The 144179-nt window shown below is 32.7% G+C and overlaps 10 protein-coding genes, 5 long non-coding RNA genes and 1 pseudogene across 17 annotated transcripts in view; 9 read left to right on the top strand and 7 right to left on the bottom strand.

Annotated features, from left to right (window-relative positions):
* Positions 1-2044, bottom strand: part of LOC146956499 (sulfate transporter 3.1-like) — a 7294-nt gene extending 5250 nt beyond the window's left edge. The window contains exons 1-2 of the mRNA XM_085729172.1: positions 1456-2044; positions 371-578 (exon numbers count right to left, since the gene is read on the bottom strand). Of these exons, the coding sequence (XP_085585298.1) occupies positions 371-578; positions 1456-1804 (557 nt within the window). The 5' untranslated portion in view covers positions 1805-2044. The remainder of the gene's footprint in view (positions 1-370; positions 579-1455) is intronic.
* Positions 2045-12073: 10029 nt separating this feature from the next.
* LOC146956498 (uncharacterized) lies at positions 12074-13100 on the bottom strand (annotated as a pseudogene).
* Positions 13101-14929: 1829 nt separating this feature from the next.
* Positions 14930-16588, top strand: LOC146956497 (uncharacterized). Its single transcript, XR_015020188.1, has 2 exons — positions 14930-15461; positions 15597-16588. It is a non-coding gene; the product is annotated as an uncharacterized LOC146956497 (long non-coding RNA).
* Positions 16589-34447: 17859 nt separating this feature from the next.
* Positions 34448-34789, bottom strand: LOC146956496 (uncharacterized). The gene has a single exon (XM_085749394.1). The coding sequence runs from the start codon at positions 34787-34789 to the stop codon at positions 34448-34450; it is 342 nt and encodes a 113-aa protein (XP_085605520.1).
* Positions 34790-36040: 1251 nt separating this feature from the next.
* On the top strand, positions 36041-40877 carry NEK4 (NIMA-related kinase 4). The gene is made up of 14 exons (XM_085729150.1): positions 36041-36600; positions 36764-36830; positions 37053-37118; positions 37396-37442; positions 37546-37591; positions 37708-37788; positions 37891-37933; positions 38051-38100; positions 38180-38261; positions 38392-38441; positions 38675-38748; positions 39071-39122; positions 39319-39777; positions 40032-40877. The coding sequence occupies exons 1-14, from the start codon at positions 36515-36517 to the stop codon at positions 40632-40634; spliced, it is 1806 nt and encodes a 601-aa protein (XP_085585276.1). The 5' UTR covers positions 36041-36514; the 3' UTR covers positions 40635-40877.
* A 2537-nt stretch (positions 40878-43414) lies between these two features.
* LOC146956494 (2-oxoglutarate (2OG) and Fe(II)-dependent oxygenase superfamily protein) lies at positions 43415-45251 on the top strand. The gene is made up of 2 exons (XM_085729141.1): positions 43415-43722; positions 44006-45251. The coding sequence occupies exons 1-2, from the start codon at positions 43495-43497 to the stop codon at positions 45026-45028; spliced, it is 1251 nt and encodes a 416-aa protein (XP_085585267.1). The 5' UTR covers positions 43415-43494; the 3' UTR covers positions 45029-45251.
* A 5162-nt stretch (positions 45252-50413) lies between these two features.
* LOC146956493 (VAN3-binding protein-like) lies at positions 50414-54223 on the top strand. The gene is made up of 7 exons (XM_085729133.1): positions 50414-50960; positions 51160-51282; positions 52253-52688; positions 53243-53485; positions 53581-53630; positions 53714-53771; positions 53859-54223. Exons 1-7 carry the CDS (start codon positions 50607-50609, stop codon positions 54071-54073), a joined length of 1479 nt encoding a protein of 492 aa, XP_085585259.1. The 5' UTR covers positions 50414-50606; the 3' UTR covers positions 54074-54223.
* Positions 54224-57243: 3020 nt separating this feature from the next.
* LOC146956492 (protein LIFEGUARD 4-like) lies at positions 57244-59478 on the bottom strand. Its single transcript, XM_085729154.1, has 4 exons — positions 59101-59478; positions 58890-59003; positions 57880-58037; positions 57244-57797 (listed from the first exon to the last, which is right to left on the bottom strand). The coding sequence occupies exons 1-4, from the start codon at positions 59354-59356 to the stop codon at positions 57591-57593; spliced, it is 735 nt and encodes a 244-aa protein (XP_085585280.1). The 5' UTR covers positions 59357-59478; the 3' UTR covers positions 57244-57590.
* Positions 59479-70356: 10878 nt separating this feature from the next.
* EOL1 (ETO1-like 1) lies at positions 70357-75771 on the top strand. 2 transcript variants are annotated; one of them, XR_015020186.1, is made up of 5 exons: positions 70357-71148; positions 71247-72956; positions 73946-74232; positions 74882-75191; positions 75290-75771. XR_015020186.1 is itself a non-coding variant. In XM_085729127.1 (5 exons), the coding sequence occupies exons 1-5, from the start codon at positions 71021-71023 to the stop codon at positions 75508-75510; spliced, it is 2661 nt and encodes an 886-aa protein (XP_085585253.1). In that variant the 5' UTR covers positions 70357-71020; the 3' UTR covers positions 75511-75771. The 2 variants fall into 2 exon arrangements, 1 of the variants encoding a protein (XP_085585253.1); XM_085729127.1 differs by having other exon boundaries at positions 73946-74237.
* Positions 75772-77975: 2204 nt separating this feature from the next.
* LOC146956490 (uncharacterized) lies at positions 77976-92043 on the bottom strand. 2 transcript variants are annotated; one of them, XM_085729119.1, is made up of 20 exons: positions 91616-92043; positions 91056-91320; positions 90457-90562; positions 90221-90362; positions 89756-90017; positions 89098-89465; positions 87937-88010; positions 87202-87355; positions 86880-87072; positions 86437-86629; positions 84092-84538; positions 83084-83141; positions 82467-82554; positions 81123-81197; positions 80943-81026; positions 80668-80811; positions 80255-80336; positions 79202-79284; positions 79044-79098; positions 77976-78662 (listed from the first exon to the last, which is right to left on the bottom strand). In XM_085729119.1, exons 1-20 carry the CDS (start codon positions 91890-91892, stop codon positions 78597-78599), a joined length of 3216 nt encoding a protein of 1071 aa, XP_085585245.1. In that variant the 5' UTR covers positions 91893-92043; the 3' UTR covers positions 77976-78596. The 2 variants fall into 2 exon arrangements, with proteins under 2 accessions (XP_085585245.1, XP_085585248.1); XM_085729122.1 differs by having other exon boundaries at positions 86880-87069.
* A 1536-nt stretch (positions 92044-93579) lies between these two features.
* LOC146956489 (uncharacterized) lies at positions 93580-95411 on the bottom strand. The gene is made up of 2 exons (XR_015016368.1): positions 95112-95411; positions 93580-93865 (listed from the first exon to the last, which is right to left on the bottom strand). It is a non-coding gene; the product is annotated as an uncharacterized LOC146956489 (long non-coding RNA).
* Positions 95412-99156: 3745 nt separating this feature from the next.
* On the top strand, positions 99157-100925 carry LOC146956488 (uncharacterized). The gene is made up of 2 exons (XR_015016336.1): positions 99157-99351; positions 100641-100925. It is a non-coding gene; the product is annotated as an uncharacterized LOC146956488 (long non-coding RNA).
* Positions 100926-103770: 2845 nt separating this feature from the next.
* LOC146956487 (uncharacterized) lies at positions 103771-105539 on the top strand. Its single transcript, XR_015016288.1, has 2 exons — positions 103771-103965; positions 105255-105539. It is a non-coding gene; the product is annotated as an uncharacterized LOC146956487 (long non-coding RNA).
* Positions 105540-113590: 8051 nt separating this feature from the next.
* LOC146956486 (heat stress transcription factor A-7a-like) lies at positions 113591-115195 on the top strand. The gene is made up of 3 exons (XM_085729113.1): positions 113591-113902; positions 114062-115018; positions 115100-115195. The coding sequence occupies exons 1-2, from the start codon at positions 113627-113629 to the stop codon at positions 114833-114835; spliced, it is 1050 nt and encodes a 349-aa protein (XP_085585239.1). The 5' UTR covers positions 113591-113626; the 3' UTR covers positions 114836-115018; positions 115100-115195.
* Positions 115196-115402: 207 nt separating this feature from the next.
* Positions 115403-117161, bottom strand: LOC146956485 (uncharacterized). The gene is made up of 2 exons (XR_015020185.1): positions 116848-117161; positions 115403-116048 (listed from the first exon to the last, which is right to left on the bottom strand). It is a non-coding gene; the product is annotated as an uncharacterized LOC146956485 (long non-coding RNA).
* Positions 117162-138712: 21551 nt separating this feature from the next.
* On the top strand, positions 138713-142922 carry IDD12 (indeterminate(ID)-domain 12). The gene is made up of 3 exons (XM_085729092.1): positions 138713-139046; positions 139366-139765; positions 141906-142922. Exons 1-3 carry the CDS (start codon positions 138899-138901, stop codon positions 142699-142701), a joined length of 1344 nt encoding a protein of 447 aa, XP_085585218.1. The 5' UTR covers positions 138713-138898; the 3' UTR covers positions 142702-142922.
* The last annotated feature ends 1257 nt before the right edge of the window (positions 142923-144179 follow it).

The following is a 144179-nucleotide window of genomic DNA, read 5'->3' as shown; positions in this document are numbered from 1 at the left end:
TAGTAAATTATTAAACCAAGTATTTATTTTTTTGTTAATTAAACCAAGTATATGCCTTAATTCAGAATAATTTAATTCTTCATTGTAATAATGTAATAGTAATATGGGATGCGAAATGGACGAATCTCATTGCATGGTGCAAAGTTGCAAGATCTTTTCACAAGACAACACAAAAAGAAGGGCAAGATATCTATCCTGGTTAGGATATATATATTCTTACCTTTTTCCCATATTGCTATTATTTTATTTATTTTTCCATATCCAGTAACATACTAACATATCATTTTAATAGTAGTTTACTTTATGACAACATACTACTTTTTAACGATATTTAGAGTAGTTATTAATTATTGATTAGAATTTTTATTACCTAAAGAGACCCAATGAAGCTTGCAAAAGTCCAGCAAAGAATGTAGCTGTGAAAGCAAGGTGGAGAAAAAGCTTAGGATTTTGGGTAGGATTAACCTCATTGGCCAACATGGAACCCATCAGAAGAGATCCAACTGCCACAGTTCCAACTGCCAAATCCCTTGAACTACCCATCATTGCATAAATTAACGGTGGTATAAAGCTTGAATCTGCAAAATATGTACATCAATAAAACATGTCATAACATAAATATTTAATTATGACAAGAAAAGTGTTGAGTTAATAAAAAAGTTAATTAGCAAGAAAAGTATATGGAAGAAAATGGTGCTTAAAAAAATGTTCAAAGTTTACGATTACCATTTTTAGTAATTTTTAATAAACTATTGAATCTGATTATCTTATTATAAAATATATTATTTTGCTAATTGGTAATTGGTATAGACTCTTTTTTGAGGTCCATATCAATGTCCCAAAAAAATATATAAACTAGTCTTTGATTCTCTCAATAAACATTTTAGCAACAAAATATTTTTTATGGGTTTTATTTTTTAATGTTTGAGAAATCGAATCAAATAGTCTTAGTCAGTCCTAAAATTTTTGGTGCCCGGGATGAATCAATAAAGTTGTGTCGTTTTAATTATTTGAATGTCTTATTTCTTTGCAAATGATTTATTCAATCATCAAGTTTCTCACAAAATATATTTTCAATATAATTAATCCAAACGAGTTAAAAAGAAATATATTTGTAAAATACTCACTAAGTAAAAATAATAGTTTTTGGTGCCCCTACAAACGCGGTGCCCTGGGCTGCCGCCCCTCCGGCCACCCCTGAGGCTTACTATAGTTGAATTGTGACTAGATGAATGGTGAACTGGTACTCTTTACAATTAGTTGTTTGAGAAGATTGATCATAGTTCGAGCAAGTAAACAATGATTCAGATAATACACCGATTTAATGTCCAGTTTGAATTTGAAAACACATTGTTACTAATTTTAGTAATTAATCCTATTTCATTTAGTAAAACCAAAAAAATGGTATATATTTATATGATAATTAAGTAACAAATTAATACTAGTAGAACTCACATAGTCCAAGAATTGGAGGAAGGTTGGCAAGTTTGGCATAGCTAATGCCTTGAGGAATAGCCAAGCTAGCAATAGTGATGCCAGCTATGAGATCAGATTTCAAGAACTGAAAAGTGTAGCTTGGTGCCCATTCAAATATGGGGAAAAAATACTGAAGACCAAGCACCAACTTTTTAGAAGCTGGTTGATTCTTAAACCTCCTCAATGGATCATCTGGAAAGAAAGTCTCTTTCATTGAATACTTCATAGACTTCAAAAATGGTTGAGGAGGTGGAATTGCCACACCATGCACACTCTCATCAACGTTCATACCCGAACAAGGGTAATCATCATAGTCTACGTTTCCCATAATCTTCTCAACTATATATTTGCACTATTTTATAAAAAAATTGATATACTTATATATGCACTATTTTATATATGTGCTACAAGTTCCACATGCATAAGCAAGGTGTTTTTTTTTTTAACAATGTTGACTAATTAACAATAAAAAAAAACGGTTGAAGTGATTGAGAATGAGGAGATAGGGATGAAAGAACAAGAGAAGCTAGTGAAAATGATGAGGATGGTGTTGAGAGTTGAGACACTTAGGTTGTTCTTGATAACATGTCTTTATATAATGGTTTTTATGAGCATTTGGGTATTATTATTAATATTATTTTGTGTTTGAGTTGAAATTTTGGGTGCGTGTAAGGGTCCACTAGAGGTCATGTAAGGGGTAGTGGGGAGGATACCCCAAACATCCCACATTTGTATTCTTTGAATAGTGTTGGGAATTTTGGACCTGCCACCTCGTGCTATTTTAATTTTCTTCTTTGTACAACAATATTATGAATCACATAAAATTTTTAATTTATGTGCCGAACAAGGTGGAAGCAAAATCTTACTTCAAAAATAAAAAAATGGAAGCAAAATCAATGAAGCTCACGCATCTTGTTTTGAATTAGAATTTATTTTTTGTTTGGTTAATAAATTTGGAATATTATGGTTTTACTCTTGAGTCCTTGCAATCATTGAACCATTTACCCCCAATTAAGTGACGTGGAATGGGAGATTTAATACTATATGTGTTTGACGACAGGGTTAGGTGGATTTGTCAATTTTATGTCCAAGATTCTTCTTCGAAAAATAAATAAATTAGGGTAGTTTATGTGAATTCAAAGAATTCATGTATTATTTGCATATTTTTTCCCCAGAAAAAAAAGTATTATTTGTATATGTCACATCCATACACTCCTCATTATAAATCGTTTGTAGTTTTAACATTTTATTTTTCTTTTCAAACAATGAGTGTTTTACTAATTTAAGATAAGAAATTGACATTTGCTTTTCAATCATATCCCTGAAGTTTTTATGTTCTTTGTTTTTGAAAAATATCAAGAATTTATTACAACTAATGATAAAGTTGAGAATATTTTGATACAAATTCGTCGTTATTATTTTGAATGTGATCCTCGTTATTCTTAGTATTTTGTAATAATAGTAATTGTCTTTACAACAAATTCATGTCACTACACATTGATTTAATCCTTGAAATATATAATGATACATAATGTTGATTTTGAATATAATATCTACATATATTTGTTTATTGTTAAAAAAAATCTACATATATTTGTTTTGTTGGACAAACTAAAAACTAAAACTTTTAACTACCAAAGATATTTTGTTTTGGTTACTACCAAAGATATTATATGAAATAGAGGCTGAGGGAGTATTATATTTGTCCTTTATTCAAGAAAAGGTAGAATGTGAAAAAGCTTGTGTTAAACTATATGTCTACGTATGTATTGTTCGAAAAGGCAATAGAAAATTAATGAAATAAAAAGTGTTTGCAATTTGTTGATATTGAATTAAAATTATCCCTTCTCAATCCCACCTAACTATCCTCAAAGATTTTACTTGACAGAGATTCGATGTTGAAGCTACATGAACACCAAGATTGATGTTTTGCTTATCTTAATTATTTTACTTAATGTTGGAAAAAGTACTCACTCACGATGATCTCACTCTATTAGAGTTGGCCGAGTAATATTTTATGACATTCCATATGGTATGCCAACAAGTTAGTTTCTCATGTGATTTTTTCAATGGCTTAACTTCAAGGTTCATTCCTTCACTTGATCCCTTGATTAGAAATAGGACTTAGAGAATTAAAAGTTAACGTTTAGCTTCTTGAAGTAGTTAAACTAGCCTATCAAAAGTGACATCGAGGAGAATTAAATCTAAAACTTTAAGATGAACACTTGTTCCAAACTAACAACATCATACCAACCCAAGTGGATTTCAAAATCCAAATATTAATACATTGGGTTTAAATTTTATTTGCTTAACTCAAGTTAGACTTCATTTACTCAATTCAAATTCAACTAAAACACTTAAAAACCCAAACTAATTTAATTAACACACTCAAATTTCCAATTCATCAAATTGAATTAAACCAATATAAGATAGAGCTTCAAGCTCAATATAGATTATTATCTTTTCGTCCTAATCGGAAAGGTCAAATTTGACCTCCTCTTACAAATCATTTACGGAAAGTCACTAGACTGCAAGGAAGTTTTTGTTTTGACCAACCTGCACCAGATGGATCGAATGCATGAGTATGCATCATCAGAGATTTGTGCGTTTAGATTGACATGACTTGAGTGATAATGCTTGGATTTTTTTTGGATTTGATAAGTGATAATGCTTAAATGATGGAGTATTTATTTTTTTAATCTCCACTTCTCGAGAAATGAACACCAATAATCTCAAGTTCGATTGAAAGATGACTAAAGTATGATAATAAATTGTTCTGTCTAAAAATTAAACTCAAGTTTTTCCATACGGTTTATCACTTGATCGAGTTCATCGACTATTCAAGTTCAATCACTTGATTTTGCTTGAATGATGTACAATAAACCATTTTTTTATTGTAAAACTTGCACCAATTTATATATTATTATTATTATTATTGTTGGTAAATAATAAATATTATTCTACTTTTTTATTAGGGAAATGCTAGCTTATGTGTTTGGTACACAATTTTTTTTTTTGACAAATCTTTTGGGACGCAATTATGAAACCAAATATAAAATTATAATTTTAAAAATTATGCATTCAATATTTTAAAAGCTCAGAAACTTATTTTCTTTTTCAACACAACATATATTTAATTTTTTTAAATCTTAATTCTAAAAAAAAATCTTGTGCTCTTGATGCACAAGGTACGACCTTTTTTACTGGCAAAGAATCGGAGATCCACGCTATTGGACGGTGAAAAAGAGAAGATAAACCTAGTAATGATTAGCATAGAAAAAGGGATAAGTTGCAGTAACAGGAATATACATCCTCCGGTCACTATTATAAGCAAAAATATATTTTTTAGGTTCATTCAATAAATGATGTATGTAGTCCATTAAATAGACCATATACATCATTTAATGAATGAACCTAAAAAGTGAAATTTTGCTTATAATAGTGACCGGAGGGTGTACACGTGCTTTCACTTCACACAACAAATTCTCAATGGACACATGTTAAAGGGAGCCAAGTTTTTGACCAGGATTACGGGTGGCACTTTGGTGACATTAATGTCACCGTGCCATTGCATCTGGGCCACACAACACATCTAATGTCATCCAATGTGTGGTCCAGATTTAATGTCACCGTGACATTAATGTCACACAAGTATTTCCCCCAGGATTACATGTTGATTTAACTCTAGATAAGGGGACATATCTGCAAATACATTGGTCCTTAATCAATTCTTGTGCTTCTGCTATTGGATTTGTAAGGCGGAGATTTTCGTTGGTTGCGGAAGATCCAGGTGATAACAGCAAAATCACATTCCTTATTAAAAAAAAAAAAAATTACATCACCATCTTGTTCTTTGATGTAAGGATGCTCCAGTGGTTGCGGGTTTGGCCGAAATTGGTCGTGGAAGATGAGGGAAAGAAGAAAGCGATGAAACAATAACCAATAAGAATGGATGGCGAGGGAAGAAGAAATGTTGAAGCTGAAAAAGACCGAAAGAAGTCAGAGAATTGACACATGATAGACACATGATTCATTAGAGTTATGTTTTAATCTCAACACTTCTTTTTAATTTGATGGCTACCATTTATTCCTTCCATTCACATACAAATGTCATTTATATATATGGCCGAAGCAAATATTAGTTTGCTCAACTCTATGATACTCTTATATGTCTTTCTACAGAGAAAAATCCTTTTGAAATTGCAAGAGATACCACATTTATAATATAACGAACACATGTATTTTTATAACAAAAAGTGCAAAAATTTGTAGCATTGTACACATAATAGAACTGAAAGAACATCTATGAAAAGAAGAAAAAAAACTTCAAAAATTAAGATGGTACAATTAAATAACTTTGTCAGGTTTCAAGTGGTCAATGTTGGAAAATTAGGTCTTAATAAAAAACAGATTTCACAAAACATGTTCAACGATTATGAATCAATAGCGGAAGCAAATAAAACATTGAACATGATTATGATCGGATCTACGACATGTTTGATTTATCAAGGATATCAAGAATTAGGGTACTAGAAATACCTGGATAAAGCTTTCATGGCAGCTCTTTCAACAGCAACCAACAACAACGGTAAACAAAGAGAGAGATGATCTAAAACAAACAAGAACGTTAGCGGCAGCTGATTTGGTTCTTCCTCTACCGGTACCTTTATGCCTCAAGTTCTCTTCAGATGGGGAGAAGAGAGAGTTTTGCCGTGTACGGTATATTGGGACCATAGCCTCTTTTATATTGGATGACCATTAGGGTTTCCCATTATTCCGTTAAAGGGTCATCCAGACATCCACTCATATTGAGTCCATATCCATTAATTAATTAATTAATATTCTAAATAGAAATCTAATAGCCTTATTACTAAATTTGATCACTAATCAACTAAGGCTCACAATTGATAAATAGTTAATACAATTATTATTACGATATTTGCCCACATAATGATATTGGAATATAATAAAATAATAAAATATTCCAACAGTCAATGCTCATGGACCATGGGAGAGGGAGACGTCACATCTCCATCTAAAACTTTAATATATCAGGTATATGGGTTCCCACCTCTTGTAACAAGATCTAGCTTCCGCTCCCATACCAAGCCAAATTAAGGCTATGATACCACTTGTTGGGAAGTCTTGGCGTCACGGGAGAAACAACGGGTCAATGCTTCAGGATTACAAGAGAGGGAGACATAATATCTTCATCCAAAACCTTAAAGTATTAGGTGTATGAGTCGAATCTCATTTATATATCAAACATTTACTCATTCATAGGCAATGTGGGACTTAACCATTCACGCTTAAAATCCGACGATTTTTCCCCTCAAGTGTGAGTTCTCACCTCCTATAACATGATCCAACTTTCACTCTCCCACCAAGCTGAACCAAGGCTATTATAACACTTGCTTCCTATGGGGAGTTTGGGGAAGTCGGGAGCAACAATGAGTCCATAGATCATGTATATGGGTCACCCATCTTATATATTCAATGTTTCATGAGACTTTATTGTTAGTTGTTTCGATTTTAACCTTGTTTCTAGAGAGTTAAGAGCCTCACATTATATGAGTTATGACACGAAAATGTGTTTATAAGTTTGAACAATTTTTAACGAAAATTGTAATGGTTTGGTAATTCAATCCTATAATATATTAGGCCACATACTATCAAGTCTCGCTACTATGATCACTCAAGTCACGCTTTAGATATTCAGTATTAGACATGAGGGCATGTGTTAAAAAAATTCGCATTTGATCTAATATCGTATGAAAAATATTTTATAGGTGGTAAAAAGTTCTCATCTTACAAATCAATTTTGTATGGATTGAGTAAGGTCAATTCAAGTTCTAAGATGCTATCTAAATGCATCCAAGATTCATTGAGTCACATGTCATCGTGTCACCGATATTGAACCACTCGAACCGAATATCTTACCATGAATATGAAGATGTTTATTAATAATCACACACATAAAAGAAATATGATTTAAAAACATATTTATAAGTGGGATAACCCCCACCTTACAATCCAAAGTTATAAAATTTTAATTAGATCAAACTTAAATTCTAAGACAGAGTGCATTGATAGTGATCAAGTGCCTGTACTGAAGTTCAACCAATAGAAATCTTGTTTTTTCTTTATAACAAAACTTCTCGAAATGGAAAGTTTTGTTGGTTCTTTGTTTGCTTTTTTTTTTCTTTTGTTGAATGGAAATCTTTGTTGATGTGTAATTTTTGAAAAAGAAGTAGTAGAAGAAACAACCTTATGGAAAAAGTGTGAACACAACGAGCACCACGAAATGTGGGTAATGGGGTCACTCTAGCCGAATGGGAGTGATTACTCGTGCACCGACCAGCCCGTATTATTACCATGTTCATTAATCATGCCATATGGTGCATACAAAACAGGACCATCTACACACCATCAAGAACGTACTTACCTACTGAACCAATATACCCTAGGTTTTTGTTGGTCCAAAACCAATTTGGAAGCAACAAAAATTATTTGAACAACTAAAACCAAACACAACATATTGTTTGAATATATATTATAATTGATTTTGTGTACGTAAAATTTCGAATATGCAACTAATTGCCTTAGCTAAGAATTCATTTAGAACAAATTTCTGCTGATAGGAATCCTGCGTGTTGAAATTGTCTTCAAATTTGTGATATGAGAAAAATCACAATCGTGACACCTTTTTTGGGTGGCGTGACACAATTTCGTTGGCAGAGAGCATGGTTTTTCTGCTATAAAATCATGACACGATTTTGAGCTATCGTGACACGATTTGTGGATAAGGTTTTCGTACCTTGGGTCGTATGTTACGAAGCATGACACGATTTTGCCAATCGTGGCACGATTTTGACAGGTACTATTTAAGTGTTTCAGTTCATATTTTGAAAGAGAGCTTGAAGAGAGAGAAACTTAGAATTACAGAGGAGGTAACTTTAGGATTGGGTGTCTTTGTAGTGAGGTTCGCTTGGGTTGGGAAACATTGTAAACACCTTGGGTAGTGAGATTTCACCATTGGAAGGATCAAAAAGCTTCCTTTTGTGTTTTCTCTTAGGATTCATCTTGAGTGTGGGTGACCTAAAAAATGGGTAGAAATTAGGTCTTGTTCTTTGTGAGCTTTTAAGCTAATTTTTTTTAACCCATCTGGATCACTTTCATCATTTCATCATTGGAGAGCTGCTCTCTCCCCCAGAGTAGATCATATTGGACCGAACTGGGTTACCATCTTGATGTGTTTGTTTTCTTTCTTGTTTTCTTATATTTATTGATTTGATTATGCTTGTGGTGCAGTTATACACTTAGATATAGGTCTATTTGTTGTTATTGTTGTTTGAGGCTACTTTATCTATTGATTACTACATCCTTTGCTCCACGCATTTTGTTTCATTGGTGTGATTTTGTCCGAATTCACAACACTACGGATGGTATTAAGATATTGTTCACAAATTAAATGCCCACCTTAACTCCAAATTAGAGAAAATGGTCAAAACAATCACCAATGGGTTACTCTCTCACTTAAAATTATGCTTTGAAGAAATTGATCAAGATCAAACAACTATTGAACTTTGATCTTGGAAGTGACTTTGTAAACATATTCATCGGTTTGTGTTTTAAAATATTTTTCATTTTTTAATTTTAGATTTTTCCACATCTTTAATGAAGTGTTTGATCCTCACATGGTAAACTTGATGATTGTCCAGATGCATATGCACTTTGACTAACACAAGCACAAAGACTATAACACAATTTTGCGTATTGTTTATTTCATATCAATAATATAATTTATGGTTAATAGGGTTTTACCCCTTATAATATAGGCCATTTTCGGGTTTACATCCTGTAAAAAAAATGATTTATCCCCTGTAAAAAAAGAATTATTTACCCTCCTACTAGGCCAACCAAAAACGAAAATTTTTGAAAAAAAAAAATTGGTTTTTGAATGACCTATTAAGGAGGTAAATAAAAAAAAATTTACAGGGGGTAAATAAAAAAAAATTATAGGGGGATAAAGTCCTATTAACCCATATAATTTAACCAAGTGACCTTTTGAGTTGAATAGTTCAATTATAATAGTATCGACAATCTCCTCTCAGCATACTCCACATCAACAATCTCAATTGTTTATTACTGTAGTTTTTATTTTATATATAGCAAGAGGGTCTAAACCCAAAGAACGAAACACAGTTACAACATAATCAATTTAGAAGTGGACATACTACAATATCAACTAACAACAAATGTTTAATATGAGTCGGACAATGCTCATAAATAATCAAGAAACATCCTCCATCGCATCCCATAATATTTTTCAAGGTATCAGCACACTTGTTTGCCTCGCGCTATGAGTTGACCGCGTCCAAATCCATCACAAGCAATCTAGCAATATGTTGTACAAGTCTCCATCCTCCATAACTCCCCTTCATGTTGGTTTTCAAAAGAGTTGACCGCCACATATGTCGATTCACGTGAAGCTCAATTCATCTAAAACCATGATTGAGTCAATTTTAAACCTTCCAAAACTCGTCAAAACTCGCTATGTACGCACTACAAGCTTCAATAAGTTTTGAGAAACCACAAATTCATTCTCCATCGACACCTCGAATAAGTCCACCGCATATATGTTTACAAAATCGATGAGATTAATTAGGTTTTTATACACCAAAATCTTAGTAACGAATATATCCATTTCTTTTAAAAGGCAAAGAGGATTTCAACTCATCCTAGCTACTCACATATATTTCTATCATCCATATTTTCTCTTTCTCAAATGAGTTATTTGTCCATAGTAACTGGAAACAAAATTAATGAGGCGCATAAAAAGTATACACAAGTGCAACTTTAGTAGTCTTCATTTGCATTATTGATTGACTTCCTGTGTAACATGATTCAAGGAATCAAACATAAACAGCGATTTTCCAATATACTGCACTATTCTTAGAGTACTAGAATAATTTAAGAGCACCCACACCTTTGGGTGCTATTCTTAAAGAGTACTAGAATAATTTAGGAACACAAATATGGGCAGATACAACAAGAACATAGTAATCTATATAGTTGCACGATGACATTGAGATGTTATGAATGAATGATATATATGGTACCCACGTTCTTTTGCAGTTGGGATATGTGCATTGTGCAATGCTAAAACCCACTATATGCATATGTTTGATTTTCACCCACATATCTACTTATAAAGACGATAAATTGAGTGTTTCATTAGTGCCAATATTCTTGATACAGAACCACATAAAAAGGATAGGAAATTTTAAAGGTGGGTTTTCTTATTATATGGAAAATTTTATCTCAGTTAATTTTAATTTAATTTTTGAAGAATAGCATCGTAGAGTTATGATAATGATGAAATTAATTTTTTTCAGACAATCATATATATATATATATAACATTAACACTTTTTTAGAAAAATTAAAGATGTATACTAGAGCATTTAGATGAGATGACGCAAGTTTCTTCTAATTTAATCAAGGTCTTGATTTGAATCCAGCATAGGGCATGGACCAATGTCAAAACTCTTAGGGAGAATTTCTCGTTCATTTAGGTCTCACAAAGTTTGAGGAATTAGTCTCCACAACTGCGCGCGGAGATACCTCATTTACGCCAAAAAAAAAACAAGATTTATGCCAACTGCTAAAAAAATTTATATTTTTTTCTTTCTAGAAGAGCAAAGGAAGAAATAATGTGAGGTAATAGATGGAAAGATTGCGTGGTAATATATTTATGTGAACTAAACTATTCAGACTTATTATTATCGTCATCTTCAACCGAAGTAGATTCCATAATGGAAGCTGCTAATTCTATTAATTTTTCTTCTGCAACTGACTACAAAAGGTTCTTTTCTTAAGATCATATATATGTAATGTGATTATGTTAATTGATCGATGACTATATTATATTCAACACAAATATCTTCAATACTACTAGTTTATAAAGAAGCAAATCGGATCTACCAAAGATAACTAAATTTATTTGCAATAAGTTGATAGATATGAAAAGGGAATATATTAATATACACTATAACAATAGGTGAAATAACAAAGGAAATTTGTAGACAAAAAATATAAAAATGTGTCTCTAATTTGGCCACTAAGTATGAAAGACCAAAAATTTGACTTATTTTTTCGTCTCTAATTTCTTGTCATAATGTCAATTATTCTATTAGTGATAGTGTTGTTGCTTTCATGCTCGATGATTTGATTTGTTGATTCTTTCTATCCATATCTCCTCATTCTCTTTGTTGCATTTCTTTTTGTGATTGGAACATGGAATGTATTTTGTCCAATAGCTTTATACAAGTCCCTACACAATTTTTTCAATTTCTTTACTAATTCTTCCAGCCTTTCATTATAAAGTATAAACCCTCATTCACTTATATATTCTTAGTGGAAAGGTGACATTGTGATTTGGAATAGGAGCATATAAGAGCTGGATTTAAATTATTAAGCCGAAGCAATCCAAGCATGAAGCAGGCTAAACTCTTGTTTTAGACCTCTCAGAACAAATTAGTTTTTACAAGCAAAAAGGCCTCCAAAATAAAAAAAAAAAAAAAAAAAATTGGCATAGTAGTATTTTTTTTGTTTTTGTTTACAAAGCTAAATAACAACAACAGAAGAAAAAGAAAATAAACAAAGCAAACTACAATCTAGGAAAGATAGTTTCAGCTGCATCAATCCTTAGAAGGCTCTGGAGACCCTCCCGGGGGTTATGCAATGGCATAAGTCAATATCTAAGGATGCTTCAAGCTTGGCCATAAAACCTGCACATTGATTCCCTTCTCTTAAAGTATGACAAATAGTGACATTCAAATGATCAAAGAGCTCCTTTATGTCTTGTATAAGCACTACATAATTGTGAAACTTCATTGCTATCCCTTTAATTAAATTAATACAATGCATTGAGTCTGAATAAGATCAGCAACGTTCTTTTCATTGGCTAACAAGAGGCCCTGATAAATTTCGCGTAAAGAATGTCGGTAGAATTATGGATATAACCAGAAAATCCCGAGAGGTAGTAATAGCCTGCATAATTTCGAACCACCATAGCCAGCTCTAGGAGGAGCCAAGACAACTACCATCAACATTAAGAATCACACAAGAGTGATTGTTGTCGTTCCACTTGGTGAATCTCTCTTCAATAGCACCATTTTGGTTGACAGAGAAGCAATTTTTGAAAGTTTCTATCATACATTGGATGTTGAAGACGAGGCGGTTTAGAGACCAATTTTCATGGCTAAGACACATGATGTTTCGGTGACGCCAAGCCCATCAAACTATGGTAGCAAAGGTAAAGGAATGAGCTCCCAGCAGCCCATCTTTGAGTCAATCATGAGGAACCAAACAATCAAAGAAAGTTAAGTGATTAATGTTGAAATGGTACCAAATATTCCTTGAAAATTTGCAATCACAAACAGAATGAAGAAAAGTCTCCTCATGAAGTCCGCACCTATTACAAGTAGCAATGTGGAGATGTTCCTAGGGTTGAGTAAGGACAAGGTAGGGACCGAAGAATGGCAAGCCAACGAAATGAGGAATGACCAAAAGTGATTATGAGTGGAGGAGTTATGAGTAGTATTGGTTTAAACGTTAGAATGAAGCAAGTTTTATTGGTCACAAGGTTATACACGGTCACAAAAAAGCAAAAAGTAGAATTAAATAATATGAAAACACATAATTGTCGTATTCGTTAGCAACATGTCATTGAATGTTTGTGTAAAATAATTTTACATTGGCAAAACATATTAATTAAACATTTTATCATAGATACATTTCTAAAGTCACACATGATTAATTGTGATTTATTGATGTCTTGTAATCACATTTTAGTTGATAGCTGCAAGGACAATGATATGCACAGACCGAAGTTCGAACCCTAAACTCATCACTTTTCCACACTTAAAATGTGAGTATCAACCATTAGACTCCTTGACCCAAAAAAAATAAAAATATTGTGATTTATTCGTAGTGTAAAAAGATTTACACCAACTAAATTAAACTCAATATTATATACTATATATTTGTAGTTTATTGTCATTTGTCACATTATAAACTCTGAGTTTCCTTAAAGAAAAAACTGAGTTGAATGGTGGTCCGTCCAACCATAGCATAAGAAACGTCCCATTCAGATTTTCTGAACATCAACTGCTATATTCGGCAATCTCTTTAATCATATGCTGTATATTTTCCCATTTTCTATAAGGTTTGTATCAAATGATATCTTGTGTTTGAGTGTGGAAGTATCACATGATATCTAGTTCAAGGTGTGACAACACCATGGTCCAACTAGCCATTTAATTATTTTGATGCTGGAAGATTAGCGAATGTACTATAAGTATTCCTTGGCAGCAGAAATCGAAACCAATCGCTTTCTCCTCCTTAATTCATGTGATGTTTATATGTGATGTGAATCACCATATATAGTGGTCCACAAAACACCAATAAAAATATGCAATTTTGAACCAATGGATTATTTATTTTTTTAACCAATAGATTAATGTCTGGTGTCTTTTTCAAAACAAATTAATAATAATAATAATAGCAATATTTTTTTTAAATTTTTAGTTAATAATATTAATATGGTGCACCATTTGCACAAAATATTTTTCATTCAAACCCTAATTGTAGTCTTTCCTCACCCGCTCCATCTTTTGTCATCTTCCTACCTTCTCTTATATGTTTGCAGTGTGGCATAAGAATGGTCAGTTTCTCACTATTATATAAGTGTATGATTTTAAACTTTTTTTAATCAATTAAATGTGAGTTGTCATGGTGTTAAATTTGTAATAATGGTATGATTTTATTTATATTAGTGTATGATTTTGTGCAATTCTTGACTATTTAATTTGTTGTTTCAATTCTATGCAAGGAGGAAGGACGTAAAAAAAAAATGAACTGAAGCTTTTGAAGAAAAAAAAAAAGTCATGTGAATACAACTCATCTGACAAAAAATTTGTAGTAGAATTTGATAAGTTGTGGCACATGTTGGAACTCATAATTTTAAACTTGTTAGTGTTTAATATGTGTGAGTTTCACCACTATACTTTCAAAAGAAAGAAAAAAAAAAACTTAAATCACCTGTGCCTTAACCAATTTAATTAAAAATACTTTTTAGAAATTATCACTAAAAATATCCTTTTTAAATTAATTGAAAACAAACCCAGTTTAAAAAGGAAGTGGTTTCGTTCATAAACTGAACACTTTGATTTTGGTTATTTATAGATTATTTACAATTATTTGTTTACGTTGGTTGTTAAATCGGTTTAATATGTCCCTAGTTTTTGTAACAATTGTTTCTACCAATTTAGCCTAACAATACAATTCTTTTGACAAAAATAAACAACAAAATAAAAAGGATGAATAATCGAATAAACTCACGGCATCCACGTCAATATCACAAAACATCAATATCACTTATTCTTAAAGCTTATTAGGTCTTGCCATCACTTAACCTAATTTTTTCCCTCTAATTCTATTGCATTAATTGCTCATCACTTTAACCCTAAAATTTTTTCCCTCTTTCTATTTGTTAAATTTGAATTTCAAACTTTGCCTTGCCATTTGTTATTTTCCCTCTACTTTGTGTGCATTAACTAAGGCTTGATTTTAGCACTATCAGTTGGCCCTTGCACTGTAAACCAAAGCAAAAATTCAGCACACGCTTCCAAAGCAGATACTCAGCACGCTTATTTCCAAAGCAAAAATTCAGTCTTCATCTTTCTCTTTCTCTTTCTCTTTCTTTTCTCATGTCCTCTCCACTACTTAATACTAACTATCAGCTGTTTCCAATGCAAAACTATCAGCATACCTTACTTAATTATATAACCAAGTTCCAAAAAAGAATTGAAACTGTACTCTTCCATTTCTCCTCTTATCAGTTTGTATTCTTTTATTTCTTCAACTTGCAAATGTCTGGATGCAACATTCAAACCTTGCTGGCCTACCACTCCCTAACTGGTGTGTATCTCCCACGTTTTTTTTGTTGCAAACTTATGGTTTTGCTTCAATCATAACTAATTCCTATTTATAGTGCTCTCTTTGGCGGCTGCTGGTGTTGTTTCAGGGTTTTTTTTTTTCTGTTTCTGCATGGAGGTCGGTTGTGACTGGCTGCTGGTGTGTTTGGCAGTTGGTTTTTGCCTTCTGTCAATAGGATATGAAAGTTGCAGCTGTGTTTTTTGGTTGCTATTGTCGTGCATGGGGGCTGGATTTTGACCGTGCTACTTTAGTGAATCTTGAGGCAGGGGTATGCTTTTGTTTGGTGTAAAGGGACCAGCTGTTGTAATTGTTATTCTCTTATAGGTTGTCCCTTTTCTTATTGTATACCTCGGCCTCATCTTTTGTGTGGGGTGGCTGCTGTCAGTTTTTGGGCAGCTCCTTGAGGGTAACAGTTTCCAACGCATATCTCTCCACCCTCATATATTTCATCTATAAATACATGCCAAATAAACAGGAATTGTACTCATCCTTTTTGTTTCCTTTGTTATTCCATTCTAGAAATGTTCTCACGTAACATTGAAACATTGTTATCGCATAACTGCTTGACTGGTATACATCTCATATTTTCTTTGTTCGAAATACATCTCTGTAATAGCAAGACCTTAGTAACTTTTCTGCCTTTGTTGTTTTAATAGGTCCTTTGATGAATAATTCAGTTTCAGAGATGGACAGGACTATCAACAAGCTGCAGATGAAGTACAGGTTATACGTAACAAAGGAGGTGTTAAGAGGTCTTCTGATGTTGATGATGGTAATGATGGCGTCGAGCTAGAGAGTGGATCTGCTTCTACCACCAAGCCAACAAAATTGGTTCGCGTGAAGGTCGAGCAAATCGACAAGTGATTGTCACAAAGGAGTTTATATAGATTTCATAGTTAGTTTTGTGTTTTTGGTCCTTCATTTTCTGTTTGCTGTGTACTTTGGCTTAGGAGTATCCACACTAAGTAGTCATTCTGGTTTGTTATTGTTCTAAAGACATGTTATTGCTTTTAAGTTTCCATTTCAAACTATCAAGTGATGTTGTCAGGTTTAATTTATGCAAAAAAGGCTCTCTGTATTATATATATTGATCCCCAATTTTGTTCAAATTGTATTATATGTATGCTGAAAATCATGATTACATGAAGTAAAGTCTGCTACTAAGTAAAGTCTGTTATTACTTTCATCAGTTATTATCTTCACACATAGGAAGTGGTTTTGAAATTGCGGTAACCACATAATCGGTCAATATATTTAGATACTAATCATTTTCGAAACGACTTTCGAATATTTGTTCATTCATGGTAGTTATAATCATCCAGTTTTGTAAGTTACAAGTATAGTGAAATTGTATATTCACAAATCATAGCTAATTAGGAATATAAATTTTATTAGTAACAACTTATAATTATACAAGTGCAGTACAATTTTGAGAATGAATAATTATTGCTATACATACAATATTGTTCTAACTGTATTGGAATCAAATTAAATTCCTCATATTTTAAAGCCGATGACGCCGATGCATACCGAGGTTGTGTACACGTTTAGTAAAAGTATTGAACTAACGTTGCCCTAAACCAGTTTTAATTTTGTTTCCATTTTAAATTTTATCCAAAAATGGTGTAAGCTATATAACTATTTATGCAAATTTTATGTATTGAAAAAAAAATTAAATACAAGTTACAAATGTGGTTGCACTTTTGTCAAAAAAAAACGTGGTTGTACTTCCCTCAAAAAACTAATTATTTTACGAAACATTTAACCACCAAGCCACTTGCTGGTTTTGTGATATCATTTGACTTCCACTACATGATATCCAATATTAAACTCCCTTTTCAAAAAACCAATTAATTCCTTTTCTTTTTTTTCCAAACAATTTCGAACCCTTTTTTCTCCTTTCTCCTTCGCAATCTAAACCCAAAAGTCTGCGGTTTTCAACCATTTCTTCCTCATTTTTCCTACGACATATGTCTTGAAAAATGAAAATGTAGGTGACCTTATAGGTTTATATGGTTGAATCACTTGATATGTTTCTCATACTAACTTTATACAATAACTTTTTTCCTTTGATGTGTATTTTGAACTATTTAATTAGCTCATTGTTTAAATTTTGCTCATTGTTTAGATTTTGTATGACGAGTTCCAACTTCGGTGCATTTTATTCATTGTAGTCTTTATTGAAATGTTATACATAATATATTTAAATATGTCGACAACTAATAATATAGTAACCTGATGCTTATATATGAAAATCGAAACAAACCCGTGCATCGCACGGGTTAGGGTCTAGTATATATACATACACACACACACACAGTGGCGGAGCCAAGAAATTTATAGAGCCTGGGCAAAAAATTTATCACAAATTCACATGTGGGCTTTGGACAAATAAATTAAATTGAATTAAATTAAATTTATTTTTTTGACAAAAAAAAACTAAATTCTTATTTACAAATAAATCTAAATACAACGGGCTTTGGAGCCCATATATGTTTTTTTCTAAGAAAATTGCTTTTTTGACATAAAAAATTTCACAATGACACAAGTAAAATACTTAAATGCCCCCAGCGGTAGTTAACTACCGTTGAGGACCCGGCAGTAGTTAACTACCGCTGGCCCGAGCGGTAGTTATCTACCTTTGCATATTCTTTACAGTGCCTTGTTCTCTCCCAATTCTCTTCACTCTTCATCTTCTTCTTAACCCTTTTCCACATTCTCATTTTTACCAATTCTTCCTTTTCATGCATTCTCTTTCTAATATGCTACAATTTTTTTGAATTGGGTTTTTTGTTCAATTTTTCTCACGTTGAATTGGGTAAAGCAATGGCCTTGAGATGGTGTCTGCAATGGGTCACTGGTACTGAGTTGGAAACACCAATTATTATAGAGAGTGACTCTGAATCTGTTGTTAATTGCATCAAAGGAAACCTCTTTTTAGTAGAGATAGATCATATCATCTCAGATTGTAATTTTATGCTTTCTAGTAGAATTAATGTTAGTGTTGCTTTTATTAAGAGATGTAAAAACTCTGTTGCACATGCTTTAGTTGGGGTTGCTAGAGACCTTGGCTCTAAGTCATGGGTGGGATCTGTCCCCCTGGCTATTGCTGCTATCATTTGTAAGGATTCACCTCTTCTTATTTAATGAATATCTTCCACTTCAAAAAAAAGAATTGGGTATTATTCTCACATGTTCAATTTTTTGTATCCATGGATGCATAAGCTGGTTTATCATTGGGGTTAAATGCTGCTATGCCATCTTCAACAAATTTATCAAATGGGTCACTCACTCATAACCTTTTTCTTTTTCATTTTGAATTTGATTGGATGGTAATTGTTCACTATGACAAATTGCAAAGACAAATAATAAATAGAAATAAGAGAAAGTGAAAATTGAAATTGGAAATGAAAAGATAGAGACTTACAGAGTGGTTTCGGCCATTGTTAGTGTCTTCTGCCATTGTTGAGTTCTTCTGCCATGTGTTGAGTTCCTCTGCCATGTGTTTTTCATCCTCCACGGTAGTTAACTACTGTTGGAGTTTTTTTTAATGTCTTTTTTTTTAAGCTGTGTTGGTGTACAGCGGTAGTTAACTACCGTCGGATCAATCCAACGGTAGTTAACTACCGTTGAGAGCAAAAATGTCATTTCCATGTGTCATTATGAAGTTTTATATGTCAGAAAAGCAATCTTCTTTTTCTAACTAGCAGTGAGAAGCCCATCTCTCTCATGTCTTCCCTAACCTTGAGAAAATATCACTGTAGCCCGTAGAAAATTTAACTGCCGAAGCAAGAATTTAGCTGCATGTATTCTCTACAATCCAAATCCATGCTATATATGATAGCACCATTAAAATAGAAATTGGGAGTTAAAACATAGTTATTAGAATATAAAGGTTGGTGAAGCCAAGTGAGAAGGAAAGACAACAATGTTAAGGGGCAAAACAGGGAAAAGGAAGTGATGAGCCCCGGCTAGTGCCCAGGCTAGCTGGGGGGTGTCTCCGCCCCTATATATATATATATATATATATATATATATATATATATATATATATATATATATATATATATATATAAGACTATATTCATGTCTTTGGAATACTCATGCTTTTGGATGTTGGTGGCGTCATTGATTCTGTATTTAATCAACTTTCAACCTGAATCAAATAAACACTGCACTAAAATGAAAAATAAAAAACACGCTGCACAAAAACAGGAAATCAAAACAAACAACATTGTGTTAAGACGACGAAGTCACAAAAACATACAATAGAAAACTTGAAATATTTGAAAATTGCTTATTTAATTAAAAGAGAAAGAAAAACAAGTTGGAGGAAATAAATTAGCATATCTTATGTCTCTGTGAATTAAATATCTTAGTTCTTAAACACTTCAACAATTTTGGACTTTCATTTTCCTCTAAATAATTCATACATGAACAGTAATACTATCATCAACACACATTTGCGGGTGCACATCTCTCTCCTCACATTTGTGTTAAGTCTATTATCTGGCACTATTGTTTGGACAAAAATATATATTTTCTAACTAGACAGAAAAACCCATTTGTCAAAACTCAGTCAAATACGAGGATGTTAACCTCCTCACGTTTGAGCTCAAGCAAGAAGAAAAAAAATTAAGCAAGAATTTTAGTATCCTCCACACAATCATTCTTCCATCCACTAAATAGAATTTTGATTTATCATAACTTTACCCAATGGAAGTTTTTGAGGCATCCATGATTTATCTCTTTACTTAGTTAATTTGTTTCCTTTTAACTCAATCTTGTGCACAAAAAATGTTGGATTTTTATGATGAAATCTCAAATAAAGGAAGTTTTCACATTTGTGATAACATGAAAGGAAAAACAGTGGAAATGGGACATGCATCATACCATTCAAGGATTTTGAGGTAAAAAGTCTCTGGAAAAATATAAGTGAAGAAAGATAAGTTGTGGAAAAATTAAACAGTTACGAAGTATGTTATGAATTGTTTATAGAAAGCATTATGAAAGAATTATGATTTGGCCTTCTTAAATGATTTGGCCTTCATTTTACCCCAAAAGAAATTCATATTTCTTGCCTTATTTGTTCTCTATATTTGTCATGCATATCCATTAATATCTCTGCATTTTAGGAAAATATTCAATATGGAGATATTATCACAAATTAAAAACAAGTTTTTCAAGTTTCTACCAAAACGGCATGTAGCTTTCGTTTCTAATTAACAAAACCCAACACCAAGTCCTAACACAACTGTTATAATTCAGTTCCTAATAACATGATTTACATATCATGTTACAAAATACAAAACATTCAAACCCAATTGTGGTAGATAACTAATCAAAACAATGAGACAACCAGTGATAAAATGAGACGTCATTCAAAGTCAGATAGAACCAAAAACCAAATTGAGTTATCAAAAAGTATTTATGACTATACACAACATTTACAAATCATCCAAATTAATGGGTTTGACACCATGAATGTTGTGGGTGAAAGCATCTGTGTTGGATTCAACTTTTGTCCTTCGCTCGTTATGATGTCCAAGCATTAATCTTGCAGAAATTTTTATCCTCGATTCATTCTCTTTAAGCTACACATTCAAAAAAAGATCAATTAGAAATGGTATATAATACTAACAAACAAATATGCCACGACATTATGTATAACTTTTGTTCCATATAGTGTGTTTGTATTAATATGATGCTCTATTTGAATCCAGTCTAACATCTAAACCCCAAAGTTGTCATTGTGGTTTCACAAATTTTAAATTCATAAATTTCAACTAATAACAAAATAAAAAAGATAACATTAGAATATTTATGTTTGAAGCATTGTACCTTGCGTATTGGGGATCCCTCTAGCCTCAACTATATTCATATTCATGAAGTTAAAACGTTTGTTACGAAGCGAACTTGATTAAGTGGGATCCTTTCAACAACTGGTAGAGCATCTCAACATATCCATTTACAAAGCACGAACAATTCTTTTTATAAAATGTAGTAGATTATACATGCTTGGTATTCTAATAGACTGACATGCTAGTATGAACATAAGTTAAAATATTATAAAGGAACGATTTTTATTATTCTCGTAACGCGCATTATGTAATCAATAGCATCGACGGGGCAAAATGGTAAATAACTGCGTGTTTAGAGTGAATCGCCATCATATATTAATGTCCATGATAAACAATCTTAATGGGTATGCAAATCCAAGAGACATTGAATCACATGTGCAAGAAAAATAATGTTAACTTTTCATCCCCCTTAAAAAAAACTTAGTTACGTCCTTACAAATTTTAGAGTTAGAAATGTTGGCATCCAATATGAGCAATATTTGTAGGCCGTCTCTTACTTTTTCACTCCCCATAGCAAACAACGTTCATATACATAATAAAAGAAAAAAAATTAAATCTAGAAATTCCTCAAGAAAAAAATATAAATTTATATATAATTAATTATTTATTGATCGAGGGTTTTGGATGGCTAAATTTATATTGAGTAAATAAGCAATTACCTCCCTGAAATTATAAGTTTCGTCAATTACCCCCTTGACATTATCAAAACTTCAATTACCTCCCTGAAATTGCACAACGTTAATCAATTTACCCCCTCCGTCAAATTCTTCTGTTAGTCAACATGACGTTTTGCAAATACTCCCCCTGGAGTTTTGCACTTATGTGCAAAATACCCCCCGAACTTGAAAATTTATATTTTTTTTTCTTATCCTTGACTCAAAAGATATTAAAGACAAACAATTGAATCAAAGATATGAAATTGAAGATATGCAAAGACATGTCTCGGTATGATGTGGTATTAACAACATAAGACCGACGTTAACAATCACAATTTACAATAGGTTATTTTCTTTCACGTTACTTCTGTCATTAACAATTGCAAATCATACATGGGTGCAAAAATGACATGAATGTAATATATGTATGTTTATTACTCAAGCCTCACAGCTTCTACATTGTTGTTTGATGCTTTAGTTCTCATATTTTGCATTGTGCATCTATGTATGAAAGTTCAGTTCCTTGCAACAAAAAGTAGTATTTATCATGAAATTGAAAAGTAACATGTCAATCAAATACAAAAAAAGATAGTCTTTTAAACATAACAGCGAAACTGTATTGAATTGCTATACAAGGAAACGCTAACATGAAGTAGAATTGTAAGAAAAAATATATTAATAAAACTAAATCAATTTTTTAGCCACAACTTTTTACTTCAAAAAATAAAGTAATGAACAACCTTTGTACACAACGTTTGTGTTATCGGTGGTGAAAACAAAGGTTGAAAGTTTTAGAAGAATGAGAAATGAGAGAGTTTGTTTTGTTCTGAGGATACCCATTTGTGAGATTGGAAAGAAGGTGATGTTTTTTTTTGTTGGGTTTTCACTCACTTTGAATCTGATGAATATATTTTGTTAATGTGATTTTTTTTCATTATTATAGTCTAGGATTTATAAATATGAGTATGAAGTATGATTTTTATGAATAAATCAGGTGTATAAGGGGTTGACGTGGGTCTTACTTATTCTGGATTAAGATAGTTCGTAGTCTTTTTATTATTGGAATTGACATTGTTTGATTATAAGTGCCTCATTGAAAACCACTTATCATGTTGCAAAACAAAAAATTCAACCTAATGGAACTGATGCAGAGACGTCTAAAACTGAAATTAATTCTTGTCAAAGTCTGGTAAAGTAAAGCAGTAAGTTTTCTTAGTTGTATATTTGTGTTCAAAACTAATTTATTGAACATCTATTTGGTATGTATTGCTCAAAATAAGCTCGATTTAGTGATATGATTCTGCTTCTGGGACTGGTTTTCAGGAACGAGGGTTGTAAATTGTGTCTGGATGGGACTGGATTCTATGAACTGATGTGTAACTTGTTTTACAATTATATTTGATTTTTTTTCTCTTATGTTCTCCTTGTAAATCTTGATTGAGATTTTCAATTTGGTGTCACTTTGGTTCATCAAATGTTTTAACTAACTGGTTGACGTTGTAAGTGATCTCTATTTGGTAAGTGATCGTATTTGGTCAGTCATGTTGCTTTTATGCACAATGGCAATGTAATATAGTTATGGTACATGATTAATCCTTAATTGTCAAATAGATTCTTAAAATGGTTAATGATGTGATGTAACTAAGTTGTTTAATATTAGATGTTGGTTACTCAGAAAATTAAAGTGTATTTATTCATGAAAATGAAATATTTTGGCTACTCTACTTGAGTGTCTCAATCTCTTCAACCTGTAAAAGAGTCATACTAATTAGGCTACTCCATAACTTAAGGGGCTCATGAGTCTGATACCAAGTACACGACTACATGTACTGGTAGTTGCTACATTTTGTGAATAGGATGTGGGAGTTAGAGAAAAAAGTGTTGGCCTTCTTTCACATTCCACCACCTCATACTGGGGTTAATTTGACTGAGAAGTTACTAAGTCTGTTAAGAGAATGGGGTGTCGAGAAAAATATATTTAAGATTACTGTCATCTTAGATCTTAGATTTAAGTTACAATTTGTTGAGTATTGTTATGGGAAGTTGTTTGGCTGCGATGGAGATAAACTTGCAAATGATATCATTGATAAGCTGAAAGCTTTTTTTCCAGAATATCACATGTCCTCTAAGGAGATAAGCGGCTCATCTTCATAAAGCTCGGTTAGAGGTAGCCCACAAATTCCTTCAAGCGACTTTGCAGATTTTGGTAAATTGCAAAGTAAATTGTGTGGACCGTCAAGAAAAGAGTATGGTTTATAAAGTTATTTGGATGAAAAAAAACTTGACTATAAGAAATATGAAGACTTGGATATTCTTGAATATTGAAAAGCAAATGAGGGGAAATATCTTGAAGTAGCTATGATGACACGTGATGTTTTGAGCATTCCGATTGCACTGTTGCATTAGAGTTATCGTTCAGTATAGGTGGACGTATACTCGACAAGTATAGAAGTACTCTTTTGCCTGATAATGTTGAAGCATTATTGTGTACTCATGATTGGTTTGGGGAACTCCGAGTTAGTTTCTCTGATTGGCTATTTGTAATCTTCGTTGCTTTAACACTTTAATCTAACTTAATTCATATTTTGGTTTAATTCTCAATCTAACTTAATTCATAACACTTTAATCAATCTTAATTCATCTTCATAATAAATTGGTTTTAAAACAATAACAGTAATGAATTAACCATTATGGAGAACTAAAAGCTTCATTGCATTCCATCCCTTTAATGTTTAGTAATGAAACTTGGATTTGGACAGTCAGTTCTGCTATATACTCTTATTTCTACTGCACTTAAGATCATAATATGTTTCATTCTTGATTATAACTTTAATTGTGTTTTGTTCGAGTTCTGAATCATATTAGGATTTTGGGTATTTGATTGATGTGATTGAATCTCTTGTGGATGGGAATGAGTGATCTAGTAATATAAAATTCACACAACTAGCCTTTTGTAGGAACTAAGTGATTTTGCGGTAACTTATAGAGTAAGGTCTGTTAGGAACTTAATCAAGCATTTGTATCGCAAGTCCTCAAAATATAAGTGTTTATGTGTTTATATAGGTTGTAAACTGATTTTATAAGTTATAGCTTTATATAAATAAGTCAATCCAATGTGTAACACCCCAAATTTTCCATAATATATATCTATATATCTAAATATATGTGCATGATAGAAATCTCAAACTATTATCTTAAGTGATTTTATTTGTACATGTATTTTGCTTATTATTGTGACATCGTGTGAATTAATAAGAAATGTGGGCATATTTTATTTTCATTATCTCTAACTATCATCTTATTTAATTATGTATTTTATAAATAATTATCTAGGTGTCTTAGTAATATTTTGATGATTTTTCCTTATATGTGTAGTTGTTGTGGTGTGATAATTTTATACGTATTTATTTGATCTAGAAGTAATATAAAATGTGATATTTTATTTATTGATTTATTATTCTAATCATTATAGAAAAATGATAGTAGTTTATTGCGAGTATTTTTGGAATGATATTAGTTAGGAGTGAGTAAAATAAAATTAGTTTATATTATTAGTGAGGAAGAGAACAAATGAGTGGGTGTATATAGTTAAGTGGGCCTAATTAATAGAGGGAAAGATATTAATCAACGATGGGTAGAATGAATTGATCCGTATGCAATGTATTTAGAAGAATAAGTGAGACTTTAAACCCTAACCTAATTAGCTAGCGTATACGTAAACCTTGCGCAAAGATGAGAAAACGAGAGCCGCCGAATGTGTGAGTTTAGGATCCAATTTGCTTAAGGTTAGTAGAATTCCTTTCTTCTATCGTTTTCTTTTTACAAAGCTTTTATGTCACACTTTCAAATTTTGGGTTTTGATTATATAAATTGGTAATAGTAAAGTCATGACGGTAGAATACGTAGAATTGAGGGATTTATATGGTGTTTGTTAAACTGGAATTTTGGGCATTTTTAATCTTCACTAATACATAAATAATTTTTTTTAATTGTAGTGATGGGTGAATTCAAAAATTTGCAATCTAGTTATTTGTTTTTGACCGTGTGTGGCTAATAGACTCAACCAATCTTTCCTATTGACTCCTTTCTTTTTAACGGTTATTCTTTAATTTGATTTTTAGATAATCTTAATATTTCAAATTAATTCATATTCACTATGCAAAGAATTTCCAAATGATCATGATTTGAATTACTACTACTCTGGAAATTGAAATTATTGAACCACATATTAGACGTATGATCAGAGAAGAGAAGAGAATTATTTCATATTTGGAAACATATGATATTACGTTTTTAGGAAATATAGTTTTTCTAGCTTGACATTCATTATATTTAAATTGGGTTGGAATTAATATTGGAGTATAGGTTTGTCATTCATTTATCTATAAACAAAACTATTCTTATAGAATATAGTTGCGACTAACTAAATTATTATATTTATTATTTTTAGACTATTATATATTTTAAATAATAGTGACTCAATTTATATAGACACGATAATTGATGAAGATGAGATGTGTATTCAATCAGCTATGCGGGTTCATTGTCGCCGTTCAATTCTCTCTGTCCTTCTATATAGTGTGAAAGCTTCAATCCAGGTATGGGGTGAGAGAGAAGAGTTCGAGATCATGGGTGTAAATTAATTGGGATGAACAGGAAAGCCGTATTTCCCAAAGTTCATTCGGGGCTCACCGCGGCGGTTGTAGCCCTTGGAGAGAATAATTAAATTAATGTGCAAATTTAGAAGTGTGAGGTTAAAAGATGATTTAGAAACATTATTAAGTTGTTGCTTGATTTAAATTATGTGAATATGTGGTATTTGATGTCAATGATAAATTTTATGAATGTGCTTATGCTTGATTTGCTGCAACTATTTAGATTGATGACTTATTTAATGATTGATATAGATGTGATGTTATGTATTTGAATGTAATTATTGGTATACCACATGTATATGATAACTATTGGAATATGATTATGTGTGATTTAAAGATGTGATATTCAATGATGTGCTTCTAAATGGTCATGTGTGAATGATATGTATTTTGCTAAATGTCTTTTTGATATTCTTAAATGTTGATTGATTATCATTTGATATTGTTATATTATGATGTTGCTATGCTATGAATTAATATGTGCTGTTTAATGTTGTTGATCATTTAAAAGTTTGAAGTTGCATGAGTCGGTCTAAGTTGCAAGAATTAAGAAGTTGTCCATGATTATGGAATTGTATAAGATGTTCACGTTGTTGTCTAAGTTGTAGGAAGATTGAGTCCATTGCATACTCATTAAAGATGGGGGCTTTAGGCCCGGCAGCTTTATGCTCAAACTATGTTGGGGGCTTTAGGCCCGGCAGCTTTATGCTCAAATACGTTGGGGGCTTTAAGCCCGGCAGCTTTATGCTCACTTTTTGAAGAGCCTAATTATGCTCATATATGTTGTTTAATGGTACCACATGCATTTGCATATCAAGAAGTTTCACGATGATTTAAGTTGTTAAGTTGTTAAGAGTGCATTGTCAAGTTGAGTCGTGTTGTCGAGTCAAGTTGTTAAGTTGTGATGTTTTAACGAATTACTTTGTGATGTCTATTATGTAATTGTGTGAGACGATGAAGGTGATTATTTGTTGATGTTCTTATGAAGATGGTTATTGGTGACTACATGTGTTGTGACTAGTTGGAATTGAATTGTGACATTGTGTTTGTGAAGTTTTTTTTGGTTCTTAAGTTGTAATGATATTTTCTACTAATATAGATTGAGATGATATAGTATATTCTTCAAGGTTCTGAATATTATGTTTGTGATGTGAAACGACTTTGACTTAATTGCTTACGTGTTCTTCTCATTTTTTTATACTATTACATGTTCTCGGAACTCACCCCTTCGTTGTTTGTGTTTGCTGGTTTGGCCCTGCGGTTGCGAAACCGTAGTTATATAGGTTATGAGTCTTGGAGTCAAGTGCATGCCTTTCATGAGGACTTGTCTTGTGTCGTAGGTTATTTTTGGGGAAAAGCACCGCTCTGATAGTGACACGGGAAAAGGGATATGCTTACTTATTTAATTTTGTGCAAGAAAACCATTGTCTATGATGTAAAATGAAATATTTTCAAAAGAAAAAGATTCGATGTTATTATTACTATAATTTTTAATGAAGTGAAATATGAGTTATGTTTGTTATGAGTCAATGTGATATCCTAAATTTTGTGGAAGAATTCCTATATCATTAGAGAAGTTTTTATTTGACACTTTCCGCTGCGAATCAAACTCTAATTTTAATTAAATAATAGCAATAATTATTAATTGGGATTTAGGGTGTCACACAATGTGGTTTTGTGTGTGGTACTGAGCATTTTAGGATTCAACTATTTTCCTTCTTGACTGTTACTTTATAAGCTAACTGAATCAAATTTATAGTGAACATATTTATATTTGTACTAATTGAGTTGCAGCTGGAAATTTGCTTAATTAACTTCCTATCATGTATTTTTCTCAAATTTGTTTCATTGATTTAGTTTGTTGTATGAATCAATACGAGTTAGTTTCATAAATCATATATGGGTAAATGATGATTTCCCTCTAACAGACACTCTCATAGTCCCTATTATCAGTCATAGAATTAAGAAGTGATGGTTACACAACTAATTTGGAGGACTCTTATGGAATGAATTGTGATGGTTACATTAGGAGTGATATGCTTTGTGATTAAATATTATTATGAAAGATTTTAAATCAGTTTTGTAGAAATCCTTGTTATCACAACTAATGATCGTAATTAAGCAGTCTTGTCTTTTATTTGGCAGTGGTAAATAAGTGTGTCGTCAAATGGATGTAGTTGGTTTAACAACATAATTATTTGTTTTGATAAAACATGCTGGAAATTTGATGCTTATCCCTTTAAGTGCATGTTTAATTGTTTTCTACTTCTGGTTCTCTTTTGCAGCTGGAATAAATCTTGATGGTCGTGAATTTGTTGAGGACCTTTTAGCCTTCTCTTCTATAGATTGAAGATGTTCAGTTTGAAGACAATTTGAAGATGTCATTACCATAACTTTAAAGATGTTCAGTTTGAAGATGTTATTACCATAACTTTGAAGATGTTGAGATTTAAGAGGTCATTACCATAACTTTGAAGATTCTAGATTGAAGATGTCATCCATTTTGATGCTTGAAATGTTTGAATTTTATTAGTATTTAGTATTTGAAGATTAAATATTAACTTATGTTGAGGCTTACATTGTTTTGGTCTTGTATTGTTGTTTTGATTTGCATGTCATGTGATTAATATTTTATGTATAATTAAGTATATTTTGATAAGAAATCTATGTCAATTGAGAGTCTAAAATCCATACTCTTCTTGCAATACACACTGTGATCAGTAATTATGTGAATCAGATCAAGAGTATGGTTTCATAGCGACTATAGTCGGACTTATTATATTTCACGAATTGTAAATTTCTGAAAAATTAAAAGAAGTATGTTTCTATGAAGTCTACTTTGAATTACAATCAGTTGAAGGAGTCTTGCAAAGTCACTGCTACTAATGGAGACGTGTACTACAATGATCTTAAAATATCAAAGAATTTATACCCGTTCCCAAAACACTATGCTAACAATTATTTTAACAAAAATGATCACCTTATATGGTAAATTCTTCCTTAACAAAAAAAAACATCATTTCAACCTAGATATCCTTAGTTACAAAGCAACCACTAATGACTCTACCTGCTTTCTTAGTCATTTTTTTTGCAAACAATATTTGAATGAGTTACAAAATATTCATGTACTAGTTAAATATAAATTACAACAAATATATAACCAATAACATTAACAAAATGAATATTACACTATCATAGTTGTATCGTTGACTTTCTTTATAAAAAAATCTTCATTTATTTGCTTCGTTGGAATCTGGATGTGAAGAATTAGTGTAAAATCTAAAAAATAGCAACAGTTATTAGGTTGCACTCATACTGTCTTGATGTTCTTTTCAAAAAAATAAACTGATAGGTTATATTTACACTTTTTGCATGATTTGATCACATAGAGAAAATGTGTATTATTTTACATAGTATATCATATTTGATGATCGACATACATATGATATTTTTTGTTCAAAAGTTCATGTTTATAAATGTTCTGACCAACAAAAAAGTAATAGTTGTATAAAACAAAATGATGTTCAACATCTTCTAGATAACATGAATTCTTCACAAGTTCACACGATAATTTTAAAATAAATTTAACATTACCAAATAATCCAAATGGTAAGGAGTTAATGCTCATTAAACAGATGCTCAGAGGTTTGATTATTAACTCATACGTTTAAACTCTTTATACACTTGTTATGGTTTGTTAGTGAATGTATAAATCAAATTTAATATTTAAGTATTAATAATTTAATTCTTAGGTAGTGTTTGACCTGACTTTATTTTAACTTCTCTTCTTCTTTAAAGAAGTTGGGCCAAACACATTTCATTTTAAGCTCCTAATAAAAAGAAGTGACTTAATATTAAAGAAGAAAAACATAAAAAGTAGAAGTTAGCAAATTGAACTTTGGACAAACTTATGTGTCATGCCATTTCCGGCTTCTGTTTCGATTCCCGCTGGCAACATATTTTTCTTCTTCTTTTGTTATTTGTTTGACATTCAAAGCTTCTTTATATTTTTTTAGACTCGTAAAAGTTGTTACAACTATTTTTTTTTCTTGACAGTTTCAATTCGTCAACTTTATTTTTATAAGACAGGTAATATAATTATCAATTTGTTTTTTCTAATTGAATAGTTGTAGTGATTATGACATATCAAATAATAAATATTTTAATTTAAATATGTAATTTTGGCATACTATTTGTTTATAAATGATAAAAGAATTTATAATCTGAAATAAAAATTTAATGCATGGATATAAATTATCATAAAAATGTTTCTATCACAAATCAATTTCTTGAAATTTCTTTAATATATCATTTTGTTAAAAAAAAAAAGGAGTACATAAATTTAGTTTAAAAAACCAAAGTTTCCAAACAACTTTTACTTCATTTTTAAAGTTCTTATCATTACCTTTGATTTTAAAGTTGCTTCTAACCATAAAAAAAAAAGTTGGGCCAAACACACACCTAGTATCATAGACTATTTTGACTACTCACTCCACAACCATACTCATTGCACATTCAAGTTCAAATACCAAAGTGACTATAACCCTAAAAAAAATTGAATCCCCCTACATGTCCTCCACCATTCTCTCTTCCCTCCTTTTTCTCTAATTCTCAATGGCGTATCATGCGGAGTTTTTTGGATTATCATATCTAAACTGTCAAGCCCACTCATAAATAGAAGCTCTACCACAAGCCGCTAAGAAGTCCAAGGCATTTCTAGAGACAGAATATCATTTTCCTGCTGAAAACTGCAATGTCACTACCGACGTTGCAAGAGAAACGCCCTCTGCTGCTGAAATCTGCGCTCGCATGATTAATATGATAAAACGTTCGAAAGCGAGAGACCATATGGTCGTGTATTTTTGCGGCCATGGAGATTGAGCGGAAACGAGTGATAATAATAGTACTGGGTTTGTGGAGTACCTATGCTGCGGCGGTGTGGCGGAAGAATGCGAGACACGTTTGGAAGGTAATCAATTTCTAAACGATTTTGACCGTTATGAGTTACATGTTGTTTGTATGTTGTTTGTTTTTGGTAATTTGTTTGTATTAACAGTGTTATATATTATTAATAGACTATACACTACGTCAAATAGTCAATTCCGTGACAGAAGATCGACACATTACTCTCATTATCGATTCCTGTCACTCCGGAGGGATCCTAGAAGGATCTAGCGAAATTATCGGTAGCAGCAACAAACAAAATGAAACCTTAAACCAGGGGAATGAAGGACCTAAAAGTCCTTTTATGGGTATTGGTTAAAGTCATGGACACGCTTTTGGGGTTTGTATGACTGCTTGTCAGAGCCACGAGGAAGCGTTTGGCCGGAATGATCCAAACACATCGGAACCCCAGGCATGTTTTACCGAAGCAATAATAGAAATAACAAAAGGAGATGGAAAAAATCGCTCATATGAGATGATAATCTTAGAAGCAAGAAGAATTCTTAAACAACGGAACTTTCCTTAGGTGTCGGGTTTATACTGTAAAGAATGGCAGAAAAGATTTAAATTCCTCAGTAATGAACCAACAGATTATCAAGCCTTTCCGGCCTTTGTTCCGATGGAGATTGATCACTCAAGCACTATTGAGTCTATGGGAAGTCAGAGCTTCGGGGACAAGGTACAATTTCCCGTAAAATATGTCCATTGTGTGGGGTGAGTTTCAGATGGAACTTCTTGATATTGCAAAAAATATAAAATAACGGTAAAATTTCCCATAAAATATGTTCATTGTGTGGAGTGAGTTTCAAATGGCACTTCTTGATATTGCAAAAAAATATAAAATAACGGTAAATTGTTTTTGCATATGCTATAAGTTGTTTTTATAAGCTATATTGGATAACTCATTCCTTGAGAGATGTAAATTGTCAAAAGTTGTTTTCATAAATTCTTCCAAACAGTTTCAAAAAATTTATGTCGGTAGATAAACTCAAATAAGTCCATTAAAATAGGTCTTGTGTTGTACAGAGAAGAGACACCACATTGACACGTCAGTCAACACCGGTAATAATTTAAAATTTGAAAAAAAAATGGAATTGAATGTATCACATGTGTTGGTGTCGGATGCTAGCACGGGTCAGACACGACTTTAACACAGTGTTGAAAAAAATGGAACTAATAATTTAGTAGTTGATAATATAAGTTCAAACTCCTTACACACTTGTTAGTGTTTGTTAATCTAGGTCAAAACTTCTTACTCACTTGTTAGTGTTTGATAACTTAAGTCTAAACGCCTTATACACTTGTTAGAGTTCGTAAATATAAATTTTAATTGAATTAAATATTTAATTATTCATAAGTTAATTCTTATCAATGTCAATCTAAGTTCAAACTTCCAACTTGCTTGTTAAAGTTTGTTAGTGTATATATAAATTAAATTTATAATTTAATTCTCGATGATTATAATCAAAGTCAAAACTCCTTAATGACTCAACATTTTTTAATCTAATTCCAAACCCCAGCCCTAACCATGACCTTTTTAAAAAAAAACATGAAATACATTTTCAATTACGTAACATTTAGTTAACTTGTGTAATTTTTTTTTTATAATCATGGAAACATATTGCGTCATAATTTCATTTTGTTAATGTCGTCAAATTGTTTCATAATTATCAACACACACTTGTTTTTCATTCACTTCATATTGATGTTATTTCTCACACTACAATGTTGTATTTCAATTTTAAATTCTTTTTAGTTTTTTTTAATTAATTCATTGAATATATTCAATTTTATTTAAATATGCACGTGTTTGTTTCAAAAAAATAAAATAAATATATGCACATGAGTTATGTCTTCTTGTTACTTTTTTTAAACCAATTCATTAAATATATTCAATTTTATTTAAATATGCATATGGGTTTGTACCAAAATAAATGTATAAGTTATGTTTTCTTGTTTGTTCATTTTCTATGTTCAATAGCTATGAAAATCATTTTTCATCTAGATTTGATTATTAAAATACATTCAATTTTTTTTATTACAAAACATCATAAATAAATTTGTGCAGCTAGTATATACTTTTCAGATATTGTTTGCCTCGATACTCAACAAGAAGTACGAGGACGACAAACCAGTAACTTTTTAGAAGTGTAAAATGTAAAATAAAATTACATTGACACGTTTCAAACAACAATTGGTTTGTTAGTTTCAATATCTTTAAAAAATAACTTATATAGAAAAAGAACAAAAAATACCATTTCGAATGACAAAGGTAATAAATATAAGAACGCGCAAGAGATAAAGCAAATTCATGCATTGCCATCAATAAATCTTACCAGCAATATTTTTATCATTTTTAAATAAAACAATCACGCGATCTCTATGTGTTATGTATTTCTATTTTCTACTACTCATATGTCTCAAAAGAATGGATATAACACATGTTGCATTCTACCTAATTAGTTGTACATACTCTCCCATCGAATTCCTTCATATAAGATGAGTAGGGACATAAAGGAATGCATTCCAATATATTCTTTTGAACTTAACCCCATTGCTCTGCCAACTGACAAGTTTCAATTGACAGAGGAGCATGACAAGCACAAACCAACATCTTAGAGGTGCATTCCCTTATGTCCCACTCATCTTATACGAAGGAATCTGATGCAAGAATTTCTAAAACTATTAGGTAGAATACAACATAAGTTTTATCCATTCTTTTGACTTTTCAAAGAGACTTGCAAACCTTTACATTCAGTATAAGACACTTCAATACAAACATCTTTCGCAAACTAACAAGAATTAAACTTAAATTCCAACAAAATAAAGACACTACATAATAAGGATGCTACCTAAACATAATCTTGTGGCAGAATCAAACTGTTGAGAATATCTTCAGGAGATCTCAGCAACGTAACTTCCATCTCAATCCTCGGGAACATGCGGTGCTGACGATATATGGAGAAGATGCTCCTCACGCAGTCATCGACTGTCAACATTATCTTTTTGGTTTGCAAATAATGGTGACATGCATATTGAAGGTCTTCCACCCTCCTTGTGTCTCCAGGGTTGAGTCCATGATTGATTTCATTCAGTTGATCCTTCAGATCCTTTAGCGTGACATCGACCCGGACCTTGAACAAATGACGGTTTCCACCGTTGAAACGTACTTGAGCACTGAACAAATTGTCCATTGTGTCAGATATACACCGTAAGAAATTAAACAATCAATGAAAAATTCGTTCAAACATTTCATCAAACACTTGGAGTGCAAATTATACATAAACCCTAAAACTCAAAACTACAACATAAACATGCAAACATCTAATCACTTAATCAACTTAAATCTACTCTAAAAAAGAATCATAATATCTTACTTGTAAACATCTAAGTCATTTTTTTACAAAAAAAAATAATAATTAAATCAAACAAAAACTAAAATTACATAAAATAAAAAACCAATTATAACAACTAAAATATATGTAAATAGCACTATGATTACTTTGTGATTTTTGTTGAATAATTTTGGATGAATTTCAAAAATATGAGATTGGGTGATTTTGAGAGAGATTGATAGTTGAGAGTGATAATGGATGAAAGAGTAATGTTGGTTATGCCTGGAATTTGTACCAGTAATCGCATCTGCAACTAACTACCGATTGAATCCACGGCAGTTAACAACTGCCGATTAGTTCCTTCGACAGTTAACTCATGACGAACATTTTAATCTTTTAGTGGTATTTTCTAGCCATGTTTCAAGTGTGAACAACAATTTTCATCAAACAATATTGCTTTGTGGTGGCCTAAGCCCGCTTTCATAATTTTTTTTTTCTCTTACATTTTTCATCAATTTTTGTTCTTTAATTTTTTTTTTGTCAACAGTCATGATTCATGTTTTAAAGTCAAGTCATGTGCATACTTTCACAATTTTGAATAAACTTTTATATAGATATTTATAATATTATAACAATCGCTCTAAAAAATAGAAATTTTTAAGTGTTGAAAAACTTAAAAATTCATATTTAATTATCCCTTGTTAAAAGAAATTAAACATTTTTTTTTTTTGGTTACAAGAAATTAAACATTTAAAAGAAAAATTTCTATAATGTACTAAACATGATTGTAAAAAAAAAAAAAAATCAAAATTTCAAATGATACAAATGAATTTACTTAAATGATGGGACCAAAAGTCATGACTGAAATTTTTTGAAAAATAAAAATTGATGAAAAAAATGTTAGAGGGATTAAAACTTGAAATTTAAAAATATTATAGGAACCATAAATTTATTTAACCCAATTTTTTTTTATATTGTTAGATCAATAAATCACATAATATCTTACGTCATGGATCTTATTAATCTAATGGTGGAAAAGTAATTGTCCATGGTAGACCATTTACCGCATTAGTGGATCTTAGAACTAGCTAAATAAGAGTGTAAAAATCTATGGCGATGTGGGAATCCTTGGATTTTGTTTTGGTTTGTGTTTGGAGCCATTTTGATGTACTTATATTTCAAAGAAGAATCAAGAGTGACGCATATCATAGAAATAGGAGACAGAAATAGGAATAGACGGAAGGGTCAAAGTCCAAAAGTGTAACTCCTGGAAAAGGACTTCTGAAGAAAGAGAAATAAAAGAGAGCACGGAAATGGTGGGGTGTGCCCAACGCTGCACCCCCTCATTTACTTCCACTCGTACTTCTTATGATATCATCAATATTTTTCACTTTTTTTACTCTACTTTTTCACTTGCTTCTTCTTGTCTCCTCTTGTAAGTCTTGTTCAGCTCAAACATAACATTGTTGTAACTCATGTAACAAACTACACTACACTCATGTTTTTTTGGAACAATGACACGTTGAACTGAACTGAACTGAAGTGAAGTAGGTTTTGTTTTGTTTTATTAGTTAGAGTTAGAAAATGGAGCAGTATGAAGTACTTGAACAAATTGGTAAGGGTTCTTTTGCTTCTGCTTTGCTTGTAAGACACAAGCATGAAAACAAAAGGTGATGTTCTAACTCTTTGTTGTTACTTCATCTATAATGTGTTCTTTTAAGTTTATTTAAGAGTTTAAGTAATGTGTGTAATGTGTTTGTTTTTCATTATGATTAATTAGTATAAGTTAGTTAATTAACATATAGTTTTTTTAATTTAATTTAATGTGTTTAGGTATGTGCTGAAGAAGATCCGTCTTGCCCGGCAGACAGACAGAATCCGTAGATCTGCTCACCAGGAGGTTACACTCCTTCTTTGTAGCTTCATAAGTTAATTTAATGATGTTAAGCTTAGGTTATTTTTAGTCAAAATGTGACATTGGAACTTTATGTTAATTTTTTATAATTTCTATTTATTGCTAAATAAGGTAAAATGTGGAATGCTTTTACAAAATTAAAATGTGGAACTTGGAAACTTATTTTGTCTTACTAAGATGCTGTGTTGTACACTCCTTGTTTTGCAGATGGAACTTATATCTAAAGTTCGTAATCCATTCATTGTAGAGTATAAAGATTCCTGGGTTGAAAAGGTTAGCCTTTTACAAAACAAAATCATTTTATTTGCTTTAACTCTTTGTTGTTCTGTTGTGTTCTTGTCTGCTTGACTTAAATGACTTGTTTTGCACTTGTAAAATTAAATCATTTGTTATTCACTATCTTCTTTAGTACTGTTTTGTTTATAATTATTATTTATGATACAAATGAAGATATTGGCCGAACTGCTTTTGTAAAACATCAAATGGGTTTTTTATACTTCTTGATTTATTTGTAATTCTTGAATTTGAGAGATGGTACTTTCATTTCCAGGGTTGTTTTGTATGTATCGTCATTGGCTATTGTGAAGGAGGAGATATGTAAGTCCTGATTCTCATTGAATTCGAATATTTGACGAACTGACAACATTTTTATCTTTAAAAATGCTGATTATGTTGTCTTTCTATTTTGTTTGTTGTAAAGGGCCGAAGCTATTAAAAAGGCTAATTGTGTTCATTTTTCTGAAGAGGTTGGTCACTCTAGCATGAACTCCTTTTACTTCTAAGAGTGAATAATTTTCATTCCTATTTGAGTTGATAGCTTTTTGATAGTTGGTTAGCTGATCAATATCAACATCTTATGCAGAGGCTTTGCAAGTGGCTTGTTCAACTCTTGATGGCACTTGATTACTTGCATGCAAATCATATTCTTCATCGCGATGTCAAGGTGAATGGTTTCTGTAAATTCAATCAATGAGGATGTTATGTAGCTTCACATAAGATATATTGTACCTCACTTTTATTAATGCTTTATCTTCATTGGTTTCAGTGTTCAAATATATTCTTGACAAAAGATCAAGATATACGTCTAGGTAATGGCTTTCAACATTCTATCCTCAGTGTCACACTGCATTTTTACTCTTGAGTTCAATAATGTGTTTGTAGTATAAGCATCTCTTAAGTTATGCCTTGTTTGTTTATGGATGCAGGTGACTTCGGTCTTGCTAAAATGTTGACAAGTGATGATCTTGCTTCTTCGGTGAGTTTTATGGCTAACGTATTATTTGGATCACTTTTTACTTAATATCTTATTGTGTTCTTTCTTGCCCTGCTCATAGATTGTAGGCACTCCAAGTTATATGTGCCCAGAGCTTCTTGCTGATATACCCTATGGCTCTAAGTCAGATATCTGGTCTTTGGGTAAGCCACATAGGTTAATTTTGCACTCACAAGATCTGCTAGGTTTCATAATCATAACCTTTTCCTTTCCCTTGTTTTACAGTATGGTGTAAATTGCAACTGATTTTTGGTTTAACATAATTTTTGTCAGGATGCTGTGTGTATGAAATGGCTGCTCACAAACCAGCTTTTAAAGCTCTCGTAAGTTACTCCATCGGGTTTTCAATATAAGCAAAAATGTACATGTATTCGGTCCAAATTTGGTTGCGTATATTAAAAATCGGAGTTCACTTTTTTAATGAAACATTATTTTCCTTGTAAAACTTGTTTTCTTAAGAAAGGGATTTCGATGGGGGTACAATTACTCAGTTGATACATAGAAAGTTTTTGCAAAATGAAATCAGTGACCCTTTTGCTATTTTCTATTTGTGCAGGATATGCAAGCACTAATTAACAAAATAAACAAATCTTTAGTGGCCCCACTACCAACAATGTATTCCGGTACTTTGTGAGTCCTCTATTTCCTAAGAATTTCATGTTACTCTTTTATCTGTCTGTTCATGGTTTTATGTAACTGTTATGTTAGTACCTACATCTTCAACACTTGACTGATATCTACGTGCATTTTATTAGGGCATGCCGATACTGATCAAATTTTTGACGACTCCTCAATGCATTCATATTTTGTCAAGCCTACCATTAGATTTTGCCTAACCTATGGCTTATTGGATTTCAAAATTGTTATCAATTAGATATTTAAGTGCTCTTGCATCCAGATTTGAATGACATGATTTGTATGACTTAAATTTTTTCTTTTTTACTTCTTCCAGTCGAGGCATGGTGAAGAGCATGCTGCGGAAAAACCCCGAGCTTAGGCCAAGTGTATGTTTTCTCTCAAGTATTTCTTTGATTTTATCTGGGTGTGGATTAATGCATGAAAACTAGTCTATATGCACATATCATTGTCCGTAAATGGTATATATGTTGTTCTTTTTCCACCATTGTATAATTTGTTTACCCAAATTGAGCTTGATAACTTTATCTTGATAGATTTGTTAAACAATGTTTACTTTGGCAGGCTGCAGAGCTACTAAATCATCCTCATCTTCAACCTTATATACTTAAAGTTCATCTGAAACTAAATAACCCCAGAAGAAGTACTTTCCCTTTCCAATGGACAGACTCAAACCATGCTAGGAGAAGTCGATTTGTAGAACGAGAATCTGTTTCCACTATCTCAGGCAGAGCTAAACGATTGTCATTCAGTAACGATAGGGCCTTGAATCCTAGCATTTCTGGAACTGAAGTAGGTTCTCTGTGTTCTACTCAAAGAGCACAAGGATTCTCTACTTGTTCAAAACATTATGAACTATCCATAGGTTGTGTCCGTGAAGAACGCAATGCTAACAGTTTGAAAGACACCAAGTTTTCAATTGTTGATCAGATGCAAAGACTAGGCGCAGGTAAGGAGTCAGTCATCCCCCGGCGACAGACAACACCATCAAAGATAGCCTATAATGGTTCCAAGCGTGATTCAGTAAGTTTAACCTCTACTACACTACCCAGTAGCTTCATTTATCTTGATGTATTTTTTTAAGATACGAAAATTTTGGTTTGCATTAACCATAAGCATGTGAATAATGTCATGATACATATAGGCTCGCATGTGCGAATATATGTATGACAGGGTCAAATGTTATAACATGATGATTTCGCATCAATTTCCAGCATAGCTTAATTTGTGTTGTGGTCCTTTGCCTCGATTTATTGATTTTCCGCTCGTCATTTCAGCTCCCATCATCTTCTACTCCAGCTAGTAAATTTACCCCACCGTCTCGCAGAGCTTCCCTTCCACTTCCTACAAGATCCAAGGCCACGACTACGCCATACAGAGCCAATGCTGGTCCTCTTCGAAGTGTGGACTCTCCTGATATTTCTGTTAACGCACCACGAATTGATAAGATTGCTGAGTTCTCTTTGGCCCCTGGTGAGGATCATCCTCTCTTCCCTGTGCGTGGAACTTCATCAACTTCAGCTCAGTGTTCTTCTAGTTCCCCAAGGAGCGCTGCTGCTGACCACTCAATCACAAAGGACAAGTGTACCATCCAGGTTATGGACAAAGCCAGTGTCCCTACAAGCGCTGCTCTACAACACGTGGCAACTGCTGTTTCAAGCCATTCCTCTGCCGATTCTCATCAGCGCAAGTTTGACACCTCGTCTTACCAGCAACGCGCTGAGGCATTGGAAGGGTTGCTCGAGTTTAGTGCACGGCTTCTACAACAACAGAGGTTTGAAGAGCTTGAGGTGTTGTTGAAACCATTTGGGCCTGAGAAGGTTTCTCCAAGAGAAACAGCCATTTGGTTGACTAAGAGCTTCAAAGAAACTGTTGTCTAAGGTTTTGTCATGCACTTTTATATCATTGACATGACAGTAGTGTAAACTAATGTAGTACTATATATGATGTTGTAGTTTGAAGAATAGCTTAGCTTCTAATCTCAAGAATAGCTTAGCTTCTAATCTCATTGCTGTTGTTAACACCGTTAACATTTTCTGAGATGTATGGACTTCCCGGCACGTGCACAAACAGTTTGTAAAAGATTAGATGACATTAGCAATATATTTATATTTATGTTCAAATTCTGTTTGGGAAAAAAATCAGTTTACTATATATAGGTTTAACTGCTTTGGAGGTCTTGAAGTATGCTCTTGTAAAAAAAATAAAAGGGTAAACAGTGCTTTTAGCCCCTGTAATATATGCCACTTTTGGGTTTAGCCCCTGTAAATTTTTTTTTTTAGATTCCACCCTCATAAAAATTTTTTGTTTTGGTTTTGGCCCCTGACCCCCTTGAGTCAGCAGAATCTTTGACGTGGCGCTGACGTGACATGCTGCGTCACCTTCTTTGATGACATGTCACGCTGACTGTGTAATTAATTTTATTTTATATTTTTTTTGGGTACACGTGGCATTTTTTTTATTTTTTTTTAAAAAAATTAAAAAATTCTGGAAAAATTAAAAATAATTAAAAAATTGAAAAAAAATTCTGAAAATTAATAAAAAAATTCTGAAAATATTAAAAAATTCTGGAAAAATGAAAAATTAATAAAAAAATATTAAAAAATTCTGGAAAATTGAAAAAATAATAAAAATGAAAAAAATTTAAAAAATACGGAAAAAAGTTTAAAAATTCTGGAAAAATTAATAAAAATAAAAAAATGATTAAAAAATAAAATAATCTAATAAAATGAAAAATAATGAAAAAATAAAATTTCGAAATTTTCTGAAAAAATTAAAATTCTGGAAAAATGAAATTTTCGAAATTTTAATGAAAAATCTTAATTAAAATTTTCGAAATTTTAATTAAAATTCTAATTAAAATTTTAATGAAAATTAAAAATTGTGAAAAAATTCTGGAAAATTTCGAAATTTTCTTGAAGATTAATCATTTTTAAAAAAATGAAATTTTTGAAATCTTCATTAGTATTTCTTGAAATTTCAAAATTTTCATTACTATATATGTCGAGCTTAGGTTTTTTCAGTGTATTTATTTCCAAATTTTTTTTTGGGAATTTTTGTGTACTTATAAACCGAGAATAAGGGAAAAAATATGTGTATTTATAAACCGAGCTTAGGTTTTTTGTGTATTTTTCGAAATTTTGAAATTTTCATTAGTATTTTTTCCGGGAATTTTTGTGTATTCCGAGCTTAGGTTGAATGACAAGTACTTTCCGAGAAAAAAAAATAAGAATTTTTTTCCGTTATACGGTTGAATGACAAGTACTTTCAGAAAAAAAAATATGAATTTCTTTCATTTTTCCGGTATTGAAAAAAATTTGGAAATATGAATTTTTCGAAATTTATTAATTTTTTCCAGAATTTTTTCATTTTTTTTAATTTTATCATATTTTATTTTTTATTTTTAAAATTTTCCAGATTTTTGTTTTCATTTTTATTAGTTTTTCCAATTTTTTTAAAAAATTTCAGATTTCAGATTTTTTTTTTTTTTTTTAAGAATTTTTTTCGTTTTTTTTTTTTTTTTTAAAAATATTTTAATTAAAAAAAAATTTTAAAAAAAATATTAAAAAAAGTAAATATTAAAAAAAAACTTAGAAATGCCACGTGGACATTCATTTACACACGTGGCATTCAAAAAAATTGAAAAATAAAAAAATACCACGTCAGCGCCACCTCATAGATTCTGATGAGTCACAGGGGTCAGGGGCCAAAACCAAAACAAAAAAAATTTATGAGGGTGGAATCTAAATTTTTTTTTTTTACTGGGGCTAAACCCAAAAGTGCCTATATTACAGGGGCTAAAAGCACTGTTTACCAAGAATAAAATAAATGTATGCGGATTTCTAATGTATATTTGGTATCACCGTATGTCAGAATCACAATGATCCACTATGATTTCATAGAAGCTACAACGTGTACCTTTTGCAAAATCATGGTCTTCAATGGAGTTGAGATCCTCTCCATTTCCTATAATAAATGGCAATATCAATTACTATAGTTGAAGTTGAGATCCTCTCCAATGTGATACCAAACATATGCCTAATTAGATCATTGCATCTAAAAAAGTTTGTAATTGAGTTTCAAAACTAGTTAACAAGTTGTAATTTGATCATTGAACTAAAATATTTTTAACTAGGTCCTTTAACTTTTTAATTATTTGTTATTATGTATCTGGATTTAAGAATTTGGTTACAAATTATTTAAAAATTCTAAAATTATTACAAATTATTTAAAAATTCTAAAATTATTACAAATTACAAATTATTTAAGTATCTAAAACATTAATGAATATAATTACAAATTATTAACAAGTTTAGAAACTCGTCGTTGTAAACTTAGCACAGTTCGTTTAAGTTTGAATTCTAAAATCCGTCCATGTTGGTTTTTCAATATAAGCATTTTGGCTAGGAAAATAAAGAAAAGAGAGTGTATTTGATAAAAGATGGTGCAAATAGCAACCACAAAATTCAATATACAGTAGAGTCCAAGCCCATAACAATGTTCGTAGTTATCCGTTTAAGTTTGAATTCTAAAATCCGTCCATGTTGGTTTTTCAATATAAGCATTTTGGCTTAGGAAAATAAAGAAAAGAGAGTGTATTTGATAAAAGATGGTGCAAATAGCAACCACAAAATTCAATATACAGTAGAGTCCAAGCCCATAACAATGTTCGTCGTTATCGTGGAGTTAAGGGTTTTCTTTTCTTTTTTCCCTCCTCCTCTGTAACTTGGAACTGCGAAAATGGAAGAATGTGAGGTAATAGATTTATACGAACTTCACTATTCAGAATTATCATCACTATCTTCATCCAAAGTAGAAGATTCCATAATGGAAGCACTCGGATCCAACGGTCCAGGCCTCCTCGCCGTCACCGGAATCCCCAACGTATCAAATCTCCGCTCATACCTTCTCCCTCTCGCTCGTAAGCTCTCTCTTCTCGATCGCCAAACTCGTAATCGCATCCTCAAGGTAGTTTATTGATTATATCTCTATTGGTACTTATAACACCTACTCTTCTGATCGAATGTGTCTCACACTGACACGACACTAACACATATGGTTACATTCAATTATGTAAATTTTTCAATTATGACGTGTCAGTGTCGTGTCTAGTGTGATGTTTGTGTGGTGTTTTATAGATTGATGCTATCTATATGTGTTGTCATTGATATAAAGCTAGGGTTTATTTTTAGGGTTTTACCATAGTTGATTTAGTTTTGTATAGGGATGCTTACTGTGGTTGATTTTCTAGGAGCATAACTTAGGTAGTGATGTTTCGTTGAAAAATCCACATAGGAGTGTGTCTTCTTTTGCAAGGCAATTGAATTATGCAAAAACACATTCTCAAGAGAAAGATAAAGATCAAGTTTATGGTAATGGATTTGAGAATCTAGGAACTGTTTTTCAAGAGTTAGGTTTTTGCATGATGGAGGTTGGACTTTTGCTTGCTAGAATTTGTGATAAGGCTATTGGTGGAAATGAATTGGAGCAGAGTTTATTGGAATCACTTGCTGCAAAGGGGCGTCTTATTCATTATCATTCTCGTTTAGATGCGGTTCTGCTTCAAGAATTTGATAAGGGTAAGACAAATAAGAAAAGAGGGGTTAAGAATGTGAAGCCATTAGAAGGGTCGTGTTTGAATTCTATTGCTTGTGATGCAGTTCATTCGGATTTGTGGCAGCAGTGGCATTATGATTATGGTATATTTACTGTTCTAACGGCTCCGTGTTTTCTTTTGCCGTCTTATTCGGAGACGAGTACAATGCAAGATTTGGATAATTGTGTTGAATGTCCATCGCCAACTGGGCATACGAATTTGCAGATATATGATCCTAATAAGAAAAGGGTAGTTATGGTGAGGGCTCCTCCTGAAAGTTTCATAGTTCAAGTTGGGGAATCAGCTGATATAATCTCGAAAGGGAAGCTACGGTCAACCCTACATTCTGTTTATAGACCTTCAATGATTGAAAATTTGTGCAGAGAAACTTTTGTTGTATTTCTGCAGCCTGCATGGACTAAAACATTCTCTATCTCGGATTATCTTCTTGGGAAATCAGCAAGCGACGGGGCCGATGGTCAGTGTTTAGTAGTGTCTGAGCTTAATGATGATGATGAACAACGACCGGGGCAGGATAATAACAAACTGAGTTTAGAAATTCAGAAAATAGTTCCCCCACTTTCATCGCGGTTAAAGGATGGGATGATTTTTGCCGAGTTCTCACGCGAAACAACAAAGCAGTATTATGGTGGTAGTGGTTTGCAATCAAATAGATGACTGAGAACTCATTTGGATTCACAATGAGGCAAAATTTCTCGCGTCTCAATTCCAAACGAAATTTTTGTTAATCAGCAAATACTAGCTACTTGTCAATTGTGGGTTAGGCGGATATCGCATCGTAATTCCAAACAAATGCTAACTTTTGGTTAGTCCTGTATCAATCAATGTACTCCACTTGCCAAAGTAATAAGACTTTGAAAAGCTAACCTTACTGATCATATATTTCAGTACCTTCTTTACTTTTCTGAATAACCATATTTTTTGCAAAGGAGTATTAAATACTAATAGAGAATGATTTTGAATTTATGGAGTCGTTTAAATCAACACTGAAAATTTTCCTTTTTCCTTTTTGTCTCCCCATTTTCCTTTTTCCCTCATTGTCTTTTCATTATTTGATTAAGATTGATTCTAGTGGTTCTACTTCTACATGTGCAAGCCACCTCCAACTTTGTTACTTGAGCCTCTTTATACTTACACGAGAATAGAAAAGAAAAAGAAACTTAAAACTGCTGAAAAAGATGACCTAATCATACAAGTGAAAAAAAAAAAAAAAAGCTTTTCTTTTCCACCTGCTAGCTTATAAATAATAGACGTGCATTTAATGTCTTTGCTCTTTCATCCTTTTTTCTGCGCTCAAATTTGGTAAAGTTAGAGAGGAAGGTTCACGCCTCTGTCTTTTGCTTTCATTCACACAAATAAAGCTTTGGTTCAACTATGGATTTGGGGTTAAATTACTTAATAGTAGTGCATCTTTGGATTCACGGTGAATAACCACGATTTTGCAAAACTCACCGCTCATCCAAACATACACTTAATGTGTTAGGTTCTATCTAACATGATTAGGAGTTTTAGTGTTCGCGACATTATAGTCATGTCATTGAAAGAATGCACGTTTTTAAATCAATTTTTAGGTAAAATCTCTAAATATCCTATAAGAATCATCTCTTAAAGTAAAAGAATTCTAATTAAAAACTCTTAAACATTTAAAATCAACTTTTATACTTTAAGAATCAGTTTTTTTTTTGTTCAAAACACTTTTATCACTTCTAAAGTTGGCAAAAGTGATATCAATGAAATGGTCATCTTAAAGACGAAATGGTCACTTTATACTAAGCCAATACATACAGACATGAAATTAGAGAGACATTGTAGACATAATATTGCTGCATGGGTCCATTTAGTTTGCACCACCTATAGTTTGGGTCCAACTTGAACCATTGAAATGACTCACTATAAAAGGTTCTCTTTAGGTAAAAAGCTACATTCCACACTAAAGCCAAACGCATTATAGCAAATCCTTTTCACTAAATTTAATAAAATTTAAATATATAGAAAAACCAGTTTCTGTGTGGTTGTTTGTGTTTTTGCTTATAACAAAAATGTATATGTTTTAGTTTTCAATTAAACTGTTGCTAAATAAATTTTAAATATATACCTTGTCAAAAAAAAAAATTAAATATATACAACAAATTATTTTCCCTCAAAAAAAAAACAAATTAGTTTTAAATAAAATTAATTTATATATATATATATATATGTTAGTAAATTATTTTTAATTCGATTTGAATATATCCCAACAAATTACTTTTAGATAATTTATCCCTTAAATCAAAAGATAAATTTAAATCAGTCTCAATAAAAAATTGACTAAATCAATCTCAATAAATTTAAGAAATAATACACACAGTACATTTTTGAATTTAAGTTCTCCAATTACAACAATATTACTTTGTTATTTATTCCAAAAAAAAATATTAACACGGCAACATTCATAAAAACATATGTATTCCCTAAAAAAAACGTACGTATGTTAAATATTTTTTTTTAAAAAAGTATGTTAAAATATTATTAACACGGCAACACTAACAAAATTTATTAACGTTCCTAAAAAAAAAAATATATTAACGCTGCAGCTTTAAATGAAATGATTCGGTGCTACCAAGAACAAATGAATATTGAAGGATGAGCAACTTGCTATAAAGGTTGATTGGAAGTAATATAAACCGTTAGACTTTTTTTCTAACAAATCTGTGGTTTAGATTCAATGGGTCCAAGTTGGACCCAAAGAGTTGGTGGTCCAAATCAAAAAGAACCTTGCTGCATAACTCATCATATATAAATGTCTTTATTTATTGATTTATTGATGATCGTAGTATTTTTCACCTTGGATAGTTTACCATAGTGACCTGGAAAAGAATGTGAGTGTAGGTCTGTTTTTGCATCAAGAAGTTATCTATAGTAAATACGGCAACAAAATTGACTGGCCTGTGTCTGTTTGTTTGAGATGGTTAGAAAGAGCGGAGAAAATAAAAGGGTACACCTATTATATTTTTGTACGTTTGTACAACAAATTGGCCACTCCATTCCTTAGTAGTAGGTCTCACTTTATCATTTTTTTTTTTTTTTTTACTTGAGTGGTCCAAAAGGGTAACCAAAATTAACTTTAATCAATACAAATTCAACTAGGAAAATTCTTCCTATTGAAAAATAACAAGAAACCACATTTGAAGTGAAAATGAAATCCAATAATAATACTAATAGGCATAATAATTCACAAGTATCATTGAGAAAACGATGCAAAAGGAATAAAGTATATACATCTTTTTGTCAGCAATGAAAGAAGGAAGGACAAAACTAAATACAAACAAAACCAAACATGCCTCTAAGAAAAGGCTGTTTTTTCTTCTTTATTGTGAAAATAATGAGAGGGGAATGGAATGGAGTTGATAGAGATTGTGTATCATGGTTGAAAAATCAGTTGATGACGTATGTTTTTTTATGCATGCGCATTTTAGAACAGGTCCCATTCTGTAGTAATTCAGCTTTTTATTTATGTACTTAATAATGTATTGGTCTTGCTAATTCTAAAACATGTTTGTAGCATAACATGTTGGTTTTGGATGTTGATAACTCCTACGACAAGAAGGAGCCACATTGCTCACAACTCACTCTCAATGCCTATAAACCTCTCTCACATTTTGCTATCATAGTGTCAGAGATCGCTGATTCCTCTCTTCCAAACAGGACCTTCCTTGAAATCCTCTAATATGATACAAATAGTTTTACCTATTCAAACCAAAATGTCTATTTTGGTGATGTCATCATGCATTCAAATAAAGGAAAACACATTTATTGTTTTGTGACCATGGCTTTTCATTTGTGTAATGTAGTGGTGAAACTGAATCTAGCTTTAGAATTTCAAATAGTTTTTTCTGGAAGAAAATCAACTTCAATCTCCCAAATATGGAATGAAGTTTTATGCCTATGTTGGGAAGGGGTGACACAAGCTAGATAGATTCTGAATTATTGAGTTGTATTGTAGCTTCTTTGATTGATTCGGTCTTTTGTATTTGTATCTTTTACTGCTAGTGTTACGTAGTCCTAGCTAGTCTCTTATTGCATGGTCCAATTAAACTAGTAGATGCTAATAAAAACAACATTGATTTTGGTGATGTCTATATGCAATGTTCACACGTCAATTCAAGTTCAAATGAACAATAAGTAAGTATGGTTAGGCATGACAATGGGGCGGGGTGGGGACGGGTTTTACCTTCCCTGTCCCCATACCTTATTCACACTGGATAATTTTTTTAATAAAAATTAAAGTATTTTTCACCCCCAAGCGCAATGCATTATCTAGGAAAGAGATGATGATGATGATCGATGGCTACGGTGATGGAGAAGAGAGAGGCTGAGAGTGTGAGATATGTATGAAGATAAGAGAGAACTATGATAAGTGAGTTTCCTCAAAAAAAAAAAAAAACTATGATAAGTGAGTCAGTCTGAAAGGCTGAGACTTTGACTGTGTGGGTGAAATGATTTAGGGTTTCGGTTTTTGTTTATAAAAAAGGGGTAATAAATTGATTTTATACATTTGGGACGGGTTTGGAAATGGGTTCGGGGTTGGTACTTATATCTCTGTTATCCGGCTTGTACCCGTGTTTTGAAACCAGGGAAAACCCAAACTCATACTTAAACCCAGTCAAAATGGGAAAACCCCGTCAAAATGGGTTTGGTTCGAGCGGGTACTCGCGGATATGGGCTTTGTTGCCATGCCTAAGTATGTTAGGAATCTCAATGTATTTCGTTTAAGTTTTAAAGTGTAGTTTTTTTCAAAATCATTATTCCATCATTCTACCAAACTCACAATCAATTCAAACATGCACTAAGTATATGTTTGCTTTAATGAAGTTGCGGAAAAAGTAGTATAGGATGCGCGATTGAAGACTTAAACATCAAACCAAAACATATTCTAAGAATATTTTTGGTTTGTGAATTTGCTTTTATCTAATTCTCGATCATTCGATCTTATATATATTAATGCATGTTTGATATCTCGGTAAATTTGCTGAAATTACATATAGCCATGTTGATTTTGAAAAATGCCGTAGCCATTTTCTCGAATGACTTTCGCATAATTCAAATGCAATTGCATAAAGCATTGCAATTATGAATTAGTACATTATCAAAACTAGCCTAGAATAATTTGTGCTTGTCCTTTATTTTTCTTCATAATAATTGAGCCCCTTTTCTTGCCCAATAATAGCCGCTTTGGGATACGGGTGTACGTGTACCGTACGTGTATGCAACATTATACTACTAGATCCTCTTTTATTTTATTTTTTATGATAACGTGATTAGTTATGCAACGAAATCCGTACTTGCGGCTAGTAATTTTGTTCTACCTTCTCTCCCTTTAATTTTGATATGAAAATTTTAATTAAACTTAGTTTAGGAACAAGTTTTCTTAATCACATGTAATTGATAAGAGGAGACACTAGACACTCTAGAGAAGTTAAATATTTAATCTAATTTTATAACGGTACAAATATAAACATTCATACTCATCTAGAAGTTTTAATGCAATTGAGAAATACCGAAATGATTAAGTTGAATATTTCTTTTGTCCTGGGTTTAAACTCGGAATCTCCTATTTATGTGTATGAGTTTTATGTGACATTTTCGGTTTTCCCCTCTTTTAGTGATTAAAAAAATGTTTCTACTCATTTGGTTCTCAAATTTTTTATTACTGTTTTAAAATTCTCAATATAGGAGATCTACTAGTACTACTACAGTCATATGAATTGACAATGTTCATATGATTAAAGCACAAATGATAAACCTTGTTTGGTGATGATTGTTGAATCAGTGACTAATAATAATAGCTCATTAAAATATGCAGCACTGATTTAAATAAATTTCTTTTAGTCAGATCACTGTATATGATTTCAAATGAATAATGTAAAGATATGTACGTAGCCACTAAAGCCACAAAGTTATGTTAAAATGGGTGTCACATAATTCTCCCTATAACCCTATAATCCCTAATATATAGCAACAAACCCCATCACAGTACTTTTTTCTTTATTTCTTTTTTCCTTTACAGTATATGAAGTTGAGGACAAAGTACTTCATCACATGCTGTTTGACCATTCCTTATTACTCATCAAACCCCACTTTTTCATTTGCTGACCAAAACATTGTCCTTATTCACTACACTACATACATCACCATTTAAACCCTTCCATGCTATTACAACACTCTAAGCCATAACAACAATATTCAAGTCACAAAAATGGAACCAAAGTTAACTATCCATTGTCATAGAAATGAGTACCTTCCAACAAATAACAATGGCAACACACGTTTGCCAGAGAGTCCTAGAATACCAATGGAGTTTCTATCAAGATCATGGAGTGCTTCTGCATTTGAAGTCTCTAAAGCATTGTCACCTCAACCACCTCCTCCTCCTCCTTCTTCTTGCTTACCACCTTCCAATAATAAGACTTCTTCTAACTCTATTCCTGAAGAAAGTATTACTACTCTTTCTCAAGATTTCTCAAACATGTGTGGAAATCAATTCTCTTTTGCTTCTTCTACTACTTCACAGCTTGTTCTTGAACGTATCATGTCACAATCCGCAAGAGAGGTAACTAAACTAAAAAAATATTTTTTCACACCCCTTTTGAAGTATATGTAGGAAAAGACTTAAGGGAGGGTCATAGTAAAAATTGAGTTGTAAAAAATAAAATGCAAGTTATTTACTAGCTTGAGACATTGTTATTCTTTTCAAGGTTTTGGTTTTTTGTTTATAGTAATTTGGTTTTAAAGTTTGTTTTATGTAACAGGAAGTATCTCCATTAACATCAGGTAGATTGTCTCATAGCAGTGAACCATTAAATGGTGGTTCTTTAACAGGAACAGATAGTCCACCAATTTCTCCTTCTGATGAGTTTGACGATGTTGTTAAGGTATCTCTCTGTTCCCTTACCTTTTGTTTTGGGTTGGAGTGGGACCCTTAGAAACAATTGTTGCAGTCAATAGTTGTTTGTTTCTTATACTAAGTGCATAATAGTGACTTTGTTATATCTATTGCATGTGTATCAAGCTATCATTCTATAATCACAAAACTAAATCTATAATGCTTAGACTCACACAAAACTAAATCTAGCAGCAAGGGCCCTAGGTCCTCTCACCCCCGGCCTATGCCTAGGGCCGGCCCTGTCTAGTATCTTCCTCTTGCAACCTCACTTTTGGATCACATGTTTTTGTTCCATAATAAAATAGTACTACTTTCTTGGTTTAATATGGAAAACATAGTTTGCTTTTGTCTGAATTTACAACAGTAACAATACTTTGGTATAGAGGTTTTTGGCAAATTTACTGTAATTCTAAACATGAACTAGAATATCATAATAAAAATCACATTTTAAGTAGTTTTTTCTTTTCACCATGAATCCAATTACACATTTTGTTCATATCATGCCTGCAAAAGTAAATTGTACACCACTAATGGTCTCTAATGCTTTCCACTACCTGACAAAAAAAAAAGGAGCTAACTAGAGCCTAGTGTTATAGCTTATGACTTTTTTTCAATTAAATTAAATTAAATTAAAAACTGAACATTTTGAACTTTGAACATAACTTTTGGATGGGACTAGTCACTAGACATTGCTGATCAAAATGTTAAAGATTGATTTCCTGTCAACCAAACCTGCCTGCTTGCTGATTGTTAGACAGTAGGACAAAGAGTTTGACTGTCCAATGTACCTTATCTTCTGATTCACGCAACCAACCTTCTCATTTTGGCATATTTTCTTGTTAGCTAGAAAAAGCTCCCTTCAGCATTTAACTAGGAAAAAAAATCACAAGATATTGTCAGATTTTTTTTATTCAGATGGACCAATTTTTTTAATGATATGCTTTATAAATGTATTGCAGTTTTTTCGTGCAAACAATTCCATACACCCTTTATTCAATGGTACAAGAGCAATGAGTAGTGGAATTGGCAATGCAACTCCTTGTTCAGGACCTAAAACAGTAGGAAGATGGTTGAAAGAAAGAAGAGAAAAAAAGAAAGAAGAAAACAGAAGCCATAATGCTCAACTTCATGCTGCTATTTCTGTAGCTGCTGTAGCTTCTGCAGTTGCAGCTATCACTGCAGCAACAGCAGCATCAACTACACCAAATAAGGATGAGAAAATGGCTAAGACTGATATGGCTGTGGCTTCTGCAGCAACACTAATTGCTGCTCAGTGTGTTGAAGCTGCTGAAGCAATGGGAGCTGAGAGAGAACACCTTGCTTCTGTTGTTAGTTCTGCTGTTAATGTGAAATCTCATGATGATATCACTACTCTAACTGCTGCAGCTGCCACAGGTAGAATTTTGTTCATTCATTTATGTTAAGTTAGTTCTTATGTTCAAAAATGTCACAATGTTGGACCAACCTTTATTTTTTTTATATATGAATGTTATCAAAAGTCTTACTTTGAACATTAGAAAATTTAAATTACATCTAAAAAGTTACATCATCTAGTCAACAAGAGTCTAGTTATGAAATTGAGTGGTGAAACATTCTTTATAGTTTATCATTCATATTATTTATTTAGGGTAGTGGAAGGGACTAAGCCATACATTTTCTAATCGAGATTCGAACTCGGTCCTTATAAAGCTAGGCAGTCACCACTACGCTATCACACACGAAATAGACTAAAAGTTGATTCAATATGAACAATCTGTGCATAATGTTATTGCTTAAAATGAATAAACAGATTATTAAGATTTTTCAATTTCAACTGTAAAGAATCAACTAATAAGGAATGTTCATGTTACACATGGTTTGTCAGGGGAATGAATAATCCTGTTTTGTAGTATGATTTTTTTTCCTGTCCTTGTTATATTGCCAATGTGGTCCTTCCTTGATATATGCAGCTCTAAGGGGGGCAGCAACATTGAAAGCAAGAGCAATGAAAGAGATGTGGAATATTAGTACTGCAGTGACACCACTTGAGAAAAGCATAGGAATTGGAATATGTGGTGGTAAAGGCAATAACAACAGTAGTTCTAGCACTAGTGAAAGTGGAGGAGAGGTTATCAATGCAGATAATTTTTTAAGTACTTGCAGCCAAGAACTTCTTGCTAGAGGAACTGAATTACTCAAACGCACTCGCAAAGGTAATTTGATAAATCGAGTTTTGAGACGCTAATATTTGTTTTCATTTGCAAAATTGCAAAATGATTAAACTATATTTGGTGATTGATATCTGTAGGTGATCTTCACTGGAAAATAGTTTCTGTTTATATACATCGAACCGGCCAGGTAATTTTTTTATCTTTCAAATTTTAGTAGAAATTGAAATTCAGTTGGGAAGTCTATTCATCAAATGTTTGTAACAATTTTAGGTGATGCTGAAAATGAAAAGCAGACATGTAGCAGGAACCATTACAAAAAAGAAAAAGAGTAAGCTATAACAATATATAACTTAATTTTCCTTGCAATATCGTAGAAATAATAACTCATTTGGTTATAACATGATATTTTTACCAGATATTGTGTTGGATGTGTGCACAAATTTACCAGCTTGGCCAGGAAGGCATCTTTTAGAGGATGGTGAAAAAAGAAGGTATTTTGGATTGAAGACAGAATCAAGAGGTTTAGTTGAGTTTGAATGTAGAAACCAAAAAGAATATGAATTGTGGACACAAGGTGTTTCAAGACTTCTTTCCATTGTTTCACACAGGAAAAACAGAAATGGAATGTAATATTTGTTGCCGGTCTAGTCACTGCTGACTGCTAAACTTGTTTAAAATTAAACTATATTATATGTATGTTAGTTTAGGTTTGGTTTGCAAATCCTATAAGGGAAATTAATAGATTTTGTAACATTGGAATGGGCAATGAAGTGCTAGAAATACAGTGTTTGCTCCATCTATCTTTTCAATTATTTTCATGGACCGTATTTTTTCTTAATTCAATAACATAACATGTAGGGAATATTATCTTTTCAATTATTAAACTATATCTATTTTTTCTTAATTCAATTATTTTCTTCTTCAAAAAAAATGTAGGGAATATTATCATGGACCATTTTTTTTTCTTCTATCAACTATGTTAGCCCCAACTAAATGAAATTCACTACAATAACCACCAGGAGACTTTCTTAAAAAAAAAGGCTTTTTGAAATAATCACATAGATATGTTTTTAAAAAAATTAGAGCTAAAATCAACTTCCTTCAATTTTAAAACTAAAAAAAATTATACCAACGAGATTGGTCTACGGAAAGGGTTAAATTCCTGTAATGTTGCAAACTAAAGTTTGAATTCTAGTTTATCCAATTTCAAATTATAAATCAAATTAATAGAATTCTTAAATCAATTTTAACAAATTAAATATAAAGTATCACTTTAACCATCCCTGAGACGTCCTTTTACACGTTAAGTGTAACATCTTTTTCCTCTAATAAATTTCCAGAGCCACTGCCAACTCATGGAAAGATAATCATCACAAAGAGTTGTCTCCCTGCTTAGTAGGAAATACAAAAAAATCATGCCAAATAAAATACTTAATTACACCTGCCGTGTAGGCAACTCAGAAATCATGTCCCCTCTGTTTAGATAACTCTTATGGCTAGTTTGGATAAATTTTATAATTTCTCGTTAACGAAAATTGTACCTTCATAAATTGTTTCTGCATAAATTATCTTGACAAAATTATAAATAATTCTTAAAAACTGATTTAATTATATGAATTGTTTTGCATGAGCTCACAAATGGGTGTTGCTTTTTTCTTTTGTTTAGGTCTCATTTTTCCCCTTCAAAAGTGCATATGATTTTTACCATTCTTCTTTAAAAAGTGCATAACGTTAGCATTATTTTTTTTCCGTATAATTGTTCTAGAAAAAATTAAAAGTCTATGAAACGCCATCTTTCCTATTCATCTCCAATCTTCATATCCATAATAAAATTGTTAAAATCGAGTTTTAATTCATAAAATCGTCCAATTCCAATTTGGAATTAACTCACTAGATCGAGTCTTAGCAAAATCAAACTTGTAACAAAGTTTACCCGTAGCAAAATCACCAAACTCACTTGAAATCAAACAAATTGGAATTTTGCTCTCCACCCAGCATGTTTTGCTCGCACCCTGCAGCCATGCCAATTTTGCCCTTGCGCATGTTAACTTACGCAAGTGTAATATTATGCGTTAGTTAAGTAACGTTGCGTGACTTAAGATGCGCAAGAGTAAAACTATGCGCATGTTAACTCACACATAGTCATGTATGTATTAAAGCACTACGTGAGTTAACTCACGCAATGTATTACACTTGCGCGAGTTAACTCACGCACTACTGATATATCAGAACAGCATTAAATGTTGTACTGATGTGCATTGAATGCAGTTTGGGTCCAAACCCTAATATGCTCGTAATTGAACCTAATTACGGCAGTTTAACAATATTATTGGATAATACGACACAATCGATGAAAATTACACCTAATTACGCCAGTTTAACAATATTATTGATGAGCGTAGAAACTTGCTTCCTGACGATTTGCAATGATTTGGGATGATGATTTAGACCCAAAAAATCGCACTTTTTGGGTTTTTGAAGGTGGAGGGAAAGAAAATGGTGGTTGGAGTTCGGACTGATGGGTTTTGTTCAAAAACAGGAACATTGCGTGAGTTAACTTGCGCAGCGTGAGTTAACTTGTGTGGCGTGAGTTAACTTGTGCAAGGGTAAATTTGGCATGGCTGCAGGGTGCGAGCAAAATGTGCTGGGTGGAGAGCAATCATCAACAAATTGACCTATTTTTATGATTTCACCTTTGAATACCCACTTCTTTGGCCCTCATGGGGTTATACAACCTTTGGAAATACACACACATTGAAGAGGACAAGACACGGAGCAAGCAAACAATGTTCAAATTTCGGGACACCCTTCTAAACTCAAACGCAGACGCCCACCACCATACACCGACAATAGCAAGATTCATCACCTCAAAACCTACAACGGTGTTATTTGAATCATTATCCATTATCATTCGCAAAGATGACATTGTAAAAACTAAAATTATTGTTTATATTGAGTATCGTTCTTCATACAGACATGAGAATAGACGTACATTCCCTCCATATCATTCAAAGGGACACATTGAGTTAGACGTACATTGCTTGGGTTAATTTGTTCTGATACCCTGGAAAAATAATGGTGTGCATGGCTTAACCTTATGAAAAATCACGCCGTCCAATGAGAAGTTACTAACTTTACTCGTCCAAAACTTCTTGAGTGTATTTTGTATTTTTAGCTCATGTTTTTAATTTATAATTATGGTCACCACCACTAGTATAAATGTTATGTTTTTGTAGCAACTTAAATTAATGGATAGTATCATATTTATCTATTTACAATGTCTCAGATAGTACGATCCGGATGTGTATTATATATAACAAAGGAATGCACTGAACATGCACACTGCACTGAACATCGATGCAACGAGATTGTACAATCCAAACAATTTTTTTTTTTTTTGAGCTGTGTGATCCAAAGAGAACAAATTTAGAAGGAAAAAGAAAATATACATGTTTGAAGCTTTTTAGAACATACGAGGGAAAGAGAACTTTTCTTTCCAAATTCTAGAATGTTTCCCTTTTCACTCATGTTCGTGTATAAGATAAGATTACTCTTCGCTATCATTATGACTTTAGCAATTCAGGAGTCAGGATAATGCCTTTGAAAAACATTCCATATTTAAAGAGAATAACTACGTGAACTTTTTTTCCCTATGGTATATTATAGGTTTTTTCTGAAATAATAAAAATACAAAAATAAAACTATTATTATTATTTTACTAGTTCCAAAAGAACATGAACCATATACAATAGAAAGTAAAATGAACCCATATTTTAAAAAAATAGAAATGGAAAATGCTCTCACAAAATAAACGCAACCTTTGATTTCCAATTCAATAGAAAGGATCAACCCTAGCAATCATAATAGCTTTGATTTTGAACACTCGGGGAGGAGTAATGAACTAATAATATTGCAAGCATCCACATTCAAGAGAACGGTGTTTAAGAACGTATTTACAATTCAAAATAACATTGTTAACCAACTACAGTAATGTGTATTAACAGCCTTAACAATAGTGATAATCCAGTACGAGAAGCATGGGCAATCAGGAAGCCACAAAGATTTATTACCAGATAAGAACGTGTTTTCGTAAACCACCAACCCCACATCAGAAAACAACTAGTACGTACCAATGAGTACAAGGACTTCAACTATCAGCAGCTCTGAAAATAGTGAGCAAAGACAGGAAAAGGTTGATGATGTCCAAATATAAGGAGACAGAAGCCCAAATGAATTCATCATAGGAATATCTCTTGATCAAGTTGTCTGTATCGTACAGGATGTAGCCACAGAATATAATTGCAGCCAAGCAACCATAGATCATTGTAGATAACTTGCCCAATGGAAAGAAAATCTGCAAGCAAGAACACACAATGAGAATGTCGCCAGAACATTAAACAGTGAAATAGTACATTGAAGTTTAAAAATCATAATACCTGAATCATCCCAAAGACCATAAGAACTAGTATAGCACCAAACAAGAAGGGGCCAAGGAAGTTGAAATCATAGCCTCTACTTGCAGCCCAAAATGTGTAGAGAGTCAGAGCTATCACCACCACAGCAGTCAATATAACAGCTTCCAGAATTACTTTCTCTGTATACAAAACCCCATTCCCATTAGGAAAAAATCAGCAAAATCCCAGATAAAAGTAGGCAATTCTCAATGATAAAATACAACTTAAGCAAACAAAATTACACAAGCCAAAATAGCAAAGGTAACTCCTAACTGCAAATTACATATTTGCATTTACAGTTATGTTTTATTTCAATCGCACAATCGGCGGCTATACAAGCACTGCCAGATAACAAAAAATTCAAATCTCAGCACCATTCTCAATGAAAGGAAAGAACTAACCAATAGGTCAAAACTCCACTAACCACAGAGAAGATTTATAACAAATAACCTTGTCTTAACATCACCCACCTAATCAATTAACACATTTGGTATTCGAACACAAAACAACTCAGTAGCACCGACTTCTTCAATTCAACATGTGGCGACACCAGCACATAGCACATGTGATTACATTCAATTACGTAACTTTCTCAAATTATTATCAGTGACGTGTCCATGTGTCAGTCTCAATGCCACTACCGTATCCGTGCTGCATAGCAGCACAACTCATAACATATGCCAAAATGTTAAATTCTAGTTAGAAAGATTCCAGTTCCTAAATGAATATCTCTCTTTGTTGATTACCTCTAATTGCAATGACAAATAAAACCCTAAATTTCAACCTAGAAATCGAAACTCAAAGTTCCAAATCGACAAATTAAACAACATAACCTCAAATTATTACAGAATCAAATGAACACATTGACCAATCAATCCCAAATAACACACAATTCAGAAAAGAAAATCATCTCAATCTAAATTACTACAATCAAAGCAATAAATATCAATAAAGAAAGAAAGAAAGCGGAAATGGAATTAAAAGAATCATACCGCTAGTGAAAGCACAGCTCAATCCAACAACAAAAGAAAGCGAGAGAGTGAAAACCGCAAGCAGAAGGTAATTAATCGGATGCTTCTGATAGTAGTAGTAAAGAGGACACAACGCTGCAAAATCAACAATTAATTAGACGAAAATTCAACAAAGAAGAAGAAAATAGAATCGAAATTGAAAGAAATTAGGGTTAAAGAAAGCGCAACGCACTGATGAAAGGGACGAATATGAGAACGATGTAAAGAGCGAGACCAGCGCCGGTGGTAGCGAAGAAAGTGGAAATGGGACGAACGGTGACGACGACGGCGCCGACAGCGATGGTGGCGAGTAGTTGGAGAGCGATGATGACGTAGACTTTACGGATGAAGGACCATCGGAGTTCGGGGCTTTCGAGCATCATCGGGTAAAGAGGTCTTGAACCAGTTTCCACATCGGTTTTTCCGTAGGGTTGATTCCGATTCCACATCTTCTTGAGTTTCCGGTGAAGCTTTTTCTCGACTGAGAAAGTGAGGGAAAATGCGAGAAAATTGGTTTTAGGGATTTTGGATCTTCTTTTGTTTGCTTGCGTGAGAGTAGAGAAAGAGAAATGAAATTGTTTTTGCGGGAGTTATATTAATATTGTAATTAACCGCCAAGAGGTTCGTGGGGTTAACTAATTAATTAATTAATTTCTTATTGGTTAAGTATTATTATTACTGCTGGTTGAATTAAATTAATCAATTAAAAGAAGTTAAAAGAAACTTCGCGAGACATGCTTTACGCGAGTGGGGAAACAAAGACGTAACTTCGGAGTACATCTCAATAGTGTGGGCTGTGGTATTTTTGACACGTGTATGGTTGGGAATTTCTAGATTCCTCCAATTGTCCTTAACAAAATTAGACTAAAATCCGATGCTTCTAACGTGGTTTTAACGTTGAATGCATCCAATGCTTCTAACCTGGTTTTGAATGTTCATCAACAATCTCTCATTTATGTCAGTTCTATTATTGAGAATTGTATTAGTTTTAGCTGTTACTTTTGTGCTTTAAATTTTCTGCATATTAGGCATGGAATCAACCAAACTACTCATCATTTAGCTAAATATGATATGCATAATGTAGATTGTATCGAATAGACTTTCATTAATAAAATTGTCTTTAGCTTAAAAAAATTAGATTAATTTTTTTTATACGACGTTTTTTTAAAAATTTAGCATTTTTTTTCCTTCCATATTAATAGATAGATAAAACTATACTTTAACCATTTAAAAACTCAATTTACAACGAAAGACTCCGAGTTCAAATTTAAATCGTTATATTCTATCCAACAATTCAATGTTTTTCTTAGGAAAGCAATTTCAATCTTTGCCAAACGAACTAATAATTATGAACATTTTTTTGGTTGAGGAAAGACATTTGTCTTCCCTTCATATCACTCAGGCCAGCATTAGCATTTACTAGAACATGTAAGAATATGCCATGTGGGTTCCTTGGCCCACTCGACGTTTCTTTTAAGATCATGAAGAAATTAAAAATGTGATTTTCGTTTACCAAATCACGTGGATGTGTTTCTTCCATATGAAATCAAAGGTCTAACTAAGTAATTTTTAAATGAAAATTGGCAAAGCAAAACAATGTTTTAAATCTCGGCTCGATCGCGAACTGAACACAATATCGTTTTTAGCACAAGCTGAATCAACCATGCTTTTTATATGCCCGATGAAGAACTAGAGAAGAGTATGGTTGTGTTGGACGTTCTGTTGCGGTGGACGTTGATCCTTCACGGTGGTCTTCACGACAAAGGAGAATTGTGCCTGCAAGTATGTTAGCACTCTGACGCCCAAATCAGTGTGAGAATGAGGTGGATATGTGTGAAACGTGGTAAAAGTGAATCTTACATTGGGCTGATGCTACATCACTCTTATATATGCGTGTAAGAGAATAATCGTCTTTGTGAAATGTGGGACCTCTATTGGAGGCGGTTGAAGATGGCTCCAACGACTCAGATGGCTCAAGGCATGCTCCAATGCGGTGCTCAACATGGAGCTTAACTTGTACCATCGTCGTTATGGGCTTGTCTTTATTGGGCCTTGGTGCGTAGACGGTCTGGAAAACTTTTAATTTGGCATTGATCAAAAATTTTGATCAATTTTTTGGAGAACTAACAACTCAAATACGTGATGACCCATCCAAGTAAGGCATGTTTATAAATTTTTTGACAAACTAGTTACAAACCCGTGCTTCGCACGGGGGTTCAGTAACGTATTTGACAAAATATTATATTGGAAGGATAGATTGCGAAATGACAGATAATTATAAACCATAATATAATATTTAGAGTACTCTTGCATTACGGATTACAAAATTAAATCTTCAAACTGGCTTGATCACGAGTAACAAATGAAAACATATTTAGTCAGCGGTAGAAACACTTTTCCAGTAATAATTGATATCTATCTATAAACCAATGAAAACCCTATTACCAAAGCTACCTGATTATATCATTTTGACTTTCAGCTTCAACATATATAAATCCTTTCACATGATCTACAACAAAGGTAGATATTAATTGCAATTTAGTATCCAGTTCTTTCAGTTGAACAAACTTCTGCATCAGACAGATAGCTGAAAGCCTCTCTACCTACTTTATATCATTTTGTGTTTTAGCTTCAACGTATATAAATCTTTTCACATGATTTACAGCAAATGTCAATTGATACCCATGGGTACGGATAATATGATATTTGTCCCCGCCCTGTTGGATAAATATGATACTCGTGCCCGCCCCGTATCCTCGTGGGTACCCACTATACGGGTACCCGTGGGTATTGAGGTATCCATGGGTACCCATGGAGTTTTGAATTTATTTATTTTTTGGTACAAATAATAACTTTTTTTAATTACCAAAAAACTTCAACTTTTAAACATCCATACATAATCCACTCAAAATTTCATAAATCATACATAATTCATAGAAAATTCATGATTCTTATATAATCTATATGTTTTATGATGTGAATGAAGTTGAAACGGTGAACTTAATAAGATGAATTAAAAAAATTTAAAATAAAAATAGGTTATTATTGAGGATTTTTAGGTGGGCGGTAAAATTTTCTTCAATAAGGTACCAACTTTAAGTAATCAGATATGATATATAAAGATATATTAGTAATTTACTTAATTTATTATCGGGTATGGGTACCCGTGGGTATGGATACAATCCAATTCGTGTCTGTGTCCATATAATAATGGGTAGTCAAATACCCATTTATTATACCTGTGGATACCTGTTTAGCTACCCGCTCCATACCCGTGACGGATTTTACCCACGGGTACCCATGGGCATGGGTATTTTTGCCACCCCTAGCAAAGGCAGATATTAACTGCAATTTAGTACCACATATATAAATCCTTTCACATGATCTACAGCAAAGGTAGATATTAACTGCAATTTAATATTCAATCCTTTCAGGTGAACAAACTTCTGAATCAGATAGATAGTTGAATGCCTCTCTACTTGATTTATATCATTTTGCCTTTCAGTTTCAACGTATATAAATCATTTCACATGATCTACAGCAAAGGCATATATTAACTGCAATTTAGTATCGAGTCCTTTCATGTGAATTATAGGCACTTTTAAAAAACTTATTTTAAAGGAGAGATGTTCAAATTACGGAATATTACCATTCTTCGTAAATTTGAGAATGAAGGTCGCATAATCCAAATATTTGTGATGCATGGTCTAAGGCATAGGGTTCAGTAATGTATTTTGTAAAAAAAAAATTCCGAAGGAAAAATGAACAAATTAATGAATATTGCACAAAAATTATAAATCTTTATCAAAATATTTATTAAAGCTTTATCAAGAGCAGGAAAACATCATAAATTACATATTAGTTAAAATTATAAAAGTGAGCGCTACTGTCATAGAGTTACTAAAAAGGGATTAACACCAATATTTACATGACACAAAATGAACGAAAGAAACACATTAAACTCTTTAGCGTCTTGTGTAAGAACTTGGTTATTAATAATTTGACCGTTAAAAAATAAAAAATCTCTTTGACGTCAAAAAAGTAATATCAGCTGAGCAATATTCAGTCTCTTCACATATGCTTAGTAATATTCAGTCTGGAAGATTACATTGAAAGGATAGATGGTAAAATGACGGATAATTGTGAATCATTGTAATATGTCAAAATATAAACCTTAAAAACCATGAACCATCAACTTAGTTTTAAATAGATAAAAATAAAAAATTGTAAAATAGTTAAAAGTTTTTAAAAATATAAAAATTGGAAAATAGTTAAAAAAAAAATTGGTGAGGTAGCACTCAACCAAGCAACACTAAAAAAATTATATGCATTAGCGTAACGAAAAAACAGACAGACGGACATAAAATATTACTCTCAACGTTAATGTGTGTATATATTCGCGAGGTTGAAGAAAGGAGATAAAAATATTTGGGATCATTAAATGACAGCGTGAATAAAAATATTTGTGAGATCGTGATGATTAAACGATATTGAAATTAAATATATAAGTGATAAAAAGATAATAAAATTCCTTTGAAAAAAAGGTAATAAAATTAAATGGAACCTCCTTAAAAAATTAATGGAACGGTTAAAAAAAATAAAGTTAAATGGAAGAAAAAAACATATTGAAATATAATATTAAAAAATAAAGAAAAGGTTCCCAGCGTGAGTTGAAAAGAGGTGCTTGTGAAATAAATTGTCGAGAAGTAGTTTTTTAAAGTAACATTCAACAGCTTCTGGTCAAAGCTCATTCCATTCAATTTTATGCGTTCAAAAAAAGTACTTTTTTTGGTAAGTACTTAATTGATATTGTATTCGGCCTAACTTCTCCTTAAAAATGTAGAGAAGTTTGAAAAAAGTCGGGTCAAACGATACCTTAATCTCCCACAACGGCAATGTAGAAGCAACTAAATTTGGGAGGAAAAATTGAAAAATAGTTAAAAATATAAAAATTGGAAAATAATTAAAAGTTATTAAAAATATAAAAATTAGAAAATAATTAAAAAAATTGGTTAGGGGCAAAAATGGAAATTCAAATACCAACCCTAAAAAAAACTTCCAATAATTAATTTACCAAAATGCCCCTCCTAGAGGTAAAATGGTAAATTCAATGGACATTTATTTTCATATTAGTTAAGATATAGAAGTGACGGAAAAGAAGTAATATAAATGAAGTATAATGTTACAATTTCATAAATGTGGTAGTGATTTGTTGAGGTCATGTTGTTACAAATTATATTTCTAAATGTTTCTATTGAATAATATCTTGACGAGTAGTAAAATATTGGAAAATACTTGGGTGACATAATGTCACCGTGACATTAAATCTGGGCCACACAAATGTGTTGTGTTGTGTGGCCCAGATGTGTTGTATGTGTTGTGTGGCCCAGATATTGTGTAGCAATGTGTGTTGTGTGGCCCAGATTTAATGTCACGGTGACATTATGTCACCCAAGTGCTTCCCTAAAATATTCATCTTGTGATCAATGAATAATGAATATCACATGATGATCATTCTTGAATTTTGTAGTCTATAGTTGAATGAATCATTGATGGGTTAAACCATTCAACTCTTCATGAAAAGGTGTGGCTTCATACCTTATGACTATTATTCATAAAAGAATCAGTATAATCATTGTAATCCGACATGAAATGATAGGTCCCCTCTCAACTTTCTCTATAGATATATGATTTAGGACATATGAGCAATGACTTAACTAGAGTAACTTTTATGGTAGCGTCTCTAATGTGAATATTGATGTCATTATATGTCTATCCATTGAGACTTGAGAAAAAAGGAGAGGAAGATCATATCATATAATCATTCAAGAGAGATACTCAAGAGTATCAAATCAAGATTAAGAGGATGTTTTCAAGAGATAAGTTTTCTCACCCCTTTATCTTACCTTTAAATTATATATGGGCTCTGTTTGGTAAACCCAAAAAAAGAGCTCTTAGCTTTTAGCTTATAAGCTCATTTGACAAAAAAAGCTCTGTTTGGTAACACTTTAGTTCTGTTTGGTACAACGAGCTTATAGCTTATTTCAGGAGCTTATAAGCTATTTTTCAGAAGCTACTTCAAGTAGCTTTTGAGCTTATAGCTTTTAGCTTCTCATTTTTTCTTCCATATTTACCCTTATTATTCAAAGCAAAAGTTATCAGCTAATTTTACCAAACACTTCAGCTAGCTTATCAGCTAAAAGCTATCAGCTAGCTTATCAGCTAAAAGCTATCAGCTAGCTTATCAGCTATCAGCTAATTTTACCAAACAGAGCCATGGTGTCATAAATTCATGCAACTAGATTCATGGCTAATTGTTCATGACATGACAAGATATTCTTATATGATTATGATTTTCCGCTATTTTCATGATATACCATTTTTTTTAATACGTGACATCAGAGTATTTCATTTATTTCTTCCACATGCACGTTACTTGCAACACAGGTTGAAGAGATAAGCAAAAAAGAGGGAAAATAGCTGAAAACGGACATGCGGCTGTGTTGTGACTTGGTGCATAGCATTTTGAGAAGGAAATTTGAATTCGTTAAGTATTTTAGTGTACAAGTTTCGTTATATTTTGTGGGTCATCATTTATCGTTTTGTTTTAGTTAAGGTGTGGATAGCTCGAAGGTGTACTATACGAGTATTTCATAACTCATCATTTGATAGTTGATATTTGAAAAGAAAAAATTGTTACTTGCTATCCACTTAAATATGGTGACAAACACAATTAATATTTCAAGAGCAATGATAAGTAGACACTCTTATGTGTACACATCTTTGTACCACTCTAAAAAAATTTAGTTAATCAAATATATGGTCTGCGTGACCACATTTTTTTAGTTGTGTGACCACTAGTTTTTCAGAATTTATATGGTTAATTAAGTGGAAAAATAGTGGTCACCCGCATTTAGTTGCGTGACCACATTTTTCAGCTTCTAAATAGTGGTCACGCAACTGAAAAAATGTGGTCACCCAAACCATATATTTAGTTAACTTAAATTTTTCAGAGTGGTATAAAGAGGATGTACACATTAAAAGTGTCTACCGATCTTTATTCATATTTCATATGTACAAGAAGTATCTATCAAATACTATTGTACAATATCTTAGACTATACTACTCTCATCCATATAAATATCGAAAAACGATAAGAAAATATAAAAAAACAATAATTATGGATAAATGGAAATATTATAATATTATAAAATAAAGTAGTTACTAGTTCCTTTCATCTCATTCCTTCAATTTAAAGGGAAAAATGAATTTGCGGAGTAAATTTACTAATTCACTAGACTTTTGACCCGTGCGTCGCACGAGTTTTCTCGACTATAATAGAGACTAATAAATAATCTTTAACCCGTAAGATCATTGATATGGTAGAAAATATTTTCTTCAAAAAAAAGGCAAGCGGATAAGAATGAAATTGGTGTGCAATGCATTTTTTTAGATGGAATTTGTTAGGTTAAATAATTGCAAACCTAATAAAGCAAATGAGCGAGAAAAAATTAGGTTAAGTTGCTGCAGACGTAACAAAATTAATAAATAAGGATGTCAAAAAAAGGCATGAAATTAAAAAAAATCCAAAAAAAAAAAGTGTAAAATTCTTGACAAAAAAAAAGTATAAAATAGAAGGATCATACGTGATCATTGATATGGTAGAAAATATTTTCTTCAAAAAAAAAGGCAAGCGGATAGGAATAAAATTGGTGTGCAATATATTTTTTTAGATAAAATTTGTTAGGTTAAATAATTGCAAACCTAATAAAGCAAATGAGCGGGAAAAAATTAGGTTAAGTTGCTGCAGACGTAACAAAATTAATAAATAAGGATGTCAAAAAAAAAAGGCATGAAATTAAAAAAAATCCAAAAAAAAAGTGTAAAATTCTTGACCAAAAAAAAAAGTATAAAATAGAAGGATCATATGTGATCATTGATATGGTATAAAATATTTTCTTAAAACAAAGGCAAGCGGATAGGAATGAAATTGGTGTGCAATGCATTTTTTTAGATGGAATTTGTTAGGTTAAATAATTGCAAACCTAATAAAGCAAATGAGCCGGAAAAAATTAGGTTAAGTTGCTGCAGACATAACAAAATTAATAAATAAGGATGTCAAAAAAAAAATATCCAAAAAAAAAGTGTAAAATTCTTGACAAAAAAAAAAGTATAAAATAGAAGGATCATATGTGATCATTGATATGGTAGAAAATATTTTCTTCAAAAAAAAAGGCAAGCGGATAGAATGAAATTGGTGTGCAATGCATTTTTTTTAGATGGAATTTGTTAGGTAAAATAATTGCAAACCTAATGAAGCAAATGAGCGGGAAAAAATTAGGTTAAGTTGCTGCAGACGTAACAAAATTAATACATTTTTTTACATGGAATTTGTTAGGTTAAATAATTGCAAACCTAATAAAGCAAATGAGCGGGGAAAAATTAGGTTAAGTTGATGCGGACGTAACAAAATTAATAAATAAGGATTTCATCTTGTTCCTTCGATTGTTAAAAAAAAATGAATAATGTTTGGACTGATTGGGAGGAATTGGCGAATAATCATGGTAATTCTAATTTTGAGTTAGAACATTGTAAACCAGATGATGCTATTCTTATCCCATCGACAATTTCTTCTCATGAAGATCCTCAAGTTGAGTTAAACGTTGGGTCTCACGAGGAAAGTGATATCACGGTTCTTGCAAAATGGTAGGAGGACTATCGATTATTCAAGGGAAAATGTGTAAAATTTTTATTCTGAAATGTGGTGGAGTACTCAACATCCAATGATATGTATTGGAAGTTAATTATGTCGGATAATTTACCGGTGGGGGGTAAAATTATTGCTAAGACTGGCTCTCTTCCACTTGAGTGTGTCATTGTTAATCCAAACGTACAACACAATTGAGTTGGGACAAGGAGTTTAACTTATTCTCAGATGGATCATAAGGGTGCTGGTAGCAATATTGCACAGACAAATCTACATCATGGGGTTAGTGTGCAGGTATATGAAGGGGTGGTATTGTCGAAAATGGCTATAGGTGCTCATTCTTTTTTTGACAGGAATGATTGGCGCTAGATACTAGATGATTTAGCTTTTCCATTACAAAACGGCAAGGCTACCTTCGAATGAATGATGGTTAGGAGACAGAAACCACATATCTCAAAATAATCAGAGTGGGTCCGTGAGGCGGAGCAAACAGGCTCGTCGACGGCCACTTAAAGCAAGTTCAAAAGGGGTGACGCCAAAGGAGCCCAGCGCACCATCTCATGTTAGTGAACCGATCGAGACAACAATCTTCAACACCTATCAGAGAGCATTGACCGAAACTTGACAGTCGACATATCTGGTAGGTGGTGCTGATGGCTACGACCAACCGTCGTTTCATCATCATCATATATATAACTTTTTACAACTTACACACATTTGAAAAAGACATTTGATAAATAAAAAGAAAACATAAAACTAAAGGGTAAATTTATTTTCTCTCACTAAAAAACTTGAAAATAAATTTATTTTCCAACTTCTCTATAAGTTCTCTTTCCCTTTCATTTATTTCGTCGTTCGAGTGCGACATTGTGTTGTTTGTCGTCTTGTGCAACATTGTATGATTTCATGTCTAATTGCAGTGTTCCTTTAGTTCATATTGAATGGTCAACTTCAGTTATTCAGAGATTCAATCCATGATTTGAACGTCAATGTTGTAGATCCGGAAGAATGAGTATTCTGGTGATTTTGATTTTATCATATTATTTGTAGGCATTGACTTGGGTGTTGTGAGTTTGTTCGCAGATTCACCCTTTACGTTTTTAACAATGTTGATCATGTTATTGCTTTTGATGTATTCTATTGATTTGAATGAATCAATATCGTTTTACTTTTATAATAAAAAAAACTAAAGGTTATCTCACATCAACATTTTAATGTCAAAATATCATTTCTTATAAATTAATTAGTTTTCAAATTAAAATAATTTCTATTCTAAAAAATTAAATCAATACTCGTATAAATTTTGGAGGCTATATCATATATGAGGAACTTATTTATTTCTACGAGTATATCAGCTATCCGGAAAGACAATAACATGACTAGGAGAATGAAACATAGCCAAGGACTCCGTAATACCTGGCAATGCCATGCTTCTGTTAATTTCATTTTGATATTTCAAGTTGTTTCATTACACCTTTTTCGCCTCTGTTTTTTTTTTTTTGTTCCGAGGGACAAGGCCTCTGTTTTATTTTGTTGTCATAAGTCACGGATAATTCTATTTAAAATGTGCTGGATATTAAGGCTTTTGTTTGAGAGTTTGGTGGGGAGGGGGAGGGAGAGTTTTGGAAAAAAGGAAGGAGCAAGTGGAAGAAATAGAAGACATTGAGAGCAGAGGGCTTTGGAAGTTAATTTTTTACTCATAATAAAAAATCCCCCTCATTTGGGGAACTCAAAAATTGCATTGGGGGAGAGTTTTGGGGGGTTATGGAGGGTTTATATGAATTTTTCAAATTCAATCTATGTTGTTATAATATTCTTAAAATTAAAAGTATATTAATCATAAGTATTGGTTTATCATTATCTAAAAAACTGTTCTTTCAAAAAATGTGAATTTTTTGTCCATTTTTCTATATATTTCCAACCCCCCCAAAGCTCTCCCCTCCCTTCCCCTCCAAACTCTCAAACAAAGCCTAAATTTTAATTTTTCTTTTGCCTAGATTTTAAATTAGATGAACACAATAATATTTGTTGAAATTCGATTAAGTATTTAAAAATAAAAGTAAATTTTAAATGAAGTTTTATTTACGAATATTAATATTTAACCAACTTCAAATTCCTTTTAAGTTTTCGTTCATCACATTGTTAGAGTTTAGTCCTTCTACTACACCCAACCATATTAGTTTTGCTTACATTTTAATTTGTGTCGACATTTAACTTATGTTTTTTATCATTTGATTTATCAGACTTCAATGTTTTTTTGTTTTGTTTTAAAGATAATTCTAATTCTAATAAGTAACATTGTCTAAGAAATTCAATAATAAAAACATAATCATCACAATTATTTCTGCGAGCTTGTCTCATAGAAACATTGCATAATATATGTAGAAATTATGGTTCTAACCTTATACACTTCATTTATTAATTTTAGGAGATAAATTCTAGCCTAGACTACTTGACAACAAAAAATCATAATTATCAATAGATTGATCCAAATGATAAGAGATTTGAACTCTTTAAACATGTAGTTAGAGATTCCACTTTCGACTCATTGCATGTGAAAAAATCCAATTAAAAAGAGAGAACTTACCGCCACACAGGCTCCCCATCGAAAGTTAATTCAAGTTAAGCGTGAAAATTTCATATCTATATCATAGTAAAAAAAAAAATATAAAACAAAATTTCTCTAAAAAATATAAATCAAATATTTGTCTACTTATAAACATTTTCCATTTTTTTTATAGTATGGTCCACATCCAACAAATAGTGGCTGCAACTTCTATGGTGTCCAACACACCAACAACAGAAAGATAGTGGGAACTCAGAATCAAAGTAAAAGTTATTCACTTTCCCTTTCACCAAACAGAAAACAAAGTTCAATTTTTCAAATTAGATCCTCCTATCATCTTCAAACCTTCATTTCTTTCTTTCTGCAGATTCAATTTTTTGTTCAATTTTTCATTTCCTAGCCAAAACTTTCGTACCCATTTGACCCTTTCCTGCATATTCCTTATTTGATGCTAAACAAAACACGCTACAATACAAGCATTAAATGTTTATCTATTTTTGTTGAATACAAATCTTGACTCAGATTTTGTCAACCCATTAATCTTATTTTTTATTTTTTTACTTCTGTGGTATAAAAAACACAGTAATTTTGATAATTTTGATGTTGATTGTTTTTGTTTTCTCATAGGGTAGGACAAAAAGTACCAAAATGATAAAAAGTTTTGTTTTTTCTTTCTGGGTTTAGATTATTTTTAAGTTTGAGGTTGAGGGTAATAGTGGAATGTGACTAGTAGGTAGAAGCTTGTGTTTTTCTTTGACCCTGATTTGTAAAGGGTTGATTTTGAATAATAGGGTTGTTGTTGTTGTGGAGATCTGGGATTTTTTTCGTGTATTATGCCCTATGAGGACTTTCTTCAATGGAGAATCATCCAAAGAAGAGCACTTAAGTTCTCTTAATCCACAATCATGGCTTCAAGTTGAAAGAGGGAAGCTTCCCAAATTGTCACCACAATCCTCTTCTGCATCAATGTAAGATTTTTAATTTATTTTTTGATGTTTAGTTTTGATTAATTTTTAGATAATTTACTTAATTAAGTAGTTTGATTTGATGTTAATTATTATTATAGTGAATCTCTAATCAAGGTCCAACAGCCACCTGTGTTACCGTTCTTTAAACCGGTTGATTATGTCGAAGTTTTAGCTCAAATCCATGAAGAACTTGAGTCATGTTCTTCACAGGAACAGTCAAATCTGTTTCTGTTTCAATATCAGGTTTTTAAAGGCCTTGGTGATGTTAAACTGATGCAAAGAAGCCTCCGCGAAGCATGGCGGAGAGCGAGTTCTGTTCACGAGAGGATTGTATTTGGGGCATGGTTGAAATATGAGAAGCAGGGGGAAGAACTAGTTGCTGGTTTGTTGACTGGTAAACGTCAAAACGAATATGGGCCGATAGATGTGGAGTCTCATATTCCTTCTGATGTCAAGGTAAGTTCCCAGGAGAGTGTTTTGATGAATGGGAACAACACTTCACAATATGTTGTTTTTATAATTGGCGATGAGAGGATAGTCTGTGATAGACAAAAGTTTTCTGAACTGTCAGCGCCGTTTCGTGCGATGTTAAATGGGGATTTCTGGGAATCGTCGTCTGAGGCTATAGATTTGTCTGAAAACAATATATCTCCTTCGGGTATGAGAGCGATAAGTTATTTCAGTATGACTGGTAGTTTACTCGAACAAGTCTCTCCAAAACTTCTGTTGGAGATATTAGTTTTTTCCAACAAGTATTGTTGTGATAGATTAAAAGAGGCTTGTGATAGAAGACTTGCATCCTTAGTTACTTCCAAAGAAGATGCTATCGAACTCATGGAATATGCTCTTGATGAGAACTCAGTTGTCCTTGCAGCTTCTTGTTTACAAGTCCTTTTACGTGATCTTCCTCACTGCTTGAGCGATAATCGGGTGGTGGATATATTTCTTCATGCTAATAAGCAGCAGTTGGCAGTTATGGTAGGTCAAGGTTTATTTGCGCTTTTCTGCTTCTTAAGCGAAGTTTCTATGAACCTTAACTCTAGTTCAGACACAACAGCTCATTTTCTGGAAAGGTTAGCTGATTTTGCTGAAAGCAACAAGCAGAGACTGTTGGCCTTTCATCGTTTGGGATGTGTAAGACTCTTGCGGAAAGAATACGACGAAGCTCGCTGTCTTTTTGAGAGCGCTGTAAATAATGGCCATGTTTATTCTGTTACTGGTTTAGCTCGACTTGACTCTATAAAAGGTGAGAAGGATTTATCTTATGAGAAGATCAGCTCAGTCATTTCCCCTGTCACTCGACTCGGATGGATGTACCAAGAAAGATCACTATATTGTGATGATGATTTGAGATGGAAAGACCTTGAGAAAGCAACTGAACTTGACCCCACTCTTGTATATCCCTACATGTATAGGGCTGCATCTTTAATGAGGACAGAGAATTCTCAAGGTGCACTGGCTGAAATTAATCGGATACTTGGCTTTAAACTTTCGTTAGAATGCTTGGAACTGCGGTTTTTTATATATCTGGCTCTTGAGGACTACAAAGCAGCCCTTCGTGATGTTCAAGCGATTCTTACTTTGTGTCCGCGTTATAGAATGTTTGAGGGGCGCGTAGCTGCATCTCAACTCCGCACTCTTGTGCTTGAGCATGTTGAACATTTGACGACGGCAGATTGTTGGGCACAATTATATGACTGTTGGTCTGCTGTTGATGATATTGAGTCTCTATCTGTTATTTATCAGATGCTTGAATCTGATGCGGCAAAAGGTGTTCTATACTTCAGACAGTCATTGCTTCTCCTCAGGTATGATGTGAGTGAATGTGTGGTAACTGTTATTACTTGTAAAAAGTTATTGAATTCTACTTAACTCCACTGTTGAACCTTAGGGAATAGGATGTTCTGATTGGTTTTTCATGTATACATATATTTAATCATATAGTAGGTATCGTATCGCAAGTTCATGACTAAGAAGGCTGATAAATAAAAATAAGGCTTAGATGCATTTCTGGTCCCCCTATTTTTCCTAAATTAAAGTTTTAGTCCCTCCATTTTTAAAATTGAGTTTTAGGTTGCCCTGTTTCACAACTTTCAGGATTTTCCACCTCGCACCCAATGCTGGAGTTCTTTCGCTGATGTGGCATTGTCATTAATGACGTGGCAATAAAGTGACCTGTCTATTTTGATGTGACAATGGCGTGTCATCATGTTTGACATGCCACTTCATTGTCACATCAGCAAAAATGACTAAAAATTTGGCGGTGGTAAAAAATCCCGAAAATTGTGAAACAGAGTGACCAAAAACCCGGTTTTAGAAATAGGGGGACTAAAACTTTAATTTAAGCCAAATATGGGGATCAAAAGTAAATTTAAGCCTAAAAATAGTTTTTTTTTTTTTTTCCTCTTCCTGTTATGTACGTGTAGAATTCTTTGTTCACTTGTATCTATGTAGAGCACCGACACTTAAGTTTGAAGAGTGTCTGGCATGTTTCAGACACCAATACATGTGGCTACATTCAATCATTTTTATTTTCTCAAATCAATATTGTTGTGTATTTTTATGTGCCAGTGCCGTGTTTGTGTCTGTGTAAGTACTTCACAGTTCTCTATCAAAACAACCACAAGGAGTAAAAATCCACATCATAAAATTTTCCTTTGAGATCCAAGCTTTACGTCTTGGAGTACATCTTGAAATGCATATTCTCCTGCTTGAGGATCTTCTTTCATGTGTTGTAATACTGATTGAAACTTTTGTATGCCATGGAGTAAATGAATCTGACATTTATATGATTTAGGCTAAACTGTCCTGAGGCAGCTATGCGGAGTTTACAGTTAGCTTGGCAACATGCATCAAGTGAGCATGAAAGACTTGTATATGAGGGGTGGATTTTGTATGATACTGGTCATTATGAGGAAGGGCTCCAAAAAGCTGAAGAGTCTATTTGCATTAAAAGGTCTTTTGAGGCATTTTTCCTAAAGGCCTATGCATTGGCCGACTCTGGTCTTGGTTCAATATGTTCTTCAACTGTTATTTCACTTCTCGAAGATGCCTTGAGGTGTCCTTCTGATAATCTGCGCAAAGGTCAGGTACGGTTTTTTCTATTGTACCACCTTCTGGAAATATTTCTCTAATCAACAATCAGTTACCACACACAGGTTAAGTACAAACTTACGTTTGTAAAAAGAAATGATTTTACCGAAATTTATTAGCAGTTATTGGTAATTTTGTAGAAGTTCTGATGTGTAGGCTTTAGGTAACACCAATTTTGTGGTAAGATAACATGCAGGGGTATAAGGAATTTATGACAATTTTGTAGAATTGTATTTTTATTTTAACTTGCTAATAAGAAGATGGGAGACTTACGAAGTCAGTCAATGTGATGGAGAGAAGAGGAAGTGCTAGCTAGGGAGGATGCATTCCAAAACTAATGAAAATAGTTCTCGACATTTTCATTGTTTTCAGAAATGCAAGACAATTGTTCACTTCTAGAGTCTCTTTTCTCCTTGTTAACAAGTAAAACTAGCACAAATTTTAAGAAATAAAAATAGAAAATGTTTTCACAAAGCAAACGAGGCCTTGGCAGAATGCATTAATACCAATAAACTTGTTAGCCTTTGTAAAGTTGGTTATATTTGTAGCATCACATCATTTCTAGGTAAGTATGCTCCTTTGATACAATAAGTATTAACTTAAGAGTTTTGGTATTATTTTGTTCCATTTAATTTACCAGGCCCTGAACAATCTTGGAAGTGTTTTTGTTGATCATGGAAAACTGGACCAAGCAGCCGATTGCTATATTAAAGCCCTTAAAATCCACCATACTCGAGCCCATCAGGGTCTTGCGCGTGTTCATTTTCTAAAAAATGACAAGGCTGCTGCTTACAAGGAAATGACCAAACTTATCGAGAAGGCAAAAAACAATGCGTCGGCGTATGAGAAGAGATCCGAGTATGGGGATCGTGAACTCACAAAGGCAGATCTTGAGATGGTGACTAGACTAGATCCACTTCGTGTGTATCCTTACAGATATCGAGCAGCAGGTTGATATTTTTACTGGAGTGGCAAATTGTACTCGATCATAATTATGTTATCGCAGCTAGTACTTGACAATATGTATATATGGTGAATGTGATTGCAGTTTTGATGGACAACCATAAGGAACTGGAAGCCATTGCTGAGCTATCTAGAGCTATTGCATTTAAAGCTGATTTGCACCTCTTACATCTACGCGCAGCGTTCCATGAACACAAGGGGGATGTCCTGAGTGCGCTAAGAGACTGTCGTGCTGCACTCTCGGTGGACCCAAACCACCAAGAAATGTTGGAACTTCATACGCGTGTTAATAGCCACGAACCATGAGTCAAGTTTGCGAGCTATGAGGAATGAAGAGACCAGCATTTGTACAATCATCAGCTGTCATGAAAATTAAATTTGTAAATGCAAAGTATAGTTAAATTTGAATGATTAGAGCCATCTGTATACTCTGTTGTAATGAAAACATGCCATGATATCATTTTCCTTTCTAAAGAGAGGAATGCCCAAATTTTGTAATTTATATTCTTGCTATCCTTTGGAGATGTGTTAAGAATACCAGATATATATGTGGCTTATCCTCAACAACCATACATGTATTTTATTACCGCATCTAAACATATTTGTGTATTCCTCTTCTTTTCAAGATAAGATATCCACTCTCTTTTTAGACATAGTTTTAAAAGTTTGATATAACTTGGTCGTATTTAATCTGTCATCCGGTCAATCCTTGAATAGGTTGAAGGATCGATAAGCGACCATGGATGGAATTGGGGTAGCTGATGCTAGATCTTGAATTTCTTTCCACATGCCTGATGTCAGTATTTTCAACTCAATTACTATTACGCTTCCATTACTTTTTATCTACGAAGCATTAACATTTAACAAACACCTGAGACGACCTAACTTTTCATGCCTGACACCAACATGTGTACGTTCAATATGAAGTGTCAGTGCTACATAGTTTTTAGTATATCCCATCTTTGTCAGTGCTACATAGTTTTTAGTATGCCCCATCCTTGTTATCTGTCGCCTTTTTAACACGAGACTTCAATTGTTGCACAACCAATCCGAGTTCTTGTTATTCCATTATGAGTTCTTGTTATAGTAGAATACTGAGCATCATGCACTTGGAATAAATGGTGTGTCTGTCTATAAAAGAATCTATCTAGTATCTACTTGAAAACATCAGAATTATAAGAACCTGATTGTACGGAATACTGATAAGAGTTTTTGATTTTAGTTGTGTCCTTTCTAACTTGAAAACTAGTCATAGAAGACTGTATGGAATTGCAAGTTAAAATTGTTGAATGGATACACCATTTATGCTAACAAACTTGGTTTTGATTTTTCAGCAACTTGCTTCACATAGACTGTTTGATGTATATGTAAAGGCTACAGGTGGCATACATATTGACGGCCATCACACAAATGAAGATGTCGTTTTTGCTATTGGAATGGTGATGCTAACTGTTAAGTGAGTTGTTTATTTCCTTTTGTTTTGGCTCTACTTATTACGGTTGTTCCTTGAAAGTCTAACATTCTTCACTATCTTAGGTTGAGGATATTGCTTAAAGATTTGGTGTGCAAGTTATATCATTGTATTTGACTTTATTCTTTCTATGCAAAATGCAATCCAACTGATTGGCAACAACTCTAACCGGTTTTGCTGCAGGCTCTTGGTGATAGGAAGGGTATTAACAAGTTTGCTAACTTCTCTGCTTCACAAGCATTAGTTCACGTTTCTCTGGTAATTTGTGTACTGTTTGTAATATGGGAGCAGAACAAAAAGAAATAAAATGAGATGAATTATAATTAACGACAAGTCACTAGAACTAAGGATAGTGATATCTTATTGGCGGCTTCTAGAGTGGATGAGCCTCTAATATCATCCACGGTGCACATCTTAACAACCCATTCATTGATGATTGTCCTTGTTCCTCTCTTCTCCATCATTATATTTGTCTTCATTTTCTCTACCCACTGTACATCCTTCTTGCCTTCTCTGGTTTTCTTTTATTGGTAAATGTTAGTATATTAATTGTCATACTAGTTGTCAGAATTTGAACCTTGAATCTTTAACTCTCTAAATCTTTTAGTTCAATGACGGTGAAATCATAGAATATAAGGTAAATTCAATCGAAATCTCTAATTACAATCACATAACACCGCCAAACTACTGCTTCAAATCAGACATTAATAATTTAATTAAATTCAGATCATACTGAATCCCTTGTATTAATTTTTACAAGTTAAGCATTTTATTTTTACCGAATAAATTCAATAACAAAATTGACAGCTGCATGTATAAAAGAAAATAATATATAAATTTATATCCGTGTGTTAGTTTTTGAGTTGCTTCCTCAACTAGTTGATCTCACAGTTAAAAGCTAGAGAAAAAGTAAACATGTGCACGCAAAGCAAGAAAAAACGGAGTCACATAGATGAAACGGTGGCAAAGACGGGGAAGAAAGTAGGGAGAACTAAGGTTGAAAAGAGCCATAAAAATAATAATAATCAAGGTTGAAAGATGGGGAAGAAATTAGGGAGAATTAAGGTTGAAAAGAGCCGTAAAAAAAATAATCAAAAGGTTGAAAACAGCAGGGAGAAGATGAAAGAAAAAAATTTGATATAGACAACTTTCAATAAGATCTATAGACCCTCATAATCAAACAACTTTTAAAAGTTGCCCATGGTGAGATATGATATACTCTCACCCTAGCCTGAGCCTATCTTAGGCGATTAATTATCTCAAGCAAACAAAAAAAGAACACCAAAAAAGGTATTGTTCATTGTTCATTGCAGTTTATCATATAATCAGCCATGCTTACTAAAATTCCGTAAACATTTTCTTTTGACTTCAAAAGGGAACAGAACATTTAATCCAAATGGTTTGCAAAACCTGTCATTGATATTGTTCCCGTTCTTTCTTACAATACATATAGCTTTTCTATGTTTCAATATATAACACAAAGCATGCAAAGCTCATCTGGTCCTGTTAGGTGTCTATATTTTGACACCTATAAGTAGTCTCGTTCTTCTTTTTGGTCGTATCGGTTATTTTGGTACCTATCATCAGTCCATTATTTTGGCTACATGTCGTTAGCTTTTTTTTAAGTTGCATACTGTCAGCTTGATAACGCCATGTATTTGCACAATGTAGCTGATTGTGCTTTTTCACAAGAAAATCTGCATCTGCTCAGTGAGATGCATTCAGTGATGTGTTTGGATTCCCTATAGCCGCAGTGTGATGCTTCAGTAGCAGGGACCTTTAGATTTAGAGAGAAACCCCTGGAGTTGTTTTTAAATCTAATGGCTGTTACAGCTGCAACACCATATGCAGCTGTAGAGGATTCAATTAGAAAATTTCAATTCCTCTTGTATGAATTTTTCAGTGCAAGCACCGGGCACAATTATCTTCTTGGTGGAGGTTGGAAATAGGGATGCCGCAATGCCTCGTCAACACTTGGCCGATCCTCCTGCAAAATATAAAGAGAGTAAGAGACCTTCATCAGATACAACACTGCCCAACTAAAGCAGTTGTTGACCAAAAGATTGACAAGAACGAATATAAAGTATTTTTCTTTTCTTTTGGTGAATAGAACGAAGATAAAATGAGGTTTTGTTGAACTTCACACACAGTAAAAACTAAAATAAATGAACAGCCTTTGTAGCGAAATAAACTTAAGCTCCTATTACTAAGATATTAGAGTGTTTAGTACAGCTGCACACAGGGCAATCAAATTTTAATGCTAAGACCAGGATGGCAAATAGTTTAAATAGTTTCTTTGAACAAACTTTTTTGAAATATGGAACTTTAGGATCACAAAATTACAATCAAAAGTTATCAGGAAACTTACCGGGTCCCACATAAGCAGATGGCGCACTAACCGTAAAGCCCAGATGTCTGAAAAACTGCAAGACTAACAAAAATGTTATGAAGAGAACAACTGCTTCATAGGAGAAGACTAAATATATTTCATAGCACGATAAAAGCATAAAAAGTTAGCCAGCCAACCCTATTTTAAGAGGATCTCTAGCCTTAATTTGTCTAGAAAAGAATTCTTCAGAGCATTTCCAGGATGCAGGCGAAACTCCAACCTATAATGACAGAAAAGAAAACTTCATTAGGCAATATATTCAAATAAGGAAGTTGGAAGGCAGTGTGTCTCCAACAACTAAAGCATGTTTGTGAACCACAGAGATGGTTTGTTTCGCGCTCCAATGTTGGCTTTTGTGAGGAAGTAACAATTTGTTACTTTTGTCTCAACGCAAGGTTACTGACCCCACGGCCTATGAACCATTGGAATGGACTAATCTAGAAACAGACAATCAAAGCTTCAAGTCAATCTTCCCCAAGGGAATGAAATCCAAGATTTTGGTCCATGTTTCTGACTAGGTTGAACAAATATTTTTCTAAATAGATATCTGAATAAATTGAATTCTCGGTAAATATTGGAGACAATATCATTCCATCAGTAATGCAGTTTAGGTAGGGCCAACCATACAAAATGATTGAGAAACAGGAAGATATAAATAGTCTTGTATTTTTCAACGCATTTTAAACCTCAAGGTTATTTGAGCTTTGACATCTTATTTTTTTGAAGAAATTTGAGCTTTGACATGTTGGGCTGGCCACAACGGTTGTTGATAAACATTAAATAATCCTAGGGATATGCATCCAGCCATCTTTTAGGGGAATTATAAAATTCCAGATCTGAGAGGCTTCTTACTCCGATGATAAACCCTTTTCTAAATCATATTTACCTTCTGTTATTATCTTTGGGATATTAGAATTGGGAGAGTTCTTAAGTAATAAGCACCTGAACTTTGGAGATTATCTTTGTCTCTAGTCACTACTTATCTGTGTTGAAAACAAGCTCAGTTTTGAAGAATCAACAGAACCAAACCAATTCATTTATAACATTATTACAACAAAACATTTTCCATCATAAAAATAAAAGTTGTGAACCAACGTTATACATTAAGAAGAGAAAAAGTTTAAACAAAATAATTAGCTTTTGACAAGGTCATGAACCAGAGACTGTCCCGGCTAAGAAGGTAAACTTACTTGATTCACTTTGTGATACTTTTTTGAGTAGCTGCCAGAAACCCCAGGGATTAAGATGCACAATTCCATGAACGATCTAAGTCTGTCGGCCACATTAATAAAATAAATAGCGATAATATAGATTCCAGAGGTTCAAATATGCAAGTCTTCAGAATGAACTAGCGTTGTGCTACAAATTCACAGTTGAGTTTACAACTACTACTAAAAACCATCAGCAAGCAATCTTGGCTTAGAAGGCATCTCGGGAAACAAAATAAATAAATAACTCAGTGCATTCACTATGAAATTGGTGCACCACATGAATTAATGTTAGCTGTCTTTCTGGTTTATAGAGAAAAAATTATTGTCAGAGGGCCAAAAATTTACAGTATTAAAGAAGCTTATGATTACAGCCTTCTAAAAGGCACACTTACTTGTATGCCAGCTCCTTCACACCCTCATTCCAGCCCTCAAGATGCCGATCCAAAAGAGCACGTGTTAAAGCATTTATCTGGAAAATATTTGGTGTCCCTAAGACCATCTCTAACATCACAACACCAACACTCCACATGTCATACCTGTAATAGCAGAAAGATTGCTTCAAAATTTTCAAGTAATACCGTCTAAAATCTAAATCCACCAAACAATCATGCAAAATCTTTTAGAAAAAGAAATACAAGATGCGTAAGTCATGCAAAATATGACATACTTCAAAGTTGAGCTTGATGGCCCTTGATACCATGTAGCATTTAGCAAAGCTTCAGGAGGTGTGTACTCGTAAGTTTGTTCAGCTCTGAAATAACATAAAGCACACGTTTATCACAAAAATCACATATAAATAAATTAAATAAGTAAATAATACTAGTATTTAGACTGAGCAATAAGATACCTAGAAGGCCCAGTAGAAGCATATAAATGCTTTATTGTGAACTCGTCAATTCCACTTCCAAAGTCAATAATACGCCTACAAGAAACAGAAAAAGGACATCAAATTCAGCAAGCAAAACAGTAAAATATGCATATGCATGCGCATACACACACACATGCAAATAATTTGATAGCCAAATCCAATTTTAAAGGTAAGCAATAACCCAGTTGTACTGCTATCATTGTCGAAGACTCAAACCAATGATTATCAATTTATATACAAAAAAACCAGATAAAGAAATTTTTTTCTTAATGTAAGCAGGAGATAGTCAAACATGGATATCAATTGAACTAAGCCCGGATTAAAGATTGTATCAGGAAATCAGAAATTAATTTAGAATTTTCATGCACCAGATAACATGGATAAGTCTCAAGTCCAAATGTACTGTAAGAAAGGATCAAAGAAAACTTCAATACTTTAAGAACCATGCAAGCATTGCAATTCTACTTAACGCACATCCGTGCAAAATGTCACCATAACTGACGGCCGGATGCCCGGATCCACTGATACATAACTAACAGTAGACCCACTATGAATAGATGTGCTGAAACCAAGGAACACTAAATGTGCATCCAAATTGCAGATAATTTAAATTATAAGAAGAATAGTAAGAAAGAAGTGGAAAGAGATTCCCTTCCATAGACAGGGAGGTCCCTAGATGGGTACTCTTATTGATGCAAACAACAAATCAAGACTTGACATTTTAACATCATGGAAAGTCCTACTGCCCAACTTAGTTGGCCAACTTTGACTGGTAGAGATGCTAAAAGATCAATCCTTTGAAGGGTATGCAGTTCACAGGCATTCTTTGAGGATCATCAAGATAAATTGGTGGATTTAAAGATATATATTCAAATGGTTTCTTGAATATCTCAGATTAGAGCAGTAATTTACTTGAAAGTTGAAATATATGTTCAAGTACTATATACCGCCATCAGTCATTCTCCAACTTAACTCAAAAGTTGGGGGTGGGGGAAGAGAAGGAAAAACATTTTAGATTATCAAACATTAAAAAGAGGAAATCCATTAGCAGGAAGACTTTTACGAACACCAAAACTATGAAACACATTGGGCAAAGAGTTCAAGAAATTACTTCTGCTCATTATGTAGGATAATGTTAACACTAAATGCACAGTATGCACACAAAATATGGATTAACCAAAATAGATCAAATCATATTATAAATAGAAGCAAGTTAACTATACATCAAATATATAGCATAAAAGATTAAATTGTTTCCCATCAATTTTTTATTCTAAAAAAAAGGTTAGAATAAAAGAAGGATACTAAAATACTTCACCATACATTTTGGTGGAAAAATTATTCACTTTTGTTGGAGCATCTTTCAAGCATCTCCCTGACTCTGGATCTTCAAAGCATATCACCATATTCTCTTCAAAAATAACATAACTCAAGTCAGTTACATTTTACAAGGAAACAAGTTCTTTCAATTGAACAATACATTATAATAAAAAGAAAATTCACAGATACATACATCTGAGGGACACAGATTGCAGTCTTATTATGGACCGCAGAAAAAGGGCCATCGTAATAGTATTTTAACCAATTAGACATTAAATACAAAAGTGAGACAAAGATCCCACATATTTGAGAAAAAAAATTCTATTGAATCACCAGAATTGATTTCAGCTTAATTAGTTGTAGCAAATCTAGAAACCCAAAATGAAGACAGGTTGATTAAGAGGGTCTATTATAAAATATAGCAACATGTCAGTTTCCATAAAATAAATTAACATCTGAACAAATACAATCCACGTAGCATTTACATCAAGTGCTTCAACATAAGTGACTTCAAATTTAGCAGTACCAAATGATTGATATCCTTTATGAAACAATAGTGTTTATCTAGAAATCTACATGCATACATCCCTTAGGCACCACAAACTACCCCCATGTCTTACCAGGTTTAATATCCCTGTGTGTGATATTGCGGTCGTGACAAGACTTGAGTGCCAATAACTGAGCAAATAAAAGAGAATATTAGTAAAAATAAATTGATATTTGATCGGAAAGAGTTCCAAAAAGCATTCAAGAAAAATTGGTAAAATCAGTTTTGTTCGGTTTTAGGTTTGTTTTTGGAATCGTTTTGCAGTCTTGTTTGAATCGGTTTGGATCACATTATGAGTACAATTTTTAAAAGTAAGAAGAAGAAAAAAACGGAATATACACATGAAAAGACAAGACAGAGAGGTTTATGATATATAAAAAACAGACAGAAAAGGTGCATGCTTAGCTGCACATAAAGCAGTTAAGATGTAAACACTTGATGTAATATGCAGAAATGATCGATATTGATCTTGCTCTAATATTGCAATTGTATTCTTGTCAAGGATCAACTCTCCTAAAAGAAGTAGCTAGCAAAGGCTTATAAAAGGTTTTATATCTAAAAAGCTGCTTAACAAAGATCCTTTGGGCCTGATGCTTGGAACGCTAAGGCCCATCTTACTTATACTTTTTTTTTTTAACAAGCCATCTTAATTATACTTAAATTACCTCAATTAAGAAGAATGGGGGCAGCGAGGATTAAATTTATGATTATTTGGACGGAGGCTCTGAAACCATGTCAAAGACCAAATCTCTTAGAAGCCAAAGCTATTACACGAGGTCTCATAAAAGGTTTATAGTAACAGTGTCCTTTTACTTTTTTGTATCCATGTATCCTCCCTTTGAGAAAGAAATTAACTTTTCCACATTCATTGGGTGGGTACACTGATCTCACTTTTGTTTAACACCATGTTCAATAAATACAAATAAAAATAACAACAGTGATGGTAAAAACAAGAAACTTAATTTTGTCGAATCCTTATTGGGGAGGGAAGTTGTTGTGTTGTCGTAGTTTTCATGGTTATATATTAGCGAACCATATGGATAACATAAATACCCCTTACAAACCTACATTGAAGACATACCAGTTGCCAGATAAGGTTGCGCATTTCCTCTTGCCCTTCTTCTGTTGTTTTCAACCAACGCCACCACTTTGATGGACGTAGTATCCGAACCTGTTTCACTTGCTCAAGTCTTTCGTTCTCGGCAGTATTGTTTGCATCTTCTACAGTATATAAAAGTTTTGACAATGACACTCCTTCATAACTGAATACAAGCCATATTTCATTGGACCGGGACTCAAAAGATTCCACATATCTTGCAATATGGTTCAAACCTTCTTCATATATGGCTCCTTGCAGTCGAAATTTGTTTTGAAACGAATACTCAGAATCATATTGTGATGTTTCGTATACGCAGTTAGATTTTCCAGCCAACAGCACATCTTCAAAGCACATGGAGGCATTTAAGAAAATTTCTCCAAAATGTTTTTCCCTCAGCCCACTTAAGTACACAGCAGACCCTTTCTCTACCTGTTCAGTACAATCAAGAGTTATCTGTATAACCTGCTTACATATGTATAATAAAAATACAGTGCCTACTGAACACAAAAACTTCCCCTTAGAAAGTCTAAGCAAAAAAGATAAAGAGCATTTTAGAGATAAGTGTAGCTTATGCTTTCTGTTATGTTTTAACTTTTATGTTTTCTGTTGATAGCGTTGTGTTGTTCTGTATATTGTGGACTAGGGCCTTGGACCTCATCAGACAACAATGCAGCTTACATACGTGTTACTCACCATAGAAGATTCTAGTGGGTGAGATTATCTTATTAACAGAATCTAACAGTTGCAATTTGTTTCAACAATTTGTAACTGTTTCTCTCCTTCTCTCCCCCATAAATGGCCTTCCGTGTAACCTCTTATTAGTAAATATTATTAGGCAGTTATTATGTTATCGGTAGTAGCTATTATTTAGGAACAGATATGTTAATTGTGTCAGTTATGTTTTATTACGTGATGGATGTAACTCTATATACACTAGTTTGTTATTTGAATTAAGGGAGGAATTTATTTAGAAGGAACCGCTTGGTTAAGGAGAGGGCAGGGGCTCAATTTCCTGTCAGTGTGTATATAATCTTTGCTCTTTGGAACATTGTTTCAAGGATGATTCCTCAATACCATCCAAGTACATTCGGTATATCCTAGTGATTTAGATACCAGTCCTAACAGTATTCAGTTCAGTTACTCAATTCAGATTTCAATTTCATTTGACACAGACACTACAAATTTTCCCACTCATCTTCCTTCACTTTTTTCTATTTTCTTGCTTATGGTTCTTAACAGAGCACCAAGTCTATGCACATATCCCCCTTTCTTTTGATTGGGCGAATTTCAGAGAGAAATGAGAAAGGATCAAAGGAGGACCAGACCCAAAGTGCACAACAGAAGCTGAAGAAAGACAAATTAATTAATGGTTAACATTCTCCATTAATTAATAGAATAAGGCAAGCTGTCAGGGGGCAGAGCCAGCCTTTGAACTCGATGGAGGCAAAGAAGGAAAATAATAAAGGTACTGCTTTTAAAAATTATATTGAATTAGTCATCTAAAATAGAAATAAAATAATCAAGCAAAATAAAATTAAAAATCAAAGTTAAAGTTAAAATCAAATTTAAAATTTATATTCAAAAGGTATTAAAAGCATTATCAGAAGCACCAACAAAGACAAAAGAAGGAATGGAAGCAACAAAAATAAAGAAACATGGGCGGGATAGCTTCCCATGAAGCCACAACTTATTGAAAAACCAAGACAAAAATGAAAGGACTAAAGCTACCCTCACTTTAAAGAAAAGCAGTGATAACAAAAAAGAGATAGAAACCAAAGGACTCACAAGTCACAACCACTCAGAAAAACACATACACACAGTAGCAGTCTAGCAAAGGAAGAAAAAATTGAACAAGGTGGTTGTGCGAGAACAAAAAATGAGAAGAGACGTGGTTGTATCCTATCTGTCTATCATGTCATGAGTGGTGTTACGAGGGGACCTCGATGTAGTTTGACATATGGGTGTTAAGTAAAGTAAAAAATTTGGGGGTGACCATGGCACCAGGGGGCCGCCCATTGTCTCCACATCTGCGAGCAGCTCCCTCTTGGGCTAAATAATCCACATAGCGCACAATGCGCAACTTCTAGAAATGTTTATAGGGATGAAAAAACATATCAAGCCTCTAAATAAAGCCCAGGGAGTGCAGATCGTAATTTGTACAAATCAGCAAGGCGACAAAATTATTGCATATTAATTATGTTGTGGTAACAAAATAGGTTTATACTTCTTTCTCACAATTCACAATGCATTATGAATTTATGACACCCAAAGAGATCCTGATAAACCGAAACCATTAAAAATAGTTCTGCTTCATTCAAATGTATTACCATTATACGTTTCAAAATGTACAGGGTGTAGTTAGAAGGACCATCCTGACACTCAGGATTACTTGAGCTGCTGTTTCTATTATTGTCACCCTTGCTCATTTTTGCAGTAATATTACCTTGGTTACAATTCCAATGAAAAGCCAACCATACTTCACCATATGATCCACGACCAAAACTCCTCTTTAATACATACCTGCACACCAAAATGCACATTGTCTCAGTTGTTGGGCTAAAGATATACACTTAAAGCATCAAATTTGCAGGGGAAAAAGCTCAACTCATACAACAACACGTAATGGCAGTGATAGTACTGGCCATCCAGATAAAACACACTCAAGGGAATATCAACTTTTGGTCGAGATACTGCCTGTGTCTTTTACTAGCAACCATATATCGGCTTATAGATGTATCACTGCATAGAAACTGAAAGCAGATAAATTTACCTTGAATCAGGCATTGAATAATCAGAAGACCTGTTATCTGAACCAGTATCATGTAAAGGAATTGATTCAAGAAGACCAATAAAACTGGCAAAGCCTTCAGGATTAATGCATTGGTCATTGGCTTCATTGATAGTTGAACTCAGGTGAAAACAGAAGTTTTGGTCGTTGTACAAAATTACAGGGCCATCTACTACTGAAAAAGGAACCGACCAAAGTATATTTGATCGTCAACTAAAATGTAAGATAAGGACAGTAAGTTAAGATAAACTTAAAAAGTGCATAAAGATTACATAATGAGAGATAGCATCACATTTTCGCTTACCAGCTTGTTGATGAAGGGCATCTGGTATAGGCTGGGGTAGTTCATACAAATAGTCTTCCCAGTCATCTTTTTTGGCAAGCCACTTAGAATCCACCAAATCACCAAGATTTTCTGATAAATAAAAACACCCAAAATCACCATGTTTCACTTCAACCTATCATAAAAGGAAACCAAAAGGAATTTATTCAGATTAATTTTGATCAGAGGGATCTCTCTGTTTCAAAGTGCAATGACTTATTATGATATTAAAAGAACATATAGACAAGGATGAAAATTTGGTTTTGCGGACACACATAAAGATATTAAATTCCCAAAAATTGAAAATTTACACCTGTATCTCAGTGAAAAATGGGACTTCAAAAGAAAAATAACTGCTTTTTGGCAATAGATTAACTGGTTTGGTTTCAACCAAAAATGCTGATAAATCGGCCAAAAATTACATTTCATCACAAAGAAAGTGGAAAAATGAGAAATTAATAATCAAATTATGTGCATAGAAAAACTTTGTTGCCTAGTCTCAAATAAAGAATACAACTTTTTTGCCTACTATTTATGCACCCCACCACCAAACAATATATTGTCATCATACAAGAGTTTTATTAAAATTGACAAAATACAATTAGTTTGCTCTTAAAAATCAATGCATTCCTGAATTTCATAGAAACATTCAATTTATGACATAAACAAAATAATAAAGACATCAGCAATAATAAATCTGATGGCTTTCAGCCATACCATTATTCGCTTAAACTTGGTATCTGGCAGATTAGGGTGCTCCAGGTGCAATCGATCAGAGGTGATACCATTGGCTGAGTAAGTTCCAAATAATAAATTAGTTGATAAGAATCAATAAAAAAACACGAGCTACATAAGGGAACAACCAGATTAAATAAATTTAGTGATCATTTAAGTTTCTGTCCGAGCATAGAACTTGGATAAAATTTTTTTTTTTCATTGAATTTAAACATCACATAAGCAATTGTTACATACAAATGAACACCAAATGTAGCATCTAGAAAAGATAATTTTGTAACACTGCGTCGATAAGTAAAATGAGCACATATAGCATGCCTATTATGTGCATCTCTGTGCACATGTCACACAGAGCTTGTTCGGCCTGACCTTTTTTTTCTTTTTGCATCTCTTCTCCTTAACGAAGCTGGGCCAAAGATTTATCTCTTTCTTAGATGCAAAACTAAATAAAAGGATCTTTTAAAAAGGTGTTGGGAGGACCTTCTTGATAGCTTTTACTGAGCTTTTTTTAAGAGTACCCGTCTTTGAATCCAAAGTTCCATCCTTTCATGTTTTTCCCCCTATCTTCTTTAGGTATTCCCGTGACTGTCAGCCAGTCATATACCCTACTTCTTGTGTGCTTTTTTCCCCAATTGCTACTGCCACGCTCCCGTGTTCTTAAGTTCTTCCCTAACTGTTACTGCTAGAATATATTTTGGCTTTTTTCTTTATTTTTTTTATATTGTTTTGCTTAGGAGTTAGGATCATCCTTCTTTATCTTCGTAATATTTTTCCTCTTAATAATTTTCCTTTTTTAAAAATTGACTTTACTTGAAGTTTGTGATACTTAGAAAACTCATCCGAGTAAAATTTTAAAGTTTGTGTGAAGGAGCAGTAGGCATATGGAATAATTATAACATGGGGGTAATTCGTGCAGTGAAGCAAAGGATTTGAAAACTGCAGGAGAGGTCAGAGTAATAGTATATACATTAATTTCCTGTTAAATGAGAAAAAATGAACCAAACCTTGTTGATTATACCATATACATTCAATTCATTATGTATAAACTGATATGCATTAGCAATCATCATAGGGAGGAAATCTTGAGGTAATGTATCTTGAACTCTACATATGAAGCTCATTGTTTAAACCCATGAAACATACCTGAGCTTCTGTAAGCAGATTCCTGCAGACCAAATAATGGGAAACCTGCATCCTCGTTTTCAGTGTAGCTTCTTCTAAGCGAGTTAGCAGAAGATTTGAAAGATTCCAGAGGAACAACAACTGCTGCCATATTGTCCATACTGCCCTTTTTTAAGGCAGTATTAATAATAAAATCTGCTAATGAATAAGAAGATGAAGAGGTGCAATCTGATCTCATGTCACATAAACGGTGTACTTCCCACAACAAATCACAGACATCTTGCACACTCAACTTCTCAAAGACTCCATCAGATGCAGCCACCAAGTAGCTATCGTTAGCAGTTAAAGGCTGCCAATCAGTCACTTCTGGTGCAGATACAACTCCATAACTGTTGAAAGTTCATTATGAGAAAAGTGTTACAATTTCAACACATAATTGTTAAGAAACCAGTTACCCTGAAATTTTAAATTATTAGCCCCACACGCATTAGTGCTTTGGTTTTGAAGAAAGCACGTGTCCTTCCCTACCATTTTGCAATTTAATCTTAATTTAAGAATGAGACTTGGTTTAAATTTGTATCTAAACACGAACCGCCTTGCACATGACATAAGGCTGCAGATACACTTGATAAGTTGATATTGGCTTGGAGTTTATGAAAATGATTTCCGCCGAACCTACCTTTTAAAGAACACGTCGCCAATAGCTCGTGTTATAGCCAACTGACCATTTACGCGAGGCAAACCGCCCCAATTTAGAACTTGACCACCAGCAGCTTCCACACGAGTTCTTTCATCCTCTCTGTCTGGATGATGATCCCTAGTCAATTCCTTTACGGCAAAATTAGTGAGCCCTTGGGAAGAAGCTAATCTGTACTTTTCACGATCCCACACAGAAACAGAACCATCACGCTCTGTCTGCCTATATAGCTTTAATAAAGAGGCTACAAACAAAAAATTGAAATTAACAACCTTATAGTCGTGTTTCATTTCAATAAAAAGTATGCTGGTCACATTATCATAACCACGCATTATATAATACTGATATATTTAGACAAAAGAATAACATACAATATCCTAATATTGCCATGATAAACTTATATCTTTTAACAATGGAAGTTTGGTTATATTTTATAATCTTTCTCACCTTTAGCCTCCTTAGGAGACTGAAAATTTTCAGAGCACAAGAAAGCCTTGGAGTCTCCAATATTGGCAACCAAAATTTTATCATCTGCAACCAATACAACTGTTGCTGTAGATCCTGAATGAAGGTTATTCCTAGAGGCTTCCTTCATAGTTTAATTGAAAGATGTCAGTACAAGAACACATACAAAAAAGTACCAAATGAAGTTTTTGTAAAATTGAACAGAAAGTCAAACTTACCTCAGAAAACTTTTCATCAATATCATGAATTGCTCTCAACAATGCTTCTTTCAAAATTTTCAAGTGAAAAGAATCATCAAAATTAGCAGAAAATGTATTCTGCAACCTGGAAAGGTTTTTTTAGTTGAGATATAGACATACAAATGTGAGAAATGGAATTAATGTAAAACTAAATGCTGTTTGAAAACTGAAACACTTAGCACACTTGTACACCAACAAAACAATCATTCATAATTGACATTCAAAACGCTATGTACCTGATTACGCATTTCTAACTGACACACATTCATTATTAGAAAAGCACTAACATGTCACTGACATTCACAGCTCTACATAAAACCAATCATTCATAATAAACACTGTAGCACTGATGCTTCTGATCGAACGCAAGTTCGGAGTCCGACACTTACACATGTGATTACATTCAATTATGTTATTTTCTCAAATTATTACTAGAGTTGATGTGTTCGTCTTTGTGTCAGTGCTTCATAATAAACTATATACTCAACCTTTGATCAACAATACTAGATATACAGAAACACCTTTCACCAATTATCTATTAACAAAAACTAAAACTATAGATGCAATTGCAAAAGCACCTTTCAGAATGCAGTTCATTCAATTGCCAACCTAACATCTCTTTCCGTCTATGCAATACGTTTACATGATCATGATCTTTCCCATGAAGCAATGTTCCTGTCGAAGCTTTCGATATAACAGAATACGTAGCATCAAGAAGAAAATAAGTATGAAGAACAAAATACTCCATCAATAATTTTGACGCCATCTCACTAGCTTCCGCACCGTTATGACCATCGAAAACCGCCACAATCCCAACCACAACTTCCTTAATCCCCATTGCACCTAATCAAACATCAAACACATAAAATTATAACTAACTCTTGCGAACAAAACTTAACTAACCACTGTAACTAATTATTGTAACTAATTATTGTGAAATTTATCTAATTACAGTAATTAATTATTGTAACTAACTCTTCCAATGAAACTCAACTAACTAGTGTAACTGATTATTGTAATTAACTATATTATGAAACTTATCTAATCACTGTGACGAATTATCGTAACTAACTCTTCCGATGAAACTTAACTATAACTGATTACTGTAATTAACTATTACGTCAAATAAATAGTTTACCGGGAAATGGAATGCGAAGATCGAGGACGCAGAGAGTGCGATCCTCTTGAGATTTTCTTCGACCTTGGAGCATTGCGGAGTGGCAACGAGTGGTGGATTGAGGACGAGAATTGTGATCGAAGAGGTTCCAGCGGGGGCATTTTGGGGATTGGAACACCGCCGGAGCGCCACCGTGTTTGTAAACGGTTAAGCATGTGGATGATTCGGCGTGAGTGAAGGGGATTGTTGCGGAGAGGAGGAGAAACCCTAACGCGATGAAGAAGTGCTTTCTAATCATGTTTGGGATGAGGAACTGAAAATTGAGGAATGATTTTCATTGCAGCACACTCTATGCTGAAAAGTGAGGAATGATTACCGTTAGGATCAGATTTTCCGATTGCGCCAAACCAAATGGTATCCGCGCCAGTATTTGTTCTGTTGAGTGCCGTGTTTGGATGGAAAAAAACAAATTCTTTAAAATTAATTGAATATTGCTCTTCTCCTATCACGTTTTGCTCACTCCCAACTGTGATTCCGAAAATGCCCCCAGCGTGACGCAGGTGTTAAACACAGTGTGTCTTAAGTCACGCTGGGTTATACACTTGCATGAGTTAAGTCACGCTACATGTCCTTTTAAAGACCAGATAACAACTCATTTCCTCTTTCACATCTCAAATCTCCAAAATCTCTCTCAAATCACCCAAATTTAAAATTCCTTCAGGTTTAAATCAAACAACACTCCAATAACAAGTAATTTTTCATAATCAAACACCATTAACCAAATATGTTTATATGTTAGATTTTTCCTCTTAAATTAGATTTTTTTAGTTTTAGGGTTTGTTTAAATTTTAATTTTTTTGGTAAGAAATGATACAATGTTTACATGTAAATGACTTATATTGCTTAATTGTTTAGATATTTGCATGTTTATGTTGTAGTTATGAGTTTTAGGGGTTATGTATAATTTGCACTTCAAGTGTTTGATGAAATGTTTGAATGAGTTTTTCATTGATTGTTTAATTTTTTATGGTGTAGATCTGAAACAATGACATATTTGTTCAGTGTTTGCATACGCTTGAACGGTGGAAATCCTCAGTTGTTCAAGGTTCGGTACATTAATGTCACGTTATAAGGTCTGAAGGATCAACTGAATGAAATCAACCAATGACTCAACCTCAAAGACATAAGGAGAGTGAAATATGTTTGGTATGAACGTCCAACGTTCGACGAGGGGAGACTATCAGTCGGCTAGAATTAACGAATGACGACGACGTGAGGAGCATGTTCTCGATTTTTTGTCAACACATCATGTTCACGTGGATTGATATGTATGTTCCGTTGCTCAGATCGCCTTAAGATATTCTCAAGAGTTTGATTATGCCATAACCAGAAGATTATGATTAGGTTTTTCATTATTATGTAGTGCCTTTATTTTGTTGGAAATTAAGTTTAATTCTAATTAGTTTGCTGACTATGTCGGCATTGAAGTGTCTTATACTTAGTGTAGAGATTTGCAAGATTCTTTGAAAAGTCAAATAATGAAGAGAACACAACATGTATTTTACGGAATCAACTATATATGTTTTCATATTGAATTCCTTTGTATAGGATGAGTGAGACGTAAGGGAATGCACCTCTAAGATGTTGTTTTGTGCTTGATCATGCTCCTCTGTCAATTGAAACTTGTCAGTTGGCAGTGCAGTAAGATTAAGTTCAAAAGAATGTATTGAAATACATTCTCTTTACGTCCTTACTCATCCTATATGAAGGGATTCGATATGAGAACTTATATAGTTGATTTGCTAGAATACATGTGTTGTGTTCTCTTCATTCTTTTGAATTTTCAAAGGATACTGCAAATCTCTACCCGAAGTATAAAACACTTCAATGTCAACATTTTCGGCAAACTTTCAAGAATATAATTTAAACCCAACATTGTAACACCCCGTTTTCCCAACTTTAAAATTTCATTTTAAATCAGAGTATTTTGATCACAAACGGAATGTCACATACTTCATTTAAATCATAAAATGGATAATAATAATTATCCTTCAAATTCAACATCATGAAAATCTTAAAACTGTTGCAGCGGAAAATATTTCAACATTTAAAAGTCTTGGCACGCAGGCCTTATTGGAAAATCTCATAATTTAGTTCATAAAAGAGACACGTAAGGAATAGAAGTAAAAGCAAGCCCCCATCCCGTTACGTATCAGAGCACCTAGACACCAAGTGAGGAGTCCACTCACGAACGCCTCTAATCTTTATTACCTGCATATTACCCACGGTCGAGGCAACATATATGCAGAAGGGGTGAGATTTCATAATCAATACATTAAGCATATAATCCAATAAAATGCATTTAACAACTTAAACATTAATAACATATCAACGATTAACATTTAGCATATTTTTCATCTCATAACAAATACAATCATCAAATACTATTGCTAATTTTCATCTCAATCATAATCAACTAACACTCAACTTGACGACACAACTCATCTTTGACCATGCAACTCTATCAACTCAACAACAGCTAACAACTTAGACCATCATGAAACTTCTTGATATGCAAATGCATGTGGTACCAATCAACAACAAAAATGAGCATAATAGGCTCTTCAACGTGTGAGCACAAAGGCTGTCGGGCCTAAAGCCCCCAACTTTAATGAGCACAAAGGCTGCCGGGCCTAAAGCCCCCAACTTTAATGAGCACAAAGGCTGCCGGGCCTAAAGCCCCCAACTTTAATGAGTATGCAATGAACTCAACTTCCAACAACTTAGACAACAACATGAACAACTCATACGTCTCATAATCATGGACAACTTCTTAAATTCCAACAACATAGACCGACTCATGCAACTTCAAGACACTAACAGTCAATAGCAGGGAACAGCAGCAAGATACAGCATTTAATAACACTCGAATGCGTTAACATCATCTAAGGAATGAATTACATCAACATAAGTATCGTAAATCATCATTATAACATTCATGCAACAACACTACTAATCTCAGTCACCTGAACAGACTTCTGGAGCTTATGAAAGTATCCTAAACAGCTCTCTTACTTACTTCTAAGGTCAACTCAAGACTACACGTGCGAAAGGATCGCATCGGGACAATTTTGGGCAACTAACAGCCTAACTCGCAGTGGCGAGTAATTCTGCTCGCAATGGCGAGCTTACAGGTCACTCGCAGTTGCGAGTTACATTGCTCGCAGTTGCGAGTGTTCTTGCTCGCAGGTGCGAGCGATGAATGTCAGTACGACCAGAAACCTAAAAATTCCAACTTTTCACCTATCTTCATGATTCTTTCATCCAAATAGCATCTAATTATCATCTTAAGGTCTGTACACTAATTTTGCATCAATCTAACATCTTTTCATGATTCAATCATCAAAATTGATCTTAAACCTAATTCCCAATTCTCACCAAAACTCAACCTAATCATGTTAAATTCATCCTATAGAATTATACCCTTAATAATATTGAAAATTAGTCTCACCCTTACCTGAATTGAAGCTTTCACATCACATCATCAACGGCAACTACCCATTCAATTAGTTTAACATGAACATCGGCTAGAAATAAGGAAGCGGTAAAGCCAAGATGTTCCGTGAAGAGGGATATGGCTGCTTTATAAATCCATTGACAACATTCGATAAAACCACCAATAGTAGATGATAGCGATTGTAACCCCTTCATGAATCAAGAACGGATTCTAAGACCTATACCTTGCCTGCTATGCGAGACTTGTTTCTTAGGGTCATTAGCTTTTTGGTTGTGTGCGGCGCAGGAGATACCTATATAACGTTTCCAAGATATGTATATATATATATATTAGGTTATCATGGTGCACAAACATACACACTTTTATTTTCCATAAGACTTCCGTGTCCTCCAATCATATATATGCATATATTTTTAAAGAAACTACTTTTAATTCTAACTATATTCTTAGCAACTAATAAATATGTATAAATTATCACACCAATTTTCTAAATTCACAAAACAGCCCCACTTCTAATATTTTTATTTTATTTTCATATCTTATTTTATTAAATAATAAAATAAGTCTCAACTCCTCATAACATCTCTAAAAATCATAACATCGCATATATCACATAATTTTCAGATAAATCATATATCTCTCATAAAATCAAGTAAACCTCATAAATCACTTAAATTCATAAATCATATAAATATATATAAGTATATTTCTAAATAATTAAATAATTTACGACGGGCGTTACAAACATCATGATGATACCCCATATTTAGGGAGAATGTAATGTAACGTAGATGAAATTAAAACTAAATAAAATTGTGTATTTTTTGAATTGTTTTCGTGTTCTTATGCAACTTTATTCGAATTTATTCAATACACAACTTTATTCAAATTTATTCAATACGCAATTTTATTCAAATTTATTCAATACCAAAATGCGCAGCATATCAAAAAACATTGAAAAAAAATCCAAAAAGTCAAGACATTACAAGTCATTGCATTTAATCATCTCCCTCGTCACATAAGTCAATTGGGTTGTCCAAAACAGTCCTTGAGGCACCTGCTTTTGGTTGAGGACCAAAATAACAAGTCTTTCCGCTCCTTCTCAGCCTGGAATGATTGTACACCGGCACCTTCGAATTGCTTTTTTTTATGGAACCATCACATTCGATTCCGTGACATGTCACATTCGATTTTGCTTTCTTCTTCCCACCCTCATTTTTCAACTGAACATCACCCTGATCCTAAGACATATCTACACAATGCAAACATCAGATCAAAACCTACTCTAATCCTAAAAATTCTACCACAAATTCCTAACAATTTCTACCACAATTCAATCAATTATACTCTAATCAACATCTAACAATTCAATCAAATCATAAATATCTAACATCATAAAATCAAAAAACAAAAATCAACAAACCTAAATATGTGACATATGGTGTGTCTACTTTTGTTCTCGCCCAACATAACATGGTTATAGCCAACCTCTATCATAGTTGGTCATTTATTCAATATTGGAAGAACTTCCATTTTCTTTATGCTATATAATCTCGTCCAAAGTCTCAATAGAAACTTGAATTGAATTGCATGTAGTCTTCAACCAAACTATTTCATCACAAATTCCCCATTTTTTTTCAAAACATAAAAATTCGCTAAATAACAAATCACAAAGCACACGAGTAAGAAAACTTGATCTCAAACACAAAGTTTTAGAAAGAAAAAAAAAGAATTAACATTTTAATTTTCCACTTAAACCGAATGAAAATTCAATATAATATTATGTCATAGTATCTGCTACAAACTTGATTCTACGTAATCACCTAGTGTATACTTCATTTTCATACTTTCAAGTGAAGTGAAAACTAATGTAACTCTTGTCCACAAGTCCAAAAAACTACCATTGGGATCTTGTCCACAAAGCTTATTTCCTTAGCCATTGGTACTTGACACTTACATCACTGGGAGGAAGACTTTTGATTGTAACAGTGTACAAAAGGTTGAAATTGCTCATGATGTACCTTACAAACCAATCTTGACATTTTGGGCTTTTGTAACCATTAAGATAGCACATTTTGAACTAAGTTGAGAGGCACTGTAAAGTAATTGTTGGATTGATTCAATTATCTGCATTTTCCTCTCCTTCATCTCTATGCCTAGAATCCACGAGAGTAAATTCAACTTATGTCAACATAGAGGGAAGTGTAATCAGTAAGAGAAGCAACTTCTAAGATAGGGTGTGTAAGAAAGCTCTACGAAGACAGGGAAAAGCCTCAGGTTCTCGGTGCATGTCAAAAACAAAATATTAGATGTAATTGGATCTCTTCAAGAACCTTAGAAGCAGCACACATAACTGAATGGAAAATATATTTGTTGTCGAATCTAAATTTAAACAGAGAAAGTGTTTTAAGAGAAAGAAAATAGCCACTGGATAGAATATCACACATACACACAAAGTTCAAACTCCATTAAAGCACTAGAGTTGAAAATAGTATTAACGTGATTACTCATGTACTAAAGTTCCCTATTAATATCAACAAATATTCAAAATAATTGTCAATTTGTAACATTTATTTAAGGTTCGTATCAAGAGTTGAAAATAGTATTAACGTGATTACTCATGTACTAAAGTTCCCTATTAATATCAACAAATATTCAAAATAATTGTCAATTTGTAACATTTATTTAAGGTTCGTATCAACTAATACAAAAACATATATTCTTATTTTGGGTCACAAATTCTAAAAATAAATACGAATATATATTTTTATTTCTGGTTCCATCAACAAGTATTGAAAATATATATCAATATTTTTTCCATGGCTACTATACAATGTTAACATATATTAAAGTTATATAAGATTTTTTTTATTATATTTGAATGCATAATAAAATCACCTTAAAATAGTTTCCGTGAGCTTAACTCTATTGGTAAGGATATTGTATAATTTATATAGGGGATGGGGTTTGAATCCCAGTCACTTCACTTCTTCATATTTAAACGCGTGAGCTACAACCACTAGGCTACTGGACAAAAAAAATCACCTTAAAATATGTTTTTGTTTCTACATCATTTCATGTAGCAATTATTCAGAATCGTTGTTTCCTTCATCACAACTTCAAATTTTATTTCCTTATGTTTTGTATTGACTGTTCAACAAACACGATATAAACAATTTATGGAAGCATAAAAGAGCATACACAAGATTTGTGAAGTCGTAGTGTGTAGTGTGTGATAGAGGATATAAAAGATGAATTTGTTCAGTTTTTTGATAGGTGTTCAACATGGTAACATGTATATAACGAGACAGCCAGAACAGTTGTTTGAATATCTTAAATCGGAACATTTTTTCTTAGAACTAGACTAATTGCGCTACGAAGTCATAAAAGAGAAATTTGAAACTTGTGAATAACTGAATGTCCTTCCATTGGATATAACTGAACGTGAAATGTTTTATATTCAAAGAAAAATATATTCAGAGTATATAGCGAGGTTCTCAAATTCAGAAGATTCTTCAACGAGCGTGGGAGATGACATTGTCTCATGTTAGATGTAACACCCGTCGTAATTATTTAATTATTTGATGAGTTTTAACATATATTTATATGATTTATATATATGCGTGATTTATATGATTTAAGTAGTTTACATGATTTATAGATAAATTATGTGGTTTTCAAGATTGATGTGAGGTATATGATTTTGTGAAGTTATTATGTTGGTGTGACTTATTTTATTATTAAATAAAATAAGATATGAAAAATAAAATAAAAACATATATTCTGGAATTATAATCTAAGGCTAGTATATTACTATTGTTATTATTTAAATTCTTTGTGTTTAATAATTTATATAATATATATAAGTACATGTCCTTTTTGATTTGGGACAATTTATATGTATAGTAATTAAATTTTGTTAACCGATAGAAATTAATGGATTTGCTTTAGAAAAAGAACTGGCACGGATAAGCTTTGAGCCACTAGGATATATATAGGCACGAATAGGTTTCTAATAACCTAATTTTAGTTTCTGCTCCTTTAACATGTATATGCGCCCCATGAGTGAACAAAAGCGATTGTCGAATAGTATAGATCGATCTTGAACTAGTAAAAGGGCAACGCTAGGGAAGGTTCTTGATAGCAGCTACAATGACGTAAAGGAGGTGCAATTATGTGGAACTATTTGATTTTGTTGATGCTGTTGAGTTCGTTATATTTTGTGGAAGCTTCAAACCAGGTAAGGGTGAGACTAATTTTCAATATTATTAAGAGTATGATTCTATAGGATGAATTTAGCATGATTAGGTTAAGTTTTGGTGAGAATTGAGAATTAGGTTTAAGACCGAATTTGATGATTGAATCATGAAAAGATGTTAGGTTGATGCTAAATTAGTGTACAGAACTTAGATATACCATAAGATGATAATTAGATGTTGAATTGAGGTTAGAATTAGGAGATTAAGTGAAAAGTTGGAATTTTTTAGGTTTCTGGCCGTACTGACATTCATCGCTCGCACCTGCGAGCAAGAACACTCGCAACTGCGAGCTACCCCAAGACACTCGCAACTGCGAGTAACATCGCTCGCAACTGCGAGCCAGACCTTTGAGCTCGCCACTGCGAGTAGAATCACTCGCCACTGCGAGTTAGGCTGTCAGTTGCCCAAAATTGTCCCGATGCGATCCTTTCGCACGTATAGTCTTGAGCTGACCTTAGAAGTAAGAATGAGGGAGGTTTAGGATGTTTCCAGATGTTACAGAAGTCTGTTTATATGACTGAAATGATTAGTAATGTTGCATGAATAATGTTATGATGTTTTATGATATTTATGTTGATGTAATCCATTCCTTAAATGATGTTGAGATATTCCAACGCTGTTATATGTTGTAAATCTGTTGCTGTTCATTGCTGCTGACCGTTAAAGTCTTGAAATTACATGAGTTGTTTATGTTGTTGTCTAAGTTGTAGGAAGTTGATGTTCATTGCATACTCATTAAAGTTGGGGGCTTTAGGCCCGGCAGCCTTTGTGCTCATTAAAGTTGGGGGCTTTAGGCCCGGCAGCCTTTGTGCTCATTAAAGTTGGGGGCTTTAGGCCCGGCAGCCTTTGTGCTCACACGTTGAAGAGCCTATTATGCTCGTTTTGTTGTTGATTGGTACCACATGCATTTGCATATCAAGAAGTTTCATGATGTTTAAGTTGTCAAGTTGTTGTCAAGTTGATAGAGTTGCATGGTCAAAGATGAGTTGTGTTGTCAAGTTGTTGTTGAGTTGATAGAGTTGCATGGTCAAAGATGAGTTGTGTCGTCAAGTTGAGTGTTAAGTTGATTATGATTTATGATGAAAATTAGTAATGGTATTTGATGATTGTATTTTGTTATGAAATGAAAAATATGCTAATTGTTAATTGTTGATATGTTATTAATGTTTAAGTTGTTAAATGCATTTTATTGGATTATATTCTTAATGTATTGATTATGAAATCTCACCCCTTCTGCGTATATGTTGCCTCGACCGTGGGTAATGTGCAGGTAATAAAGATTAGAGGCGTTCGTGAGTGGACTCCTCACTTGGTGTCTAGGTGCTCTGATACGTAACGGGATGGGGGCTTGCTTTTACTTCTATTCCTTACGTGTCTCTTTTATGAACTAATTTATGAGATTTTCCAATAAGGCCTGCGTGCCAAGACTTTTAAATGTTGAACTATTTTCCGCTGCAACAGTTTAAGATTTTCATGATGTTGAATTTGAAGGATAATTATTATCATCCATTTTATGATTTAAATGAAGTATGTGACATTCCGTTTGTGATCAAAATACTCTGATTTTAAATGAAATTTTATAAGTTGGGAAAACGGGGTGTTACAATTGGTATCAGAGCAGGTCGGTCCGTCGGCCAAGTAGTAGAGTCGCGTTGTGTCGTATTACAGTTTTGTACTGTATTTGAGTTGTCCTGTTTGTTGTTTGTTGTGTAACCCTTGGTATGGACTGGTTGGAGTACAACCATGTCCGTATTAATTGTTTTAGTAAGTCGGTGTACTTTTCTTCAGCCGAAGAAGAAAGTGGAGCAGAATTTTTGTCTACTAAGCAGCTGAAGCAGTTAGTACGTGATGGAATTATGATGGTTTCATTGATGGCGTCACTGTTTATTGAGAATCAAGCGGTGAGTGATAAGTTACAAATTGTGTGGGATGTTTATTGTGAGAACAGTTTTAACGAATTGAAGAAGCGTTTGACGACGGCTCCAATCTTGATTTTGCCGAAGTCCGATGAACCTTTTGTGGTGTATTGTGATGCGTCCAAGTTGGATTTAGGCGGTGTGCTTATGCAAGATGGTAAGGTGGTTACTCATGCATCAAGACAGTTGAGAATTCATGAACGAAATTATCTTACTCATGATCTTGAATTAGCTGCAGTTGTGTTTGTGCTTAAGATTTGGAGACATTACTTGTATGGTTCGAGATTCGAAGTGTTTAGTGATCACAAGAGCTTGAAGTATCTGTTTGATCAGAAGGAATTGAAAATGAGACAGCGGAGGTGGCTCGAATTGTTAAAAGATTATGATTTTAGTTTGAATTACCATCCGGGTAAAGCTAACGTCGTTGCGGATGCCTTAAGTAGGAAGGCTTTACATATGTCGGCTATGATGGTTAAAGAATTTGAATTGCTTGAACAGTTCAGAAATTTGAGCTTAGTTGTGAAATGTCGTCTCGGAGTGTTAAACTAGGAATGCTGAAGATTGATAATGATTTCTTGAAAAGTATTAGAGATGCGCAGAAAGCTGATGTTAAGTTTGTGGACTTGTTGGTTGCTCGTAATCAAACTGAAGATGATGACTTTAAGGTCGATGATCAGGGGGTGTTGAGGTTTCGAGGTAGGATTTGTATTCCAGACAATGATGAGATAAAGAAGATGATTCTTGAAGAGAGTCATAGGAGTAGCTTGAGTATCCATCCGAGAGCTACAAAGATGTATCATGATTTAAAGAAGTTGTTTTGGTGGTATGGTTTGAAACATGATGTAGCACAATTTGTGTATTCTTGTTTAATTTGTCAGAAGTCGAAGGTAGAACATCAGAAACCTGCTGGATTGATAACACCGTTAGATGTACCAGAATGGAAATGGGATAGTATATCCATGGATTTTGTGACGAGTTTGCCGAATACTCCTAAGGGAAATGACGCTATTTGGGTGATTGTTGATAGATTGACGAAGTCGGCACACTTCCTTCCGATTAATATTAGTTTTCCTGTGGCTCAGTTGGCAGAGATTTATATCCGAGACATAGTGAAATTGCATGGTGTTCCTTCAAGCATCGTGTCAGATAGAGATCCAAGATTTACTTCTAGATTTTAGAAGAGTTTGCAAGAGGCTTTAGGCTCTAAGTTGAGATTGAGTTCGGCTTATCATCCTCAAACAGATGGTCAGTCGGAAAGAACAATTCAGTCACTCGAAGACTTGTTGAGAGTTTGTGTACTTGAGCAAGGTGGAACTTGAGATAGTCATCTCCCGTTGATAGAGTTCACATATAATAACAGTTATCACTCAAGTATTGGGATGGCACCTTTCGAGGCTTTGTATGGTCGGAGGTGCAGAACTCCGTTGTGATGGTTTAAAACAGGTGAAAATGATTCAAGAAAAGATGAAAGCGTCGCAAAGTCGACAAAAGAGTTACCATGATAAGCGTAGGAAAGACCTTGAGTTTCAAGAAGGAGATCATGTGTTCTTGAGAGTTACTCCGATGACCGGTGTTGGTCGCGCATTGAAGTCAAAGAAGTTGACTCCGAAGTTTATTGGTCCGTATCAGATATCGGAGAGAGTTGGAACGGTGGCATACCGAGTGGGTTTACCACCGCACCTTTTGAATTGCATGATGATTTTCTTGTATCGCAACTTCGGAAGTATGTTCTGGATCCATCTCATGTGATCCAAAGAGATGATGTGCAAGTTAAAGATAACCTTACGGTTGAGACCTTACCAGTGAGGATCGAAGGTCGCGAAGCGAAGAAGTTGAGAGGCAAAGAGATACCTCTTGTGAAAGTCGTTTGGGATGGAGCGACTGGTGAAAGCTTGACGTGGGAACTAGAGAGTAAGATGCTGGAGTCTTATCCAGAATTGTTTGCTTGAGGTAAATTTTCGAGGACGAAAATTCTATAAGTTGGGGAGAGTTGTAACACCCGTCGTAATTATTTAATTATTTGATGAGTTTTAACATATATTTATATGATTTATATATATGCGTGATTTATATGATTTAAGTAGTTTACATGATTTATAGATAAATTATGTGGTTTTCAAGATTGATGTGAGGTATATGATTTTGTGAAGTTATTATGTTGGTGTGACTTATTTTATTATTAAATAAAATAAGATATGAAAAATAAAATAAAAACATATATTCTGGAATTATAATCTAAGGCTAGTATATTACTATTGTTATTATTTAAATTCTTTGTGTTTAATAATTTATATAATATATATAAGTACATGTCCTTTTTGATTTGGGACAATTTATATGTATAGTAATTAAATTTTGTTAACCGATAGAAATTAATGGATTTGCTTTAGAAAAAGAACTGGCACGGATAAGCTTTGAGCCACTAGGATATATATAGGCACGAATAGGTTTCTAATAACCTAATTTTAGTTTCTGCTCCTTTAACATGTATATGCGCCCCATGAGTGAACAAAAGCGATTGTCGAATAGTATAGATCGATCTTGAACTAGTAAAAGGGCAACGCTAGGGAAGGTTCTTGATAGCAGCTACAATGACGTAAAGGAGGTGCAATTATGTGGAACTATTTGATTTTGTTGATGCTGTTGAGTTCGTTATATTTTGTGGAAGCTTCAAACCAGGTAAGGGTGAGACTAATTTTCAATATTATTAAGAGTATGATTCTATAGGATGAATTTAGCATGATTAGGTTAAGTTTTGGTGAGAATTGGGAATTAGGTTTAAGACCGAATTTGATGATTGAATCATGAAAAGATGTTAGGTTGATGCTAAATTAGTGTACAGAACTTAGATATACCATAAGATGATAATTAGATGTTGAATTGAGGTTAGAATTAGGAGATTAAGTGAAAAGTTGGAATTTTTTAGGTTTCTGGCCGTACTGACATTCATCGCTCGCACCTGCGAGCAAGAACACTCGCAACTGCGAGCTACCCCAAGACACTCGCAACTGCGAGTAACATCGCTCGCAACTGCGAGCCAGACCTTTGAGCTCGCCACTGCGAGTAGAATCACTCGCCACTGCGAGTTAGGCTGTCAGTTGCCCAAAATTGTCCCGATGCGATCCTTTCGCACGTATAGTCTTGAGCTGACCTTAGAAGTAAGAATGAGGGAGGTTTAGGATGTTTCCAGATGTTACAGAAGTCTGTTTATATGACTGAAATGATTAGTAATGTTGCATGAATAATGTTATGATGTTTTATGATATTTATGTTGATGTAATCCATTCCTTAAATGATGTTGAGATATTCCAACGCTGTTATATGTTGTAAATCTGTTGCTGTTCATTGCTGCTGACCGTTAAAGTCTTGAAATTACATGAGTTGTTTATGTTGTTGTCTAAGTTGTAGGAAGTTGATGTTCATTGCATACTCATTAAAGTTGGGGGCTTTAGGCCCGGCAGCCTTTGTGCTCATTAAAGTTGGGGGCTTTAGGCCCGGCAGCCTTTGTGCTCATTAAAGTTGGGGGCTTTAGGCCCGACAGCCTTTGTGCTCACACGTTGAAGAGCCTATTATGCTCGTTTTGTTGTTGATTGGTACCACATGCATTTGCATATCAAGAAGTTTCATGATGTTTAAGTTGTCAAGTTGTTGTCAAGTTGATAGAGTTGCATGGTCAAAGATGAGTTGTGTTGTCAAGTTGTTGTTGAGTTGATAGAGTTGCATGGTCAAAGATGAGTTGTGTCGTCAAGTTGAGTGTTAAGTTGATTATGATTTATGATGAAAATTAGTAATGGTATTTGATGATTGTATTTTGTTATGAAATGAAAAATATGCTAATTGTTAATTGTTGATATGTTATTAATGTTTAAGTTGTTAAGTGCATTTTATTGGATTATATTCTTAATGTATTGATTATGAAATCTCACCCCTTCTGCGTATATGTTGCCTCGACCGTGGGTAATGTGCAGGTAATAAAGATTAGAGGCGTTCGTGAGTGGACTCCTCACTTGGTGTCTAGGTGCTCTGATACGTAACGGGATGGGGGCTTGCTTTTACTTCTATTCCTTACGTGTCTCTTTTATGAACTAATTTATGAGATTTTCCAATAAGGCCTGCGTGCCAAGACTTTTAAATGTTGAACTATTTTCCGCTGCAACAGTTTAAGATTTTCATGATGTTGAATTTGAAGGATAATTATTATAATCCATTTTATGATTTAAATGAAGTATGTGACATTCCGTTTGTGATCAAAATACTCTGATTTTAAATGAAATTTTATAAGTTGGGAAAACGGGGTGTTACATTAGAGATCTCTATCTCTTCAACACTTTATGGGAATCGGGTCAAGAGTATGATTCCATAGCGGCTATAGTCGGACTTATTATATTCCAAGAATTGTAAATTTCTAATAGTTAAAGAAATATGTTTCTATGGAGTCTACTATGAATTACAAATAACTGAAAGAGTTTTGCAAAGTAACTGCTACTAATAGGGATGTGCACTACAGTGGTCCTCAAATATCAAAGAATTTATACTCATTCCCAAAACACTATGCTAACAATTTTTTTAACAAGAATGATCGGCATATATGGTAAATTCTTCCTTAACCCAAAAACAATCACTTCAACCTAGATATCCTTAGTTACAAAGCAACCACTAATGACACCACCTACTTTCATAGTCATGTTTCTGCAAACAATATTTGAATGAATCACAAGATATTCATGCGCTAGTTAGATATAAATTCCAACAAATATATAACTAATAACATTAACAAACTGAATATTACACTATTATAGTTGTATGAATTATAAAAAAAAAAATAAAAAAGAATCTTCATTTGTTTGCTCCATTGGAATCTAGATGTAAAGAATGAGTGTAAAATCTCAAAAAATAGCAAAAGTTATTAGGTCGCACTCATATTTTCTTGAAGTTCTATTGAAAAAATAAGCTGATAAGTTATATTTACACTTTTTGCATGATTTGATCACATAGAGAAAATGTGTATTATTTTACCTAGAACATCAAATCGGATGATCGACATACATATGATATTTATTGTTCAAAAAATTGTGTTTATAGATGTTCTGACCAACAAAAAGGTAATTGTTGTATGCAACAAAATGATATTCAACATCTTCTAGATAACGTGAATTGTTCACAAGTTCACACAATAATTTTAAAATAAATTTAACATTACTCAAGTAATCCAAATGGTAAGGAGCTAGGACTCATTAAACATATGGTCAAAGGTTTGATCATTAACTCATAAGTTTAAACTCTTTATATACCTGCTTTGGTTTGTTAGTGAATGTATAAATTGAATTTAACACTTAACTATTAATAATTTAATTCTTAACAATTGATGATATAAGTTCAAACTCCTTATACACTTGTTAGGGTTTGTTAATCTAGGTTAAAACTCCTTACTCACTTGTTAATGTTTGATAATTTAAGTTCAAACTTTTTATACACTTGTTAGAGTTTTTTTTTGAGGGAATACACTTGTTAGAGTTTGTTAATAGAAATTTAAATTGAATTAAATATTTAATCATTAATAAGTTAATTCTTAGCAATGTCAATCTAAGTCCAAACTCTTATCTTGTTTGTTAGAGTTTGTTAATGTAAATATTAATTAAATTTATAATTTAATTATTAATAATTTAATTTTCAACGATCGATAATCAAAGTCAAAACTCTTTAATAACTAAATTCTTAATCCCTCCGGTCACAAATATAAGCAAAAAAAACTCTCAAATCTTGGTCACAAATATAAGCAAAACTTAACTACTTTTAAACTATTTAATAATAATATTCCTAATTTACCCTCATTTAATTTTCCACTTTACTGTTTTGTTTTTTAAGACATTTATGCCACGTTTTTTTTTGGAAACATTTATACCACTTTTTTCTTATGAGTTCCAAGGTAAACTTCTGCATGTATCCTTCCATCTTCTCTTCTGATACTAGTAAACTTTTTTTTCTTACGAGCTCTAAGGTATTTTTTCGTAGGAGTAGTAGAAAAAAATGAAGAGTTATTCTACTTGTACTGGTATAATAGCTCATTTGTTGGGCACGTGTGGAGTAATTGTACTGCTTTTAGCATTCAGGAGAGTAATTGATGGAGTTATATTGAACTTTCCAATAGCTAGATTTATTATGTTTATTTTTATCTAAAGGTTAATTTAGTAAATTTCACTCATATTTTTCATCAAGTCAAAAACATTAACTACACTTATCTAAATTCCTTAAACAGTGTATAAACAGTTTTTTCGCTTAAATAAGTGATCGGATGGAGTAACATTTTTTAATCTAATTCCAAACTGCACTGCAGCCCTAACCATGACCCTTTTTTTAGAAAACATAAAATAAATTTTCAATTACACAACACTTAGTTAACTTGTATCAGTCACATCCTTATTTCTTCTCCCAAAGAGAAGATTGGGAAGATTTGGCTAAATCTGAGTTGCAGGTTTCAGGAGGAGTCAGAGATGTCGACAATTTCATGTTTAGCTTCCGACACGAAAATTGGATGCCAACAGTCCGTGACCAGGGACAAGCTCCTTTTTGTTGGGCAATTAGTACTGTCCAGGTGGTGGCAGCAATGCACTCTTTTCATACTAATAAAGTTTCACTTGTATTATCCCCCCAAAGCCTCATAAATGGGGTGCCTTCTTATGTTACGGAGAGAGATCTTCGATGGAGACGAAGGGTCGTAGGAACAATACCAGAGCCTACAAAACCTCGACCTATTGTGCTTTAAGATTTATCGTAGGAAGATGGATAGCTTCTGAAGCCCTTTATCCTTATCAGAGATCCTTTCGGACCGACATAACATTTTTACCGACCGCACAAGTGATCAGACCTTTCAAGGTTCTAGAAAGAATGTGGTCTGCGACTCATATCAGATATATTTTGTCATCATAAGGTGTCTACTTGGTACTTTTAGATGTGAAGCCACAATGTTTAGGTACAGAGCATCGGAGACATACTCCCTTACAAAAGATGTTGTAAGTAAAAGTGGTTCAAATTGTGTAATGGTAGAGGGTGCAGGAAGAAGCCAAGAACGATATTTTTTTAGAAATTCAGAATACATGGGGTTTGACATTGGATGATTCTGAATATGGTCGTGTGAGCTTAGATTTGTTCGACCATATTCATGGGATCAAGGAAGTTGTTATGATTCCATAAGAGCATGAATTTTGGAAATTGTTGTTTATGATTACAATTTATCCATTTATGCCCCTAGTTGGGTTGCTTTTGGATATGTAATATTTATGCACTCATTGTGTTAGTTGAGTTTATTTTGCAATGGTTGCCTTTATTTTGTTTTCACCTATACGACTTTATCAAAGGTGGGTAGGAACCATGAATTATGGGTTTGTAATGACTTGTGGGTTTGTAACGACTTGTTGTACAATGACTAAATCATGCTTTATTTGTCATTTCAACATAGACATGTTTGTGTTTTTTTTATATAATCATGGACACATTTTGCTTCATTATTTCATTTTGTTATTGTGATTATATTGATTCATTGTTTCATAATTATCAACATGTATTTGTTTCTCATACACTGCATATTGATGTTATTTCTCACACTACAATGTTATATTTCAATTTTAAACTCTTTCTAGTTTTTTTAATTAATTCATTGAATATATTCAATTTTATTTAAATATGCACGTGTTTGTTAAAAAAAATTATGCATATGAATTATGTCTTCTTGTTGTTTTTTTTTTAAAATAAATTCATTAAATATATTCAATTTTATTAAAATATGCATATGGGTTTGTATCAAAATAAATGTATGAGTTCGGTTTTCTTGTTCGTTCATTTTATGTGTTCAACTATTCAATAGCTATGAAAATCATCTTTCATCTAGATTCAATATTTAATAGATTTTTTTTATTACAAAACATCATAGATAAATTTCGTGCAACTAGACATACTTTTCAGATATTGTTTGCCTAGATACTCAACAATAAGTACAAGTACAACAAACCAGTAACTTATTAGAAGTGTACAGTGTGAAATAAAATTACATTGACACATTTCAAACATTAATTGGTTTGTTAGTTTCAAGATTATCATTAGGTAGTCACTTTCAATATATTTAAAAAATAAATTATATAGAAAAAGAACAAAAAATATCATTTCAAATGACAAAGGTAACAAATATAGGACTACATGGAAAATAAAGGCAAATTAATGTGTTGCCTTCAATAAATCTTACCACCGATATTTTTATCATTTCTAAATAAAACAATCACATGATCTCTATGTGTTATATATTTCTATCATCTTCTACTCTTTCTATCTCAAATTAAGTGTCTCATTTGGGTTATGCGTGGTACTTAAATAATTAGTTGTGTTAATTTTAAAAATATCATTAATATTATTTATTCAATATCTTTATTAATTGTAGTTAGTAAAGTAACTAGTCTAAAAAAACTATGACCAAAGTGTTTACAAAACACATCCTTCTCAAAATGTATTAGAAGAGTGTGGGTTGTAAAACAAGTACATTTATAACTTAATAATTAATATACATACTATTTTCGTATATATAAGACATAAGACACTCGTGCACATCATCAACCACACTCTTGATTCCCTTAATTAACTCACATCTTCTGCACACATGTTTTCCACCATCTTTCTATTATAGTTGCTATCTCAACTCTCTCTAATATGGTTATTTCTAATCTTATCTCATCTAGTATTCTCACACATCTAATACAACATTCTCATCTCCGCTATGTTTATTTTATTCTCAAGCTGATTCTTCACTGTCCAACGCTTTTTAAATTATATTTTGGTAGATATTTAAGAAAAGAAAAATAAGTCTTTTCATCCCCTCTAAAAACTCTACCCTAACAAGTGTAGTAGGGTGTTTTGGATGAGTGATTTAGCAAATCATTTATATAGTTAATTAAATTGTTTCTTTAGTGAAGTATGTGTTATGTGTAGTGATTTAGTAAAGTAGTTTAGATTAAAATTGAGTTTGAAGTGTTGTTATATTATGTATGATTTAGTTTTGATATTTAAAAAACAAGTTTATAGTAAAATTTAATGTTACACTCTTTTAATTAACTACACAATCTATAGTTTATTACTTATATAATCAAATTTGTTATTAAGATGAAACCTAATTTTGATATAATGTAAGCAAACATACTGAAATTTAAGAAAATTACTAACAAGTAAATCTGGCTAACCTATAACGATGAGATCTTTACTCACAATAACTCAAATTTATGGTCTTATTAACATTGTTCAACATTGGAAGAATTGGAAACTAAATCAAAATTTGTTTTGCTCTTTTCGCTAATAATTAAAATAAACCACTACAATTACCCCAACCAACGGTAGAAGGTACCACATGTAAATTAACATTGTTCAACGTTGGAAGAATTGGAAACTAAATCAAAATTTGTTTTGCTCTTTTCGCTAATAATTAAAATAAATCACTACAATTACCCCAACCAACGGTAGAAGGTACCACATGTAACACCCCGTTTTTCGTTAGGATTATATATTTATTTATTCTATGTGTTTAATTGCTTGTTTGTGTGTTTGATTTAGGATTAGTGGATTCTTAGACGAGAAGGGTATTTTAGTCATTTTAGGAGTAATGGTGTTTTGGTAATTTGAGGAGTGAGGGTAACTTGGTGATTTTAGAATGAAGGGTATTTAAGTAATTTTGGGTGAGAAATGTTTTAAATAGGATTAGTAGTAACTTGAAGTAATTATTTTAGATAGTGGTGTATGAGTAATTAGTGAGAGATTTAAATGAAGTAATTGAGTAGTAACATTTTTAACGAGTGGAAATAGTTACTAGACCCATTGAGAATGAGGAAACCTAACCCACTTAGTGTGAGACTATATAAGGATAACTCTAGTTGAGAATTAAGGTTGAACATTGATTTCATAAATTTCACAAGAGGTGGCAAAAGAGAAAAGAGAGAAAGATAAAGAGAAGAGGAAGAAAGGAGAAAAAGACTCGAGGAACAAGAGAGAGAGAGCAAGGTAGAGGGGAAGATTTGAAGATAAAAGTCAAGCTTTTGGGAGATTGAGGTAAGGGGGGTAAATTAAATTTCTCATAATAAGCTATAATCACTTTTCTAGTGTTTGAGTTATACTCCATCCGTTTCAAAATGAGTGTCGTTTTAGATGTTTACACACATATTAAGAAATGCAATGATTAAAAGAAAGAGAATGTTTATTTTACCAAATTATCCTTATTAACTATTGGTTAGTTTTAAAAGTAATACTTTGGAAGTAGTGTGCTGATTATTAATTGGAGGGTACAATTGAAAAGAAAAAGTTATTATTGCATTGGAAACTGAAAGTGACATTCATTTTGAAACAACTTTTTTTTACTAAAGCGACACTCATTTTGAAACGGAGGGAGTATTTGTTTTGTTAATATTTTGAAATTGATGATTATATGAATTGATTTTCGTGCTTAGAATTAAGTGATAATTATGGGTATGTTGAAAACTGTGAAAACTACGCAATTGTTTATATGTTGAAAACGGGTTTATATGTGGAGAAGTCAGGTGTCCAAGATTCGAACCCCGATCTCTGCATATAATATGCAATATCCCTATCGACTGAGCTAAGTTCATAGGGATTGTGGTTCTCCATTTTCAAAAATTAATTTTTTGGCCCCATATTTAATATTTTTCATCACATCTTTAATTTAATATATTATTAATAATTGGGAAATGTTAACTTGTGCCCTTGAGGCATAAGTTAAGAAACCAAATGTAGAAGGTTTTTCTTGGAACTTGTGCATTCAATGTCTTAAAAGTTGCAAAAGTTATACTTTCAATATAAAATTTATTTTTAATTTCCATTTTAAGCTTCTTAACTTGTGCCCTAAGAGCACAAGTTAACATGACCCTTAATAATTACAACATTTAAAAAACAATTAAAATATTTTCCATCACATATTGAATTTAATATATTATTTTAACAATTAAAATATTTTTGTAAGGAACATTTAAAATATTTTATAAAGTAATAATTGTTGAATAAAATAATTGATAATGACATGAATATTAAATTTGTCCACCTAAATGTTCCTACTTCATCAAAATTGACTTAAAAAATTGGGTGCAGACCGAAACTTCCAAAAAAATTAAAATGGAGGATGAAAAAATTGATTTTTAAAATAGAAGGACCAAAACTTTATATTTTTTAATGTTCACTATATATATAAAGAGGATACATGGAATGTTCACTATATATAAAGAGGATACATGGATTTGACCTGATTTTTTCACTTTCAATTACATCCTTAGATAAATTTGTCTAGAAGAATATTACATTGTTTGATGTCATTTAAAAAGAAATGAACTCATATTATATTTACTATATTGTTGGTGTTATTGAAAAATATAAGTGTAGTTTTGTGACACTATAAAATGCAAAATAATTGTGGAATTAAAGAGCCCGTTTGTTATAATTCTTTTAAGAAAAAAATCATTTTTTTAAAAAAATAATCACTTTTAAGAGTTTTGCATCCGTTTGTTACAGATTTTTAAAAAAATCAGAATCTAAAAAAAAATCTAAAAACAGCTTCAAATGAGAACCTGTTAAGAGCAGCTTCTCAAAAAATAGATTTTTTTAGAGGAGAAAGAAAATATGATTTTAAAGATTAAACTAATTTTGTTTGTATCCAAACAAACTAGATTATTTGTTTAAAGAAAGTGATTTTTATTACGGTAAACAAACGCAAAATAGATTATGATTTTTCACAAAATCTCTAAAATATAATCTCTAAATTATTTTATGTCAAAATCACTTTTATTTTTATTTTAATCTGTAACAAACGGGCCCAAAATTTCAGTAAAAAAAATCGACAAACCGTGGTAGAGTGCATTGAAACAAATTCAATTCAAATGTTTCCAAAAAGTAAAATCAAGCCTACATGTGAATTCGGGGGTGTATTTATTTTGCTAGCTTGATTCGATTGGGTGCAAGTTGAATTTGATGGAGTGATTTTGACAAGAGCAAAACTCCATGATAACGATAAACATGCACTATTTGAAAATAAAAGTGACTTGATCCTTCTGTAACATGTCAATTGTGATCTAGAAATTTCTGACACAGGGGATCAACCACTCTCTCCATCTCATCCAATTGCTCACGAGGAAGGTGCTCAATCACTTTCATCCTAATATATCTAGAACCTTCTATTCAATTATTGATCACTCACTAATAGTAATACTATTTTCTTCTATCCATGCATGTATGTATTTATAAAATCCCTTTAATCTATGATCTATGACTTTAATTTGATTAATTCTTAGACATAACATATTTGAGAATGAATTATATGTACTCGGTGAAAGAAGAATACTTGGAACCAACGATTCCACCACCACCCCAACCAAATGAAGGACTTGTTGAAATTAGACCACAACCATTCCTCACAAAAACATTTGATGTAGTTGATGATCAAAGTACCAACCATATAATTTCATGGAACAGAAGTGGCACCAGTTTTGTGGTTTGGGATACACATGCCTTCTCCAATCATCTCCTTCCCAGATACTTCAAACACAATAATTTCTCAAGTTTTGTCAGACAATTAAACACTTATGTAAGTACTACGTACTCTCTAGATACACATGATCCTAATGTCTCTATCTAGGTCAGATTTTAAAACATTGCTTATATAGTAAGTAATTACAGTTCAAATTTATTCTCGGCTATGTTTTCTCGTACTGATTTTGGACTTGTGTTATACAATATTTTGCAGGGATTTAGAAAAATTGATCCAGATAGATGGGAATTTGCAAATGAAAGATTCCTGAGAGGGCAAAGACATCTATTGAGGAACATAAGAAGAAAGAAGGTACCTTCTCAGCCTATTCCTAATTCCCAACAAGGACAAGGTTGTTTTGGACTAGATGCAGAAATTGATCGTTTAAGGCAAGAGAAACACGTGTTGATGACGGAGCTTATGAGTCTTAGAAAGCAGCAATATAATACTACACTTTATATTCTACAGATGGAGCAAAGGTTAGAAGGGATTGAAATCAATCAGAAGAAAATGATGTCTTTCTTAGCTAGAGCTATGAAAAACCCTGTCTTCATTCACCAACTACAACAGAAAGAGAAGAAAAAGGAGCTTGAAGAATCCGCGACCATGACAAAAAAGAGAAAGCTTGTTGAACAAGGAACTAGACTAGGTATTGGACAATCAAGCAGTGTTAAAGTTGAGCCGTTAGAGTTACGTGATTATGAATTTGGGGTGTCGGAGTTGGAAATGTTAGCTATGGAAATGCAGGTTTTTGGAAGGGGGAAAATAATGGATAAAGAGGAAGTAAATGAACCTGAGGCACTAGAATCACAAGAGAAGATGGAAAGAGTGCTTGATGATGAAGGGTTCTGGGAAGATCTAATGTTTAGTATGAAATTTGAGGGTAGATTTGACATTCCAACTTCTGAAGATAACAATGAGAATGAAGATGATTCAAGTGAACCACTGAGTCAAGAATTTAGGATTAACTCTTTTCATTCAGTTCACTAGCTTCAAGTCTTACAAAGTCAATGTTTTATTTCAAAGGAAGCAACATATTTCTAATTCTTTTGTAGCCCTTGTTTATATCAAATTCTCTCATGTTTCTTGTGTTTGATTGGGTAGGTTGCTGCTGGTGCCAGAACAAGATTCTTTGATAGCAAAATCTGTCATTATTTATGTCAAGGACTCAAGGTTCAATTTTTTTACCACCAGGAAGCTATATGTAGATATGACATTGCCTGTTGTAATTTTGTATTACCTTGATGAATGTAGATTACTCAGAAGATATATGATGGACAAGAAGTAACTAATCTCCTAGAAAGCATAACTGAGTGAACACTATGAATATATATATATATATCTCTGCAAGAATGCAACAGGTCTCTATCTCTTCCATATAATACTTATCTTATTGTTACTATTATTATAATCGACCAAGGATTGCATATATGAGTTTTTGTTCAAATTTTTAAAATCAGAATTCTAAGTATTCTTGTTTATTCTGATGAGTTTGGACTAAAATAATTTGTGCAGTTCAGTCCAACTTTTCGCTAACTTTCACTTAGGATTGCATGGTTAATTTGAATCGCAGTTTCTGTTAATTACATGTATGAAGAAAGAAGATTTTAGGAGTATACGGCTAGGATGGCTGCCGTGTCTAATGCCACAGTTAATGCAATGGAATTTTAGCACTAAAGAGAATTTCTCAAGAATGTGATTTATATTGTATAAAACTCAAACTTTGTTGCTTGTAATATACATTGCACAATTGATCAAGAAACATGGAATCTAGATGGGAAGTCTTGACCCCTGATTCATTTCTTTGATCTTCCAGTAAAGGGTGTTGCTTTGCTGTAGTATATCTTGTCGATTCTTACATATTTTCAGTATAATCTTTGGTTATGTAGAAAAATGGCCAATGATGTCCAACATTTTGAAGTTAGTACTACTAGCACTTCTACTTGCAATTGAATTGGTTGAGCTTGAACTAATAAACTCAATGGCATGTTAATCATCAGAAATAATGCTGTTGTGGATGAGATTAAGGGTCTCAAAGCATATAGTTTCTTCAAAAAGTAGTCTTCTAATCCAAGCATGAGTGGCTTATCTGTATGGACTTTGTCTGCATTTGTATCAATTTTTCTGTCTTGATTCTTCTTCCATTTGGTCATAAAAGATGTTTGTTTTCAAGTTCTCATATGATAACCTACCATGAACAAAACTGTAACAGCAAAAATTGAAATATCAATTACATCACTTCAAATCGACTTATGATTTAATAACAAACATGCTTTCAAGTTAACCTTTACAATGCACATTTTTAATATAATACTGATCAATTCCTATTTATACAGCATTACTCATTAATCTAAAATGGAATTTTGTATCAACCTTCAAACTAAAGTGTGTTATTCAAATGCAAACAACTCAACCATCTTCAATCTTCAGAAAATTTAAGCAGGGCCTAAACTTTCCTAAGGGAACCACTTTAGTGATAAAGTCTGCAAGATTCTCTAATTTATGAACCTTCTAAATTTGCACCTTCCCATCTGAGATTCTGTTTCTGATCTCACAGACCATGTCCTCTAGTCGATCGTACATATCTACACCGACTTTTACCCTTTTGGACACACTTGGTATGTCTAAATTCTCACCACGAAATGTCCTCGACATATCCGTACAACAATAAGATGAACCAATAGTGTCAACATGTGGATTTTGATTCACACGTTTAGCATATTTCAGAAATTCTTCTACATCCTCCCTTAACTCATGTCTCATTATTTTCTGAAATACATACACACGTTTCACGGGAAAGGCTTCACTCAAAAACTCAAATTAACAAATATGTGCAATTAATATAAAAACAGTCTGACGCATACAGATAATTTGATCCATGTACATAATCATACAAGTAGAATATTCCGGTGCAATTGTCAAAAACTCAAGTAAAACATCTTTAAAAGACCCAAGAGAGAATGAATTTGCATCAGTAAAATTACCAAATCACCAGCATATACCTGACTGTAAAGATAGTAAAACATTCCGGCCATAGGAGATATTCCTTTTCCTGTCCAGCTAGAAGCAGCAGCTGTTGCTCTCCCTGTTTCCTTTCCACCCTCAGCATTCAATGTTTTTTCTTTTTCGGTTCAGGCAGAAGACCAGGATGCAGCAGACTATTAATAGGACTGCAAGGACCACTCCTGCAAAATGAATTGTAACTCAAGTTAAGCCTATAAAGCTTAATGGAATATCCAAGGCTCTCAAGGTTTGTGTTGTTTTTTTCTTCTTCTTCTTCTCGTATCTACAAAACCAGAAGTTCCACATCGAACAATTCTTTTTGCATTTTCATCTTTTTATACCAACATGGCGTTCTTATTGTTTAATGAGATAGTGATGTTATAGTTTAATGATATAATTCAATTTGGATAATAAAGTTAAATTTTAATATCTGTCTCATTTTGGAACTCATCGATCACAACATGTATATTTTATATCTAAATAAACTATACAATATTTAGATAAGATATTTTATATCTAAATAAACTATACAATATTTAGATAAGTATTAAAAATGTTTTAAAAATAAGTATTAAAAATGTTTTAAAAAATTATAAGATTAAAAATGTCTTAAAAAAATTATTTTTTTTAAAAGATTTTAAAAATAAGTATTAAAAATGTTTTAAAAAATTATAAGATTAAAAATGTCTTAAAAAATTTATTTTTTTAAAAGGATTAAAAAACGTTCTAAAATATATAAATGAAAAATTTGTTTGAATGAGATTTTATTTTCTCTAAACATTTTGCTATTTAATGTGATAGTAACCCAAATTTTAATTTGATGATGTGATTATCATTTAGAAATGTCTAGAAGCAAACATATACTAGATGTAATGCCTGCTGCATTGGTATTGGTTGTGGGTTTCAAGTGCAAGGTCGCGTGTTCAATCCTCATGGGTGCCACTTTATTTAATTACTAAAATATTCATTTGTTTATGAAACCGGTCTGATTCATAGAACCACTTGGTCATCGGTTATTCATTTGTTTATGAAACCGGTCTGATTCATAGAACCACTTGGTCATCGGTTTGTTTAAGTTTATATTCATTTGTTTATGAAACCAGTCTGATTCATAGAACCACCTGGTCATCGGTTTGTTTAATTACTAAAATATTCATTTGTTTATATTCATTTGTTTATGAAACCGGTCTGATTCATAGAACCACTTGGTCATCGGTTTTCACCGGTTCATTTTAGTATTGAATCTAGAAACTAGAGAATGAACTTGCATCAGTAAAATTTTATAATAAAATTAAAATTGTTTACTAAAATATTCATTTGTTTATGAAACCGGTCTGATTCATAGAACCACTTGGTCATCGGTTTTCACCGGTTCATTTTAGTATTGAATCTAGAAACTAGAGAATGAACTTGCATCAGTAAAATTAACTTAGTCTTTTAACCTCTAATTCGGCCTCAAGTCCACATGCATTTTCGACGAATTATCCACTTTGGGTCATCATAGTTTTTTCCTTTATAAAAGGGGTCTCATTAGATTGAGAAGTGTGAGTGTTGTTAACAAACTACTCTTAACCTCAATTTCCAAGCAATTTGAGACTTTTTAGGTGCCGGAGTAGTAGCCCTGGTTGAGAGTTAAGGGGGCAAATGGTTTGTTAGTCATCATATGTGGCTTAGACTTTGTTGCCCGCGAACGGTACCAATGATTCGGAGTGGATCACCGTTTCTGGACCTAAATCGACTGCCGGAGTGGTAGAAGCCTTGATGGAGGGCAGCAGAAGGTCCTCGGAGGGCATGGAGTACATGCAAATTCTTTGAGGATCAAGTCAGTTTGTTATTGAGGGTGTGAGATTTTTATGGTTTAAATAATGTGTATCTTTAGACTGCATCGAGTATCCTTATTTATAGGACAAACTCTAGGGTTATTCAGGTGAAATTCATTGAGTATGTTGTGATGTCCACGACATTCGTGGATCAACATTTGATCGTCATCGTGGCACTGATTAAATCGCCAGATTTGCCTGGGTGTGCTTCTAAGACCTCCTCATATCATACTCTACAGTGATTCATTCCATTAGCGGAGTAAGCTTGGACAATATTAAGAACAAACCCCATTTTGCATTGGTAAAAAAAATTGATAAACAAAAATATCACTAATAAAAGTACAAGGGATGCTCAAAATCCATTACAAAACATCTAAATCAAATACATTGAAGACATTTGAGTGGGTTAGTCCACCAATGGGAGAAAACAAGACTTTTATTTATGTCTTCCCTACATATAAACCAAGATCATGACAAAAATATTAGTAATTTTCCTATTCCCTACATATAAACTAAGATCATGACAACCATTTAATCCAGCATACCACCTCCAAAATATTAGCAATTTTCCTATTGAAGAGGAAGTCATTACGCTCCATCCAAATACACCACGATGTAGTTAACCGGACTAAATGAGACACTTTTTTATTATCATTCTTCTCTTTGCATAATGAATTAAAGAGTATAAAATTATCAACCAATTCAACACCCCAACCTATTGGGTGGCATTTAGGATACACACTACACAAATTTGTGCATCACAAACAACTTTGTGTACTATAAAGGTCAATTTGTTTTTGACCATTAGATCAACTAGAGAGCATATTTTTATTATAGTCTATCGGATCTCAGTAACTTTCTCCAGCAGTAGAGCAGCAGCAAGCAATGTTGGTTCTGTTCCTCTTTATCTTCCTCTTGTTACTCATCATCATCTTCATACAAATTCCCTTTTTATTATCAAATTGTTAATTATTAAAAAAAAAATCCAATTATAATTATATTTGTTTGTAGGTTGTTACCAAAAAATCTACACTAAGGAATTTTTATACGATACAAAGAAACATTTCTCTATCTTTCACTACTGCACTTGATTTTTTCAGGAAAAAAAAATTAAAGTTTTTAACATCCAAGATTTAATCGATAGAGTTGAAAAAACCCATATGGTTTTCTAGTTGCTTTGTTAATTTCAATCAGATAGAGTTGAAAAAAAAATTGTTGATATGGAGCAGACAAAATCAGGTTTGAGAGAGAGATGGGAAGGAGAAAGGGTGGTCCATATGCTTCAAATTTCTCCTTGCAGCAGCTACTTGGTTAACGCCTGGATTTGACAGATGAAGCGTACACCTTGTACAAAACCATGGGTATGGCAGTGGAGTGTTGCTTTAAACAGGTGGAATTTGAGAGTGACTGTGACTGTCCTGTTTTGATTAGAAGGGTAATGAAGATCTGCCCATAACTTATTTTAGCAATATTGTGGTTGGAATTAGAGAGATGAAGCTTTATTCCTTTGTTTTTGTTACACGACCCATTCTTAATAATAGTGTAGTCTTGTTTATAAATAAAAAAAAGGCTTAAATGCACTTTTTGCCCCCTATGTTTCAAATAGTTGCGATTTTGGCCCCCTAAGAAAAAAAATGAATATTTTGACCCCCTAACTTTTGTGCCTCTTTTGAATTGCTGGTTTTTGTGTCTCTTTTGAATTCCCTATGTATTGGGATGAACTCTTAGGCACTGCAGCTGGAAGTGGTGTGCCTCTTCTTGATGTAAATTTCTCCTACTAGAAACATACACCAATGTTGTTGCATTGTATGTATAATTAATTAATACCAATGTTGTGCCTCTTCTTGCATTTGTTCCGAAAGAAGGATTGGAAAGTTTAGACGAAGATTCCTCAAATGAGTGTTCTACAGTTCTTGTTGTTGGTGAATCTATGGCAATTGCGGCACACAATGAGGATGCAAATGTTGTTCTTGTTGGTCACACGTAAGCTTTTGTATTCATTTTTTGTTTCGGAATTTGAATAAAAGGGCTTTATAAGTATTCTTTCCTTTTTTGGTCTTTATGTTTTGCAGCTTCCAAGCTCTGCATTTGCTGGGGAGCTTCCAAGCTCTGCATTTGCATTTAATAGCAATGGATTGGCAAAAATTCCCTATTATTTCAAATGGTCTCTTAATATAAAAAACCATGTAATGTAAGTATTAAGAACAAAATTTGCTAATTCTGGAAAATGAACGCAGCGATTCGAGCAATAAAATGGGTGAAACGGACAGATTCGAGCAATTCAAAAGCGGCACAAAAGTTAGGGGGTCAAAATATCCATTTTTTTCTTAGGAGGCCAAAATCGCAACTATTTGAAACATAGGGGTCAAAAGTGCATTTAAGCCTAAAAAAAACATAGCCTGTGGTTTAATGGTGGCGGGTCTACTGCAGTCCAGGAGGGGGAAGATTGCAAGGTTGAAGAGAATATGAAAAAAATATAGCGTTGGTATACCATAATAAAATCGTGCTCTTTTTTGATCCAATGGTAGAAAATTAACCTTCCAAAACTTGTGTATTGTGCACAAATTTGTGCAGTGTGTATACTAAATGCCACCAACCTATTACGTCCCAATCCGACTATTTGAAAATCAAATTCCAAATTATCCTTATCTTTGTGCAACTTGCAAAAAATGACTTGAAGTTTCGACTTTGTTAAAACAGAATACACAACATTGTTGTTGCACTTGAAAAATGAGTTTGATATAAATCTAGCCACTTTCTTGAATTTTTTTAAATTCTATTTAGAGAAATATTTGAAAGATATAAAAACTAATTGACATCTAGAGAGAGAAAAAATGGAAAAAATTATATGATAAATATGATATATTGGTGATATGAGGACATATCAAGTGAGAGGAGTAGTTATAATGAGAGATAAGAGGGTCTTTTATCAGCCGTTTGATCAAAATCAATGGCTCTGGTTAAAAATCTTATAATAGTGACTTACATTATTCTCATTTCCTCCATCCTCTTTTCCGGTTTTCTTCTTCCCCCCTTCTTCTCTCATGCGCCGCTTCACTTTCTCATCCAGTTCTAACACAAAAATCGCATCTAATTTTTTTTTTTTTTTTTTCACTTTTAAAACTGCATCTAATCTCTAAGTTATTTTTACAACTTCAAAAACTGCATATTCCCTCCTCTCATACCATGAGCGTTGTTGTTCTTATTCACATAATTGAGTTTTCCAGTCTTTTCCCGTTTATGCAGCAATAGATTCGCAGAGAAAGGCAAAGTAACGTAATAATCTGATTTTCGTTTCCACTACAAAAAGAATTGAATTGATTTCTGTTTCTGTCATGTATTGCAAAATCAAATTTCTCAATCTCCACGGGGGCACAAAAACGATTCAACAAATTTAATCGATTTGTTAACAATCAAATAATAAGCCACAAATATTGAATCTGGTGATGAGGCATCTCGAAAATGTTGAACTTCATAGCTTTTTAACAATGAATTTCGTAGGGAAAATATGAACAGAAAAATCAATAATTCCAAATTCTATTTCTTATATGATTCAAAAGTCATGCCCTTGAAAAGAAGATTCAAGTTTGATGAATAAAACAATTGCTTTTTGAATTGAGGAAGACAATATACATATCAACCAAATGTCCGCAGATTAATCGGTACAATTAGCTTTTATCTTGTTTTTCTTTGTTATTTTTACAAAAAGGAAGAAATAAGGAAAAGTTTCTTATGATTTTGTGAATTGGGGTGAGGCGGTGAGAGCTTCCACTTAAGCCAAGGAAATCTTCACATATAACCAGAAGGTGTAATTCTTAAAAAAAAAAAAAAAAGGTGTAAAGTCAAACAGGCTTAGGAGGAAGATGAGTGAATTTGAAGCGTGTGCATATTCATGAGATATCATGGGAAGTCCTATAATAAGTGATTTAATCTCAACCCTTTATTTTAATCCAACAATTAATATTTAATGCTCTCATCCTCTCATTATAAGACATCCTCTCATTTGATACATCCCCTTGGTGATATAATAAGAAAGAGATATATAGAAAATGAAGTGTTTAATAAGTGTATAACATTAAGGGCGTTCACATATCATTACTTAATCTATGTGCAATAATTTAATAAAATTATTTTAGGGTGAATTTGGGCCCTAAAAATTTGTCGATGATACGTTTAATCCATTAATAAATATAAAAAATACGGGACAAATATTTGTCGATGATACATATAGAACGAAGATTGAATATTTATCTGTGATAAATTAAAAAAAAAAACAAGACAAACATTTATTACTATAAGATAGTTGATAGGTGTTGGAGATGCATCAACAAGCTTGAATCCAAGCTTCCTAGCCCTCCAATGGTGACTCCTAGTCTCTGATCTGTGTTCTCTCTATTGAGTTCGGCTTACAATGGTATTTTTTCTCTACAAAAATGACCTACACCTCTATTTATAGAGGTTCTGATATTTTAAGTTCGCTAGGGCATGGCAAGGCTTGCCTAGAGAATCGGGTTTTCTTCCTTGGAGGAAAAAGGCAGTTGTCTTCAGATACTTTCTTGAAACGTCTTTGTTCGCTAGGCAGACCAAACTCGCCTATCAAACCGCCTTAAGGTTTTCCTTCTAAAACTCTTTGTATTTGGCTCGCTTTCACTTCGTTCAGCTCGCCTAGCGAACTTTTCACCATATGTCTTCGTCATGATCTAGCTTGCCTCACTTTGCTCTGTATTGGTGTATCCATGCCTATAAAAAAAAGTATGAGAAACAAACATAATAAATTTTTGGCGTAGTTTAAAGATATAAACGATATTTATATATAATTGAGGGTTTTTGTATTGAATTACTTACAAAACAAGTCGATAAGTGCTATGAAAATTAACTGAAATTTGGCACTTATAACTCGATCGAAAACTTAGAGGTACCAGTGGGACAAATAACCAAGCAACTTGCAGATAGACAGATGGCAATGTTAAGTAGAAGAGGAGTGCACGTAGAGAGAGCACTGCATGATCTCGAGTTAAGTAGCATTTTCATAGCTCTAGAGTACGCGAAAGATAAAGCTGCTTATCAAAGGTTATGATGAAGATATTAGAGAATGCATGAATACTTGTAGGAGGATGCAGGTTCAAACAGGACTTATGGTGATGGAAAATATGGATGATGACAATTCACCATTAACACTAGGCAGACCATTCATCCATAAAGCTTGGATGAAGATAGATGTGGACGACAACACCCTTCATCATATTTGTGCGATTATGGTGTGCTCATCATATTTGTAAAATGTCTTTTCATAATGAGATTAATGTAAAGGTTCATGTCACCTCCAATAATATTGTTCTCTTTATTTGTCATTTTTATATTTACACTTGAGCATAATATTTTGTTTTGTTGTACAATTCAAAATTGAAAGAATATTGTTTCAATTTACATTGGCTTTATAAATGAATATATTGGACTAAAACCGCAGGCTTAAGGGGTAAAAACGTTATAAATTGCGACTTTTTCAGCAAGGCAGCATATTTGGGGCGCACAGAGCATCCGAGGCGCATGTGCCTTGCAACTACACTGCCTCCATGTGTCTGGTTGCTCCATGCTACATGTGCATGGTTCCATCCCCGGGGCACATGGTTCTGACTTTCGGGTTCCGAAACGCCTGTTTCTTCGCCTTTTAGGTGTTTACTTCTATGTAAGTTGTCTTGAAACTTGGGAACAGAATTCCTCCCTTTGTAAAGTCTTCCAAGACCTATTGAATCTTCATTCTTCATCTTCCCAAGGACAACATAATCTTCGGATGTCTTTGCTTTGCCGATTTGCATGATTTCTTCGTGAATTACATCAAAAACACCCTAAAATTACTATGTTTCGGGAATAACATAATTACATACTCAAATATAGAAAACATTACAAATGTCCCAAAATCATAGGAAATTGCTCTAATACTCCTATGTTTTGTTGGTAAAACTTACTAAAAACGACTGAAGAACATGCTAAGAATAACGTAAGATGATCTATCATCAACTTACTTTGTAATGGTGCCAGAACAAGATTCTTTGATAGAAAAATCTGTCATTATTTATGTAAGGACTCAAGGTTCAATTTTTTTTTTACCATCAGGCAGCTATATATGTATATGTAGATATGACATTGCCTGTTGTAATTTTGTGTCACCTTGATGAATGTAGATTACTCAGAAGATATGTGATGGACAAGAAGTAACTTATCACCTACAAGCATAACTGAATGAACATTGAATATATCTCTGCAAGAATGCAATAGGTCTCTATCTCTTCCATATAATACATATCTTATTGTTACTATTATTATAATCGACCAAGGATTGCATATATGAGTTTTTGTTCAAATCTTTTTGTTCAAATTTTTAAAATCAGAATTCTTTTTTGGTTACATTTAAAATCAGAATTCTAAGTATTCTTGTTTGTTCTGATGAGTTTGGAATTTAATAATTTGAGCAGTTAGGTCCAATTTTTCGCTAACTTTAACTTAGGATTGCATGGTTAATTTGAATCGCAGTTTCTGTTAATTACATGTATGAAGAAAGAAGACTTTAATTAGGAGCATACAGCTAGGACGGCTGCCGTGTCTAATGACACAGTTTTTTTTTTTTGGTTACAAGAAGGCTAACAGCAACAAAAAAAGAAACAAGAAAAGAAAGCAAACAGAACCAGGAACAAAGAAAAACAGACGGCTAGCTTCAAAGAAAGCAAGTTCCTATCGCATCAGCTCTAAGAAGAGGAAGGAGGTCAGCTGGAGGTGATTGGTGAACGACCAGATGAGAATCTGAACTAGCACCTAATTTAGCAAAGTAATCCGCACATTGATTCCCTTCTCTTAAGGTGTGATGAAGAGAGATGTTCCGATCAAATAACAAGTCTTTAATATTTTGAATGAGCACGGCGTAGATGTGGAATGCTCTAGTTTAGTCTTTAATATTTTGATAGTAACCCAACTTTTAATTTGATGATATGATTATCATATATGAATGTCTAGAAGCAAACATATGCCTGCTGCAGTGGTATTGGTTGTGGACTTGTGGGTTTCAAGTGCAATGTCTCGAGTGTTCAATCTCCATGAATGCCACTATTTTTTTTAATAAAATTCTTTAATAAAATCCATGATGCCACTATTTTTTTTTAATAAAATTCTTTAATAAAATCCATGAATGCCACTATTTTTTTTTAATAAAATTCTTTAATAAAATATTAATTTGTTTATGAAATCGGTCTGATTCATAGAACCGCCGGGTCATCGATTTTCACCAAACATTTTAGTATTGAATGTAGAAATTATACTTAGTTTGCAATTGTCAAAAACTCAAGTAAAACATCTTTAGAAGACCCAAGAGAGAATGAATTTGCATCAGTAAAATTAACTTAGTCTTTTAACCTCTAATCCGACCTCAAGTCCACATGCATTTTCGACGAATTATCCACTTTAGGTCATCATAGTTTTTTCCTTAATAAAAGTTATCTCTTTAGGTTGAGAAGTGTGAGTGTTGTTAATAAACTACCCTTAACTTCAATTTCCAAGCAATGTGAGACTTTTTAGGTGTCGGAACAGTTGCCCCAGTTGAGGATAAGGGGGCAAATGGTATGTTAGTCATCATATGTGGCTTAGACTTCATTGCCCACAGACGGTAGCAATGATACGGAGTAGAGCACCGTTTGTGGAACTAAATCGACTGTCGGATTGGTGGAAGCCTCGATGGAGGGCAGCACAAGCTCCTCGGAGGGCATGGAGTACCTGTAAATACTCTGAGGATCAAGTCAGTTTGTTATTGAGGGTGTGAGATTTTTATGGTTTAAATAATGTGTATCTTTAGAATGCATCGAGTATCCTTATTTATAGGACAAACTCTAGGGTTATTCAGGTGAAGTCCATTGAGTATGTTGTGATGTCCACGACATCGTGGCACTGATTAAATCGTCATATTCGCCTGGGTGTGCTTCTAAGGCCTCCTCATATCATACTCTATAGTGATTCATTCCATTAGCGGATTAGGCTTAGACAATATTAAGAACAAGCCCCATTTTGCATTGGTAAAAAAATTGATAAACAAAAATATCATTAATAAGAGTGCAAGGTGTAACAGCCCGTTTTTCGCTAGAATTATTTTTAATTATTTATATGTGTTTTTATGCGCTTGTTTGTGATTATTTGTCTCTGTGTATATTTTATTCGGGATTAGTGGATTTTTTACCTAGAATGGTATTTTCGTGATTTTTAGACTCAGGGGTATTTTATTAGAAGGTTGTTTTTGTGAAAATAATTATTTTTACTAGATTTTTGACCTGTACGACGCACGGGTCTTATTGACTGTAATAGTACATGATAAGTTCACCCATATTAAATTTATATCAAAGTAATATGGATGTAAGACTAGAAATGAGTCGAACTCTTCTGATCATGACTCGACTCAATAGGAATTGATACTGCTCAAAACTTGATTCAAGTTCGATATGAACATTTTTTTGTCTCGAGTTTGGTTTGTTTAAAGTTCATGAACAACTCAGTTTGACTCGATAGATTTATTCCGTTAGCACTAACCACATAATTTAATAGTTTTCTTTGGGCAAAAACAATGATAATAATATTATTTTTTTGATATTTTGATTGTTTAGATCATGAACAACTCGGTTCAGCTCATTACATGTCGTTTTAAAAAACTTCAAATAACTATATAAATACAATACTTAGATTAAAAGTTCATAATATGCAGGGGCGGATCTACCCTTGCACCAGGGTAGGCAGCTGCAAACCCTCAATTTTTTATATTTACACCAATAATCCTAGTTTAACTCGCACACCCTCAACTTTTTAGCTTGCACCAACTGCACTTCTCTATCAGCAACTCTCATCACAATAACAAACTATAGTCAATATGTCAGTGAACTGCACATTGGTCTAGTCAAAGTACACGCAGTGTATGTATTTGGAATCGTTTATTATACAAATGAAACTTTAAATATTTTTTTTTGAATGGAAACTTTAAGTATTTTGAATTGTTTATTTATACAAATGAAATTAAAAGTAAAACATTCTTGAAAAATGACCATTAGTTCGAACCTCCTATATAAAAGCTCTAACATTGATCCTTTGCCTCTAAGCTAGAGAGACGTACGTGATAATAAACGGTAGTTTGGATGAGCTTATTTTGGAGCTTATGTAAAACAACTTATGCAAATAAATATCTTTTATGTATTATTTATAAGCTTGTTAATGTAATTTATGAAAAAATAGCTTATGAAGGTACAATTTTTGTTAATGAGAACTTATAAATTAAGATAAAAACTTATTTATTTGCATAAGCTCTTTTTCATAAGCTAAAAATAAGCTCAATCCAAACGGGGCCCAAGTAAAATATATTCCCAACAAGTGAAATATACAAGATATTTAATATAAATTTTGTACATTACTATTGGTATATATTAGTATAATTTATACTAATAACATTGACTCGCGATATAAGACCCTTTTATATTTTTTTATAAGACATTTTTCAAATTTTAAAGTGCATTCATTTTTTACAAAAGAGTTCTATATTTAAGGAGGGAAGTAGTACAACAAAGCTCCCTATTTTAGAGCTTAAAAGAATCTTATGCATGCTTATTTTATAATTTATTTTACTATTTAATAAGCATTATATCTTTCCACCCAAAGAAAATGCAAAATAACTAACACAATTAATTCTATATCATTTCATTTTAATAAAAATCATTTATTTTCATATAATTTATTAAGTGGTGTCGAGAAATGTAAAGAAAGATGGTGCTTCCATTGCTACTATTCTCTATAGGCCTTCAAGTTTTTTTTTTTTTTTTTAACAAACTTCGCAATGAGGGTGTTTGTTTAACTTGGTGCTAAATATGCAAATCATCTATCATTTTGGATGCTCTAACTTGACTTTATATTGAATTTTATTATTCTAATTCTAATATATTATATAGTATTAGTAATATTAATAATGTTTTTTTTCCTTAAAAAATATTAATATATTTTTAAAATAATTTGCACCCCTGACCTAAGGTCCTGGATACGCCACTAATAATATGCACCTTAAAGTATTTGCTCTTACCAAAGCCAATGTGGTCTTCATCCTATACAAACATGAAATTTTCAACGTTCATTTGTCTTTATAAATTTTGGAAGTTACTTTTTTTTTTTAAAAAAAACATTTAAAGTAAGTTAAATCCTTACATTTTTTTATCAATCAGTTTAAACCCTTACATACATTAATAGTGAACAATATTTTTAACCCACTAATGTAACTCGATTTCAATAACAATTAGAAGACGGATAGTTTTCACACTTTCAATTCTCTAAACCATTCGGTTCTAAAAATCAACCCATTCAAGAAAACAATTGTCTTTAAAAATAATGGAAAACAAATTTGTATTACAACTTGGAAATTGAATTGCAAGCTGGTAAAATGATGGAAATCAATGGTTGTCCTAAACATAACCAAAGGGCAGTTCTAAAAATACTTAAAATAAATACAAAATGGAGTTGAATATCATTGTGGGTTACAAAAGCAAAGTTTAAGCTTTTAAACTTGATTTTAATGTTGGAAACAAAAAATTGTATCATCTAAAAAAAACCGCACAAACCGATCCAACCAAAACCGTATTTGTTTGGTTCGGAATTTATTTTTAAAGTAAACCGAATCGAACCAAACCTGCAAGTTTTTTTATCTTGCGGTTCCGGTGACTTTTACCCTCAAAACTGAACCAAGCCGCACCGCGAACAACCCTATGTTGATGGGAGTTTGAATTGGTGTGGTTGTTTATGAAGTTTGAATGAAAAATGAGAAAATTCAGGATTTGGTGAAAATGAAGATAATGATGATTTTGGTGAAAATTGTTGTTATGATTCCATGTTTGTTGTTGTTTTGATTGCCTTTTGATGTATATAAACTAATGTACAAGTTTTGGGGACGAATTTGGGTCAAAAGGGATAAAAAAAACAGGAATTTTGGGTGAAAATTGAAGAGTACTAGTTCCCAAGAAGGAACAATCAAGAACAGGGGGCATGTTCTGGTGTAACTCGCTAGGCAAGCTGTGGCGAATAGCCCAATACAAAACCCCATGTTTTGGGTGTTCCGGACACTCAGGGATCGATCCAGACTGTTTCAAATTGATTCTTTTGATGTATTTAACTGTTGTCAAGCTTTCTAAACCTTTGGAAACATCAAATGAATTGGATTGAACTTGATTTTGTGAATCGAAGCAATACTTTTTGAAAAAAAATGTAGAACACGGATTTTTCGAAAATCGTTTTTCTCAAAGGAAAATGGTGGGATTAAAGTTGTTTACTGTAATAGTGATTTTTTTTAAAATGATTGTGGATGATTTACTTGAACTTGAACTTTAACTTGGTTTTGCTTTGAAAGTGGAATTCTTTTGAAAAATGATAAAATGAGACGAACTTGGTCTGGCCTATGATACGTATATGTATATGTTATTGCGCTCATATGTGAATTGTGTATACTTGGTTGAGGCGACTGAACTTGGTTACTTTGATTTTGGTGGAATAATCGGAAAATGCTAGTTTTTTATAAACATATACGAACTTTGTCAAATTAATGATTTATGATCGGATAACTTGTAGGAGATTTTGAATTCATAGTATGATAGAATGTGAATGAATTGATGTTGATTGGGTGTTAAATATGATGAATATCATAATGTGGATAAATGTCCGTCTTTTAGGTGAACTGTGAATTTGAAACTCTATCGTTTCTTTGAGGTGTTAAATGTTGATGATGATGATTATGATGTTGATTCTTTTGGTGATTATAAATTGATGAATTGATGATGACTTGTTGATTGTATGGATGTAAGTATTTGATAATGCAAATGTTGGTGAAAAACATAATTGGTGGTGATTATTATGTTAATGTATATGTTGGTGAGTTATGCATTGTCGAGTCCTTACTTGAAGTCCATGCATTCATAGTCATTTTAAGGTGATTTGAAGAATGTAATTGGTGGTGTTTATAACATAGTTTCTGCAGAACATAATTGGTGGCGTTTTTTATGTTGGTGGATTCATTAACGGTAAAATTATCTTCGGAATCATAATGGTACCACATGCATCTAGATGAGTCTAGAACATTGCATGCATTTAATAATTGGTGAGTTGAGTCATACTTAGATTTGTGAATCGGTGTATATGTGCATTGGTGAACTTTGGTGATTATTGTGAATACTCGAAAAAGGTGAATTATATGTATTGCTTGATTGTGCTTGTATACTTGATGGTTTATGATGATGTTGAGTTTATTAATCATGTAAAGTTAAATTATGTTATTTACTTTCATTTGATTATGTTTTGATTATGAATTGTGAACTAACTCAGTGGTCGTTTGATTGACCGTCTGCCTTATTCTTATGAATGGGTAGACGACGTGCAGGAGTAGTTTTGCTTTGCTTGGTGAGCTGCAAAAGTAGTTTTGCTTTGCTTGGTGAGTTGCCTGCCTTATTCTTATTTGTATAATTTAAAGTATGGTATAACTAAAATTACGAGATTAAAAATAGCTAACAAATGTATACATACCTAATTTAACTGGCAATGTCGATACTGTTATGTTGGACATCTTCATCTGAGTTAGAACATGACATAGTTGTATTTATGAGTTTTAAAGGTGTTTGTCATTTCGCCTAAAAGAGATCAAAATTAGAATTAAAGCCTTGAAAAATATCAATAATGATAATCTATCACTAAATTTCATATACTCATTCAACACTTCATTTTGTTTATCTCTCTTCTTATCACATCACCAAACTATTATATTTATCACTTCACTATCGTTTTCTTTGATTTCCTCTTTATTTTAAGGTGTACACAAAACATTTTTAAAAAAAAAAAAAAAATAAGTTCATATAGTGTTTTAAAAATAAGGGAGAGATATAGAAGTTTTGATATGGGATAATTTCATATACTCATTCAACACTTCATTTTGTTTATCTCTCTTCTTATCACATCACCAAACTATTATATTTATCACTTCACTATCGTTTTCTTTGATTTCCTCTTTATTTTAAGGTGTACACAAAACATTTTTAAAAAAAAAAAAAAAATAAGTTGATATAGTGTTTTAAAAATAAGGGAGAGATATAGAAGTTTTGATATGGGATGATGATGATGATGCGAGCCGAGAATCTAGCAATAGAAGAACCCGTGAATGATGTCTGGCCCGCATGGCATGCATGGCATGGAGATCAACTATTTTTTCTTTCTTTCTTTCTTTTCCACTCATCATCAGTATCTCTGTGCATGCAGAATATCACAGAACTTAGCTAGAACACCAAGAATCGCTAAAACACTATTATGAGATTGTAATCATAATGTTAATGTCATAATATATGTTTGCAATATCAATCACTTATAAACAAAAGCATAATGGAGCAGTAGTATCTATTAACCCAATCCACTGAGGAATTAAGATCCATATACATGCTCTCATCATCATCTAAAAATGTCATATTATTTGGAAGCGTGCAACTAGTCGTCATAAAGTAAATTTTCACTTGAATATTATTACGAATATTATTACTACATGATACTCCTTGGCATGCATCTTAACCCTGCATGTCTATATTTGACCAAGCTAAGTGTGCATTTATCTAGGAATGCGTGTGGTTTTACTTTTCAAATACAACTAGTGGACTTTTCCTTCTTAATTTTTTCTTGGGTAGTGTTAACTTGTGCCCTGAGAGCACAAGTTAAGAATCTAAAAATAGAATTAAATCCTAAATTATGTCTTGGAAAGATAAGATTTTAAATTTCTAGAATGTTGAATGCGCAATTTCCAACAAAATATTTATATATTTGGTTTCTTAACTTGTGCCTTGAGGGCACAAGTTAACATTTCCCTTTTTTCTTATGAGGAAAAGAAAAGAGAAAGAAGCAAAACTTAGTCCTTAAATAAAAGTACTTTATCTCTATATATAACTCTAGAAAAATAACATCAAGAATTCTTTAAGAATAAAGAGCAGTCAATCACAATGCACTATTTGTCACAATTTAAGGAGGTGTGACTGAAAAATAGGAAGTGAACAAATAAATCATGCAATTAAAATTTGCCAGTTGTGTCTTGAAAAATTCTTGATGATATTTTTCTAGAGAAATAGCATTTTCCTTTAATTAAATCAATTAGTTAATTTAGTTAATTGTATGTATTGTTCTTAAAAATATCATCTTTGAAGTTTTTTATGCAAGAGAGGCTATATCTTCTCTCTAACCTTTCTTCTTCGCCATTCATTGCGGAAGAGTTGTCTAGGGTCATTTTTCATTCGGTCATACATTTGCATGTGTTTTTCTTTTTTCTTCATTTTAATCAAAATAAATGTGAACATTCACATCGGTTTTTTAATTTTTGTGATTTCATCATCTGAGGATGGTGTTGTTTAGATTGACATATCAAAATCGATTCATTACGGATCCTAAGGCACCGTTATTCCATCCACTTTAATTTTGTCAATTTTGTGCTAGAACCGAAAGTTACAACTCTCAGTTCTCTTCTTAACTTCAAAAATCGGTCTCTCTTGAGTAAACAAATATGCTTGTTACTCCTGTGTTGTGTTGGACAACATTCAACTATTAACTTGTCTTTATTCACTTGATCCCTTAGAAAGTAAAACCTTGTTTCGAAGTTCTTGCTATTTCCATGACATATGGGAGTTTTAGCTAGGTGTTGGGAGTTCGGATCAGAACTCACACTAATATTTTGACGTGTGGAGTAAAAATAGCGGCAACCAAAACTAAAGTGATTGAGCAAGCACAAACAAATCAAACAAGATAAAAGAAGAAGGAGAAGAACACAACGCTATTTGTTTACCCAATTCAGTCCAAAGTGACATGCTTTGGGAGAGAGATCGGCTCTTCGTTCCACTATTCAATAGAGTAATTTTACACAAAGAGATACAAAATATTACAAGAAATTGGCCTTCAACTAGATCTCTAAGAGCAAACCCTAATTTCTACCATTTTTCCAAATCTCTTCGTGTGGCCAAAAAACTCAATGAATTATCACACTCAAGGTGTTAGAATAGTGTTTCCAAACCTTATAATTTACCTCTAAAAGCTCCCAACCTTTAGCCTATTGATTTCCTAATGGTTCCCCCCTTTGTTCTCTTGACGTTTGCCTTTTTTCCACTAACAGAAACCAAAAACTCGTGGTACCTATTTTAAAGATTCATCCGGCACTTAAAACTTGACGACCAAGAAAACATAAAATCTCGCACATCCGCGTCGCGGGCCTTCTCTCCGCATCGTGAGATAGACAATAGCTTGACTTTCTGCAACCTTCTAGTATCCGCATCGCGGGCCTTTCCCCGCATCGCAAGATAGGCCGAACTCATTTAATTATCCTATTTTAAATGTGATATTTGCAACAAAGAATTGTCTTGTAAAGAATGTTATTTTTATTTTAATATTTCTTGTTTTTTCAATTGCATCGTATAATTGATATTGTCTATATTACTCACAAGTAAAAATCTTTCCATTGCCATTTTTTATAAGCTAAAAATTCATTTAATAAATTAATAATTATGTGCAAAACCATTTAAAAAGTTTTATAAATATTTATCCAATACAAATTTACTAGTAATTATTTAAAAGTGATAAAGTCTGTCCTCGTGAGCATAGCTCAGTTGGTATGAACAATGCATAAAAATATATAAGGTTCGAGGTTCAAACCCCAATGAAAAAAAAAAGTGATAAAGTCTTGCATTAGGTGTACGTGTATATTTCAGACACAAAGGTCTATTTTTTTATGGGTCTTATTTCAGACACGCATGACCCCTAAAGTAAACGAAATGCCATGTTGATAGTCATAAAGACAATGTTGACCTTTATGTCAATACTAGTGTTACCAACAACCATTGACTGATTACTAAAATTGGGATGGCTAAAATGGACAATTTGTGCAATATCTATCCGTGGCTTTAGCGTTGGGTTTGGAATAAAGAGTAAAAAAATAGGAAAAAGAAGAAAACTTTGCAAATTCTTCTGTGGGGTTTGGTTGAGAACTTTAAATCTTTTATTTTTCATTTAAGGTTGAAAATCTTTCTCTACATTGTATACACATAGTACTTGAATGAGACCGTAAAAATTCTTTTTCGGTTGAATTAGAGGTTTTAATTTCGGATTAAACTCTGGTGAGGGAAAAATGTTAAATTTCTTAAGGAAAATTTGCTATTCGCAGTGGTTTAATCCATCTTGTTATGAAGCACATATACTTTTTAGATCAGGTGTGTCTTGGTTTGGACATGTGTCAGTGTCCAACACTGACAAGACACTGACACATATGAGTACACTAAATTATGCAATTTTCTCAAATTATTAATCGTATCGACATATCAGTGTCCCTGTCATGTTCGATGTTAGTATCTGTATCTGTGCTTCATAGGTCACGAAAGATTAATCTCTACGGTTTGACATAGAGATATACCCTGTTAAAAACAATTATTATTGTTATTATTTAAACTTATTAAAAAAACATTATTGGTTGCATCTGTATCTGTGCTTCATAGGTCACGAAAGATTAATCTCTACGGTTTGACATAGAGATATACCCTGTTAAAAACAATTATTATTGTTATTATTTAAACTTATTAAAAAAACATTATTGGTTGCATATAGATGAGAATAATAGCTCTAAAAGATAAACTAATAGAGTGGCAGAAAATCTTCAAGAATATGATGAAAAACAATTATGAGATATATCATATTCCACGAACCAAATAATAAGCTGGAGGAAAGTATATATATACATGATCGAGAGAACATGCTATATTCATGACTTACGAATTATTGTATTTATCATCGAAAAGATGCAAGAACATGACGAATTTAGGATAAATACATGTTAAATAAACTGTTAGTTCCTATAGACATTTCCTAAAAAAAAAAAAGTAACTATAGACATATTAAATTTCGTTTTTAGTATTAAAAAAACCTTAAAAAAAACTAGTAAGTTTTAGCCTCTTCAAAAAATATTAGCATGAAGTTTTAGATCCGGTTTGTTATAGTTTTCCTAAGAAAAATAATCATTTTTTTTAAAATAATTATTTTTAAGAGTGTTGCATCCGTTTGTTAAAACTTTTTTTAAAAATCAGAATCTAAAAACAGCTTCAAATGAGAAGCTGTTAAGAGCAGCCTCTCAAAAAATATATTTTTTTAGAGAAGAGAGAAAATATGATTTAAAAAGATTAAACTAATTTTGTATCAAAAAATCTCTTTTATATAGTTGTATTCAAACAAATTAAATTATTGGTTTAAAAAAATATTTTCATTACAGGAAACAAACGCAAAATAGATTCTGATTTTTCATAAAATCTCTAAAATATAATCTTTAAATTATTTTATGTTAAAATAACTTTTATTTTATTTTCTTTGAAGGAAAAAATAACTTTTATTTTAATATGTAACAAACGGGCCCTTAGTTGTTTTCAAATTTAAATTTGTTTAATTATTTTAAATTTTTAAGTAACTTTTTGATGACATGTTTAAAACCTTATAAAAATTTCTTTCACGATAAATTCAATTTTTTTAACATGAACAAACGCAAAATAGATTCTGATTTTTCATAAAATCTCTAAAATATAATCTTTAAATTATTTTATGTTAAAATAACTTTTATTTTATTTTCTTTGAAGGCAAAAATAACTTTTATTTTAATATGTAACAAACGGGCCCTTAGTTGTTTTCAAATTTAAATTTGTTTAATTATTTTAAATTTTTAAGTAACTTTTTGATGACATGTTTAAAACCTTATAAAAATTTCTTTCACGATAAATTCAATTTTTTTAACATGAAATGAAGTAAACGTGAATAAGACTCGTTAATATGATTTATGGTTGAAACGTTGTATGATATTCAACATCATGTTGCTCTCAACACTTCCAATAATAATTGGTACCAAGAGCTTTGGTTTTACGCGATAAAACTCATTAATATTGCAACGTTGTATGATCTTCAACATCTTAAAAAAGGATGATATATTGTAAAAACGTTGCTTTGAAAAGGTTATAACAAGAAAACTTGTGGTAATCAAGTGTGTCCATTGTGGTTCATTTCTCTTTTCTAAGAGCCTGCACAGTACGTATACACTTTACAGACTACATACAACTACAATATCAAGTTCTGCAAGTGCTATCAAGTTTGACATAAAGAAATTTAATTGAATAATCAATTTTAGCTTGTCCCGTAATTGTAGCTCAGTTGATAGCTACCAGGGATATTATGTGTAGGGGCCGAGGTTCGAACCTCGGATTCCCTACTTCTCTACACATAATGTGAGTCTAGCCACTAAGCTATCTGACAAAAAAAAAAAAAAAAGATTACACATGACGCAGAATGAAAACTTTATCGGTAATATCTCTATCATTTTGAGAGAGGATAGTCTTCTCTAAAAATAAGAAGTGTGTTCTCATGACATTAATCTATGAGTGGCATGGAAAATGATATTTTATTTCTAACGGATTATGATTAGTGTTTAGCGAATGTATCAAATCGTTCAAGTAATAAAGTGATGAGAAGGATTGTCTCTAGAAAGATTATGTTTAATTGACTTGCACAAAAAATTATCATAGACTATATTGTGGACATCACGACTACAATGAGAAGCCATTGTAGAACCTGTAATGTTGTTCAGGCCTAAGGTTTTGGAAAATGTGTTGAGGGTGTTTTTGTAAATTTGTGGAGCGCATTTGGTTTGCATCTAGCGGGTGAGGACATGCGTAAGTGAATGCGCCAGTTATTCTACTGCCATCTACATCGATTAAAGTGTGTTCGAAGACAATTAGGTTTTTGACGAGGGTTTGGGGTTTTGCGTGGGGTTGGAATTGTTTTGAGGGTTGGGTCAGGTTGGTGATTGAGGCGAAGGGAATACTGTGTTGGGTGAGGGTTATGAGGTGTAGGAGTGGTAATAGACTAAGTTGAGTTAGGCTTTACAAGGTCTCAACTTGACTTGTCAAAAAATTTAAGGCATAAATCTAGCATGTAGCTTATCATAGATTTATTTTTTGAGAAATGATATTTGTAGAACCACTTTATTACAACTTTTTGACAATTTTCTCTCTCATATTCATATTATATTCTTATTCTCTCTCTTCCTTTTTCTCTCTCTATTGTTTTGGACGAATAAGAAGAGAACAAATTAAAGTTGTCAACAAAGTAGTACTAAATGGATGTACATATATCATTACTCTTATTTTTTAGGTCTATATATGAGCCTAACTTTTTGATAGTTTGATATGACATGTTTGCCTATTTAAAAACATATTTCATATGGACGCATTTAAATATGTAATCATATCTATGTTTGAATAGACTAATGAACAAAAAGACTAATGAGATTAAACTCCACTTTGACATTTAACATGACATTTTAGAAAATTTGATGATATGCGACATCATATAATATTAATTCTAGGTTATAATTATATATTTAAATATGCAAAAAAGAATGTATTGAATGTGTGTATGAAAATTTGATGATATGTGACATCATATATTAAATCTAGGTTGTAATTTTAATGCAACTTTTATTCATGTTGAATTTTCATCTCAAAAAGTTTGTCCTGCAGAATTTGCTGACAAAAAAGTAAAACATTGTTATCCAAAAATAATTGTTGTCTGTTTATCTTCTATTCATGTATAATTAATCATTAATATATATATATATATATATATATATATATATATATATATAAAATACTAAAAGGAAGGAAAAAAAACATTGTTTACAGAAATTAATTTTGGATCTCCTATATAGAACTCATTTGATATATGTCTACATATATATACCACTAAGTTACTGCTTTATAAACAGTTTATGAGATTAATTCATTCACATTTTATTTTTTATTCTTTTTTACCTCAAAGTGAATGATGCCTTTCTCTATCTACATGTCACTCTGCCACCTGTTCACCATATAGCAAGGTTCTGTATAATGTAATTATTCTCTTTTTTTATTTTTTTTAGGAAATAAATGTAAATATTCTTAGTTGCATTGTGTGTATCCAAGTCTCATTCTTGGCTCTCAAAAAGTAGCTATCAGGAGTAATAAATACACACATAGCCATATTTTGAATCAAACAAAAACAATAGAATATCGTATCTTTGCTCCTACCTAGCTTTTTTCTCTTCTCTTTTTTCCTCTCCTCTCCAACTTGTACTGCTGTTTTTCTTTCTTCAAAGCCAAATATGTTCCCTGCACTAATGTCCAATTCCACTTCTTTCTCAGAAGAAACAAGTGTCTCTTCTACTAGATTAAACCACTTAGTTTCAACCATAAATTCCTCACAACAGCCTCAAAAGTCCAAGAAAAAAAGAAGCCTCCCTGGTAACCCAGGTAACTAATAATTAGTTAAATAGATTTATATTTATAACATGTTAAATTGTGGTCGCAGTTGCGGTTACGCTTACATCTTGTTGCAGAGACCTCAAAATCCTTTATATTATGGCCGCAACTAATTACAGTTGCAGACCGCAATTTAAAATCACATGTAACAACATATATTAGTATAATATTAATAGTATATAGTATATAGTTTTTTTTTTTTTGAAGAAATCAAAATTAGTATATAGTATATAGTATATACACCTTAGTTCAATTGTTTAGTATATGATTGACATGTTAATTAATTTTGTAATTGATTCTCTTAATTCAGATCCTGATGCTGAAGTGATAGCTTTATCACCAAAGACACTATTAGCAACAAATAGATTTGTGTGTGAGATCTGCAACAAGGGTTTTCAAAGAGATCAAAACCTACAGCTACATAGGAGAGGACATAACCTACCATGGAAGTTGAAGCAAAGGAACAACAAAGAGGTTATTAAAAAGAGAGCTTATGTTTGTCCTGAGCCTTCATGTGTTCATCATAACCCTTCAAGGGCTCTTGGAGATCTTACAGGAATTAAGAAACATTATAGTAGAAAACATGGTGAGAAAAAATGGAAATGTGATAAGTGCTCAAAGATCTATGCTGTTCATTCTGATTGGAAAGCTCACTCTAAAACCTGTGGTACTAGAGAATATAAATGTGATTGTGGTACCCTTTTTTCCAGGTATAGTACTATTACTGCTCATAGATATAAATTTCAAGTACACACATAATATTTTCATGTTAATTTCATATATCCATGTTTTATTAAATTAATCCATTTTTTTCTTATGTTTCTATTTTAGATCAATAATAATGTTATAAGTGCAAATCATAATTTTAAATTGCGGTCTGCAGCTACAATTCAGCCGCAATATAAATGTTTTAAAGATTTGTGTAACGGTTTGCAATTCCGATTGCATTTGCCTTATTGTTTATTGTGCTGCAATATCAAAGTTTGCAACACAACAACAACTAGGACCGCAATCGTAACCTAAAACTATCCTACGGTGTATTTACCATAATTTGGTAGAGATTAAATAAATTACTTTTCGTATCAACAAGATTTTAAATTTAGTTTCTTAAACAATGTCTTTAGAACAGTTGTTAGCATGCCTGTTTTCATAATTATTCTTTTTATTAGTATCTTCTAATTACATAAGAATGTATGCTAGATTTTTACCCTTGAAATTGTTTCATGAAAGGTTGCATGAAATTGTGGATACAGCTAATAAATAAGTGTCCAATTGCTAAAGAGACTAGAATTAACTTTAGCTGTTTTCTGAATCCTAAAAAAGGCCAAATGAATGTGCGGCAGTTAACAACAAAAGAAAACACAATCCACACACCTTTTGTTTTTATCTACTACTGTATTATCTGTGACTCAATAGCAATTTTGTTTGTTTTTTTTTAACATCATGATGCATGCACATGCATGTCAGCATGAACAGCATGATGTATACTATTTTTACAACATTATGTGTAAAAAAATAAAATAAAAATTTCCAATTTTAAATGTGTCAGGGTGCTCAATTGTTTTCTAGACTTGATTGTACTCTCTCTACACTATACACTCTTATGTTGATATGGAGTGGGTGCAGTCTCTAAGAAAATGATGGACATCTATTTCTGTCTACTGAAAAAGTAAAAAGAATATAATCAATATAGTTAGAAAATTTGTGATGATTTCTTACTTTTTTCTCAATTTCATTTTTATTGAAAACTCCATAGTATTTTTCTCTGAACTTTTTTCATCATTGTGAAATCTGATAAATCTGCAACAAATCTGATATGCTAAGTTGCTTTCTTCTATAACTTCATTACAGTGGATTGGATTACATGGATTCATTGATCTCAATTGCTTATCTTTGTGTCGTGCATGAGTTCTAGTTTCCCAAGACTTCCACCATCATCATAATTATAAGACTATAGTACCAATAATCCTTCAACATAATATTATATAATTTTAATTGTTTGCATGCATAAAGCAAAAGGCTATCCACATCAATTGCATCATGCATATGATCATTTGACCCTGTAACATAATTTATGTCCCAATTGGTCCAAACCCATTGACACGTTAATCCGTGTACATTAGTCCCCTCTCCCTTTATCCCATGCATGATTTCCCTTACCTTTTTGCCAATGGGGCACATTCTACAAGAACTTCACAAGTCTTCTTTGGTTATGTACATATGCATGCATGATTCATTTCCCTTCTCAAAATCAAATTCATTGACTCATTTTCTCTCAAAAAAAGTTACAAAAAAATATATAAAATTTACCATGTTAAAAATTCATAAATGAATTGGGTGTATTGCTGTATTTTGAACAATCGGTCACATTGGACTCATTTTCGTATGCAAGTTATAATACAGACGTTCGATTAAGATTAGATGACTCAAATTATGATTGGATAAATGCAGGATAATTTCAATTTAGGGAATCATATCCTTAAAACTCGTTCATCCCTAGTAATTACATTTAAAATAAAATACTAACAATAAATAAACCTTTTTAGGGTGCTTCTACTAGTACATTTTAAAGAAGGGTTGAAAGCTAGACTTTTTAGGTTAATTTGGTTTAGAGGTTAATTCAAATTTTTATTACTATTTAACAAATAACATCCCCTCAATAAAAACACAAGTGACATGTTGGTTCATGAATTTCACCATTGAATCAAGACCATATTAGAGGCTCTTTTTTATAACTAAATAAATAACACCATGGTTATAAGTATGATGCAAGAAAATATATAGTATTTTCTTATACTCTTTTGTGAATTAATACAAAATTTCTTTTGTTTTATTGTGTGAAAACTGCAGGAAGGACAGCTTCATAACTCATAGGGCATTTTGTGATGCATTAGCTGAAGAAAGTGCAAGAATGTCTGCAAACCAATTAGCCATCACCACCACAAACACAAACCCATTAGTCCAATCTCTCTTCCTCTTCCCAAATCAACAACAAAGTTTCCAAAACCAACAAAGCCACATCACCTGGGACCCACCTCAACCAAACCCTAACCCTAGCAACCTTAATAATACTCTCCACCACAACATCAAGCCTGAATCTCCAAATTTTCACACCAACCTCTCTTCTCAGCCTCCTCTACCATTTCTTCATCACACAAACCCTAAGAGCATAATGACATCATCACCCTTCCACGTCAGCACACAACAACCTTCTTCCAGTGCTGCCATGTCACCACACCTCTCAGCAACTGCACTTCTCCAAAAAGCAGCAACCGTCGGTGCCGCCGCCATCACAGGCAGCCAACCACCAATAAGTCATCATCATCAAACCTCTGAGCTCAACATTGGCCAGTTTGGATCAGTGACTCAGCTCAACTCCGTTGATCACTACATTAACAACATGAGAGGCTGCCTCACCGGAAAGAACGACGACGGTCTCACGAGGGACTTTCTTGGCCTTACCAACGGCGGAGGAAATGGTGGTGAGTCCTTGGATGTAAAGGATATGCTAACATTCACGGGGGGTGTAGAATACCATCAACACCAACCTCATCAAAACATGATGATGCTAAAGTCACAGTCCCAACAAGCAGGTTTTGGTTTTCTTGGGACAACAACTGTTCCTGAGTCGTGGGGGAACTGTTAGACACCAAAATTACCATGGGTATATTTGGCCATTCAATTCATCTTTTGCCTTGTTTCTCTTATATACCTTCTTGTCATGGATCATGGAGTACTGTTTTTGTTTTATTTAGACAAAAATGTCATCAAGTACTTGTATTTTAAATTTTACCTTGTTTCAATTTCATTAACTATGATATTTCATTTCAGTTTCATGAATGTTAAATTTTATATACCTTCTTGTCATGGACATGGAGTACTGTTTTTGTTTTCATACGTACCACTGTTCCTTCCTTATATGTTGTCGTTTTCTATTTTTGGTCTCTCCATACATTTAATGCTTAGTCAATTACTCATGTTAGGTGTTTGAGGGACCCATAGTCTTTCTTTCTACACATCGCAGCAGAACCGTACTCGCCGGCTATCGCCTAAATCCGCCCGAACTTTGACGGAAAAATCCAGACTGAGGCCAAGGTGGGTAATGAGAACACTTTTTGTTTTGAACGGCGGGTTGGTATCAAGAACATTTAGACTCACCCCGCTTGTCCTCGTGAGCTTAGCTCAGCTCAGTTGGTATGGACAATGCATAGTATATGGAAAGGCAGTGGCGGAGCCCTTCATGGTTATCGCGGAAAAATTAAAAAATCAACGATCATAGGTCTATTTTGCGAGATTTTATATAATTTTGTGTTGGTTTTAGGTTTCGATTGATCCAAATTCCCGCAAAGTGATGTAGTGGCCCACCCGAAAAATTTAAATAATTCAATTATAGGTCTATTTTGTGATATTTTATACAATTTTATGTCGGTTTTAGGTTTCGGTTTATCCAAATTCCCGCAAAGTGGTGTAGTGGCCCACCCGAAAAATTTAAATAATTCAATTATAGGTCTATTTTGCGAGACTTTAAACAATTTTTCAACGGTTAATTTTAGTGGCCCACCCCAACTTTTTTTCCTGGCTCCGCCACTGTGCAAAGGTCCGTGGTTCAAACCCCGACCACCACCAAAAAAAGACTCACCCCACTTGTAATAAAAATTATAATTCTACCCCTTTTAATTTAAAAATTATAATTCTACCCCTTTTAATTTAAAAATTCTTAAACAAACTCTTAAATTACATTCATTTGTTTATTTTCATTTTGAATTAATTACACATTTGATCCTCTAATTTGTCGATTCGATGATTTTGACTCCCTTTGTTTTTCTTGTCCGATTTGAACCCCTCATAATTTTGTCGAATGTGGTTTTTCGATCTTTGCTCCATTTCATTTTACTTTGTGCTCTATTTTGACTTTGTTATATTTCGCTCTTTTACATCTATTTAGGGCCTGTTTGGAAAACACTTATTTTAAACTTATGTGAAACAGCTTATGCAAATAAATAAATTTTTATTTATTTATAATTTTTTTATAAACTACATTGACAAGCTTATAAATAATAGAAGAACAAAACTCATTTATTTGCATAAATTGTTTTGGATGAGCTCGAAATATGCCCTATTCAA

The sequence above is a fragment of the Medicago sativa genome, chromosome 1 (assembly GCF_051527215.1).
Source record: "Medicago sativa cultivar Bolivia chromosome 1, Bolivia_mono, whole genome shotgun sequence".
Classification (NCBI taxonomy): Eukaryota; Viridiplantae; Streptophyta; class Magnoliopsida; order Fabales; family Fabaceae; genus Medicago; species Medicago sativa.
This window is presented reverse-complemented; position numbering and strand designations above follow the sequence as displayed.

Bases quoted from the DNA above. Each gene is read 5' to 3' on its own strand.
- LOC146956494 (XM_085729141.1), top strand. From the start codon at position 43,495: ATGGAAGAATGTGAGGTAATAGATTTATACGAACTTCACTATTCAGAA. The intron at 43,723-44,005 runs GTAGTTTATTGA...TTGATTTTCTAG, and splicing joins CTCGTAATCGCATCCTCAAG to GAGCATAACTTAGGTAGTGA.
- LOC146956486 (XM_085729113.1), top strand. From the start codon at position 113,627: ATGAATTATATGTACTCGGTGAAAGAAGAATACTTGGAACCAACGATT. The intron at 113,903-114,061 runs GTAAGTACTACG...AATATTTTGCAG, and splicing joins TCAGACAATTAAACACTTAT to GGATTTAGAAAAATTGATCC.
- LOC146956490 (XM_085729119.1), bottom strand. From the start codon at position 91,892: ATGATTAGAAAGCACTTCTTCATCGCGTTAGGGTTTCTCCTCCTCTCC. The intron at 83,142-84,091 runs GTATGTCTTCAA...TTATTTGCTCAG, and splicing joins GCAACCTTATCTGGCAACTG to TTATTGGCACTCAAGTCTTG. The intron at 82,555-83,083 runs GTAAGACATGGG...TTATTTTTGAAG, and splicing joins ACACAGGGATATTAAACCTG to AGAATATGGTGATATGCTTT.
- LOC146956496 (XM_085749394.1), bottom strand. From the start codon at position 34,789: ATGGACAATTTGTTCAGTGCTCAAGTACGTTTCAACGGTGGAAACCGT.
- NEK4 (XM_085729150.1), top strand. From the start codon at position 36,515: ATGGAGCAGTATGAAGTACTTGAACAAATTGGTAAGGGTTCTTTTGCT. The intron at 37,443-37,545 runs GTAAGTCCTGAT...TTTGTTGTAAAG, and splicing joins TATTGTGAAGGAGGAGATAT to GGCCGAAGCTATTAAAAAGG. The intron at 39,778-40,031 runs GTAAGTTTAACC...TCGTCATTTCAG, and splicing joins ATGGTTCCAAGCGTGATTCA to CTCCCATCATCTTCTACTCC.
- IDD12 (XM_085729092.1), top strand. From the start codon at position 138,899: ATGTTCCCTGCACTAATGTCCAATTCCACTTCTTTCTCAGAAGAAACA. The intron at 139,047-139,365 runs GTAACTAATAAT...CTCTTAATTCAG, and splicing joins AAGCCTCCCTGGTAACCCAG to ATCCTGATGCTGAAGTGATA. The intron at 139,766-141,905 runs GTATAGTACTAT...TGAAAACTGCAG, and splicing joins TGTGGTACCCTTTTTTCCAG to GAAGGACAGCTTCATAACTC.
- EOL1 (XM_085729127.1), top strand. From the start codon at position 71,021: ATGAGGACTTTCTTCAATGGAGAATCATCCAAAGAAGAGCACTTAAGT. The intron at 71,149-71,246 runs GTAAGATTTTTA...TTATTATTATAG, and splicing joins CAATCCTCTTCTGCATCAAT to TGAATCTCTAATCAAGGTCC. The intron at 72,957-73,945 runs GTATGATGTGAG...TATATGATTTAG, and splicing joins CAGTCATTGCTTCTCCTCAG to GCTAAACTGTCCTGAGGCAG.
- LOC146956493 (XM_085729133.1), top strand. From the start codon at position 50,607: ATGGAACCAAAGTTAACTATCCATTGTCATAGAAATGAGTACCTTCCA. The intron at 50,961-51,159 runs GTAACTAAACTA...TTTATGTAACAG, and splicing joins TGTCACAATCCGCAAGAGAG to GAAGTATCTCCATTAACATC. The intron at 52,689-53,242 runs GTAGAATTTTGT...TGATATATGCAG, and splicing joins AACTGCTGCAGCTGCCACAG to CTCTAAGGGGGGCAGCAACA.
- LOC146956492 (XM_085729154.1), bottom strand. From the start codon at position 59,356: ATGTGGAATCGGAATCAACCCTACGGAAAAACCGATGTGGAAACTGGT. The intron at 58,038-58,889 runs GTATGATTCTTT...TTTTGTATACAG, and splicing joins GAGCTGTGCTTTCACTAGCG to AGAAAGTAATTCTGGAAGCT. The intron at 57,798-57,879 runs GTATTATGATTT...TCTTGCTTGCAG, and splicing joins TGGTCTTTGGGATGATTCAG to ATTTTCTTTCCATTGGGCAA.